The sequence below is a fragment of the Aulonocara sp. 'chitande type north' Nkhata Bay genome, linkage group LG4 (genome assembly GCF_057382095.1).
Source record: "Aulonocara sp. 'chitande type north' Nkhata Bay isolate Kocher_YH1m ecotype deep benthic linkage group LG4, A_spYH_male_GT1.1, whole genome shotgun sequence".
Lineage (NCBI taxonomy): Eukaryota > Metazoa > Chordata > Actinopteri > Cichliformes > Cichlidae > Aulonocara > Aulonocara sp. 'chitande type north' Nkhata Bay.
In genome coordinates, this window is record NC_141347.1 from 26,987,872 (window position 1) to 27,130,258 (window position 142,387).

The following is a 142,387-nucleotide window of genomic DNA, read 5'->3' on the forward strand; positions in this document are numbered from 1 at the left end:
TTTAATTTCTTTATTTTATTAAAGAGCAAATTATATGCAATAATAATGGCAGATTAATTACATTATACTTAAATGGCATCAACTCAAATCTTTCTTTTATTAAAACTATTTTTACAATCAATATAATTATGGTTCTTATTTTTAAAAAAACAGTATTAAATGTCATTTGGTTCATATTTCACTGAAAGTATATAAACTGCATTTTTAGGAGATCAGTAATGCCCACAAAATGTCTAAAGCAAATTATAATACTGTATTGCATGGTTTGTAGATTATTTATTCAAATAAATGTTGAAGGGAAACAGATATTAAGTTCACATAGCTTATACTAAGCACATGCGTGTCCTGTTAATGTAATATCACAGCCAGTAATGGATTTAAATTTGGAGAAGTCTTGAAATGTCACTGGTGTTCTGTTACAGAGCATAGAAATCTCAGACATCGGAAATAAAATTCATGGTAAGACTTTCTGTTTATGCCAGACAGGTGTTGTATATCTCCTAGGAAATACATAGGTTTTAATTTTTGATGTATTGAGTGAGTGCTAAATGATTTACAGAAGAGAAACCCTGTGGTTAACTTTCATTTCCAAGTTTTGCATGGAGTTGGCTTAATATTTGCCATCTTACCAGCAGCTTGCCAGCTTATTTGAAAATAAATCCAGCAAAGGGAAGCGATTTGTGTTTGGCACAAGAGAAAGATGTATTTATAGGACACATTTAGAAATGATATTAACACCATAACCCAACATAAGCTTAATCTTAATTTATGTACTTTCTTTCTCTCTTTTTATTGTTTAATATTCATATTTAATTTGCTAAAAAGTATGGATTTATAGATAAGGGATAAAGTACAAGAGGTTGTGCATTTTAACTATAACTCTTGGAATCAGGCAGCAGAGCAAAAAAAAAGAAAAAAAGAAATTGCAGAGTAGACACATGTGATTAAGGAGGAGCTATAACCAAAACAGGAAAACAACTGACTTCATCTGCTTCCTTTTAGCCCTGGCATTACAGAAGAGCATGACTCCCTTCCGAACCATTGTATAAATGACCACTTTGCTATCACTTGCTACCCATACAGGCACTAATATTTATGTAATATATATTTGATTGAACCCCGACCACCCCAAATAAAAAAAAATTGTAGGCAGACTTTGTCAGATACTGACCATCAAAAATCATCATGGTTAGATTTATAAATGAATTTAAATACAGTAAATACAATACAGAGATAGAGTTAAAATAATTATTGTGAGTTTGAGAAGGGAGAGGAATAGCAAGGAGTGAAGTCAAGGTTTTGCTGAACCATCTTAACTCCTTCCCTACTCTTTCTTCTTTGCTTCCATGATAATTCTTAAATTTGCTGGTCATAATGTAATGCTATATGGTTCTTTTACAACAAAAGACAAAAGATTGTAGGTTTTCTTTTCTTATCAAAGAACAGTAAGTACAGATGATGTAGTTCCTGTATGTTATGCAACCCTTCATAGAATCATAATCAGCAGGATTAAACAACAAACATCCATGAGTGCATCAGGAAGATGGCCACAACTAATAGTGTACTTAGTGAATACGTCAGGCAGTTGAAACCCAAAAAAGAAGAGGAACAAGAACAGGAACCACCATGGAAGGATGGCGCCTGCCTTCTACCTTTGTTAGAAGAATTGGCTGATATCAAGAAATCCTACCAATGGCTGTACATAACTGGACTGAAATATAGCACAGAGGCACTAATCATAGCAGCACAGGAACAAGCTCCTGGCACAAGAGTCATAGAGACCACACTAAAGGGTGGATCAGAACCCCAGTCAAACTGAATCGCTGGTCGCCTGTCATCCCAGATAGCTGCAGTAAATGTTTAGACGAGAAGGGCACTCTTTTTCACTGTGTATGGAGCTGTCCAAAATTACAGCAGTACTGGAAATCAATCACGCAAACTTTATCTAAGATTGTTGGAGTAAATATACCTGTTGAAGCAAAAATGTGTGTGTTGGGTATATACCCAAAGAATTGTGACTTTAGAAAATGATACTTGGTGCTGAGTTTTTTGTTTTGTATTTTTGTTTTGTTTTTTGTTTTTGGGGGGGGGGGGGGTTGTGTGTGTGTAGGGGGGGGGGGTTGTTTTGTTGTTTTTTTTGTTTGTTTGTTTTGTTTTTTGTCTGTTTCTTTGTTTTTGTTGTTTTTATTTTTCGTTCGCATCTTGCTTTGTTTGTACCCAATGGATTCACTTTGCCAAATGGATCATCATGGCCTTGCCGTATTGGTCCATTTGATCGACCTTTGTTGTTATTATTTATTTTATTTTATTTTCAGTTGTTACAGACGGGACAGACATGACTGAGGGATAGGAAAGGGAGAAAGAAAGATGAAGGAAAAGAAAAACAAAAGGGAAGAGGGACAGTGAGAGAAGGCACTTAAAAAGAGAAAGAAGAGAAAAAAAAGAAAAATAAAATCTCCTGGATCACCTGTTGAGAGAAAAAGAAGAGAAAACAAGCAAAAAAACAACAACAACAGAGCAACATACTAAAAACAAAACCATCACATTAATCTAGCTAAGTGTAAACAGCAGTAAATACGAAATGTTGAATGTTGTTGTGTAGCAAGCAGGACCGACAGCGCACATTGTGCATGGAAATAGCAGCCAATAAAGGTGTAGTTTATGTCTATGAACAGTGGACACCCGTGTGCACCTATTACAAGGTTTCCCCATGTAATAGCCCTGTCCCACAAGGCATGAAGCAGGCATGGAGGAGATCCAGGCCCCAGACATCCAGAGGCCCCAGAGTGCGAGAGCCCAAGGAGGACCACCGGAGGGGCAGCTAAACATTTTCTAACCCCATATCGTCTACCACTGATAGTGGTCTACAGTCCAGAGTAATCCATTTTGTGAGAGAATTTGTAAGATGGTCCGATGTTGACTTACTAATTTTGGTCCTGAAGTCAGTCATTTCATCAAGTTTGGTCTGCCAATATGGAACGCCAGGACTGCCATAATGAATTAATTAAATACACCATTAAATAATTAATTAAATGTGGCAATAATTAATTAAAATTGGAATTAATTAATTAAATAAATAGTTATGACACATGTAATTAATTAATTATTGACACATTTAATTAATTATTTATGTATTTCACATTTTAATTAATTATTGACACATTTAATTAATTAATTATTGACACATTTAATTAATTATTTATGTATTTCACATTTTAATTAATTATTGCCACATTTAATTAATTAATTATTGCCACATTTAATTAATTATTTAATGGTGCATTTAATTAATTCATTATGGCAGTCCTGGCGTTCCATATGCCAACACCTTTTGTTGGAACTCGAATTGCTAGTGCTAACAGCTCCAACAGTTTCTATGCTTGCTGCAACATGTTTTGCATTTAGATGGTACCGTAAGGTGCTACAGTGCTCAAAACTATGCACATTCGAATGCAAAGTGTGATTAAATGTGTTAATATTTTTTTACGCATTTTCAAATAAATTAAGTGCAATTAACGCATTATATGTCCACCCCTACACACCAAAAAAATTCTAATTGGTGGTTTGACTCCTCACCAGAGTGGGTAAGAGAACAGGGCACTGTTGAAATGTTACTATGCAAGTAACCCCAGAGGAAGGGGTTGCTAGAGATCGACAAGGTAATACCACACAACTGCTACGGCAAGGGGCAGCCAGGTCATGAGGGAGATATCATCACCCCCTAAGTATGGTGGAAGAAGGAATGTTGAGTGCAAGAGCAGCCTCTGTTGCCGGTTACCAAGACTACGTGAGGTACCCTCTGAAGGTTTAAGATGTGAATGCAGCACTACGTACAATCCCTACTGTGACCATCATTGAAACCAACCCTCTGATCTACACCACAGCAGCAGCAATCAGATGCTTGACTACAAGATGAGTATGAACAGTATTAACAGTACTAACCCTAACCCATCCACAGGGTTGAGAGGAGAATTATACAATGTTACAGCCCCTGGCTTTAAAGAAGAAGTGAGGCAGACCAATTAGCAACTGATTGGTCACACCTGCACCTTTAAAAGGCTGAGGAACAGTGTGCAGTTGCCCCGTATTGCTTTTGTCTTTGAGTTTTCTTTGTGGAAGCCTGACTCAATTGTGAGATTTACTTATATAATGTTAGTTTTACTGAAGCCTGAAAGGTTAATTTTGATTTCTACTGTTTGAAACCTGAAGTGAAAGCCGTTTGGGTTTTGCTCCTCCCCTGTGTTTTGTTTTATTTGTTTTTCTGTTAGTCAGTTTAGTTAGAAAGTCTTTCTAACTATTATTATTATTCTATTATTTTCTTTTAAGTAGTTAGACACACACGCTTTACTAGAAAAGTGGTTTGGTATTGGTTGTTTGTTGGTTTGGTAATATAACAGCCTTTTAATCTTACCATCATGACACTATCTTTTATGTTACCTTCTCTGACCTCTAGGACTCCTAACATAAGTGGGGGCTCGTCCAGGAGACACAAACAGGGTCCCTGTGTCTGGAGCTGAAAATGTTTTTGGCTTAGGGTAGTCTTTTCATTAGTGTTCAAGTGCTATGTTGGCTATATTTTGTTTGGCATGCTTTTTAGCAGCTCCGTCTTTTGAACATCTTAATAATTGCCACGAGTGGGATTTGCTGCACATTGTGGACCACTTTAAGTTGCAGGTCCCAACACCAGTCCTTAAAAGTGATTTAAAAGCTCTAGTAGTAGCCAAGTTGATGGAAGCTGGTTTGATTCAAGCACCTGATCTGCCTGAGGATTCTATTGTGCCAAGCCAAGCTGCCTTGTTTCAAGAGGACCATAAAGATGGTCACAGTGTGGATGGTGAGGTGGATGAGTGGGGGAAGACAGCTTGTACACTCCCTAGCTATGATCCACTGTCTTCTAGGACTTCAAAAGGCCAAGATGGAGCTTGGCTAAAAGTGTTGTTATGTCTCCATTTGGAGGCTGAAGAAAATGGCCAGGCCAGGCGAGCTCAGCTGGAGCTTGAAATTAGGTGGCTGGAGATAGAGGCAGACAAAGCAGTAAAGCTGCGCAAGCTTGAGATGGAGTCCCAGCCTCTGCTGACTCTGTGGGTTCTACCCCCATGTCTGCTACAGCATTTGATGTCAGCAGCCTAGTGCCAGCTTTTAGAGAAGCTGAAGTTGACTCATATTTTGCAGCATTTGAATGCATTGCTGGTGCTTTGCAGTGGCCTAGTGATATTTGGCTCCTTTTGTTCAGTGCAAACTTTCTGGTAAAGCTCAAATGGTGGTGGCCATTCTTCCTTTAAAAGACAGTCTAAATTATCAGTGTTAAAGCAGATGTCTTGCAGGCTTATGAGTTGGTCCCTGAAGCTTATAGACAGAAGTTTCGACAACAGAGGAAACCTTGTGATCAAACTTATTTGGGATTTGCCAGAGAGAAGGGAATCATCTTTGATAAGTGGTGTCTTGCATCAAAAGCCAATGATTATGACTCCCTATGTGAATTAATGCTTCTGGAAGACTTTGAAAACTGCATCCCTGAGCATGTTGTTTTGTATTTGAATAAACAGAAGGTGGCCAAGCTTGAAAAACACAGTCAAATTTCTAACAGAGTCCCGCAATGAGGTCCTTGGTTGTGGTGATAAGATTCCTGACCCTTGTTTTGAACCTTTCATTTTTGATGGATTGGTGTCACTGACATCTGATCCCCCTGATCGGAAACCAGTAAGTATTTTGGGACACTGGAGGATCCCATATTGTCATTCTCTCTAGCGTCATACCTTTTTCAGCAGAGAGTACCTGTGGTTTCAACTCTGTTCTGCATGGGATAGAGCTGGGCTACGTTCCCAGGCCAGTTCACAAAGTCTATATAAAATCAGACATAGTTACAGGATTTTTCCCTGTTGCCATTTTCCCTGCCTTACCAATAGATGGTGTGGCCATGTTAATGGGGAATGACATTGCTGGAAGTTTAGTACTTTCATGTCTGGAGGTTTTAGACAATCTCCTAAATCAGAAGACCACAGACTTCTTCAGACTTCCTTCCAGATTTCCTAATTTTCAGAGGAGGGTAAACTTTAAACTGAGGAATACAATGTTTTGTTGCTTCTAGATAAGGTAGAGCCAGAGGAGCCTCAGGGGCCTTGAAGAACACATCGCTCCCCTTGACCAGAAAACACTTGTTCTCAGCCCTACAAGCTGACGAAACATTACAAAGCTGTTTCAATCGTGTGGTAAGTGCTGATTAACCCAATAAAGACCAACAAGCCTATATTATAAAACAAGATGTTTTAATGCATGAGTGGTCTCCATCAGTTGCAGAAAGTGCAGTTAAACAGATTGTTATGCCAACCATATATAGACATAAAGTCTTGTCCCTGGCTCATGCCAGTGGTCTGGAAGTGTGTCACAAAAACGTACTGGGTTTGATTAAAGCATTTTTTTTTAGCCTGGTATGAAGCATGATGTTTCAAAGTTTTGTCAATTTGGTTTACCATACTGCTGGTAAACCAAATCAGGGGATACACTTAGCTCCATTATGTCCTATTCCTGTAGTGGATCAGCCATTTGAACATGACCATGTCATAGTAGACTGTGTTGGACCACTCCATGCCCTCCTGGGTTTTAATTGCACCTTAGAACACACATGCATCAACACTACAATGAGCGGGTGGAGGGAGGTTTGGAGTCTTCTCCCACCCCCGTTCTCTGCGGCCTGCTGGAGCGGGAGGGCTAGGAGGAGTTGGCCGTCCGACTGCGGTCTGGGGTGTGGGGCCTCCCTGCTGCTACGGAGTCGGGGTGGTCTGCCTCTCCCCACCGCAGGGAAAAGGGTAACACCACCTGGGTCTGGGTGCAGTTCCCCCCTCCAGGGGCAAGGGTACCTAGACCCGGTTTGTAGAGTACGCTTGGGGAGTGTGATCGTGTGTACAGCGTCTCTTTATGTCTGTCTCCACGTTGGTTGAGTGTGGAGTGAGTGCATATGAGAGCATGGGGGGGGGGGGATGGATGTTTGTGTCTGTGTGTGCCTGTATGTCTGTGTCTATATGTCAGGCTGGGTATCAGACGCCACCTCTCTGGGGACACCTTAGGCCCTCCAAGGTTTGGAGGCCTATCTCCACCCACCACCACTTCCCCCGCCGGTGGCGGACTCCCTCAGGTGTCGGTGCGTTGGTGGTTCTTTGTGTCTGGGGGTGAGCGTCCAGGTACACACCGGCTCACTCCTTGGCGGCCGCTTATCGGGGCCTGGAGCCTGGGGCTCGCTTGGGCCCCTTCGGAGGTGGGGTGCCCCCGGCCTCTCGGCCTGGGGCTTGGTCACTCAGGCACAGCTGGGGGCCGGCGGAGCTCATGGGCGCGTCACTGCAACTCCCCCTGGCTTCTGCTCCGCGGCTGCTGAGTGAACCCTCATCTGGGACTCTCCTCAGCTCTTACTGGAACAGTGGCGTGGCTGCCCCTCTGTTGGTCTTCCATGGTCTCTTGTGTTCTGGGGGCCTCTGGATGTCTGGAGTTTTGATCTCCTCCATACCTGCTTCACACCCCGGAGGACGGGGCTGTGGCCCCCCCACACTCCCTAGCAGATCGTTACATGGAGAAACCTTTGGAATACAAGCGCGCTGATCCACACAGGTATGCACACGGGTGTTCACTGCTCGTAGACCCAAATTACACCTTTCTTGGCTGCTACCTCGAAGCACATCTGTCCTGCGTGCTGCACAACAACATTGAATATTTAGTATTTACTGCTGTTTACACTTAGCTAGATTAATGCGATGGTGTTGTGTTTAGTATGATGCTTTGTTTTTTTTTGCTTGTTTTCTATTCTTCTCTCAACAGGTGATCCAGGAGATTTTTATTTTTTTTCTCCCCCCCTTTCTCACTGTCCCTCTCCCCTTCTGTTTTTCCTTTCCTTCCTCTTTCTTTCTCCCTTTCCTATCCCTCACTCATGTCTGTCCCGTCTGTAACATCTGAAAATAAAATATAATAAATAATAAAAACAAAGATCGACCAAATGGACCAATACGGCAATGCCACAATGATCCATTTGGCAAAGTAAATCCATTGGGTATTCTTGTTGGTCTTCAGACAACAATTCTGATGGCTAAAGAACCAAATGGGACAGGCAAAAAAAAAAAAAAAAAAAGACTGTGTTGGACCACTACTGAGAGCAAAGTCTGGAAATCAATATCTGCTTACCATCATGTGTGCTGCTCTACGTTTCCCTGAGGCACTCTGCAGTCTATTTAGACTTACAGGCCAGTGGACACTCTTTCAAATGCAGCAGTTAACTCAGATGACAAATCTGTGAAGGTAAAAAGATATCTAGGAAAGAGGGTATTGGATTTTTTTAGCCAGATTGTTTAAGAGTGTTGATGGAGAAGTATAGAGAATGTCAGAAAGGGCTGGACTGTGTCTGGAGTAAGCATATTATAGAATGCCAAGAGAGTAGGATCCTTGTTTGCAAAGGTGATGGACAGGCTGACAGATTAAGTCAGGCAGAAGTCTCCATAGACCAGGGGTCGGCAACCTGCGGCTCCTTATAGTGCGGCTCCGTGTGGTTTGGGAAAATAAATTAGAAGTATTTAGCTGAAGTGTATTTTATTTATGTTAGTTCTTTTTTAACTTGTAGTTCTAAATTGGAAGATTATTGTGATATTGAAATATAAAAATACAATTATATTCTTTTATTTTTTCATCGCTCAAAATAATTGTCACACTCGCAGAAGCCGGTGTACCCGCCAAAACGCCATGCATTTATCGAGACTTTCAACCCCAGGTAGGCCAATTATGGCCCTTCGGATCCATGTTATGTCAGCAGCTGTTCTCTACCATGAACTATGTTAAAAACAAACACTGCTCACGCCTCACAGATGAAAGCTTACTGTCCTGCGTAAAGATGAAAGTGACTACAGCCCCGATTTGCAGAGGCTGTGCGCAGAGGTTCAGGAGCAGAAGTTCCATTGTAAAGATACCACGGCAGACCTGACGATGTTTGCGTGAAGATGCTTTTCAGCATCTCTTTATTGACCACTTTTCACACACGGTTGCTGTATGCATACAGCCGGCTGTAGCTTTTCAGCTCACAGCCCGACACACACCAACACAACAGCATAGATAGCACAGACGTTAAGGCGGCGAGGCGTGATTGCGGGTGCTGCTCAGGTGTGTCCCCTCCCCTGCAGCGGCATTGCAGACCGCACCCGACCACACACATTAACCTGGTAAAATACATATTTAGGCAGAATTTTGCAAATATCTATTTTTCATCTTTTAGCAGCATAGTGCTTTTTTTCCCAATTATTTTTTAAAAGTCAGGTCAAGGCTCCAAAAGGCCAAAGGCGATATAAGGGTGGCGGCTCACAACAGTTTTTGTTTGCTACATGGATCATTTTAGTTCAGCGTCTTTCCTTTTGTTATATTTCTTTAAGAGTTCAAAATGTGTTACAGTTTTTCTCAGTCGCTTTGGTGCATTTCTCACAACAGAATTAAACATTGCACAACAGTTAGTTCAACCACCACAACATGTAGTCGTTTTGGCACAACCCTGTGGCGGTTTCACATTCACTGCGTCCAAAGGCAAATGCCTTTGGACATGAAGCAGTTGAGTGAGTACAAATATCTAAAGAATGGTCACGTTTGACTTCCTATTCATCACTATCTCCTTTCTTTCATCATGAATGTCACAATTATTCATACTTGTACCGGCTGAATAGTCATTGTCCTTACAACTAATAGTCTTCATTGCATTGCTTGTGTCAGTGCACTCAAAATTGCTGAACAGCTTGTCAAACGATTCATACACCCATTTTGAAAACCCTATTTTGGAGGAGTTCCCATGAAAATCTCCATAAACTACATGTCTCAGGTGAACCTTATCTCACACTAATGAAAATTGGTGTGTGTCACTCCTACTTGCAACCAATGAAAAGCCTCTCCTACCCAGTCACAGGTGAACCGCGGCACAGCATCCCCCACTCCACAAGTACATATATACTGTAATGTAAACCAACAGACAGGATTGGCATGAGGTGCATACTGAATCTACAAAACAGCAGAACATGGAACGTCAGCCTCGTGGAAGAGGAGTGAGGATCGGTGGAGGACGAGGACAAAACCGGGTGAGAAGAGGCCAACCACATAGACACGTTCCTGACGAAATCAGGGCAACACTTGTGGATCATGTGATAAACCATGGCCTCACAATGGCCGAGGCTGGTCGAAGGGTGCAGCCAAATGTTGGGAGAACTACTGTAAGTTCTATCATCCAGACATTTCGTCGGGAAAACAGGTGAGCACACCGTAATCTAGTTACAGTATGCAGCACAAACTAATTTGCTCTGCACTTTCATAGTCATACAGGAGACTTGCATTAGGACATGACCTTACAGATCCTTACACATAGACGTACTGTAACTGAAGCGCAGACTTGGCCCAGGTGTGGCATAGTGTGCTGTGGTACAATACAGTAATGCTGTAAAGAAAGGAGTTTTGAATGATAGTCCTGTGACAATCACTGTAAGCATGTTTGCGCTTACATGTGTGTGTTTTCCCATCTGCATCTCAAAAAGGACTGCCAGACAACCTAGAGGAGGTGGAAGAGGTCCACTTATGACTCCGCAGCAAGAGGAAAGAATTTGTGCAATGGTGGCTGCAAACAACGCTTTGAGACTGAGAGAAATACAAAGAACTGTCGTAAACGATGACACCATCTTCGGAAATATTCAGTCAATATCAATTTCCACCATAGACAGAGTCCTCAGACGGAATGAAATGTCCATGAAGCAATTGTACAGAGTGCCATTTGAACGGAACAGTGATCGAGTGAAGGAGCTCCGTCACCAGTATGTACAGGTAACACATGTTCGCATATGTACCTCTGTTCACTGTAACAGTTTAGGCCATGTACTCAACCTACATTTATGCATGTTACTGTAATCCTATGTACAATTCCAACTGTACAATCTGTTCTGCCAAATGCACCATTACAGACCTGTCTGATTCTCATCCTTTGTAAAGCATATCCTGGAGTTGGAGGCCAGGGAACCCCTGCACATGTTTGTATATCTTGACGAAGCGGGATTCAATCTCGCAAAAGGCAGACGGCGTGGACGAAATCACATTGGAGAAAGAGCCACCATTGATGTCCCAGGCCAACGAGGAGGGAATATTACAATGTGTGCCGCAATCTCAGAGAATGGTGTTCACACCCATATTCCTCGTATTGGTGCATACAATTCACAACACCTGTTGGCTTTTCTGGATGCTCTTCATAGGGACCTGATCCCACAAAATGGAAGGGATGATCCTGGTGACAATCGGACAATGTATGTAGTGGTTTGGGATAATGTAAGCTTCCATCACTCTGCTGTAGTCAGGCAGTGGTTTGCAGCACACGACAGGATGCTTATGGAGTTTCTTCCTCCTTACAGTCCATTCCTGAATCCAATTGAGGAGTTTTTCTCTTCCTGGAGGTGGAAGGTATATGACAGGCATCCACATACCCAAATGACCCTGCTAGCAGCTATGGATGCAGCTTGTGATGACATCACAGCAGAGTCCTGCAGAGGGTGGATTCGACACTCCAGAAGATACTTTCCCCGATGCATCGATAGAGCTGACATACGCTGTGATGTTGATGCAAATATGTGGGCAGACAGACGGGAGCGTCTAGATATCAATGATTGATATGCAGCAGTGTCTGTTTTTCAGTTTGTTTTTTTTGAGTCGTAACTACTGCAGTGAGGTTTACTGTCTAGGTGAGTTTGTTTGCTGTAAAATGTTTGATTTACTGTATTTCCCCAGTTTGCACAATGCTGTGAACAGTTTCAATTAAATATTATCAAGAGTGCATATGGAGTGTCTTGATTGTCCTTTACAATTTATGGTTTTCAACATGCCATGCATGCGGTCCGGACTTGACATGTCATTGGGAAGCACCTACAAAGACATCCGTCACAATGGGAACATGTTCAGACCATGTGATTTTGTGACCAAAGGTGCTGGTCTAATGACTTGTAATTGTGACAGCCCTGACACTTTGTTTGGTATCAGTACTTGCTTTTGATGAATGTATTGTCTGTTTTGCTCAAGGGATTTGTTGTTGATGCATTGACAACTTATTTTGGACACCTGACTTTTCTTTTTGATGGAGTGACTCACTTTTGCAAGTTATCCACCATGTTTTGCAGTTTGCACTAATTGTTTTGAGAAGTGCCTTAGTAGTGGTGGAGAGTTCAATTCTGTTGTGAGAAATGCACCAAAGCGACTGAGAAAAACTGTAATTACATAAATAAAATGTAATTTTCTCTGTAGCACTTCTTTGATTTCATAAGCAACACACCTTAGTTGTTCACACAAAGCATAAAGGTAAAAAACAATATATACAGTGTTATCTTCATTTTAGATGTCAAAATGTATTTGCAGCTCCCAGTGTTTTCTTTTGCGTGGAAACCGGGTCCAAATGGCTCTTTGGATGTGAAAGGTTGCTGACCCCTGCCATAGACTATGATGTTGGTAGATGACTGTTTGATCTGTAGTGAAAAAATAGGAAGTGGATGGAAGAGAACCTGGAAGTACACTAAAAAGAAATATAAAATTCAGTAGAACCAACCAACCAACCAACCAACCAAACAAACAAACAAACTAACAAACAAACTAACTAACTAACTAACTAACTAACTAACTAACTAACTAACTAAACGTGTGAATGAGAAGAAGACAGATGTAACAGTCTTTGGGCCTTTGAATGTTAATTTATCTGTAGTCCAGTCTCTATGTCAAGTATTCCAGTCTAGCTTCAGTATGTGTTGTTTTATCCTATTTCTGTTGTATCCTATGAATATATTGTCTGCGTGTCCCTCTGTTTTTTGTCATGTTTTATCTATCTAGGGTAGTTAGATAGATAGATAGATAGATAGATAGATAGATAGATAGATAGATAGATAGATAGATAGATAGATAGATAGATAGATAGATAGATAGATAGATAGATAGATAGATAGATAGATAGAGATTTCTTCTGAGCATGAGATGTGCCGTGGGGGAGATATCAGATTTTATTAGGGGCCTGTATAATTCATTTGATGACTGCCCATTTTCAGTTTAGGTAAGCTCTACTGCATGATTAAAAATAGAAAGCCACCAGCATGCCACAGCACATGTTTGTGGAGCAGACCCAAATACAGACACCGGGGAGAAGCACAGCAAGTGTGGCCTTATGTGTCAGTAAGCATAAACAGATGTCAGAGACCTCTGGAATATAAATAAAGTTGACCATGTGCCTGTGCAGTTGGCTGATTTAATCAGTAATGTGTGGCTTGTGTTTTAATCACATTCTCATGCTTTGGTTTTATGTGTGAAGGACATAGTGCATTGTGAATTTGCCAATTTAGAATGTATTGCTCATACTGTAAGTGTTTGAAGAAACCCTTGGGAAATATGCAATATGTAGCTTTTTTTTGTGTTGCAATAATAAGAGAAATTTGTGTTTACTTTCTGTAATGCTTATTCTTCGTGAAAGCTCAACAACACTTCTTTTGAAAGGCAATGTAGTATGGCATGACAATCTTACTGACAGTTGTCAAAACAAATTAGTGAATTAGAGAGAATTAACTGTATAAACGGAGGCTATATTAGGTTTATAACAGTATTATATCAGTGGCATAGCTTTGTGTCCACACTTGAACTGCCTCAAAATTAAACTATAAAATGCTAACTACAGATTTCAGTCTGTCTTTTTTATGTACGTTTCTCAAAAGTTACTGTAACTGTGGGGTCTTATTTTGACACTTCTACCTAATGTCCTTATCAAAGTTTGGTAATAACATACATTTGGACCTTTTATTATCAGCCTTTATATACTGCTGTATCTGAAGGAATATTTTTATAACTGTAAATAGATAGAATTAAGAAGTCAAAATCAGGCATCTTCAGTTTAATTTGATGATGCCTGATTGAATTTGTGCTAATATGAACCTCGTTTTTTAAAAATATTAATCTAACCATGCCATGACTAATGCTGAAAGCTAGGGAGAACACTAAGAAGAAGCACTGTCCCCATATGAAAGGACAATGTCCTGTAGCTATAAATCATCAATTCTGAAGAAACTACTGTGTTGAACATTGTATTTTCCAATTGAACCTTTGCAGAATGCAGAGTAAATGATACTGAATAAATATCATTAAATCATAGTCAAAGAGTTTATTAAATCAGTACATCATAAGAAGTCAATTCAACAGGTAGTTCATATTTTATGAATGCCGTCAAAAAGTTTCAGAGGATGTCCATTATTCAGCACTTTCGCCCTGGAAGAAAGAAGAAATAAAAAAGACTTATTCAACATATATTAAAAACGTTTGTAGAATTTGTCTCATCTTCAATTTATATAGCTGGATTGAAATTTACACAGGGCATAAAAATATCTACACTGTCTTCTACTTTCAATCCACATTAAATTATTAATGTATAGAACTTCTATCAAAAAACTCTATTAAACAAAGCGAAGTTATCTGTAAAAAAAAAAAATAACATGAATTACCTTTCCAGCATCACAGCTCTTGGCTCTCAGTTTGTTGACCTGAGATTCAGCAATGTCAGCACGCTCCTGAGCTTCCTCCATCTCATGCTGGACCTTTCTCAGTCTGGACATGTGGGTGTTGGCCTGTTCTTCCTGTACAGTGTGACAATATGTTGTTGTTGTTTTTTAAAATATCTGGTCATATATGCTAAATATATGTCATTTATAAAGTTATGCATTCCATATGTAAAATCACAAAACATTTTACTCACAGCCTCCTCAGCCTGTCTCTTGTAATCCTTGACTTTGAACTGCAGCTTGTCCACCAGATCCTGAAGTCTCACCACATTCTTCTTGTCCTCCTCAGTCTGCATAGATAACAAACTGTTATTGACAGCTGAGGAAGAAAGAATTTAGGAACTTAAATTCTGCCAGGACCTATGTTAATGTAGGTTAATTACTTGGTTGTTATTATACCTGTATGATTATTCTGATGATATTGGTTATGTTTAAACTTTACTTTATCAAAGTTCCTCTGCTTCTTGTCAAGGTTGGCAGCCAGAGCATTAGCTCTCTCCACATCAATCATGAGGTCCTCCACCTCACCCTGCAGCCTCTGCTTGGTCTTCTCCAGTGAGGCACACTTGGAGTTCACAGCCTCAATGGATTCCTCAGCCTCCTGCAGGCGCTGGGCAAGCTTTTTCCTGTTGTTAAAAGAATTCTGTTTTTATTAAGGCTGAATTGGTTGGTTTTAAGTCTGAAAACTAATTTAAACAATGAAAGTATGGTGACTTACTTGGCCTCCTCCAGCTCCTCAGTGTGCTGGATGGCATCAGTCTCATATTTGGATCGCCACTGAGCCACCTCACTGTTGGCCTTGGACATTCCTCACTGCAGCTCAGCCTTGGCCTCCTGCTCCTCCTCAAACTGCTCTCTGAGCAGATCACAGTCATGACGTGCTGACTGAACAGCATGAGCCAGGGCGTTCTTGGCCTGTTGAAAAGACAATCAATGTCAGGTCCATCCATCTTCATCCGCTTTATCCGAGGCCGGGTCGCAGGGGCAGCAGCCTAAGCAAAGAGGCCCAGACCTCCCTCTCCCCAGCCACCTCCTCCAGCTTATCCGGGGGAACACCAAGGCGTTCCCAGGCCAGCTGAGAGATATAATCTCTCCAGCGTGTCCTGGGTCTGCCACGGGGCCTCCTCCCGGTGGGACATGCCTGGAACACCTCACCCAGGAGGCGCCCAGGGGGCATCCTTGTCAGATGCCCGAACCACCTCAGCTGGCTCCTTTCGATGTGGAGCAGCAGCGGCTCTACTCTGAGCCCCTCCCGGATGGCCAAACTTCTCACCCTATCTCTAAGGGAGAGGCCAGCCACCCTTCGGAGGAAGCTCATTTCTGCCGCTTGTATCCGCGATCTCGTTCTTTCGGTCACTACCCACAGCTCGTGGCCATAGGTGAGGGTAGGGACGTAGATCGACCGGTAAATTGAGAGTTTCGCTTTTACACTCAGCTCCCTCTTCACCACGATGGACCGGTGCAGCGTCTGCATTAGTGCAGCTGCAGCCCCAATCTGTCTGTCGATCTCCGGCTCCCTTCTCCCATCACTCGCGAACAAGACCCCGAGATACTTGAACTCCTCCACTTGGGGCAGGAGCTCATCCCCGACCTGGAGTGGGCACTCCACCCTTTTCCGGCTGAGAACCATGGCCTCAGATTTGGAGGTGCTGATCCTCATTCCCGCTGCTTCACACTCGACTGCGAACCGTTCCAGTGCGAGCTGGAGGCCTTCACCCGATGAAGCCAACAGCCAGTGTCAATGTCAGGTGGACAACTTTAATGTTTAAATCAATTTTAAAGTCTAATGCTGAGAGGATGAGAAATTTAAATGGTAACAACTTGTACTCGCTCTTCTCTTTCTCCAGCTTCTGTTTGACACACTGGAGGTTGTCAATCTGCTCTCCGAGCTCTAAATTAATTAAGTTTATTAATGAGAACTAAAATAGTAATTTTTTTAATTAAAATGCACAATATTCTTTATGAACACTGGTCATTAGTGTTACCTGGAGTTCCTTGATCTTTTTCTGAAGTTGAGCACCAAGGGATTGTTCATCCTCAATTTTGCTGAGAAGTTGGCTGATTTCAAAGTCTTTCCTTGATGGAGAAACCAACAGAGATTGTATTGTCACAGTCTGTATGATTGTTAGAATGCAATGAGTCAAAATGACATTCTTAACAAAAACAAAAAAATGCCCTACTTCTTGATTTTCTCATCAGACTGCTGCTTGTCATTCTCCAGATCCATTATGGATTCCTGGGCCAGTTTCAGATCTCCCTCCAGCTTCCTCTTGGCTCTCTCAAGGTCCATGCGGAGCTTCTTCTCTTGCTCCAGTGAACCCTCAAGCTATAAAATCATGTCAGTTGATTTGAGTGGTTGGAAAGACAATGATTCAATACTCTTTCCATTAAAAAAGCAATATGATTATAATTTTCTTACATCATCAACTTGCTATTCCAGCTTTGTCTTGACTTTGTCCTCCTCTGCCTGGAGATCATCCAGTGTTTGTTGATGGGCCTCTTGTAAGGCTTTCTTCTCCTTAGTTAACTTGGCAATTGACTCATCTTGAGATGCCATCTCCTCTGTCAGGTTTTTCACCTAAGAATTGTACAAAGGATGTATTTAAATATAACTTAACAACTATATCTCAGGAAAGAATTAATATATTTTAATTTAGAGGTGTCTATTTAAAAAAAAAAAAAAAGACCTCAGATATAGATAAATTGAACCTTGTTTTCTGTGGCATGTTTCTCCTTCTCCACTTTGGCCAAGGTGAGCTCCAAGTCATCAATGTTCTTCTTCAGCTCAGAGCATTCATCCTCCAGCTTCCTCTTCTTAGCAGTCAGCTCAGCATTGATTTCCTCTTCATCCTCCAGTCTCTCACTTGTCTCTTTGAGTTTGGCCTCGAGCTGATTTTGCTCTTAATGAGCCCCTCACACCTTTCTTCAGCATCAGAGAGATTGTCAACTTGAGGTTGCAGGTCATTCTTCTCCTGCAGCAGGCCGACCATCTTCTCTTCCAGTTCTTTCTTCTTAGCCAGAGCAGCAGCCAGGTCTGTCTGCATCTTCTCATAGTTCTCCTTCATGTTCTGCAACTCCTTCTCAGTCTCAGCACTCTTCAGAAGAGGCTTGATCTTGAAGTACAGTTTCAGCCATGGCCAGTTCTTGACATTCATGAAAGAACGGATGTTGTAGTGGATGGAGAAGATAGATTCTCTAAAAACCAAACATGAGAGTTTTACTTTTAGTATATAAGGATCTTATTATGAGGAAGGAAATACAAAAGAGAATACAATAGAGTTTAGTATAATAATGTTACCTCCTCTCCATCATCTTCACAAACTCTTTCCTCATGACGTATCCTCTGCAGAGAGCCTGAGTCATGGTCACCAGCTCAGCCAGTTTCTCATCTCTCATCTCCTCAAGAGTGCCCAGCAGACCAGCTTTGAAGAACACCTATTTAATCATTGAAAACATATGTATAGGTGCATATTGAGAGTTTTTTTTTAAATGTCTATTAATATAACAAAGTGTACCTTTGTGTGCCCAAACATGTACTGTGTGTGATCCACATCAGTGGAGCCAAGCAGCTTCTCTGAAGCTTTCTTGTTGTCAATGAACTGTCCCTCAGGGATGACACTGGCATTCAACACTTTGTATCTTCAAGAGAGAATCAGGTTGTTACTTAGATTTTTCTTCCATCATATTCAAGTTTGTCCTTTACAACAACAATGAATTCATTTTTCCTTTCCAATATTGTAATGTGCTGTCACCTCTGCTTGAAGTCACCATAGAGGATTCTGCTGGGGAAACCCTTTCTGCACATTCTGATGCCCTCCAGTACACCGTTACACCTCAGCTGGTGGATGACCAGGAAGTTCTCCATAAGACCTGAGAGTCAGAAATGCATAATGTTTCAAATCTTTTCTACTGTCATTTTTACAGTTAATATTACTGTGGGGTACCTGGGGTCTTTGTCTCATTGGGAATCAGGCAACGGACAAAGTGAGGATGAGTGCTTCTTAAGTTGGTCATCAGCTTGGCCAGATTCTCCTGTAGATCAGCATCATTAGATAATAGGTCAAAAATATTTTAAAAAGAGCATTTAATTTTGTTTTTCTAAAATGTAAATCTATACATACAGAGCAGACAAAGTCTGGAAGGAACCACCCTTCTTCTTCCCACCTTTCTTGCCACCCCCAGCAGCCTCTGTTTTCATAAACAGTAATTGTCATTATTGTCACTATTTTTCACTGCATAGTCTTAGCCTGCAGTATGCACATTATAGTTATAAGACAGATACATACTATCTGTACTGGACACGCGAGCTTGTGAGCACTTTTGTTTCTAACCTTCAGCTCCAGCATGGGCTGCGTACAGGAAGCCCAGCAGTTTGTTTGAAGACTTCTGGTAGAGCTGAACAACTGAGTCATTCAGTTGGTCCTTGTTCTTGTCCAGCCAGCCAGTGATATTGTAGTCCACTGTACCAGCATAGTGAACCAGGGAGAAGTGTGCCTCAGCCTTGCCCTTTCCAGGCTTTGGCTTCTCAAATGCTTTGGTCTTGCCAAGATGCTGATCGTGCAGCTTGTTCTTGAACGTTGTGTCAGAGGCCTTGGGGAACATGCACTCCTCTTCAAGGATGGAGAAGATGCCCATTGGCTGAGAAAATGTCACATGTCATATTAAAATTTCAAGGGAGGTAACATATGCAACATATGTAAATTTCTTCCATAGTAGCTGTTTACCTTCTAAATAAGCTCAATGCAGGCAGCCAAGTCCATACCAAAGTCAATGAACTCCCATTGAATGCCTTCTTTCTTGTACTCCTCTTGCTCCAGGACAAACATGTGATGGTTGAAAAACTGTTGCAGTTTCTCATTGGTGAAGTTGATGCAGAGTTGCTCCAAGCTGTTGAACTGTAATAGTACAAACATGTCTAACTTCATGGCAATAGAGTCTTTAAAGTTTGAGATATGTGGTGAAATGTCTCAAGTGCTCACATCGAAGATCTCAAATCCAGCGATATCCAGCACTCCAATGAAGAACTGTCTGGGCTGCTTTGTGTCCAGCATCTCATTGATACGGATAACCATCCACAAGAACATTTTCTCATAGATAGATTTGCACAGAGCCGAGACAGCATTGTTGACCTGGCAAACAAGAATTTATAATGATACAAAACCCAGAATACAGCTATAATGTCCAATTCTTTAATATAACATTATTAAAAATTTATTTAAATTACCTGTGGGACGGTCTGACCTTTGGTCACCATCTCATTGCCGACTTTGACTCTTGGGTAGCACAAAGCTTTCAGCATATCAGCCGAGTTCAGGCCCAGGAGATATGCAATCTTGTCCGCCTCTGAGGAAAAATAGCACAATATCTAATTAATGTACATTTCTTCAAATGTTACTTCCCTCTAATGTCCCAATCCTCCCAATTATAAACAAAAAAACTTCATAAGGACAATTTTACTATTTTGCCAGTTACCCTCAGTGCCATCTGGTTCAGCCTGCTCTTCACGCTGCTTCTGCTTGAATTTCATGTTGCCATGATGCATCACAGCACCAGTCAGCTTGTAGATGTTTATTTTCTCATCAGCAGTAAAGCCCAAGATGTCAATTGCAGTCTGAAATTCACACAAATGAAAGAAACAAATATTCTGAAAAAGAAAAGAGATTTGTGCCCAAATGCAAGAATGCAGATAAACATGAAATGTGATTTTACATCTGTTGCAATGAACTCCTCCACATCATTGATGCTCTTGACAGTGACTTCACCCTGACTGATCATTGGATAGTCATAAATGTTAGTTGTGATCAGAAGAGCCTCTGTAATAAATAAATTAATTAATTAATTAATTAAAAAATTGTCTCATTATATTTTCTTTAATTCTTGGAACCACTGAATGAAAGGCAGAGTCTTCAGCTATCATGCTACTTTCCTGTGGAACCAGTTTCCAGTATAGATTCAGTAGACAGACAACCTCCAATTGAATATTAAGCTGAAAACTTTTAACACTTTTATTTAAAACAAAGTTAGGGTTGGATCAGGTGACCCATGAACATTCTTTTAGTCACACTATGCTCAGAGTGCTGGGAGACTTGCATTAATGTACTGAGTATATATTTTCCACTCAGATTTTCAGGTTCATATAGCATTACATTGACACAGTTTATCACTAAGCACGAAGTGTACCCTATGGTAACCAGTAATGAGATTTAAATTTGGAGAAGTCCTGAAATGTCACTGGTATACAGTTGCAGGACATAAACATCTCAGGCATCTGTCATCAAATTCAGCATCAGCCTTTCTCTTAATGCTAGACAAGTATTGTATATCTCTACTGGGAACAGACTTTAAGGACGATTGGTCAGCTCAGATAACCAAATACCAGAACAATGTCACAAATAATACTGATGCATTTCTGCAAAATATAAAGATACAGCTTTTTTTTATTTGTTTTTTTGTTTTTTTGCCTAGTAAATGATAAATGATTAAAGTAAAGGACCCACGCATGGCTTAATATTTTCCATCTTATCAGCAGATGAAAAGGTATTAAGGTCAAAAGTAAATCCAGGAAAAGTTATCTTATGTTTCCTGAATTTTATAAGTCTTCATAATTTTACAATGAGGAACAGCATTGTATCACAGACTATAGAAAATGTGTTGTTTTGTTTTTTTTCTTGTTATTGGTGAGCCTCTGCCAGACTTTACTTCTGACAAACACCCCCTCTCTGACATGCTGTTTTTAGACTTAATCATGTTACTGACCTGTTGCTAATTAATCTTTTAAGATTTTTAAGATTTTAGCCTGTGGAATGTTCCTCCAACTATGTTTTGGAAACATGTTGCTGTCATCAGATTTAAATGTTTTTAAATTAATAGTAAAATGTCAGACTTAACATATCAAATCTCTTAAATGTTCCCATCCCTGGTGGATAAAACTGTACAGTTATCCCCACTTTAAAATACTTTAAAATATTGTAAGACATATAGATTTTTATCCATTTTCTCTAATCTTTATAACTAAACTGTTAGAAGTTGAAACAGTACACAGAATATAAAATAATAAAATCAGAAATGTTCACTTTCAGTGCACATGATCACTGGTCAGTAGAGATCCAGTTGATCCAGATCCTGTGCTTGTCCAACTTTTCATTAAGCCAGGCAGCACTGCTGTTAAAAAATGAAAACTGCCACTCAATACATTAAAGAGCAATGAAAAGGATTAAGAATCTGTAGTGGGGGGGGGGGGGGGGGGGGGGGGGGGGAAGAGTCCCACATACACAAAGTTATGATCACAAGCTTCTTATTTTAACCTGTTGAATTACAGTTATGTACCCAGGCTGCTGTCTCACATCTCATAGTTAGAAAGCCTTGCAGAAAGGGCTCTCTAGGGAGAAATGTTAAGCACATGACTTGTTTAGCTTGCAACTGATGGTGCAGCTGCTGTAATGAGATGATAGAGAGGAGCCACCACACTCTTATGCAAAAAGATTGTTCCTAACCTCATTCAAAAATTAAAACCTATGGTCCATTATGAAATAAAACACATTACAGAGGAGATTCATTTTCACATACGTATTAAATGTCAGTACATAGTCACAGTTGCTTTGTTTTCCCTGATGGATATTTGCACACCATAATCCTCTTGGAATACGCTTATTGATTGGAACACCCGATTTGGATGTCTAAGTTAATACTTTTGGCAATATAGTCTGCATATATATAAAAAATTCCCCACTCGCCCTGCAAGTGTTTTTATCCTTTCAGCTTGGGTCCTCTACCTGAGGTCTGGAAGCTATCAGTATCTTTGCTGCAATATTGTCTTCTGGTAGTGCAATCCCCTCAGCTCTGACTGCTTTTGCTTTCTTTGCCATCCAACCACACTTCTCTAGTGTGAACATTCCAATATTGTTGCTGTAGATCTTAGTGGTGTGGATCAGCGAGACTATGTCTTGTTCACCCCTGGCATACAGCTTGATGTCATCCATGTAGAGGTGGTGGCTAAAATTTGCTCCATTCTGTACTTGTTCTAGTACAGAAGTCTTTTCAATGATAAGGCTGAGGAGGTTTAGGACTGCAGAACAGTAGTGGGGACTGAGTATCTTCTTGGTAAATCCTGCACTTGATGGTGACTTGCACAATTGGCTTGAAGTTGGCTTCTATTGTTAATATCCACATATTCCTGATGAAGGCTCTTAGGGTTCTGTTGATCTCATATAGTTCTAAGCATTCCAGGATCCAAGTGTGAGGCATTCAGCCATAGGCTTTCTTTTAGTCAATCCTGGCAGTCCACAGGTTGCTCAGTCTGGTCTTACAGTCTCGAATTACTTCTCTATCTACCAGTAGCTAGTGTTTCTGTCCTGGTCTGGGTGAATGCTGTATTTTTCAACAGTGGCGGTGATTCCACCTCTGGGAAGAGTTGTCGCATCATGACAGGCTGCACCTGGGAGTAATTTGGCGGTCAGCTTTTTAAGACCAGCGCTTACAATCACTCTCCGTCAGATGGTCTGCTAACCACCGTTATTGTAGGCCGTCGCAGTTCATGTCTGAGTTTCATAGTGTTGCTCATACTTACTAGTTTTTTCCTTTCTACTCACAGAAGTTCGCCGGACGCCATTTTCTAACCTGCAATAATCAAATCTCTGTTCAGTCGCTGTTCTGCTCGGCAGCTTCACTGCTTATACCCCTGCCTGCCTCCCTGCTGGAACTGGAACTGGAACAGTTCGTATCTCCATTCTGGACTCACTCACAGCTCACCCGGACCACTTACCCTTCTAGGCTTTGCTGCCACCTGCAAAAAGTGAGACTGTTCACAATTTGTCTGTTTCACCCTGGATCAGCGTGTGGAACACCCCTTGACACCTGTTTCTTCTGTAACAGTGACTCTGAGCACCCCAGCCCCTTTCCCCAGTCTAGCCTTCACCTTAATCTCATGCCATGAGGTTCCTGTACTAGCAGTTACTGAGTATCGGGTTCTCCGGCTCTTGTACATGCCAGCCTGTGCGCATGATTTCTGGACTCTTTCATAGTTCCTCTAGTGTGTAAGATAAGATAAGATAAGATAACCTTTATTAGTCCCACACGTGGGAAATTTGTTTTGTCACAGCAGGAAGTGGACAGTGCAAAAGTTATGACGCAAAAATTTGAATACAATAAGAATAAATACAGTACACAGCTGTACAGAATAGAATAAAATAATATACTATATACAGTAGAATAAAATAGAATAAAAATATACAATAAGATAAAAATAGAATACGAATGCTATATACAACTGAGTAAAAATACAACGATGCCAGAAAAGATTATTGCACTTAATATTCATCATTCATGGTTTTGTGTGTGTATTCATGGTAACTATCATAGCCTTATTCTAGTTAATCATAGTATTGTTCTAGTTCATGGTTCATCATAGTGTGGTTCTAGTTCACAGTTTATCATAGTAACTCACAAGCTGTTAGTCACAGTAAACTTTACTGTTATTAGTTTATGCATCCCCAAAAGTTGATTCTGTTCATCTGGACATAGCATTTTCAGTGGAAGAAATGTTTTGTCACTAATCCAAGTGACTTCTTCAGTGGATGACTCTCATCATCCACTGGAGCATAAACTGGGTGTCATCAGGACACTACATCATAGAGCAAACACCATCCCCACTGACCCAGCGACCAGGGAAGCAGAAAACATCACATCACAAAGGCCCTGAGTAAATGTGATTATCCCAGCTGGACATTTGTCAAAGCTGAGAAAGAGCCTAAAGAAAGCTCTAGCCATTCCAGGAGAGAAGGACAGCCCGCTGCCTATGCAAAAACCCTTAGTAATCCTGTATGTGTCAGGAGTATCGAAACAGTGACGCATTTTTTGTAAATACTGGTGGATTTTAAACCCCAAAACAAGTTGTGCCAAAAATTGGTCCACCCCAAAGATCGGGCCCCTGACGCAAACAGAGAAATATAGTGTACGCTGTTAAGTGCCATGAGGATTGCCAGGATTTATACATTGGGGAAACCAAACAACCTCTGGTGAAGCGGATGGCACAACACAGAAGAACCACCTCGCCAGGCCACGACTCTGCAGTCTAGTCACACCTACAGGCCAGTGGACACTCTTTCAATGATGAGGATATACACATCCTGGACAGGGAGGAACGCTGCTTTGAGCGCAGTGTCAAGGAGGCCATTAACGTGAAAAGGGAAAGACCATCTCTGAATCGAGGAGGAGGCCTAAGGGTACGGGTACAGGGTTTGATCAAGGGCTGGGTATCGTCACTGAATATATATTCTGCAGTAGAAATATTCTGCAGTAGATCAAAAACGAAAGAAAACTATTAATCAACATATGAACATTAGCTGATGCTGCTGAAGTGAAGCAGAGCAAAGTTGCAGAGGTTTTATTAGAGACACAGCCAAGCGTTTTGCAATTTTGCATAATTTTAAAAAGTTTACATTTGTTCAGTAGCCTATTGAACGGTAGAAATGAGGCTTTCTTTTCGGAAGTAAGTAAAAGGAAAAAAACAGCGGCTGACAGCGCTGTAAACAACGGTAGACTTGTGCGTAATAAGCAAGCAAATAATGCAGAAAACAGATTTGAAGTATACTGCGAGAGAGAGAGAGAGAGAGAGAGCTCTGCATGAAGTGTGATTTTATCGTGGTAGAAGCAAAACAGCAAAGGTAAGAGGGAATTCATGACGATGTTTATGTGAAGCGTAGTTTGGATCTTCTTTTGCTGCTTGTTCAGTCAATATTGTTTGGAGAGAGATAAAACCTGCAGCTTCAGAATCAACAGAATCTGCATGTACTTGGTGGTTGCAACTTTTCTAGTGACCTCTTCATGATTCCTATTTGCCTGTGGGATCTCCAGGTACTTGGAACTGTGCTCTATGTCTGCAATGTTACCTTCTGGTAGTTCGATCCCCTCAGGTCTGACTACCTTCCCTCTCTTTGTTACCATCTGACTATACTTCTCCAGTCCGAATGACATTCCCTTGTTGATCCGGCTGACGTCCAAGGCATGCCTTCATATTTATCTGTCTCGCTCATGTCTGCGGTCCATCTATGCTGACCAACCTGTGCACTGCCTGGATTGATTACAAGAAGGCCTATGACTCTATGCCACACACCTGGATCCTGGAATACCTAGAACCATACAAGATCAACAGGCCCCTAAGAGCCTTCATCAGGAACTCGATGGGGATGTGGTGTACATGTGGCCAACTTCAAGCCCATGGCACAAGTCAGCATCAAGTGCTGGATCTACCAAGGAGATGCTCTGTCCCCACTGCTGTTCTGCTTAAGCCTGAACCCCCTCAGTGTGATCATTAACAAGACTGGCTACTGACTACAGAATGGAGCAGTTGTCAGCCACCTCCTCCACATGGATGACATCAAGCTGTATGCCAAGAATGAACAAGACATCGATTCACTTATGCACACCACCAGGATATACAGCAATGACATCGGAATGTCATTCAAACTGGAGAAGTGTAGTCGGATGATAAAGAAGGAAGGTAGAACTGAGGGGATTGAACTACCAGAAGGCAACATTGCAGAGATAGAGGACAGTTACAAGTACCTGGGGATCCCACAAGCAAATGGGAACCATGAATAGGAAAGCTGCAACCACCAAGTACCTGCAGAGGGTAAGGCAAATCCTGAGGAGTCAGCTGAACAGTAAGAACAAGATCTGGGCTATCAACACCTACGCCCTGCCTGTGATCAGATACCATGCCAGGATAATAAGCTGGTCAAATGAGGAGATAGAAGCCACTGACATCAAGACCAGGGAGCTCCAGTATCCTGAGGCTGTAGGCTAAGCGGAAGGAAGGAGGCCGGGGACTGGTGAGTGTCAGTACCACAGTACCACATAGCATACAGAAACATCTGTGCCGAGTATGGCATGGAAGTCCTGAGGTCAAAATGGGAGAGGCCCCCAAGGGTGGCAGAGAATGACCGAGCTAAGATCCTGTGGGACTATGTCCGTGGTGGTAGACAAACAGAAGAAGATGGCCGTACTGATAGATGTAGCAATTCCGAATGACAGCAACATAAGGAAGAAGGAACATGTGAAACTTGAGAAATACCAAGGGCATAGAGAAGAGCTTGAGAAGCTGTGGAGGGCAAATGTAACAATGCTCCCAGTGGTAATAGGAGCACTAGGTGCAGTGACTCATAAGCTAGACGAGTGCCTCCAGCAGATCCCAGGAACAGCATCTGAGATCTCTGTCTAGAGTAGCGGAGTCCTAGGAACTACGATACTGCACAGAACCCTCAAACTCCCAGGCCTCTGGTAGAGGACCCAAGCTTGAAGTATATATATATATATATATATATATATATATATATATATATATATATATATATATATATATATATATATATATATATATATATATAATAGGGGTGCAACAATACTCGTATCGATATTGAACCATTCGATACAGTGCTTTCGGTTCGGTACGCATGTGTATCGAACAATACAAAATTTGAGATTTACTTTATCAACTTTTCTTCTGACAATGCTGTCTGTGTTGGGCGCTCAGTGGATCTGCGTTCGACTACTCCGCCTAGGCTGCACTGTCGAGTGCAGATCCACTGAGCGCAGCGCAAGCTAGCAAGACAGATTCTAAGCTCGTTGCAACATGGCAACTGCCTCAACGCTGCCCGAAATTGAACCTCCCCCACCCTCATTCAGAGCTGGTGTTTGGAAGTATCTTGGTTTTCATGTGAAGCATGACCCTTATGGTAAGCGTGTCATGGACAAAAGTAAAACAGTATGTCGGATGTGCCACGCAATGCTCAATTGGTGGGAACTAGTGCGTTAGCTTGTTGACGCCGTCCAGCCCCACGCATGGGGCGATCCGCGGTAACTCGTTAACGGAGATTTGCCTCATTATGGCGTTAATGTTATTTTAATGAGATTAACGCTGACAGCACTAGTGGGAACACAACGAATATGACTGCACATTTACTCCGACATCATCCTAGTGCAAAGACAAGTGGAAGCAGACAAAAACAACAAGCACACATGCTACAAACTTTACCCGAGTCATTTAGACCAGCGGTCCCCAACCCCCGGGCCTCGGACCGGTACCGGTCCGTGAGTTGTTTGGTACCAGGCAGCGAGAGTTGAGGCTCAGGTGTGAAATGTATGGTTTTCAGGGTTTTTATTGGTTTTCAGCATTAGTTTGTTATCGTTTTTATCGTTAACTCGGTTTTCCTGGGTCTTTTCACGTGTGTTATGAATAAATCTTCTTTTTTTCGGTACCGGTACTAGTTTTATTTTGTTGTACTTATCCGCGACACCTTAAAGGCCGGTCCGTGAAAATATTGTCGGGCATAAACCGGTCCGTGGCACAAAAAAGGTTGGGGACCGCTGATTTAGACAGCCGTTAGCACATGTTTCTCCTTATGGGGACCTGATATGTTTATTATGCTGCTGAGAATATAGCCCAGAAAAAACGTATAGTATAGCTTTTATTTTGGAAAGAGCCATTTCTCTGTAATAAACTGTCAAAGTGTGATTCCTGGATCAGATAGATTTATTTTTTTTATTATTTTGTTGTTTCAGCAACATTAAATTTAAAAACTACTTTTGAGTTAAATATATATTTATAATTTTAATAAATGACAAATTAAAAAGGCATGAACATTTTTTTGTATCGAAAAAATATCGAACCATCTGGAACAAAGCATCTGGAACCTTGCTACATACTGCGAAACCAGTTGTGGTGCCAAGGTAGGTAAATTTGTTCTCTCTGCCTTGTGAGCATTCACTGGGCACAGAGTGCAGATCCAGTTTACTCCGCCTTCATTACAGAGAATTAGACATAAAAGTAGTGATGTTTTAGTTTTGTGAAAAACATGGCCAAACACTTTCATGGTTTAAAAAAATATGAAAACACTTTTTTCCCATACTTGTTGAATAGAAACATTATTTTGTGCTGATATTTCAGACCCAAAGAGTTTTTGAAATCTGCATAAAATTGCATTCTAAATTACTTTTTGATTACTTTAAATACTCAGTTTTAAAGTTCTGCTAAAAGTTTAAATAAAAAGATTAGTATTGCTGAACTGCAAAATATTTTGGGTGCAGTATAATAGAATAGCTTTAGTGTTTTTATTTTTCTTTTGTATGAAGTTATACAATATGCAGCAAGAGATTAAAAAAACAGTTTTACTGATTATAAAATAGACTATATAGGATTCATATTGGCAGATATCCAAATTTATGATATCTGTATCGGTATTGGACATAAATAAGTGGTATCGTATCATCTCTAATATATATATATATATATATATATATATATATATATATATACATATATATATATATATATATATATGTGTGTGTGTGTGTGTGTGTGTGTGTGTATATACACATGTATATACTAAATACACACTAAATTATACACTAAATGTATTTTCTTAGGCATCCACATTAAGGGGATTCCAAGAGGATTATGGTGGAGTTAGTTGGGTCGAGTGAAAGAACTCATGCATACATATTGGTTTACTGGCTTTAATTACCGGTTTGCTTTTATAGAAATACAACATCATCAACCTTAAATTACTGCATGTTTAATATGGTCATGAGATGTGCTGTGGGGGAGATATCAGATTTTATTTGGATCCAGTATGACTTATTTGATGACTTGTCAAATTTTTAGTCGAGGTAAGCTGCACAGCATGATTAAAAATAGAAAGGCCTGGGAGGCCTTATGTGTCAGTAAGCATAAACAGATGACGGAGGCTTCTGGAGTACATATAAGGTGGTCCATGGCCCTGTGTGATTGGCTTATTTAATCAGTAATGTGTGGCTTGTGTTATAACCACATTCACATGCCCAGGTTTACTTTGTGACAGACACAGTGATTCGTGTAACAAATTAATTTAGAATGCATTACTCATACTGTAAGTGTTTGAAGAAACCTTTGGGAAATGTTTTGGCATGCATGTTTTAGCTGTGTTTCCTTGCTACAGTAAAAAGACAATTTTATTTATGTACTGCTCATGTTTGTCAGCAGCTCCAAAATGCTTTGCTTCAATGGAGATAGTAGACAGTATGGCATGCTTAACTTTCCACAGTCAGAGCCTTAGTGATTAGTCTTAGCCTTAGTGATTTAGAGAGAATTAAATGTTTAAGAAGTTAAATACTTTCGGTTATAACAGTATTACATCAAAGATACAGCTTTATGTTCACTTGCAGTTCCTTGAAATTGAACTTTTAGTAAGTGTACTGTAGATTTCCGTTTGTATTTTTTTTTATTGCCTTGCCTTTTTTAACTGAGCTGGATACCATCCCAGAGCAATGCAAGTGTGGGAAAAACTATCCAGACGAAAACATATGATGGCTTTTTGGCATTTGTTGTTAAATGTACCCATTAAAGTTTGGTTACAAGACGCATTTGGACATCTTATTATCAACACACACTAGTCTGTATGAAGAAATATTTTTATAACTGAAAATAGTGTGGAAGTAAGAAGCCAAAATAAGGCATCATCAGCTTAATTTGAGTGTGAATACTATAGAGTCTACAATAAGAACTAACTAAAGACTTGAGGGTCAGGCCTAGGAGCCATAATTGGCCCGACAATTACTCTAATACGGCCGATGGGACGGGTCTGGAAAAAACGAAGGACAGCATAAAGTTTGGACTTTTAACTCTATTTTATAAGTTTTACAATATTCCTAAGGAGGACCTCCTTTATTACCATTCATACTACACCATGGTCATTATATGATAATGTCTGTGTATATATTTACTATGAGCATTCATCACATACAAATAAAATATTTAATTCATACTATGTATTAACACCGAAAGCCTTTTTAATGGCTATGGAAGTAAATGTTGACAAATGTTAACCCAGCTATCTCTAATGCAAAAAGCTTTTGGAAACACTCAGCAAAAGGGCTGTCCTAATTAACCAGGACAATGTCCTAATTCATAATTATTCTGAGGAAGCTACTGTGTCAGACATTGCGTATCGAAATGTGACTTTCATAGAATAGACAGTAAATGATGCTGAATAAATATCATTAAATCATAATTTAAGATTTTATTGAATTAATACATTATCAGCTGTCAGTTCAACAGGTAGTTCATATTTTATGAACACTGTCAAAATATTCCAAAAGATGTCTCTTATTCAGCCTTTTCACCCTGGAAAAAATGATGGAAAACATAATTATTCAACACATATTAAAAACTCTGGTCCCATGTGGTGTTGCACTATTGTCTACACCTTAAATTAATGGTCTATATACTAGTAAATTAATACTTTGGGATACTATAAAGAACAAAACCAGTAAACAAAGTTACATTTTGTGTAAAATCAAATTAAATGAATTACCTTTCCAGCATCACGGCTCTTGGCTCTCAGTTTGTTGACCTGAGATTCAGCAATGTCAGCACGCTCCTGAGCTTCCTCCATCTCATGCTGGACCTTTCGCAGTCTGGACATGTGGGTGTTGGCCTGTTCCTCCTGTTCAGTGTTACAGTATGTTGCATTGTTTAAAAAATATCTGATCATACAGCAGGTAAAATAAGCTTTGAACTTGTCACCCATTTTCAAAGTAAATATATTTCTAAAAGTGCTATTGACATGAAATTCTCATGAGATGTTGGTCCCTTTTGCATCTCTCTTTCTTTATGTGTTTGATAATTTCTGCCTGTGTCATTTCTCATGAAGTTGTGCTTCCCATATGTAAAATCAAAAACTATTTTACTCACAGCGTCCTCAGCCTGTCTCTTGTAAGCCTTGACTTTGAGCTGCAGTTTGTCCACCAGATCCTGAAGTCTCACCACATTCTTCTTGTCCTCCTCAGTCTGTATAGATAAAAAACTGTTACTGCTGGCAAGAGAAGAAAGAGTTTAGGGACTTGAATAAGGTGAATATTTATATAAATGTGTAATCACCTGGTAAGTGAGCTCCTTCACTCTCCTCTCATATTTGCGGACTCCTTTAACAGCATCAGCTCCACGTCTTTGCTCAGCTTCAACTACACCTTCCAATTCACGGACCTTAAATGCCATGTTAAAAATAAATGTTAGAGTAGAGAGAAAAATGAGTTCTTATGAGAGAATCAAAGTGTTACACTTAATAATAGCTGGACTTTATATAGAGTACATACCCTGGACTCCAGTTTCTGGAGCTGCTTCTTGCCACCCTTCAGGGCGAGGTTCTCTGCCTCATCCAGACGGTGCTGCAGGTCCTTGACTGTGACCTCCAGGTTCTTCTTCATCCTCTCCAGGTGAGCACTAGTGTCCTGCTCCTTCTTCAGCTCCTCAGCCATCATGGCAGCCTGAAAGTATGGGTGGTGTTGGCATTATTGATCAAGCATGAACAAGAATTTTGAAAAGAAAAGAAGGCTTGTAAAGTACTAACTTACATCAGTGATAGCCTTTTTGGCCTTCTCCTCAGCATTTCTTGCTTCCTGAACTGCATCATCCACCTCACCCTGAACCTGGACAAAGTCAGCCTCCAGCTTCTTCTTGGTGTTCAAAAGACTGGTGTTCTGAATGAAAGAGAACAGTTTTAATGCTGTGATTCTCACTCTCTGATGTCTCAAAGTTCTTGTAAAGTAATGAATACCAACCTGAGAGTGAAGCAGTCCAACACGCTCACTAGCATCAACCAACTCCTGCTCAGCTACTTTGCGTCCTCTCTCTGTCTGCTCCAGAGCGACTCTCAACTCTTCGATTTCAGCTACCATGAGACCATTTCTGCGCTCCACCATGGCGACCTGCTCCTTCATGTCTTCCTGTCCTCTGAGAGCATCATCCAGGTGCAGTTGGGCATCCTGATTAAATAAATAAATAAATAACCATTTTATTTTTTAACAAATCATCTACCAACTCACCTTGAGCTGTCCTTGGACATTCCTCAGTTGTTTCTGGGCCTCAGCAGCCTGTCTGTTGGCATGGCTCAGCTGAATCTCCATCTCATTCAGGTCTCCCTCCATCTTCTTCTTGACTCTCAGGGCATCATTCCTGCTCCTGACCTCAGCATCAAGAGTGCTCTGCATGGAGTCAATCACCCTCTGGCTGTTCCTCTTGATCTGCTCCATCTCCTCGTCCTTCTCTGACAGCTTCCTGTCAATCTCACCTTTCACCTGGTTTAGCTCAAGCTGAATACGAAGGATCTTGGCCTCCTCGTGCTCCAGAGTTCCCTTTAAATGATTTAAACAGCTATGTTAAAAAATCATTTCAACATAAAGTTGATAAAACATGTTTTCCTTTGCTTTCTTTCAAAGTCAATTTCTATAAAATACCTCAGCTTCCTCCAGAGCTGTCTGAATTTCAGACTTCTCAGTCTCAACAGTCTTCTTGGCCTTTTCCAGCTCATGGATGGTCTTTCCTGTTTCACCAATCTGCTCAGTCAGATCTGAGATCTCCTCTACAGCATAAGAATAAAAAATGAATAAGAATAAAACAGCACTTTGAAAGTAATATTTGTTCTTAAATTTCAGACCACACAGCAATTAGAGTTAGATTCAAAATCTCACAGAATCTTCCGAAATACAGTTTTCAAACAGATAACATTTACATGGGTTCTATAAAGTACATTTATAAAGGTCAGAGGATAACCCTCATAAGATATAATTTTATTTATTGACATACGCTGCAGGTTCTTGTTCTCTCTCTTCATGGTCTCAAGATGATCCAGAGCCTCTTCATATGAGTTCTTCATCTTGAACAACTCAGTGCTGAGAGAACGAGCCTCCTTTTGGGCTCCTTCCAGCTCTGCCTGGTTCTCCTCATACTTCTGCTTCCATTCTGCCAGGACCTATGTTAATATAGGTTAATTAGTTGGTTGTTATTATACCTGTATGTTTATTTTGATGATATGTTATGTTTAAACTTTACTTTATCAAAGTTCCTCTGCTTCTTGTCAAGGTTGGCAGCCAGAGCATTAGCTCTCTCCACATCAATCATGAGGTCCTCCACCTCACCCTGCAGCCTCTGCTTGGTCTTCTCCAGTGAGGCACACTTGGAGTTCACAGCCTCAATGGATTCCTCAGCCTCCTGCAGGCGCTGGGCAAGCTTTTTCCTATCGTTTAAATAATTTTGTAGTTGTTTAATGAAAAAACTGTGAAACCCAATTAGGACAATGAAAGTATCATGACTTACTTGGCCTCCTCCAGCTCCTCGGTGCGCTGGATAGCATCAGTCTCATATTTGGATCGCCACTGAGCCACCTCACTGTTGGCCTTGGACATTCCTCGCTGCAGCTCAGCCTTGGCCTCCTGCTCCTCCTCAAACTGCTCTCTGAGCAGATCACAGTCATGACGTGCTGACTGAACAGCATGAGCAAGAGCATTCTTGGCCTGTTGAATACACAATCAATGTCAGATGGACAACTTTAATGTTTAAGTCAATCTTAAAGTCTAATGCTGAGAGGATGAGATATTTAAATGGTAACAACTAGGAACCAAATTAGAGGACAGCCCAGCTGATTTAAAACTTATGTGTTTAAATTAGTAAGTGCTATGACAAAAAAGAAGACAGGAAATAGTTCAGACCTTCACTTCCTCCTCAACGTGTCTCTTCAGTTCCTCAGTCTGCTGAGTGAAGGCCTGCTTGCCCCTTGTGAGCTGAGAAACAAGAGCTTCTTTCTCCTCAAGCTGCCTAGAATACTCACCTGTAATTAACACACATGTACTAAGCTCAGGTTATTTAATTTCCCCCACTGATTGTTTGTTGCTTTTGGTCACCTATGTGTGAATGTGCAAAACTGATAACGCCACCAAAAGACTGTTTCTTTGTTATACATCACTTACCATTCTCTGTTTGAAGTCTCGCCTTCTGGGCATTAATGTCATTCAGCTGACGAACATTCTCATCATTTTTGGCTTTGAGTTCACTTAGTTGATCCTCAAGAGTCCTGCACATTTTCTCCAAGTTGCCCTGTGAAGATTAGCATATGTTATTTATAAAAGAGATGTACTGCAATTAATTACATATATAAACACATAAATATATAACTGTTGACAATAATTTGAAAATTACTTTAAATTTAGAATAAGTAACTGTAACTAAAATAATTTTGGTTTATTCATGTTAACAGTTCATGAATACCTGCTTTTAAATGCTCAAACAAAATTTGTACTCTACAAAAACCCCACACCTTTGCTTTCGCAACAGCCTCCATGTTGCTGGAGAGGTCATCAATCTCCATCTTGTACTCGCTCTTCTCTTTCTCCAGCTTCTGTTTGACACGCTGGAGGTTGTCGATCTGCTCTCCGAGCTCTGCAACAGTGTCAGCCTGCTTCTTACGGAGAGCTGCTGCAGTAGCTTCATGCTGCAGAGTTGATTCCTCAAGATCACGACGCAGTTTCTGGAACTCAGCCTCTCGCTTCTTGTTCATCTCAATCTGAGCAGCTGTTGCTCCACCAGCTTCCTCGAGCCTCTCACTGATCTCTTCAAGCTCCCTGGAGAGGTCGGCTCTCTGCTTCTCTACCTTAGCCCGAGCTGCCCTCTCAGCCTCAATCTCCTCTTCCAGCTCCTCAATACGAGCCTAGTGCAATGACAATATGAAAAGGACATTACCCATTGAACATGCTTTAAATTCAGTGAATATATTATTGAGTTATAACAGTGTTACCTGCAGTTCTTTGATCTTCTTCTGGAGTTGAGCACCAAGGGTTTGTTCATCCTCAATTTTGCTGAGAAGCTGGCTGATTTCAAAGTCCTTCCTGTAACAGGACAAGAAGAACAAATTCAGTATTATAGATTTGAACATGTAAAGAAAGCTTTGAAGTAAAGAAAGCTTACCATTTCGCTGCTACTCACAGAAACATAGTTAAGAAATGAAGTCATTGAGTGATGACATTATTGTTCGGCATTAGAGATTTGTGGACAAAGTAGGGCATAAACATGTCAGATCTTACAGCACTACATTTAGCTGCAGGTGACTTTTTGTAGTCTACATTTATGGAGTGGACGATCTAACAAACAAACTTTGCTAGTAATAACGGAAAAATGCCCTACTTTTTGATTTTCTCATCAGACTGCTGCTTGTCATTCTCCAGATCCATTATGGATTCCTGGGCCAGTTTCAGATCTCCCTCCAGCTTCCTCTTGGCTCTCTCAAGGTCCATGCGGAGCTTCTTCTCTTGCTCCAGTGAACCCTCAAGCTATAAAGTCATGTCAGTTGATTCAAGTGGTTGGAAAGACAATGATTCAATACTCTTTCCATTAAAAAGCTATATGATTATAATTTTCTTACATCATCAACTTGCTGTTCCAGCTTTGTCTTGGCCTTGGTCAGAGTGTTGACTTTGTCCTCCTCTGCCTGGAGATCATCCAGTGTTTGCTGATGGGCCTCTTGTAAGGCTTTCTTCTCCTTTGTTAACTTGGCAATGGCCTCATCCTGAGATGCCATCTCCTCTGTCAGGTTTTTCACCTAAGAATTGTACAAAGGATGTATTTAAATATAACTTAACAACTATATCTCAGGAAAGAATTAATATATTTTCATTTAGAGTCATTTTTCCTCTCAGATATAGATAAATTGAACCTTGTTTTCTGTGGCATGTTTCTCCTTCTCCACTTTGGCCAAGGTGAGCTCCAAGTCATCAATGTCCTTCTTCAGCTCAGAGCATTCATCCTCCAGCTTCCTCTTCTTGGCAGTCAGCTCAGCATTGATTTCCTCTTCATCCTCCAGTCTCTCACTTGTCTCTTTGAGTTTGGCCTCAAGCTGGATCTTGCTCTTAATGAGCCCCTCACACCTTTCTTCAGCATCAGAGAGATTGTCAACTTCCTATAATACATGGAACAGAAAACAATGTATAATTTAGTGTTGTCATGTCGTGTGTCTTGGCAGTTGCTCATTATTCATTTAAAAAAATCTACACTCTGTTGTGCCACATACACGGTCAGAATCAGCTAACATGCATACAAGAGATTATAGGCATTATATATTTGTTCTTTTGTTTATTACTTACTGCAGACACTTGAAGTTGCAGATCATTCTTCTCCTGCAGCAGGCCGACCATCTTCTCTTCCAGTTCCTTCTTCTTAGCCAGAGCAGTAGCCAGGTCTGTCTTCATCTTATCATAGTTCTCCTTCATGTTCTGCAACTCCTTCTCAGTCTCAGCACTCTTCAGAAGAGGCTTGATCTTGAAGTACAGTTTCAGCCATGGCCAGTTCTTGACATTCATGAAAGAACGGATGTTGTACTGGATGGAGAAGATAGATTCTCTAAAAACCAAACATGAGAGTGTTACTGTTAGTATAGTAACTTTTAGTGTCGTAGGATCTTAATATGAGGAAAGCAATACAAAAGAGAATACAATAGAATTTACTATGATAATGTTACCTCCTCTCCATCATCTTCACAAACTCTTTCCTCATGACGTATCCTCTGCAGAGAGCCTGAGTCATGGTCACCAGCTCAGCCAGTTTCTCATCTCTCATCTCCTCAAGAGTGCCCAGCAGACCAGCTTTGAAGAACACCTATTTTGTTATGGAAAAATAATAAAATAATAACAATAAGTGCTGTGCAAATGGACACTCTATTTACGCTCATTAAAATAATGAGGTGTACCTTTGTGTGCCCAAACTTGTACTGTGTGTGATCCACATTAATGGAGCCAAGCAGCTTCTCTGAAGCTTTCTTGTTGTCAATGAACTGTCCCTCAGGGATGACGCTGGCATTCAACACTTTGTATCTTCAAGAGAGAATCATCATTTTACTCATAGGCATTTCATCTTTTGGTATGATGTTCTTCACAAAAGTGTTTTCAATAAGATAAAATTAATTTGCCACTCTTAAACTCAAATTGACACCTCTGCTTGAAGTCACCATAGAGGATTCTGCTGGGGAAACCCTTTCTGCAGATTCTGATGCCCTCCAGTACACCGTTACACCTCAGCTGGTGGATGACCAGGGCGTTCTCCATAAGACCTGAGAGTCAGAAATGCATAATGTTTCAAAACTTTATTTATGTCACTGTGTAATGTGTTGAGCAGTCAGTAGGACTGTGGGGGTTTTACCTGGGGTCTTTGACTCATTGGGAATCAGGCAACGGACAAAGTGAGGATGAGTGCTTCTTAAGTTGGTCATCAGCTTGGCCAGATTCTCCTGTAGATCAACATCATTAGATAATAGGTTAATAATATTTAAATATGAGTAAAAAATTATTTTTCCTGCAATACAAATCTATACATACTCTGAAAAGAGCAGACACAGTCTGAAAGGAACCACCCTTCTTCTTACCACCTTTTTTGCCACCACCAGCAGCCTCTGTTTTCATAAATAGTAAATTTCATTATTGGAATTTAATGAATATTTTTCACAGTATACATATTAGTCTACAGTATGCACATTATAGTTATTAGACAGATACATACTATCTGTACTGGACACAGGAGTTTGTGAGCACTTTTGTTTCTTACCATCAGCTCCAGCATGGGCTGCATATAGGAGGGCCAACAGTTTGTTTGAAGACTTCTGGTAGAGCTGCACAACTGAGTCATTCAGCGGGTCCTTGTTCTTGTCCAGCCAGCCAGTGATATTGTAGTCCACTGTACCAGCATAGTGAACCAGAGCGAAGTGTGCCTCAGCCTTGCCCTTTGCAGGCTTTGGCTTCTCAAAACATTTGGTCTTGCCAAGATGCTGATCGTGCAGCTTGTTCTTGAACGTTGTGTCAGAGGCCTTGGGAAACATGCACTCCTCTTCAAGGATGGAGAAGATGCCCATTGGCTGAGAAAATGGCACATGTCATATTAAAATTTCAACAGAGATAACATATGCAACATATGTTACATAATATATTAATATTTTATGGAGGTAGCATGTACATTTCTTCCTGAGCAGCTGTTTACCTTCTCAATAAGCTCAATGCAGGCAGCCAAGTCCATACCAAAGTCAATGAACTCCCATTCAATGCCTTCTTTCTTGTACTCCTCTTGCTCCAGGACAAACATGTGATGGTTGAAAAACTGTTGCAGTTTCTCATTGGTGAAGTTGATGCAGAGTTGCTCCAAGCTGTTGAACTGTAATAGTACAAAGGTATTTAATTTCATAGCAAAAGAGTGTTTTTCTTCAAAAATACTCAAATATTCCTTAGGCGCTTACATCAAAGATCTCAAACCCAGCGATATCCAGCACTCCAATGAAGAACTGTCTGGGCTGCTTTGTGTCCAGCATCTCATTGATACGGATAACCATCCACAAGAACATTTTCTCATATACGGATTTGCACAGAGCCGAGACAGCATTGTTGACCTGGAATAAGAGAATTTTAATTTGTTTTTCTCAAAAATAAATAAATGAATAGATAGATAATAGTATATGTTCATATGTCAAAATGCAAATATTTTAAAACTTTTACTCACTTACCTGTTGGACGGTCTGACCTTTAGTCACCATCTCATTGCCAACTTTAACTCTTGGGTAGCACAGCGCCTTCAGCATGTCAGCTGAGTTCAGACCCATGAGGTAAGCGATTTTATCAGCCACTGATTGATAAATAGAAATTTAATGCTTTTGGTCAACTGGAAAATATTTAGTTAGCCCAAGTTAGACTCTAATCTTCTGTGAATCAACAGATTTAGTAGATTTTTCTCATTTACCCTCAGTGCCATCAGGTTCAGCCTGCTCCTCACGCTGCTTCTGCTTGAATTTCATGTTGCCATGATGCATCACAGCACCAGTCAGCTTGTAGATTCCCACCTTTTCCTCAGCAGTGAAGCCCAAGATGTCAATTGCAGTCTGAATTGCACATAAAAGGTATTAATTAACATTGTGATATTTTTGTCCTCTCTCTCTCTCTCTCTCTCTCTCTCTCTCTACATATATATATATATATATATTTGCAGTGAACTGAGTCTTTACATCTGTTGCAATGAACTCCTCCACATCATTAATGCTTTTGACAGTCACTTCACCCTGACTGATCATTGGATAGTCAAAGGGATTTGTGGTGATCAGAAGAGCCTCTGAAAGACCAGAAGAAATGCATAAATAAATGTTATGAAACTAAATTCAGCTTCATGGTACAAATAGCTGTCAGTACCTACCCAGGAGCTCAGGCTTGTGGCCTGTCATCAGCTGATAGAAGATATGGTAGCTCCTCTCAGCAGACAACTGGAAGGTGACACGGGACTTCTCCAGCAGATCTAAGACCAAAAATTCAGTGTCAGACAAAAGCATGCAGATTTCATAACATCAGACAGCAACAGTGAATAAAATGTAAAAAATAAATAAATAAATAAATAAATAAAAAAAATAAAAATAACTTACATGTTTCAATATCAGCTGAAGCCAGCTTGCCAGTGGTTGCAAAATGAATTCTGATAAATTTACCCTAAACATATCAGATTTAAATTAACAGTTATTTTGACAGTTTGCTTTAAAACCTGTTATTTTTTTCTGTTCCAACACTTACAAAGCGAGAGGAGTTGTCATTCCTCACAGTCTTGGCATTACCATATGCCTCCAGCAGTGGGTTAGCTGCAATGATTTGATCTTCCAGGGAACCCTAGAAAAATTATGTTACACCTTTGTTGGTATATTGTAAAAACTTTACTTACTTTTTCCAAATAAAAGCAGTTATACCTGCATCTTGCCAGGTGTAGGCTCTGCCTTCTTGGATCCAGTCATTGCAATTATTGCGAAGTACTGGATGACACGCTTAGTGTTGACAGTCTTTCCTGCACCAGATTCTCCGCTGGTTAAAGAAAGAGTTGAATTGAGTTTTATTGTGTTTTTTCATATGTGACATTCATTTATTGGTATATTACTTACGTGATGAGGATAGACTGGTTCTCACGATCTGAAAACAACAAATACTTAAATTAATTGTTAATTTAAAACCACAAATGATCAAATACATATATATATATATATATATATATATATGTATATATATATATATATATATATATATATATATATATATATATATATATATATATATATATATACATATATATATATATATATATATATATATATATATGTATATATACACATATATACACTTAGTATATCCCCTAAAATAAGACATACCAGTGAGCATGAACTGATAGGCATTATCAGAGATGGAAAAGATGTGGGGTGGAGCCTCAATCCTCTTTTTGCCCCTGTATGCCACGACAACCTGAGCATCATACACAGGAAGCCACTTGTAGGGATTCACGACGACACAGAAGAGGCCGGAATAAGTCTGGAAAGCAGAGTAAGTTCACAAATGTCATTGTGTCCACACTGAACATCTTTATCATTGTAATGAGTTCTCTCCAGTACTGAAAAGTAGAGATCAGAAAACACCATTATTAAATGTTTGTTAAACACTTACATAGATCATCCATGATGCAAAACGCTCTTTGAGGTTAAACAGCACGGCAGGCTCATTGAGGTGGGTCATCATGGCCATGTCCTCAATTTTATCAAACTTTGGGGGATTCATGGGGTGGATGTCATCCTCTTTTACAGTGACTGTCTACATAAAAAAAAAAAACAATAAAAAAATTGATAAGTACATTATTTAATATATAACGTTAATCTTATCTGTTTTCCTGAGAAAGTTGAAGGGTTATAATTGTTGAAGTTAGAATCTTTTATGAATATTCACTTACCTTTCCTTTAAGTGTCTCAACAGTGGCTTTACCACCCTCCTTCTTGACAAGTTTGCCCTTGACATACATCTCCTCAGGATCAGTCACAAAGTAAGCCGACTTGGCATCAAATGGAGCAGTCTGGGCCTCAATCCTCTCCCTTTCTGGCTTGCGGAGATAAATGGCCGCATGGCCATACTGCTCCATCTCTGCGTCTGTGCTCATGGTGGCACTTTAGTGGTAACTGACAAAAGGAGAAGGAATATGAATGAGTTGGGACATGTTTAATTGTGATATAGTTTTACATAATTTGGAAATATTTTTTAATGAACATTATTATAACCATTTGGGAGTTGTGTTATTTAACACACATCTCACCTCACTTTATCCCGACTGAGTGGCTCTGATCTGTTGTTATCTGAAGATGCATTTAAAGGAAAATATAGATGGAAGAAAACACAAAGTCAACATATTTGTGCTGCTATCACCTACAGCAGTCACATCACACAGAATTTTAGTTAAGCAGTCTTGCTTGGTTGCATAATTTTTTACGGTTTTCAAACATTCAGTAATCCATACACAACATTTCAACTGTTTCATTTCAACTCTTGATCAAAGATTTAATCTATTTGATCAGTAAATCAGTAGCATTTGATATTTCCTTTCCTTTACCAGTGCTAAACTGAAAAAATGGAAGAAAGGGTACGATAAATTTGAGTAAAAGTTAATTCAGTTTAATAAACAAACAAGCACTGACCTGTTGAGGATGCCTTTCAGTTCTCCGACGAGACTGAAGTAGTTGCTTTTATACAGGCTTAAACAGCTTGGTCAGCGGCAGTCTGCCTCTCGATTTGGTCAAGCATCCTTGTCATTTAAGACCCCTCTTGTGACATATTATGTTTACTCAGCTTTTTGTGTACCAGATTTTATCTTGCTTAAATGAGAAAATAGTTCCAATACAGGAAAAGGAAAACTAAATATAAATTAATCAGTCAAGCCGGAAAATAATTTTATAGAAGTATAGTAAGATTGAAAATACAAATAAATAAATAAATAAATAGGCAAATAAAGCAGCTTCAAGTTCCTTTATTGCATGGGACATTGTATGTTCTATGTCATCCTTGTTGAATGATACAAAACGATCAAATTAAAGCCATTTTGAAAACGTAAATAATCTATTACAGGAGTTGTTGCTTTGACTTCCCTTTTTAAACCCATTACCTCTTTCCATTTGGAAAGATGTACTGAAATGTCATTGGTATTGAGTGTCATAGCTTGTCCACATTTCAGATATTTATAATACTGTAAAATGTAGTATCATTTACATGACTCAAAAACAAGAAAAGTAAACCCCTCATAGAAAATATGTCAATTTTAAAGATAATGCAATTTTATGTTGGTAATATTGTGCAATATGTTCTAAATAAGCACTGTCAATAGCTTTATTTTAGCTCATAAAAAGTGTAATGTCTAAAGTATGCACTAAAATAGATGCTACTCAATGAACATATTTTTAAGCATGGATTTTAACCAATAAATCATTAACTCAGGTAAAGTTTGAATCTTGGGAAATATTTATTTTATTTTATAGTGAGAGTTTGTCACTACTTAGCCACACCATTAAACATGTTCTTAGTACGAATGCAAATTAATTTTGGAGAAGCCTCCATGTGTTGCTGGTATACAGTTGCAGTGCATTGGCATATCTATCTGAGTGGGACTTATTATAGGTCTTATCTCAGCCTGGTTGGCAAATGTTCTTCTAGTGCTTATAAGGCAATGTGTAATACCACTTGAACTTTACGGAAAAGGCCTTACATTCAGTTTTATTAGAGGAATATGAGATGTGCCAATGTTCTGCAACTGTACACCAGGACCTCTTAGGTGCTCCTCCAAAATGAATTCCCATTCCCTGGCTATGAACATGTTTAATAGTGTGGGTAAGTAGAGACAACCTTGGTCAAAGATCTTTATCCTCAAGCTACATTTGATGTTGTTTTTCTTTTTGAAATATGGTGCCCTTGATCAACTGTGTGACTTTCATTTTAAAACATTAGTAGCATAGTCCCAAAAGTAGAATAATTTATATAATCTCCCAAATGGTTGACAGCCGCCTGAATGCCACTCAGAGGAATTAACAAACAAAATGGAGAATCACAGGTTTTTTTGTCTTTAACTTGACATAGAACTATATAAATCTAACTGGGTTCATAATAACTTAAGGACTGGGATGATGTTATGATGGTGTAGATAATTATATCAGTCAAAAAGGGGAAACTGGTGTTGTTTATTAAAAGCTATAAAACATTATGGCATGTTTGCTTTTGTAAAAAACAAACAAACAAAAAAGTCCCGCAAAAATAAATAGATTTTGCTCTCTGTTTTCATTAACTGGATTTCTATTAACTTGTGTATTCACAGATCCCAAAGGTATACCTTTCTGTAACTTTTAAGTCGATAATCATAGGTGCAGGCAGGTTTCGTCACACTGTGCAATTTTATAGCTCCTTGTAAACATATTAGATGCTTCATGTGCAACCAGAAAAAAACTATATTTGAACCAAATGTATTTATTCAGTACATTTATCCCTTGATTTTAACAAAAGGTCAGATTGAGATCATGAGAACATTTTGCAAGATGGTGTTTTCTTACAGTAGTTTATTCCTGGGGTCCTTAGAGACCCAAGTCCGTAATCATTTTACTACAGTGATTTACATGTTGATATAAGATAGCCTACACAGTATGGCCTAATGACCTGCTTAAGCACTGTACATATTTTAGGACTATTATTTGCCTTGTCCTGACAGAAAACATTTTACCAGCAGAGCTTCACTTACCATGATTTAAAGAAAACAGTAACAGAAAATGTTTCAAGACTGAAATTCAAGCATATGGCTAACCACTTTCTCAGAGAGTTAAAACAATGCTTATCTGCTAGATTTTAAATGTACCTGTCATTGCATTTTTATATTGGATTTAATTTCCTTCAGTTAATAAAGTTATATTTTCCTGTGCCAAAAAGAGACACTGTTGCTGTAAATGTCAGATAAATTACTCGAAAGAAGACGTTTGATATTAAATGTAGATTTTTTTTTAGACACAATAAACAGTAAACATATTTTTCTGGGCTAATGTACGCGAGAGCTCTTCTGAACTACAAACATCGCGCCGTTTGTAGTTTTTTGTGACTCGGGCTCGTGCACTCTGGCACCGGAAGTTCCTGTGAGGGTTACACGCTTACAAGCTAGTATTAGCTTGCTAAAGTTAGCATAGCTTTTATCCGGAACAGCCGCCTTTTCTGTGAAGAAATGAAAACATTAAACGGAAAAACCGATGTCATATTTGTAAGTTACACTGCACCGTATATTTCACAGAACATTTGTTAGTGTTTGTTGATTAGAGGTTTTGGGTAGCAAGCATGAACTTTAACTTTATTCTAGCTAATGTGGAAGTTTGATCAAACTTGAAATCAGAGATACGTTTTACCAAATCGACTGTGTTTACACATTTGAAACAAAGAAATTATCTTTTTATGATTTATTAACTATGAAAAATCGCTACAATAGTAACACCGCTGTTTGATTTTTGGATACTAGGAGGACGACGATCTACCTTATGAAGAGGAGATCATCAGGAATCCATATTCAGTCAAGTGCTGGATGCGTTACATCGAATTCAAACAGAATGGACCAAAATCTACCCTCAATATGATATATGAGCGGGCTCTAAAAGAACTCCCTGGCAGGTAACTAACAAGACCGTTACGACAAAATTGTGGACATTGTGCTGAGAAGCCAATAGCAACGGATAACTCAAAACCCATAGACTATACATTATTTTACAAGATTCTGTGCAGCAAGTATTTCCCGAGTGTCTAACCACCCTTCCCACTCATTTTTGCAGCTATAAGTTGTGGTACAATTATCTGAGAGAGAGGCGAAAACAAGTCAAAGGGAAATGTATCACAGAACCAGGCTATGAAGAAGTCAATAACTGTCATGAAAGGGCACTAGTGTTCATGCACAAGGTAATACCTCCTATAGAACTTGATGCTTAGCCACTTTACTCATAAAAGTAATATTTGGTCTGCAAGAGCTTTACATAAAACTAACTATTTGTCTTTGCTTAAACTAGATGCCTAGAATATGGATGGATTACTGTCAGTTCCTTGTGTCTCAATGCAAGATCACAAGAAGTCGTAGAACATTTGACCGAGCACTTAGAGCTCTTCCTGTAACTCAGCACCCACGCATCTGGCCTCTGTATCTCCGCTTTGTCCGTGACTTGCCGTTGCCTGAGACAGCCATCCGAGTGTACCGCAGGTACCTTAAGGTGAGAACATACTGCACAACCTTAAGTCCATACAGCAGCTGTCATTTAAAATGTTAAGGTGATTTCTGATTTTATTTTTGTTTTACAGGTGTCATCTTTCAAAGTGTATTCTGTGGCATAAATGTTGTCTGTAGCATCTGAAGATTCTTAGCTGTTATCCAAAAGACCTTACAAGCATTCAATAACAAGCTTTATGGCTGATTAAGAAAGTTTTAAAAGATAGACAAGTTCCCTAATCTGTTCAGACAGAATACCTGCGAAAATATTTCTTTCTGAATGTTTAATGTCTTACTGTCTTCTCTTGATACCTTGTAGCTTTCTCCAGAAAATGCAGAGGAATACATAGACTACTTGCGGTCTGTTGGCCGCCTCGATGAAGCAGCTGTGCGGCTAGCAGCTGTTGTCAATGATGAAAACTTTGTGTCCAAAGAGGGAAAGTCTAACTATCAAGTAAGACGGGATTCTTCCAGACACTTTTCAACATTCCCGCCTTTTAAGCTAAATGAAAAGAAATCTAAAAAAAATGTTTTTCTTCTTTTTTTTTTGGACAGCTGTGGCATGAACTATGTGACCTGATCTCCCAGAATCCTGACAAGGTGACCTCTCTGAATGTAGGAGCCATCATTCGAGGAGGCCTCACTCGCTTCACAGATCAACTTGGAAAACTTTGGTGCTCCTTAGCTGACTATTACATCAGGAGTGGCCACTTTGAGAAAGTGTGTTTCCTCTGAATAGCATTAATTTTCACCCCTAATATAATTAACTAACTAAAACACATCTCTACTTTACGTTTTTTTAGGTTGAGTCATTTGCATTAAAATAATTTTTTATCTGTGAATTTGTCCAACTGTAGCCAAACATTTTTTTTTCCTCAGGCACGTGATGTCTATGAAGAGGCCATCCTTACAGTAGTCACTGTAAGGGATTTCACACAAGTATTTGACAGTTATGCTCAATTTGAGGAGAGCATGATCGCTGCTAAGATGGAAACTACAGCTGAGATGGGGCAGGATGAGGATGGTGAGTATGTGTGCATCAGTTAAACTTGATAACTGTCTTTGTTTTTATTTTTCTTTTGTTTTTTTTTTTTGTTCATGTGTACGTTACTCTTTGTTTTTTCTCCACTCAGATGACATAGACCTGGAGCTAAGACTTGCCCGCTTTGAGCAGCTCATTGCCCGGCGACCCCTCTTGTTGAACAGTGTACTCCTGAGACAGAACCCCCATAATGTTCATGAGTGGCACAAGCGGGTAAAACTGTATGACGGAAATCCACGACAGGTGGGTTTTAAATATTTTGAGAATGGCTGGGACAGTGCACAAGTCACAATATATACATTTCACACAAAAAACTACCTTCATGTAAAGAATTACTAATAAATAGCCCTATTTTCTTCAGATCATCAACACATACACTGAGGCAGTCCAGACTATTGATCCAATGAAGGCCACAGGGAAACCTCACTCGCTCTGGGTTTTCTTTGCTAAATTCTATGAGGAAAATGAGCAGCTGGATGATGTAAGTCATTATTTAAACTTCAATTTACCTGTTTCAGATTATTTCTTATCATTATTATTATTATTATTAGTTCCCTGTGTTTACTAACTTTATTTACTAACTCAACTCAGGCGAGGACGATCTTTGAGAAGGCTACCAAGGTGAACTACAAACAGGTGGATGACCTCGCTGCAGTGTGGTGTGAATATGGAGAGATGGAACTTCGTCATGAGAATTACGAACAGGCACTACGAATTCTGAGGGTAACTGATCTGCATCATATACATCATGCACATGATCCTTTTTGGAGCCATATTTAGGAACATCTTGTGGGCATCATATATTGTTTGGGAATGACCAGTTTGTGAAATAAAGAAGACATTTGTTAGACTTGTTATTTAAATGTCTTTTGAAAGTATATTTTAAAATTAATACCTGGTAACTGAAGTTATAGGCTGTAGTTTCACTGGCACTGAGTAAAAATATTTGCAGTTGTTTACGAAGGCAGTTTTAAGCAAAGGGTGTAATATCAGTAGTTGCATCACCTTAAAAACTTATGAAACCATTTACATATTTGTATTTATTTTATTTAGAAAGCAACAGCTATCCCATCCAAGAAAGCAGAGTACTTTGATGCTTCTGAGCCTGTCCAAAACAGAGTCTACAAGTCTTTGAAGGTCTGGTCAATGCTGGCAGACTTGGAGGAAAGTCTTGGCACTTTCCAGGTATGTTCAGTAATTTTCTGTGATATGGTTTGGGACCTATATACCAGTAGTATTTGATATTGGTCTAAGAATCATTTATGTGTTAAGTCTAAGCTTTTCTCTTTTTCTCGACAGTCTACGAAAGCAGTTTATGACCGGATTATTGATCTCCGGATTGCCACTCCACAGATCATCATCAATTACGCCATGTTCCTTGAAGAGCACAACTACTTTGAGGAAAGCTTTAAAGTAATAATGTGTAGCTAATCCACTAGACCACTACTTATTTTCAAAATACAATTTGTCCTTGTCGACTGTAGCACTCTTTTTAATGGTGTTATTAATATTTCTTTCAGGCATATGAACGTGGTATCGCTCTTTTCAAGTGGCCAAATGTTTACGACATCTGGAACACTTACCTCACCAAGTTTATTGATCGATATGGGGGCAAGAAGTTGGAAAGAGCCAGAGATTTATTTGAACAGGCATTGGATGGCTGCCCAGCCAAATTTGCTAAGAGTGAATATCTTTGGTTGAATTACACTGACAAATTTAGTACATTGAAGTGCCCCCCTCCGTTATAAAATGTACTTAACCACAATGGCTTTCTTTTCAGCTATTTATCTACTGTATGCCAAGTTGGAGGAGGAGTATGGTTTGGCGCGACACGCTATGGCTGTATATGAAAGAGCAACACAGGCAGTAGAAACTGAGGAGAGACATCTCATGTTTAACATCTACATCAAGAGAGCAGCTGAAATTTATGGAGTTACATATACCAGAGCAATCTACCAGAAGGCTATTGAGGTACAGTAACATTGTCCTATCTCTTGCATACAGCTGCATTATCCTTTTTAATCTTTTTTTTTTTTTAAATTCGAAACTCATAATTACAAGATCCGCCCTGATGTGATGCTATAAAGCTTTTTATTGTTCATTTTCCAGAATGTCATTATTCATCACAGGACTTTTCTGGCCAGAAATGAGATTTTTCCCAAATTAATTCACTTTTATGCCACTGTTGGAATATTGTAAATATATAATATATGGATTGGATTTATATAGCGCTTTTCAAGGCACCCAAAGCGCTTTACAATGCCACTATTCATTCACTCTCGCATTCACACACTGGTGGAGGCAAGCTACGGTTGTAGCCACAGCTGCCCAGGGGCAGACTGACAGAGGCAAGGCTGCCATATCGCGCCATCGGCCCCTCTGGCCAACACCAGTAGGTGGTAAGGTAAAGTGTCTTGCCCAAGGACACAACGACTAGGACAGAGAGCCCGGGGATCGAACCGGTGACCTTCCGGTTACAGATACGCTTCCCAACCCCCTGAGCCACAGTCGCCCCAAAGGTCATATTACATTTATAGATCGCTAGATATGGAATTTCATTAAATTGATGAAAACTATAATCAGTGATCATGTTTATTTTAGCCACAATTGGTAAGATAATCCGTATTAGTTAAAGAGCAAAATTGATTTTATGACTGACCACATTATCATTTTGCAGATATAATAAATCTAGACAATAGTCAGCCTCTTAAAAAAACCTATTACATTGTTTTGTGTAAAGTTGTTCATACTCATGGCATTTTTATTATATGCAAAGATCAGAAGTCATATACTTAATGTAAAAAGAATAACTTGACATTCTGATGGACAAAATACTCGTTACCTTAAATTACTGAACAAAGTTGCATTACAAAATTAAACTTCCCATCACCCCTCTGCTCATGATCTGTTACTCACAAAATACACCATGTTGCATCCCTTGTTTTGGTAAATGGTTCTGTGCAGTGTTCATATAGTTTGTGTTTATCCAGGTCCTTCCTGATGAGCATGCAAGAGACATGTGTCTACGGTTTGCTGACATGGAGAGTAAACTTGGTGAGATTGATCGTGGTAGAGCAATCTACTCCTACTGCTCCCAGATCTGTGACCCAAGGGTATGTGAATTCACCCCTTCTAGTCATTTGTCTACATTTGCTTCAAAATCTTTGGTTATATTTCTTCAAATTTTTACTTGACGTTTCAGGTGACGGCTAATTTCTGGCAAACCTGGAAAGATTTTGAGATCCGCCATGGAAATGAGGACACGATTAGAGAGATGTTGAGGATCAAACGAAGTGTCCAGGCTACATACAACACACAGGTCAACTTTATGTCCTCTCAGATGCTGAAGGCCACAACAAGCTCCACAGGCACTGGTAGGAGAAGTTGGATTAACCTAAAAGTGTGCTCCATTTAGATGTAGTTACATGAATATCACTGTGTGTTATATCAGATATAGGCTATTTGATATGTTTCAGTTTATAATGATATGGTTGAATGCTCCGTATTTACTCCAAATCTTGAAGGAACCTCCTAGACCTACTCAAGAATTAACGTAGGGTCATTTAGGTGTCATTTTCTATGTATTTATTTATTTGTGTGTTTTTGTTTTTTTCCAAGTGGTTCTGCATTTGTCTAACCATCTGTTTCTGGTGTTCAGTGTCAGATCTTGCTCCAGGCCAGATGGGAATTGATGATATGAAGATGTTGGAACAGAAAGCACAACAGCTTGCTGCAGAGGCTGAACAGGACAAGCCTAAACCCAAAGAGAAGATTCTCTTTGTCAGGTTTGTTCTTCATTATTTTTTAAGTTAAAAGTATCTGTAGATTTCTTTTTTTTTCTTTTTAATATAACAGAACTTCATCTTCCAAAGGAAGCTGAGGCACATGAATCCTTTTCACTTTAATTATGCAGGAGTGACACTTCTCGCAGTGAGCTGGCAGAACTTGCCAAACAAGCCAATCCTGATGAAATAGACATCGATGATGATGAGGATGAAGAAGATGAAGACCAAGGACCGGATGGTGCGTGAAAGACACAGTACAATTTTCAGAATATTTTTTGTAAACATTTTCCGATGGAGGTATTTTAATGAATTCCTCTTTTTCCTCTTGGCTTTACAGAGGTGCAGCTTGAACAGAAGAGCGTCCCTACAGCTGTTTTTGGAGGGCTTAAAGATGACTAGACAATAATTCTCTCAGACTTGTACATTTGAGTTCTACGTCCTCTTGTGGTCATTCAACTGAACTATTCATAAATGTGTAGTTTTATGGCAGCACTGGTGTTTCTGTTTGTTTTCCTTGTGGATTTGTGTAGTTTATAATATAAGATATATTCGTTTTGACCACTTGGTTTCAGTATTTCTCAAACTTGGTGCTCAAGATAACTTTTTAGTTGTATGTGTTATGAATTATTATTTGCAGTAACACAATGACTGTAATTGAAACCTGATATAGTTTGTCTGTTCTTTTTGTTTTTTTATAAAATGTAAGAAAGAAACAGTGAAAACATTTTTTAAATCCAATAAATGCAGGATCTTTCCCAAACAGGAAGTTCTACCCTAGAAAAACATGGGGGAGGAGCATGTCTCTTCAGTCATTTGAAACTTGAGCTGCGCATTCAAGCCTCACATTGTTGGCTTGAGGCTCACCAGTAGATGGGTGTCTTGTAATGCCAAGAGTTTCTGGAAAGCTTTTCTAACTTGTAGACAAATGTCACTATCCAAATCTTCATGCTGAAGTAGTACATGTACACTTAAACAGTTTCTACACTTAAATGATTTTTCCCCCCCAGTGATAAGTGCAGGATTGCTGGGCTAATTGATATTTTTGAAAGTTTTTTGCTAGTAATGTTACAAAAATGGTGGTATTTTGGGTGTATTTGAGAAGCATTTTGAATCATATTTCCACATTCTTGGCAGTGCTTTTCAGTTATGTGCAAGCAGCTCTGGCTGTGACAAATTGAATGTCTAAAACTGCCTTTGTAATCGAAGTGATAAATACCTTTAAACCTGCATCAACATTCTTCTGATTAAAAAGCTGTTTTCTTTTCAAAGTAATCTAATTAAAAGAGAAACTGAACTGCTTGATGCATTTGCTGTATAGTCCTCTAGAACTCTTGTTCTTTTATTCAGAAATGACTAGAAGCAGAACTGTAAGTAGCCAATGATGTTTGAAGAATGACTTTTGTGATTAAATATATAGAATTATTTATGCGTTTGATAGAAAAGACCTTATGCTTTGCCACCATCCCATCCAAAGGGTTAAACATATTGAGTTGGGCAAAAGGTTGTGACTGGGAATTATTGTTTCTTTTATAATTAGATTAAAATAGCTGAGAGGTAATCCTCTTACAAAGTTACTGCAGTCGAGAACTTGAAGGGCTTTTGGAACGAACATCATATGATGAGGCACTCTTAAGATTTGTTTTCCAGTGTGGATGGCAGCAGAAAACACGGGTTTAAAAGCAGATGGAAGAAATCCCTCGAGTCTCATTATAAACATCCAACAAAAAAATTTTTTTTTCCAGAATGAATTATGCCTGTTTTTATTTTAGAAACTTCTTACATAGTCTGCCAGTATGTTTGCTCTGTTCCAGTCTTTGTGCTTTGTGTGACAGTTGTTTTAAAGAGGTAATAAGATTAACATCACCATACTGTAGCTACTGCTGTAGCTCTTTGTAAGGCAACGGTTATTTAATGAGATCATAATATAGCTTTTCATTGAGTTTAATATTGTTTTCGTTACTTTCACATGTTAATGGACAATTGAGGGGAACAAGTAAAAGAGTAATACAAATACCTTTACTAATTTCATCTACCTTAGATTCATTGTTTACTATATTTGTTTTCTATCTGTCTGCATAATATGTAGATCTGTATGTTCAGAGCAGATTTAGCAAAACGTATTTTGATTAATTAACAGCTAAAAGTCCATAATGTTCTCTGCTTTCTGTCTGCAATAGGCCAAGAGTTGGCCCACTGCAGTGGTGGATATATTGACCAAGATCATACACGTGCTGTAGTTTATGACTAATACAGTCAAATACATACAAGTTAAAACCCCAAATATTTACAGAAATTGTCACAATCAAGACATTGATGACAATACAGAAACTGAAGGTAGAGTATAGCTCAGAGAGGTACATTTTATATGTGTGTGTTTGTGTAGGCTACGTTTTTTTTCTGATACCAGTCGAGTTATGGTACTAATTCAAAATTTAAGACAGTACTTTTAGATTCTAATGTTCACATTTGTAAATATTTTAAATTAATGAGTTATAGTTAATCTACATGTTTTTTCGAAGGTTACTGGCTGTTTGACTTTCGCACTCAAAGGTGTCCTTTCATCGACCCACTTGTGTGCGAGAAGATTCACCTGTAGCAAAAGCGCCTCACCTCTACCTGCTGTATCATAAACACTGAAGTCCCGCCCATATTGTTAAAGCTTATTTTCTATTGGACGGTGGAGTGGACGAGCGATTCCACTGTGGAGCACCTGGTAGTCAGTCATCAGCGGGACGAAAGCGTACGTACGTACAGTGAGCTGACAACACGGCAATGCGGACGAAGAAGGGCAAAAACGAGGGGAATAGTCCGGTTTATAGTAGCCCAGCCGGTCGGGGCTTTAGCTGGTGTTAAGGAAAAATTAAGCCAGGACTTCGTCTTCGAAACCTCCGACAAAAGGACCTTAGTTTGATTTGGAAGTAGCTTCGGAGCGGATATTTCCCTGCAAAACCCTGAACCACATCCGTATTCCCAGCCCCGGTCGTATGGAATCGTCTGCTCCAAGAATGATCGCTTGAATATTTTTATACTGTATCCTTTTTCCCCCCCATCACCGCTTCCCATTTTTACAGACTCGCTATGGTGGACTCCCCTACCATGAGGAAGACTTTTGTGGTCCCAGACATAAAATCATTGGATTTGTATGACTGCACTAAATCAAAAATATGCGCAAGTGTCGGATGGCTGCTGGCAAAGTCCTACGGCAGCACAGGTAGGTTTTAGTTCACACGGCAGGCCTGAATGTTATGCGTAAAGGTTGTGTTAAGACCATTTGTTGTCCAACAATGTGTTTATATTGTGTCTAACAGTGTAGCGAAAACCGGTATGCATGTAGGGGAACTGCAGTGTGTGTAGTTCAGCGATTTTCAGCACAAAGAGGCGCATATGAGCAGAGGAGCAATGCATCGTATGCGTTTTTGACACTGACACATGTCATTTGTTCTCACTCAATGGGTGGGCACATTTGGAGGTATGTGTGTCACAGAAACGGCCTCCTCCTGTAGGCCTTATCACGCTAGCCCATTCTGTCGCGTTTCCAGCCACCAGGCTTCAGTCAGAAATTGCAGGCTAGCTGCTGGGGATGTTTTTAATCCGGTTACACAGACAGGGCACACGGGGCGTATGTTTTTCCAGTATCTTTCTTTCTCCTAGTGATGGTGACAGCCCACAGTACCCACAGTAAACGCTGGTTACTGCTTCATGTTATTTGAATCAAAAGCAGACCGTAGCTTATTGTGCGCTCAGAGAATAGACTACCAGTGCTCTTGTGCCTTATTATCAGGGGGTTTCTTTCCATGTCCTTAGTCAGCAAATTTCAAGAAGCAACTGGGAGAAGCTTTGTAGCGCAAAACGCACACCCACAACATAACCAAAACATGTTTTCTGTACTTAACATGTAGCCTATCATAAGAATTTGTTTTGTCTCATTTTCTTGAGGCATCTCGTCAGCTTTGACCCTGAGGTGATAGCATGGCTCTTTGTTTGAGCACTCACTGGTGAAGATTAGACCTTATGAAGCAGACATCCGATGAGCCTTGTAAAGAAAAAGCCTTGATTGCTTTATTTTTTCAAAAGTAGACTACACATAATGACGTAATGTGGTTATAAAAAAACAAAAGACAAACATATTACTATACTAATACATTCTTGGACCTTTTGATGTTACAGTGTATTTTTTTTTTTTTTTTAAATACAGGCATTACTTATTTTATCCTGAAATAGGTGTGAGGAGAACTTCATTTAACTTTAGCAACATGAGTTGTTTGTTTCATAATTTCAGGCAGGTCCCAGGTTTAGGACTCTGGGCTGCAGCTCATGTGTACTCTGTTAAGCACCTCAACCACACCCTATGGTCAAAGTCACTCCATACCAAGCTGCAGGAATGTAAGGACAAACACTGTTATGATGTGGAGGTTTTCTCTTGATCGAGTTCAATAGCCCTGCTGATGGTAATTTTTTTGTAAAGCTGGGTGACATCATCTTGTCCCTTATTAGAAACCTAGCACATTAGGACAACACAGAGCCCAGCAGGAGCCAGACAGTCATCTGGTCATGAGCCTTTTTAGGTCAGTTAGTCTATAGATAACAATGGGTGGCATTTTTAATTCCAGTCTCTCCAAAAATGGAATTTGACATGGATAACAAAGTAGTGTTTACAGTGCATTTCATATTTAGTTAGATTATTTGCTAAAAAGCTAATGTTTAACTAATTAAGGAAACCAATAACCACTTATTGAGATAAAATTTAAAAAAAAAATCTAGAATAAAATCAGCATCAGGGGCAATGATATGGATGGACTGAAATATTTGTGTTTGCATAACAAATGTTTCAAGCATGGCAGCACAATTTAAACAATAAAGTTTCCTACAAGATAGTTTCACTTTTGCCACAAGCAAACCCCTACGGTTAAGTTCACTGTCTTCAGTCAAGATTTCAAGACTTCAGTCTTGTAATGTGCAACACATTGTCTCAGTGGTCAGCGCTGTTTTTCACTTCCCAGTTAAAATGCTTTTTTACATGTTGAAATATTGGGCTGCCATGATGATTTCGCTGTCTCCTTTAACCAAGGAAACATGGACCTTGTGTTTTAACAAGGAAGGAGCCTGTAGGCTGTAACTCGTCATTCTAGTAATGGACAACTCACAGTAGCTACACAGTATCTTTTCAATACGCTCTGCTCTACCTAGGGACATTTGGCTATCAGCATTTATTTTTTAATATCCATCATTACTGGTGATTTGATTAGGTTGCCACGTCTTTACATAGAACTTTCTCCTATTTCATACCAAAATGGAAATTTTGTAATAGAAGACTTGTAGGGAAAAATGCCTGTGAGTGTTGATTTGAAAGGTAAATATCTAAAATATAATGTGTATTTTCTGAAACATGTTTAGAATGTGGCTAAAAAGCAATCCAACCCGTTCTCTAAGTAGTTTTCTTGTGGGTGTTAAGAGGTTAATGGACGAGATAAAATGTTGTTTTCCTTCCTGTATAGTACACTTTAACTATATCTATATTGTATATATGTATACATGCTTGCATACTAAATATACATGCGAGGGTGTTTAATGTATGAAAGTCTTGGGATCTTTTTTTTTTTTTAAATGCATTGACTTATTATTTATGTCTAATATTTTCCATGCAGGGTTTAAAAAAAAAAAAAAAAAGTTAGGCATGAATGTAATTAATTATTTACCCTTGAAGTTCTTGAAGCTGTCATGAGAAATGAGTTTCCAGATCTGAGTATGACTCAAGCTGGAATGGGACAAGAAACTTGATTTACCTGCTGAGGCTTAAGAAATACTTAATCTTATAGTGACAAGTCCAAGGACATGACATTTATGCATTCTGTTATTCAGGTTTCCTTCTAATCATTGCCAACGTGAATTATCTGTGTTTGTTTTCCATATCTGAATAACAGGGAAACAGACTATGTCGCTGCTTAAATATTGTTTTTTATGTCCAACAATCTCTTGTTGGAGTCATCCTATGTTTTCTTTTCATAGCTATAAAACCAAACCACCTCACACTTTGACCCACTCTTACCATTACAGTAGCATATTACCTTCACATAGCTACAAAGTTGCTGGCCCATACTGAAATCCTGTTTGACTGATTACTCATCCTTTTCCAATCATTGTGACCATGGTGAGTCAGCAAGGGAGAAGGACCTGAGGAGGATGTTGGCTTGCTTTTAATGTTTACTTAAACGGTTGGGATTCCTGTTCACTATATGTTAGCCTTTCATGGCATTATACTGTTAAATGCCAAAACACCTCAAAATATTATTAAGACTTTCTCTCTTTAAAATGTACTTCGCTGTACGCTTGCCATTTAATGCAGTTTAAGCTTGTGCTATAGCAAGGTGTTGCCCATGTGATAGGATATACAGGCCTGGTAGAGGGAGCTACTGGTGATGATGTGGTGCTTGATGTATAGTGCAGAAAGTACCCTTTTTACAATAGTGATCAAATAGTACAGTATTATTTAAGAAAGGGTTAATGATAAGATCTTTGTTGTAGATGGCAATAATAAATAATAAAGCTCAGATAAGGTAGTGGCATTAGCATTTTACACAGAACGAGGGGTCACGTGTGGGGTAGAATGCTACCACGGCCCCTCTCACCACTGCTTGGTTTTGGGGCAGCAAAACAGTACCTGCTTTGTTCTAAAAATGAGAGCATATAATCGCCTGTTTGATTCTTCACCACATGATGAAGATGTTATTGTATAATTTTCAATGAAAGATTTAAAAGTTAAAACCGCTTTCATTATTATAACACATATAATGCTGAGTTAAGATACAGGAATTGTAATTATGATTGGCTTTCATTTACTGCCTAAAGATTACATGGAGAAATTTTTAAAATAAATGTCTCTTAGAGTTCCAGAAAGGCTCCCATGAGAAACCTGGACGTTTAGATAGTCATATCCAGCAGGTTGACATTCATTGTGCTAAAGCTTACACCCCAGTGTAAAGTGACAATTGGTGGATTGTGGATTTCTTCGCTTGGTTTAAATCAGTTTCGATTTCCACCTAGCAAGTGAGGTGGAGAGTTTGTATTGTTCGGTGTGTGATTACTGTAGGACAAGTGAGCATGGCTGTGAAATGACCAGCATGCTAGCTCAAATAGTCAGTGAGGTAGAGGGACATGTGGTTCCTGTTATCAGCAGGCTATCAAACGATACAGGTCAGTACAGAAGATATCTAACACAGCTGAACTGACTTTCAACCACATTAGCAAGTTCTATACATCTTACTGCATGTTTTAATAGCTTGGTCTGATTTACTTAAGAAAAAATAAATACTCGTCACTAAAATAGTGCTCTGATCTTTAAGTTTGTAACACTGTTTTCATTGTATTCTTTAGTCCCAGGTTGGTATCTAAGACATTTGGGTTAACAAAAGCACAGACCCGCTGAAGAATCGCAGTCAAAATCACAAATTGCTTGACTGGCTCTTCCTAACAAGCGTTCCTCTAGCTTACCATCTATGATGATGTGTTTAGAAGCTTTTCGCACATTTGACTTTTACCTTTTTACTCAAACCAGTAGATAAGCTTTGACCCCATGAACTATAAAAGTGACAGAGGTAGTTGCTCCTGCTTATGCAAACAAAACAAGCACATGCTTTTAATCTAAATATTCCCCTGGCAGGGCATTGATGAATATAATTGCGGCATCACAATGCAAGGCTTGGTTACAAGTATTCCAGTTCGTCATGCTTTTTGTTACCTTGTATTACTTTTAGTTTTTAAATCGGGAGTGTGCTTTACTAAATAATTGTTGCTATTTTTGCTGTGCATGTGCATAGTTTTGGGGACCTGTATAACAATTTGAAGCCTCAGTTTTCTAGCCACTTTGTTTCTGATATGTGTCACACAAAGTGATCATTCATGGACAGACTGTGTCATAGGGAAATCATTCTTTTATCGATCTTTCCAATCTCACTCAGTTGTGGCATTTGCATCCTACTTTGCCTTCTGGGCTAATTTTTTTCTGGTTTACCTTTTTGTCTTTTACACATTACAGTGGAATTTTTTTTCTTTTACATATACAATGCACCTATGTGACCCAAGATGATTTGTTTTTACAGCACTAAAGTAGGCACTCCAGTTTTGGCACCTGAGAGTATTTACAACAGCATGAACCATGTGGCATGACTGATCATATTGTGTGGCAACCTATAGTCATCATAGGGTGAGACAAAGGGAACAGGGCATTGATTAAAGGAGGCGGCTTTTGTTTCGACAGCTGATGTCAATGGATCCATTACATGATTATATAATGATACAGCAGTTTAGTGACACCTCCCTTGTAATAATCCCTTTGTTCTTCTGTTATATATAGTCTAAGGCTCTCAAACACACACACAAACACACGTTTTTCCTTTCTTTTTGCAGACATACTGCTTGCGTTTAAGCAAGTCAACTTTTTTGTCCAAGGGCCTTTGAAACGGCAAGTCACATGTTTGTTTATGGTTGCACACAGAAACTGGCTGTTAGGTTTGCTGCAGAGAAACCAGTTTCAAAGGGTGTGTGTCAAGTTTGTGTTTTTAGGGTAAACTTATAAAAGACAGATCATGATAACAAAGTCATTTGTGCACTAGTGTTGAAGGCTCAGATTTTTGTGTTTTTTGCTGTTGTCATCATATTTAGTCTTTATTTTCACATTGGGTGAGAGGGTATAGCCGGTGGGTTTTATGGGCAGCACAGTGGTCGTGTGGTTAGCACTGTCGCAAAAAAAGATCCCTGGTTTGAACCCTGGTTGGGGCCTTTCTGTGGGGAGTTTACATGTTTGTTCTCCTTGTGCCTGCGTGGGTCTCCTCTGGGTACTCTGGCTTCCTACCAAAATCCAAACATGTACATGTTGGGTTAATTGGTTATTCTAAATTGGACTGGGATAAGAGGGAGATAAAGTGCTTAAAGTGTATAGAATAATACACTTTATGAGTGCATGCTTAAATGTAGCTTGTGGTTAAAGTGTTTTGAGTGGTCAGTAAGGGTAGAAAAGCAGTATATAAATGTGACTACATTCTTATCTAGTGATGGCTATCTTGTGTGCTGAGCAAGGTACATCCAGGGTCCATTGTGGTATTAAATTTGATGCTAATTTTGGTAAGTGAAAAACAAACAGAACAAAATGTTGAAGCGACTGAATGTCTGTGAAGGTTCTCAGTCATCCAGGTCATCGTAGTCAAAGGAGCTTGCAAAGAAAAGTGTCTGGACTTCTTTAAGTTGCTTGTTGCTGATAAGGTGGGGCCAGGCTTCACAATGAGCTCACCCAAAACTCTGGCTGATTGGGACCCACACCCAGTTTCACACCTTGGCTCAGGCGATTAGAGGATCATCAGGGGGTCCTTTTGTCCCTCTTTGGGGGGAATACTCCCACTGAGTTTAAATCTGGGACTCTCCACCATTTGACCTTAGAACTGAAGAAGCTTCTCGGATGAGAGCTGAAACGTCTTCAAGCAACTTAAAGAAGTCCAGACGCTTTTCTTTGCAAGCTCCTTTGAAGTGACTGAATGTTGAACAAGACAAAACAATATCCCCGTACACTTGTTGTGAACATAAACATTGTCTATACACATACTTTAAACATGTTTATTCCTGGTTTATAGTTGTACAAGGCAAATCACATGGACATCTCGCTTTGGACTTTATAGACTGAAAAATAGATGTAGTTTCTAGTTTTAAAAACCGTAAAACCAGTGCAGAAATGCCTCAAACCTGCATTATTTAATATAGTACCATTACCAGGAAACACTTGACCCCTGTTTCAATCTAGGGGGTCAATGTTGACATTGTGGATGACTATAAATACCTTGGAGTACACATTGACAATAAACTGGACTGGGCTAAAAACACCACAGCACTTTACAGGAAGGGCCAAAATCGTCTCTATTTTTTGAGGTGACTGAGGTCCTTCAACATCTGCTGGACAATGCTAAGGATTTTCTACGAGTCTGTTGGGGCCAGTGCGATCCTCTACACCGTTGCAAGCTGAGGGTCACAGATTCCAACAGACTCAATAAACTGATACGTATGGCCAGTAACGTTGTGGGGATGGAGCTGGACTCCCTTAAGGTGGTATATCAATAAAGGGGATTAATAAAGTATTCTGATTCCTCATGGGGTAACAAATTGAAGTCAGTTTGTAAAGAAGTCTCTCATAGTCTTCTTTACCTCCCTTGCTTGTAAACCTCAGTAAACTCATTCCTGATAAGATCATAGGCTTAAATGTTAGTGTATGGTTTACTGTGTGACTGACATGTCACTAGCACACTTTGCCCCTTGGTTTCACTGTTAGATCTGTTATGTCTGGTCTGGTATAGTTGTGTATGCTCTGGCAATACTGTTGCATACATGTCTGTAATAGAACCACAACTAGAAACTTTTTTTTTATTTTTATTATTAACCATTTGTGTCTTTTTTTCCTCTCTCTGTAGAAAATGTCCCTGCAGAGCTGCGTGACCCTTTCTACTGTGACCAGTATGAACAGGAGCACCTTAAACCTCCAGTAACACACCTCCTGCAGTCATCAGAGCTCTACTGTCGCACCTACAACATATTACTGGGTAGTACTGCAACTGAGGCTCAGCCAAAAGATAACGCCACCCTGCTGCAGCTTCTAACTCAGAGAGGCGTCGTTGCCAAAGACCAGGACACAACAGTGACTGATGCTGACCTCCGACATAAACCCATCAAAATGGTAAAATGATGAAACTGTCTGGGTGATGGGGAGGGTGAAATGCTTTTGTCTATTATCCTTGGGATTCTTCTCGTTAGACCAGATTCTCTGCTATGCAGAACTCTGTAGGAAAGCAAATAGGTTCAAGTTCGCTTGGTTTCTGATATAGGGCCATGTTTATGCTTTGATTCTAGGGATTAAAGGGCATCAAAAAGACCCCCTACTCATTCAGCCCTTCCCCCACTCCCCAAGCTCATCCCAGAGGATGAGTGGATCCAGCTGCTAGGACAAGAGCAGTCATAGTCACATGAGGAATAACCACTTTACTTTAAGGGTGTGTGTGTGAGAGAGATGATCTAGATACAATAGATGGTTCAGATCAGAATAATAGCTTAACAATTTTGATGAAACATTAGCTGTTGTGTGTTAAGAGAATTCTCTGGGTTGGCTGTGTGAGTCAAATCAAGAGAAACAGGTTTATCCTCTTAGCTCTTGACAATAGATTTCCTTCTCGCTTTCTTTCTTCCTGCTTGCTTAGTTCTTGTTCAAACATAATATAGTCATGTGTTCTTCAATGTGGATAAAAAAAACTGCAGCTGGCTAATATGTTTTTGCTAAACTACAGGCTGAAATAAAGGGAAATCTTTTTATTTAAGGTAATATGCATTTCTTTTCTGCCCCCAGCTGGCACAACAACTTTCAAATTTAAAGTAGTCTTCCCTTTTTACAGATTACTATCCTTCTCATGGAATGGTATACAATGAAAATTCCCCAGCCATCTTGGTTTACGTACACACAGGCTGTTTTTGAAAGCTAAGCAGGGACTCTCCAAGGATTAGTAAGGAAAATGGTGTTATGTTAGGTGAATGCTGGTTGCTTCACTGTTCCTGTTTGCTGGCCAAAGGAGCAGGTACTTCCCTGCTGATGGCACAGTTGTAATGAGAACCTCAGGTTTTTGCTTGAAATGGGCTTATGCATTGTTTTGTTTTGTTTTTCTCAGCAATACTGCTGAGAATTTGAGTCCTCATTAAGAGTAGAACCTGATAAAAATCCAAATTTAGATGTCATATTGTTGAACAGATGCACCTATAAATCTGACCCAATTAATGTGAATGCTGCCTTTTTCTTGACTTGGAGCGAGAGAGTGTTTTTTAAAGATAAAAGATACAAAGCAAGATGAATAATGGTAAAAACAGAACCATCCTCTAAAGGGGCTTTGCTAGTTTATTTTTACATAGTATTTTTCCTACTTGTGCTCTGGTGAAAGCTTTAACGAAATAAAAGGAAGAATAAATAGTGTCACATGCACCTTCACTTGTACCGACTCTGAGATCACATAGTTGTTATATCAGATTAGTGAAGGACTTTCTTTTATAAACATGCTTGCTCTTTGCAGGTTTTCTGACATCACCTGCAACAATATCAGTACCCTGATCTGACATCACACATTCTGATGATTATGATGATAATTTAATGTCAAAAATCTTAAAATTCAATTTTTTTCCACTTGTAATCACTGTAATAATGGCTACGGTTATGATTTCTACTGGGATTATTAAATCCAGTAATAACTGCCTAATGAGACATGCCTCTTTCATGTATCATGTTGCTGTAGTTTCTGAGCATACAAATGTCTCAGCTTGCCTGCCATGTAACTTAGCTCTGAATGAGGTTTCCAGGTCAGGAAATGGTACCTCTTAACTGTAAATCCTAAATTTGTTATTTGGCTGTTACTGTTAATGCTGCATTTGCTGTTTTGCTCCTTTAGTGTATGAGCTTTCCAGTAGCTGTTTGGCTTCTCTTTGGGCTTGTCGCCACTGACTGGCACTGCAGCTACAGTGTGGCAAGCAATGAAAGTGGGTCATGCTGCAGCAATAGAAGGATGGGGCATCATTGTGGGTCTTGGCCAGTAAACGGCTTTGCAGCAGCAATCTGCTGCAGGACTGCTGTATATTAAAGCTTCACATATTTGAGTCAGACAAGGTAGATAACATGCTACATGCATTTAAAAGCATGTAGAGTCATGCTTGTAGTTGACTGCACACTGGTGCCTGTTATTCTGCAAAGCCATCAACTGTTAATGACTTTTTACACTGTTATTGGTAAATCGCACAACTTCATATTATTGCTGCTGTTAGCTAATCATTGTGTTTGCTAATCGTGTAAATCCAGCGTTGCAGGTTCATCATAAGTCGTAAGGACACATTGGGTGCTGGCTGGAGTTCATGCATCAGGACTGGAGTAGAATGCCACTGACCTAATCAAAGTAGGGCAAAAAAGCTAACAGATGGTTAAAGATAAAAGCTAACCTAATGCATACAGAACTGTAAGTTATCAATTATTCTCTCATCCCATTTTAAATCCATAGACATTAATATGGAGTTGGAACCATTTGCAGCTATAATAAGTTTCACTATTCTAGAAAGGTTTCTACAAGATTTTGAGTTGTTTGTGAGAATATTCAGAGGAGCATTTGTGAGCTCAGACACTGCTGTTGGGTGAGGGAGTCTGGCCAATGTTCTAATTCATCCCAAAGGTGTTTGAGGTTGAGGTCTGTACGGCCCAGTCAAGTTATTCAACAACAAACTCATCTGGCCATGCCTTTATGGACTTTGCTTTGTATACTGGCAACAGTCATGCTGGAATATAAAGGGGCCTTTCCCAAACTGTTCTCAAGAAGTTGGAAAAATTGTCCAACATGTTTTGGTAACTGAAGCATTAGATTTCCCTTCACTGCTCCAGAGTCCAGTGGTGAGATAGTATTAATGTGTCTATGTTAGATGGAGGAATCGTAACACAAAAAAACCTACTTAGAATTCCTTGGAATTGGGTTCAAATCCTGCAGCCGCCTCCACCCCATTACTTGTGTCCTATGTGTAATGAATTATATGTCCTACTACTAACTGTTCTTCTGGTCCACTACTTCTGATGGTTGCCCAGCCCCCATCACTCCTCAGATTGGGGATAAAGATCTTTGAAGATTAGAGATAATCTGCCATGCAGACTGAGTGCAATCATCCACTATCGCATGACATGCCAGAGATGACCACTGACTCACCAGGCACCTAACCTACCTCACAATATGAAACATATTGGTTAAATTTGCTTCTGTAACAATAGATTCTAATTCTAATCTATATGTAATATTACTATAGATACTGTGTCGATTCCCACAGCGCTAAAGTAAGTCATGTAGCTATAATGCTGCTAAACCTCTTCATGGTCTCCTGTTGGTTTTGGATGGCAGTGACACTTTGTCTTAAATCATAGTGCTGTGCTGGCAGGTTTTCTGGTCAAGTGAGCATCATTCAGGAGCTTAACTGAAATTAGATGTGGCAGACTATCTGAAACACTAACCATCATCTTGCACATTTATTCTGCTTTGGGCTTCTGTTGAATGATAACTAATGTGTTGTAATGAAACTTGTTTACAGTATACAAAATGACTTTTTTATGCAGCTTTTCTACACTTGTCTTTACTTGCTTAGGTATACAGTTCATATACATATGGATGTTCATACTATAACCCCTTTCTAAAATCCCTTTCTGGGCCCCAGCCCTCCCTGATCCCCTATTTTTCTCCCCATCAGGTGGCACCAAGCAGGGTAGGGAATGGGGTTAAGTCATATTTCAGACGTAATCAGATTTTTCCCTCATCATAATCTCACATAATGCTTAACAAGATGCCTTTTGCATTCTTTGTTTATCTGAGTTACATTTATAGACATGCAAACAGAGTTTCCAAATAATCCCATAAAATTCCATGTTGATTGGGTTAATTTGTGGCCTATTAATTTTTTGTCTGTGTGTCACATTGGTTTAAGGGGCATGGATGTTTTTTGTTTTTTGTTTTTTAAGAGCTAGGAGCTAGGACTAAGCCAGGAGCAGAGAGCAGTGCTGCAGTCAGGCTTGTACTGAGATGCATTATGGGTCAGCTGGTTGGTTGTTATGGTGATCTGGCAGGCTCTGTGCTGTGTGTTTGAGTTGCTCCTCTCATTAGGGAGACTTGTGATTTAGCTTAGTGAGCTCTCCTGGGTGTGCAATGGGAAATCCACTAGCAGCACCCCCTCCTTTATCTCCTTTCATTCTCCCATTTTTTCCATGATTTACCCTCTGAATAATTACTGTAGGCATAACATCGGAGTCAGCCACTCTCAATAGTTCTGTCATGCATTTGTTCTTTTTCTCTCAGTCATCTTCTTTTCACACTGTGGCAATAGCTCCAACCTATGATTACACACTTTGCGGCTAAAAGCAAAAATGTTATATCTTTTTGCTTTCATGGCAGAGCATAGTTACTGGCAAAATTTACTGGTTGTTAGGAAAATACAAGTGAACCATTGCTTATCAATATTCCAATATTTTATGATTAAAAAATGTATAATATGTAATCTTACATGATGATGATGATGATGATGATGATGATGATGATAATATAATTGATGTTTAACGCAGTGGACATTTTTATGTTTGGCTCACATTGACTCATTCATACAAAAATAAATAAATTACATTTTCTAAGGATCTGTATTTTGAACTACAGAATCCTGTAAAACCATGTTAATATAATCAATTTATTTCCAATTCTTACAATGTTGGAATGATCAGTACTAAGTAATTATATTCTGAATCCCTATTGGTTTTGGTTTTTGTAGGAACATTTATTGCTTTGATGTTTCAGCCCTGCAGTCCCTGTATTAGGCAGGACACACAGAAGCAGTAACACTAGTGCTGGCAACAGTGGTTGGCAAGCAGGTCACTCAGGGCCACACTGCTCACAGAAACAGACTACAGCACATCCAGAGAGCTTTGACCAATATTATCTGGCAAGCTTTTGCTGGCATACCCCACCCAGCCTGCCTGCCCAGGCACTGTATGTGTTCAGGTCAGCACTTTACATCAGGGATCAGTACACAGATATGCACACAGCTGGACTGCCCCTGCCCCCCATCTGGGGCTACACAAGAGTTTAAGAGGAAAAGAATCTCTGAAGTTGTAAGTAGTGAAAGGCGGCAGGCGCTGATTTGCACATATTAAGCTCCAAATTGTTGACAAGATTTTGAAGGAATGGCCCCACAGTATGTTTTAATCGGCCTTTTGCCTCTCTGCTAGCCTGACTTAATTATTGTAACAAGCCTGTTATTGCAGTTACCTATTAATGTATTAATGGAGAGATTGGCACCCAACTGTACTGTTGAAAGGCAATTTAAAAGGATTTAGATAAACAAGATAAAAAAAGGTTCATACATGTTTTCAATTTGTTTACAAGTGTTTAGCTTATTGTATATGAGAAGCTAGCAGAAAGAGAGTGCTGCTGGCATTACTCACTCAGATGACGAGAAAGGGCAAGAGAAAGGTGGCCACAGTGGCACATTCTAAAACTGAACAAATTTATTAGCAATTTGTATAAACAAAGTAGAACTAATATTCTGAACAATTATGAATATAGTGGGAATTGCAAAAATTGTTCAACTATTATAATTTGCAGCAGTAACAAGGTTGACTATAAGATAGTGTTGTACTCTTTGCTTTGCTGTGTTTGTACCCTACAGTACAAACAGAGCACAACGTCTAATAAGTTAACAGGTTTATAGAGTTAAAGGTTTCACTCTAGCTGAGCTGATAATGTTACTGGAACATTTTAACAGGCTTTGCCTGTAAGTTCTGTCTTACAGGCAAAGTTGTTAATGTGTTTTATCTATTAACCAGAGCTCTGTAATGGTCTTGTCTAAGTAGGTAACTTCAAATTGTGATTGTTAAATACATTTAAGTACGTTTTCTTTCTTCTTCTTCTTTTTTGCTTGATTGTATTTGAGTGGGGAAAATCAAGGTTTTATAACCATTTTTTGTGTCAAAAATACATTCGGTCACAAGCACCTGTTTCTTAAAGAGAATGGTGTTCTTTGTTACGCTTCCTGGTGATCTAGTTACAACACATCATTTTGTCCTGCAGTCTCTCACACATGAGTCATACAGAACTATTTCACTGTGCAAAAGAGAAAGGGAAATGGCTCAAAGAAGGCAAATAAAGGGAAAGCAGGTAAGGAATGGCAATCTTGCAGACCATGTGTTCACCTGCTACAGGTCCAGTGCCTCTTTAATGATTTAATGAGGGTATAAACATGAGTCCAAAGGTCTTCCACATCTACTGATGTGTGTGTGCTTACTTGTTGAGAGCTGTTGTTAGTTTCTGCTGACTCATAACTGGCTTCTAGTGACCTCTGGAGGGTGTTTCATGTAAATACTGGTAGTGGTGCATTGTATTTTGCTGTAAGGACCATGCTAGAAAAGGATCCAACATTACTGTCTTAACTGTAATTGATTGATGCTGCCCAGGGTCATTGCTCTTCACTTCCTTTTTTTTTTTCTCCTTCCCATGTGATTTGGTGAAGAGTGCTCATCTGGCAGTGATGGATGCTTTGATGGCTGTGGGAGCCATGGAGACAGTGACTGCGGTGAAGACATGTAGTTCTGCTGAGCTCCTGGGAAAAGCAGCCAGCTGGGAAGATGCTCTGCTTCACTGGGTTAATGAGGTAAGGAACAGGCCAAAGAAAACAATGTCTTTTTCAGAAAAACACCTAATTTTCTTTCAGAAGATGTTCTTGGTTCAACATTTGTATGAGCACTAAGTTAGTAAATTAACTGGTGACTAATGAACTGTAATTCTCTAAACTTTGTTTTTATATGCTTGTTTCTGACTTTGTGAACACACGGCACAAAAGAATGTGGAAATGATTTTCTCTTGTTATTATGCTATTAGTTGAACCAGAATCTGAGAGAACGTACTGAAGGAGCCCAGAATGACTTGTCTGAGACCATTACAGACCCCCAACCTGTTCAACCATCAGTGAGTACTGCATTAAATATTCAGTGTATTGTCACTGTTATTGTATTGTTATTTCTATCCAGAAATGCGTGATATTCTTGATGGGATTATGCAGTCAGGGCAGGTCTGTTTCGTTTAGGTTTTTTGGGGGAACAGGGTGTATATAAATGAGTATATACATGGGTGTAGTCAGCAATTTTTGCAATTTTAATGACGTCAGTTGCTGTTGCAAATCAGGTGGAGTCAGGTGTAGCTTGGCACAATATTCTAGACAGGGTTTTGTGGCACTAATCCAGAATTATCAGTTGGCGTGGCTCAGCTTCTATAATGAACAATTACGTGTGTTCTGCTCAAACCTTTAAGTTGCAGTGGGTGAAAGTGAAACGGGTATCTAAGAAATGGAAGGAAACTTTTTTGTTTTACACAAAAAATGCACAACACAGGAAAATGTCTATTTGTGACAGACAAATGCTGTAAAATCATAGAAATAATATATTGCCAGTGTGCAAACAGTGTAGGTTCCATAATAAAAAATACATTTGAATTTTGATAGATTAAATTCAGTGGTTTGCCTCATCTTCTGCATATTTGATAAGAGCTTTTTGTTCAATAAAAAAAAGTTTACATGAAAAATATCATGCTTTGTCCAGTCAGAACAAAACCTTCCAGCTGCTACATTAGTATTCAGAAACTTTCACCCTGTTTTGGAGACAAACGAAATTATTATAAAAGAAGCTAATTTCTGTTTTTGCTTCCTATTTCTACTTCCTTACTCTATCAATCCTAACAAGTCTTGGTTGATATATTAAAACAAGGACAAGGTGGGAATTGCTTTTTCAAGATGGCCGTCTTGCCATTTCGTGTAAATAAAGTAGTCACAACCCTTTGTTTTTCTAGTTCTTCCACTCTTCGCTTAATATGTCTCCCTGTACTCCTGTTCTCCATTTCCTTCTATTTCCTGTCTCTCCCCCGCCCCAATCTGACAGTGTCCTACTCGCTGGTACTGGAAACTTGTTCCTGTAAGTTCCCTCCTTTCCTCTGCTTCCTCCCCTTGTCCCTCCATCCTTCCAGTGTCTTCATCAAATTTATCAGGAAATATCTGATGGTCAGGTTTGTTTGTTTCTTCCCCAAATGTGATGTGGGAATGCATTGTGCATCACATCCTAGTAAGCATTAAATTGCACTTAACAGCATAAGTGTGATAGATTTGGGCTGTGACAATAGCTCTAAAGACATTGTTTGTGGAGACGTGTGGTGCATGAATAGCAGTCTTTTTTTTTTTTCTTTTTTCTTTTTTTAACTGATCATCTGAAACTGCCATGTTCAAGTTTTTCTCAAGTGTGGGGCAAAGATGTCTGTATGTGTTTATGAGAGTAACAGAAAGGCTTCTAATCCACTGGTTCACTGCCACAGTGGGCTGTTTTGTCTGTATACTATAGCTGTACCTGAAACATTTTCTCTCTTTCTGAGATCTAATCTCTTTCTTTCATTCTGTCTCCTGAGACCTTCACTTGACCCACTTTTTCTGAAGAAAAAAACCCTTTCTTTCTGCTCCAGTTCAGTCACTCTCTCTGCATCTTCAGTTTGTTCACATTTGCGCTCTCCTTTTCACATCGGTTTAGCATGACCTTTCTTTATTTCATTTGTTGCTTTTAATTTTGTAATCACTTTTTATTATTGTGTATCACTGTGTGTCTGCTTAGGAGCATTTACCTATGTTTGATAAACTTGATGGTTGATGGCATGAACTAATATGTGAAATTTATAAAATTACATTCAACATTGTGTGTGATTTGTCTTTTTTCTTTCTCTCTCTTTTTTTTTTTTTTTTAGCTCCGCTATAGGAAGGATAAAATTCAGTCCAAACTAAAGCCAGTTTTTCCAGTAGTGAATGAAGTTAAAGACCTGTCCAGTGGATGTGCTGTTGCTGCCGTCATACATTACTATTGCCCCGGCCTTCTGAGACTTGAAGGTACCAACAAACATTCTAACAGAATGCTGCAAAAAATGACCTTTAGAACCTGAGACATTTGTGAAAATTAAATTTTTTTTCTCATCTCTCTGTTAGATGTTTGTATGAAGGATTCCATGTCTGTAGCAGATAGCTTGTACAACCTGCAATTCATCCGTGAATTTTGTGACAGCTGCCTAAAGAGCTGCTGTCACTTGGCACTGGAGGACATGTTATATACACCACAGGAACTTCAGGTACTTTCAGTCTGGATCACTGATGAACAAAAAAATATATTCACACAAATACTGTGTTATCTTTTGAGTGCTTGATTTATTTTCTGGGATTTAGATGAACTTGCTGAGCTTCCTGGCAGAACTGCTTAGCTGGTTTGAAGTACAAAGACCAGAATTTGTGCAGCCAATAGATATGTTAAGTAAGTCTCACTGATTTGCGGTCCTTTCTAAATATTGTTTAACACGAACATATATTTCATATATATCATATATAATTGATATATTTTAAAAAGTCTGTTTGTGGCTTTTCTTTTGTCAGGCGAATCTACACCAGTAACACCAAGCAGCTTGAGTGATAACAGGTACAGAAGCTTTCTGGGTGTGATTTTGCTGTTGTAGTAGACTAAGGGCAACGTATTATTTAGACAATACCGTCATTTAAGTGAAGTATTTGTGCTTTGCAGTACCTCCCCCTCTATATTCAAGAAGCCTTTCCTCCCAATTTCCTCTTCTGCATCAGGTAAGATGAAGACTATGGTCAGCCATCATTACATTTAGCTACATAAGCATTTTACAGTGTGGTTCACTTATTTCCTTCAATCCATGTTTGTCTTTTAGTTGTGTCTTGTGCTGTTTGATAGTCTTGTTTTCTTATTTGGATAGACATTCGAAACTTTTTGTAAATGTTTTCCCTTTAATTTCTGTGTTCCATTTTTTTTTGCATCCCGGTGTTGTTTGCATGCCTTTACATGTCTGTGTATGTCCCATTGTACTCAGGATCTTTGACTCAGTCTACCTCAATGTCTCATATAGAAGGAGCTGGAAAGACATGGAGCAAGAAACCTCTGAGGTAGGACTAGCATATTCTGGACTGATTTAAGCATTTTATTTATTTATTTATTTTTTTAATGTGCTCATGCTTGTGTTTTCTTTTTTGTTTTGTTTGTTGTTGGGTTTTTTTTTTTGGTTTTTTTTTAAGCCGGCCATTGTCAGCAGTATCCTTCAGCATTCCTTTTGGGCTAGACAGCGACGTAGACATTGTGATGGGCAACCCTGTAATAACCCGCTCTATGAGCTCAGATCAGCTGAACCCAGCTGGTCAAAATATGGCAAGGGTGCCCTACACCCCTCCCGAAGACCTCAGTCATTTGCTTAGCAAACCTTCAGGACCTAATGGTCCACAGAGAGCATCCTGGGCCACCCAGACTCCCACTGTTCCTAAGTTGGCAGAGGAGAATGACCTCGGGACAAGTGAAACAGGAGAGCTGCCTACAATTGAAGAGGCTCTTCAGATTATTCACAATGAAAGCAAAATGGAGCCTCGTTTACACCCTGATGGTGCTCCTGACGGCTTCTACCTCCACTCTCCTGATGATCCTGCTAGTTCTCGCTATAATGGCAATTTACCACCAATCAGCTCCTCTGCACCAACCCGCTCAGGAATGATGTATCGGCCAACAGGAGAGTCCAGTGAATCCACTCGCACTAGAAACACTTCTGAATGTTCACGAGATGATGACTCAGTTTTGAGAGACGGTAGTGTGGATTCAGATGCATCAGAAGACATGCCTAAAGCTCAGTCCACTCCATCAACACCCGGTGCTGCAGGTGGTGCTGCTATTAGAGCTGGTAAGGAGGTTCCTGACAGTGGTGTGAAGATGACCAGTTTTGTAGAACGGAAAAAGAAACAGATTACTGATTCTCCAAAATCTAGTGATTCTCCTCAGATGACATCATGGGCACAGAAGTCTGAAGAAAGCCCCAGCAAGAGCCCACAGCTGAATAATGAGATGTCGGAGTTGGGGGTTCGGCTTGAAGAAAAGCGCAAAGCCATCGAAGCTCAGAAGAAACGCATTGAGGCCATTTTTGCAAAGCATAGGCAGAGACTAGGAAAGAGTGCCTTTCTGCAATTAAAGAAAGAGCACCGTGAGGGGAAAGGAGAAGATGGCCAGGTCAGTACCTCATTCACAGAAGAAGACCTCTCTCGCTTGACACTTGAAGAGCGGCTAGCACGAATCGAATTGGAAGATCAACAGGAACAAGATGAAGAGCACCCCACAGTGGAAGATGAGGGTAATGTTAAAAGAGGACTTGCGCTCAACAAGCAGGTCAAAGAGAAGGCAGGTACACCAGGAGAGAAGCACCATGCGACACCTACTGACAAAGTGGTTGCTCCTTTAGGGGACTATAACAACGCAGTGTCCAAGCTAACTGCAGCTCTTAGCTCCCTGCAAAGTGACATGCAACGACTGACTGAGCAGCAAAATCAGCTAATGAAGAAAAAACCGTCACCTTCCAATAACAAGTCTTGGGTTATTCCAACCAGCCCTAAAACCTCCACCTCAGCCCCTCCTCCTGCACGCCTGTCACGAGAAACCACTCGAGATTTAAATTCGGCCTCCTCTTCTCCGTCTCCATCACGCAAAATCACAAACCACACCACTTCTCCTAAATCTCCTCATGTACATCGAAGAGCCCAGTCTGTACCTCCTAAAAGCCCAAAACACAGTCGTCCATCAGACACTAAAGTCCCCTCCCTGTCGAGGGTTCTTACCCCACCTACAAATGTAGACCGCATCCCCCATCTTCGTCGTGTAAATCCCTGGCAATCTCAAGTACAGACTTCATCCTCATTCTCCATTGGTGACTCCGGTAGCCTAGATGAGCTGCGCTCATTAGGACCAACTCCTGTGCCAACAACTACACTGACCCCAATACCAGCTTCTACCCCAACTCCAGGTCCTGGTGCAGATGACGGCCTGTCAGAAGTAGGCTCCAATGATGGACAAAGTATATTTAGTATGGACCTTGAGGTCGGGTCCAATCATGGTCCATTGACTAGAAAGGAAGGCGTTGCAGGAGGGGGCTACAGCTCTGGTGCCCCATCTGAATGTTCTTTTGAGAGTGATGCACCTGCAGGGATGTTGAATGGCAAACGCAGTAGCCTGATAGAGATCTCACTGTCTGCCTTGGGAGGAGATGATGAGGAGGATGACCAAGTGCCTGATGCTCTCTCTGACTCAATGAGTGACCTCACAGAGGCAGAGAATAAAGCAGCAGTTGGTTTCTTTTTCAAGGTTGGTGGCTGACACATATTTTCACAGTATATATCTGCATAGAAAGTGTGCTATAATTGGTGTGCATTCATCCCTTTTTATTATTAGGATGACAAAGATCGACCGGAGGATGAAATGGCTCAGCGAAAAGCAGCTTTTCTTGAAAAACAGCAGAAGAGAACAGAAGAGATGAAAAGACGAAAACTTGAGCAGGAAAAAGAAAAAGAATCAAAGTGAGACCAGTTTCTGAATAGCTTTAATTTAATCATTTTTTATTTTATTTTAAGCAGCCAAAGGGTGCACATAATTTGGATTTAATAATTTATTGTTCTGTGTTTTATGACTCGAATTGTTGCTATCATTAATCCCATAATTCAGTCTTGTTGCATTTCATAATGTGGCGTTACACATTAAAGGTCTTACACTTCATTTTTAGCAAGCCCCAGTGGATGATCATTGAAGGCTGGGGCAGTAAAAATGAGGACAGACCACAGACCCCAGGCACTCCTCCCAAAACCCCACCAGCAGAAGGCACTCCTCAACGTAGAGGAGACTTCACTAAGCAGGAATATGAGAGGAGACAGCAATTGAAGATCATGGAAGACTTGGACAAGGTTCTGAAGCAGAAACCCACTACAGTGCGTGGTGTCAAGAAGCAGAGACCTAAGACTATGTTCAGAGATGACTCTGTGCTCTCTCAGAGTCCTGTCAAAGGTTTCATGGGTAAGTACTTCTGACTTTAACCAGTAAAATTCCCGGCTTTTGTATTCTCTCTTCCTATGCTCACATGTACAATATTTCCTACTTGTAGGCACTAAGCTCAACAAGGTATACTCCCATTCATCCATGAACCTGTCCTCCATGGCTAATGACCCTGGCGGTATGACCGTCAGGAAGTCACCCAGGTAACCTGCAAATTGATAATGACTTGATGTATTTTCTTTTTTTAAATGGTTAAAAAGTGGGAAGCACAGAATTTAGCCTGAAACATTGAAATTTAGCCTGTGTTTAAAGTCTCCACTCCAAACTATATACCAGTTTTTAAATTGTGTTGATAGGCCAAGTAAAAAAAAAAAAAGCGTTTTTTGTTTTGTTTGTTTTCTTCTGAATACTACCGTCACATTTAGTGCGAGAAGAAAACCGCAATCGAAAAATCATATTGCAGCACGTGACATTAGGTTGTTAAGGAAGAGGAGAAAGTTTTAGGAGCGATGGTAGCGAGTGAGCAAGAGAGAGAGTGATATTGATAGCGAGTTTTGATAGTTGAGAAATTTGTGATGTTTAGCGTGTTTGGAGTGTAGTTGGTGTGTAGTCATTGTTTTGTGTGTCAAAATAATGAGTGCACTGTTGAATGTCACATTTGCTAGCCAAAAACCATTAAAGGTAGATTGAAATGTAAGTGTTGTCTCCAGGTGGAAAACAGGAGGAATGTTGACAGGTCTGCAGCTATTATCCCTGTGATATGCGCCTCTTTTTTGTAGTTTTTTTTTTTTTAAATTTCACAAATAATTTGTATGGCACCTTATTGTTCTGTAATTTTATTTTTAGAAATAGTTTTAAATGGTTGTACAAAAGACACCTGAGGTATTGCATGCATTTTTAGGTAAATAGTTGCATATAGCTTTGCTGTTTGCAAAATTTGTACATATTTTTTTTAAATGTACAATTTCTGTTTGCATTTCAAGTTATGAAAATGATTTGTTAAACATGTTTTTTGCTTTCACAGTAAAAAAATTTTCCTACTCTGATTTTATTATTTTTCTGTGATTTTTAGATCATTTGTGTTAATACAGTAAGTCAAAATTGAAAAAAAATGACTGTAGATTTAGACATGTGAGGTTGTGCTGAAAAGAATGATATCAAATAAGGTAAGGTCAATAGTTTTTAAAGTTGAAATATTAAGGTAAAATCAAAAGTACTGAAAAACAGCCAATTTAACCTTGGACCCCAGAGGGTTAAAGTTTAAAATATTTAATAAGTGGGTGTTCTTGTATCATTGATACAAACTATAGATGCAGTTTAGTCTGTGTTATCAGGTGCAAATGAAAAATAAAGCCTCAAAATGTAAGAAATGCTTACTCTGTTATCTCTCTAGTCGTTCACACTCTCCTGCTCGATCACGGGGAAGGTCCCCAGGACGAATTGGTGTTCAGAATGGAGAGAAGGACTGGGAGACTGGCTCCGCTATTTCCTCCCCTGCTTCTATCCCAGAATATACAGGTCAGTCATAATTTCCACACAAAAAATTGTAAAAATGAATGCTGCAAGCATTGTTTTGTTTGCTTTATAGCATTTGGAAATGTTGTGTTTTGCAGGACCAAAGCTGTACAAGGAGCCTAGCTTTAAGTCCAACAAATTCATCATCCATAATGCTATCACTCGTTGCTGCCTGGCTGGGAAGGTCAATGAACCACAGAAAAACAAGATTGTAGAGGTAAATCATCCCGCTGTGTCAGAGTCCAACAAAAAGCTACACCCTAATTAGGTTATGTAACGCACTTAAAGCCAGGTTTATACATGTTTGCGTTTGGGTTGTCCCAGACAAAAGCTGCTCAACATGAAAGAACTATAGTGATTTTTTTTTAACTTGTGGCTTCCAAATGGTGATACTGTGTTAAAAGATGGCTGTTGTAATAGACTTCCAACCAAAAGGCTGTCTGGGAAAAATTCTGATAGTATCAGAAATTTTAAATGACCATCTCACAATGTGACTGCTGCCACGACCTATTTGTCAACAATTCAACATACAGTGATGCACAGATCATTTTGTGAAAAGACAAAACAAATTGAAGATGGAGGTAAAACATGCAAAACAATATGTTTGAGGTGGTGGCAAAAGTGTGGCGGCAAAACCTTTGTGTAATATGACTACCAGCTGTTGTTATGAATGCCCTAAGGAGGATGTAGCATGTAAAAATAAGTTGGTATTATCATCACACAACCTGCATGCATCAAACCTAATGTCCTCCCCAAGTTGATTAGGTCCATATACTTATTCTTTTCTCTATATCTCTCTTTTCAGGAAATGGAGAAAAGCACAGCCAATCACTTTCTTATCCTCTTCAGAGATTCCAGCTGCCAATTCAGAGCGGTTTATACCATGAACCCTGAAACCGATGAGATGGCACGGCTAACTGGCATTGGCCCGCGAGTCATCACGCTTGATATGGTTGAGTCCATTTACAAGTACAGCTCAGACCGCAAGCAGTTCACCGTCATCCCGTCCAAAACCATGTCCATGAGTGTTGACGCTTTCACCATCCCTGGCCATTTTTGGCAAAAGCGCCCAGGAACTCCCAAAAAGTTTGGCACTCTCAAATAAAGACTTATCCAATAAAGGTAGAGGTGCTTTTCAGGGAATCCATTCCCAACTTGACTTTTCATTTCCCTTGATTTTGGCCAGTGTGGCAGTTGAGATTGTTATTCAGTTAGAATAACAGAAAACAGATTGAGTGACTTTGGACAGCTATCCACGTGGAGCTAACACTACATGCTAAGAGAATGGGCCAAGCACCTACTCACTCAGCCAGTGTGCTTAGAATAGTTTATCTCTGGTCTACCTAGATTGTAAAATAATGCAACTGATTCAGGACAACAACTCCCCCCCACCCACCCCCCTCATGCCTTGCCTTACCCTGCCATGCCCGAGTCATTTTTGCGACTCTAAGGTAAGAAAAAGAGAGGACAACCACACTGCCTTTGCCTGCAAAACAGTACTTAGGGCACGAGTAGTTCCCACCCATCTCAGTTCTGCTTGCATTTGCCTTTTCTACTTCTAGGGCTCACTCTTTCCACTCTGCTGAAACAAGTCTAAGGTCTCAGTTTTGATTGGAGACTTCAGCTGAAAATTAATAGCAGATAACACTGCTCCCAATGAATGTAGGGCACACACTAACCATTCATTCCATTCAGGGGTGTTTTCACTGTTTGAATCTATTATAGTGAATGGTCCTTCTGCACTGGTAGTGACTGCTGTCATTGTCAGTGGACTTCCAGACCTAGGAAATGCTTGTGCCACATAGTTTGTGAACTCCATTCAATCTCTCAGCTGTAGACATCTGGATGTTTTTTTTTATACCATTTGCCATGTTTTTGCTGGACAAAATTATTCACTCTTTGAGAACTAAAAGAAAAATGAAATTCATGTGACTTTTTCCCTAGTAGCTCGCTTTTTTCATTTTCAACACGTGATGAATTGAAATGTTATTTGAGCTTATCTTGAAAAATAAACCTGGAAACATGAAGGAGGGCTTTATCGTGTTTATCTTGGATACAGCTCTTTGTGAGAATGATAATCAATGATAATTTAATATATACTGAATGCTAATTAATTTGATTTTTTTTTGACAATGATTTGTAAAACGTTGACCTTTGTAAGCTATGAATAAGCTAGCCTGCTGCAAAGTATAAGTGAGATGTATGTTTGAGTTGCGAATGAGTGAATGAGAATGAATAGAATTTGAAACAGTTTGTCTTGGGATGAATAAATCCTTTAGGTCACTATGAGTCTGTTTCCTATTATTTTATTTCCCTGTTTATGTGTCTTGGCATATAAACAGTAGGTTTTCTTGATGAAGGATCATTCCGGACTGTAACAGCCCTCATCTACCCCACAGTCTCTAGAGACTCCATGTGCAACTGGAGGAATGTAAAATGCCGAACTGCTTTTTTTCTTTTTTTGCTTGTGTCCACACTTCTAAGACCTTGGAATTGCTTGTTATGAGGTCAATATCACTACAAAAACCTGTGGCGAATTAGCCCTCTATCTTTTTTTTTTAGTTGTCCCGTCAACAGCTATTGCGGTTCAGCTGTCTCTCTCTCTCTCTCTTTTCAAACCACTGCCTGCAAGAAATGTGTTTTTGAATGAGATTCCATTACTGATATAAAATAATGTTAAACAGTGATTAGGAAATAAATGATAAATTTGTGTGTGAGGAGTAGTGCAAATGGAATTGGTGGACTTTTGTATTTATGTGTTTGTTAAAACTAGTATTTGGTAGTTAACAGCCTTTTATTTTTTTTTCTTTTCTTGATTCAGTGCAATTTCACCCCTAGAAATCCCCTTATCATTGAGAAGTGTATTTATTTGCTTTAATTTAGACGGTGCATTTGATGTTTAGTTTCAGGTTATCCTTTTTTTTCCTTTAGTTTTTCTTTCTTTTTTTTGGTTTAGGTTATAAGTCATGTAGTCATTTCATAGAAGTTGTCATAACATTGGTTTTCTTTCCCTTGTTTTTGGATCTGTGCCAGCACACTATAAATGTTCATTCCATAAACGGACTTAACTGACTTCTTTGGCAACTTAACCAGATGAATAAAATCCATTTTAAATCATCTACATCTTGTTTTTCATCTTCATGTTTCTTTCCCACATTCATTTGTTTTTATTGTAGTACTTGGAGCAGTAATAATTGAAAAAATTGTTAAAGGTAAAATCAGCTGGAAAGAAGTTTCTTTGCGGAATAGTGAGAAAATAGCACCAATATGTCATAATTTTCCTCTTAAGTACACACAGAGACTTGTGTAAAAATGTAAAACTTTATTGATGCATTTTTCTTTCCTCTTTAGACAGTTAAGCTCTTCCTGATTACTAAAAACAACACGTTAGTGCTTGGTTCTCACATTTCTCAAGAATACTGTTAAAGAAACTGATGAGCTATTTGGCTGTGGTAACACTGCAGGCAATAGACTTGGCCAAAGCATTGCATGGGTACGCAAATACTTCTTTGCACTGATGATCTGTGATAGATAGCTTTTCCCTTACTTTCAACAATCATAAAAAGTAATGGAAAGGTGAATGTGGAAGGCAGAAAAGAACGTACCAACTTTACAGCAGCATACTGTGGCCACTCTGGTACCACAAGTGATATCATCTTCTCAGCTGTGCTTGGTGTGCAGCATCTCTGTAAGTAGAGAGTTACAGGGCAAATCTCCTTGAAGATGGCGCTGGTACAAATAGTCCTCAATTTGCAAGCTAATGCTGCGAACTTCAGGCAGCCGAAGAAGCAACTGGCCAAACTTGTCACAATGTCCTGGATGATTTTGCTGAGTGTACTCCATCAGCGCCCTGTTGACTCGCTCTTGAGTTTGCTCTACCTGCCTGCGGTTATGCACTGACTTCACATCTAGAGCAGAAAAAAACCCACACAACACAAACATAATTAACGTTGAACAAAAGCTACATTGGATATGTGTCTTCGAGGAAAATTGCTCACCGGGGTTAAATAGCACCAGGTATTTGAGACAGACAAACTCGTGTCTGTCCAAGTGGAGTGCCTTAAGTTTGGATACTAGGTCTTGGGTCCTTGATACCAGGCTACTCAGTGTCACTCCTGCCTGGGAAATGATGGTTGACACCTCAATCTGCATCAGAATAAGACAAAGAATGTGCTCATTATTACTTTCATTTCTTTGAAACATTTCTAAATGTAAGAATGCAGCATTTTAAAGTAGAAACCTGTTGTCCTGTGACCAGATATATGCAGCCTTCTTTGCCATACGTCACTTGTCTACATAAGTGATCTAGTACCAGCAGCTCACTCCAACAGCTCTGCAACAGCACCATTTGGTCTTCCACCTATTGGAAAGATTTTGTGTGTATTTGCAAATTAAAGATTATACTGGATGGCCTCAATTAAGGACGCATGCATGTTAAGGAACAAATGGGATAGATCTACTCTAACAGCTAATTAATCATTGTATCGCTAGAAAAGTGTTATTAATTTCATGTGTATCCCATGAGTTAATGGTTCCTCACCATCAGCTCCTTAAAGAGGGAACTGTTTCTGGCCCACTCCACTAGGCAAAACAGAGTCTGGTCAGCCATTTTGCACATAATGCTGAATGTATTCAGACGGTCGTGCTTGCCTCGGTTGGCCTGTTCTCTCTGAAGACTGGCCAGAACTTTGGCATTCAGCTGGCTCTCATCCTGTTCCCCTTCCAGCAGTTGGCTTAAGAAGTTAGGTGTAAGCGCTGATGATAGAGGGTTGGTTGGTGTTTGTGTGGGAGCCTGGGATACAGGAGTGGTTAAGCTTTTTGTTGAAGAGGGCGATGATTCTAGTGTACTTCTTGGTGTGAATGAGCTGTTTGGGGTTGAATCCACTGTATAGTTTACAGGAACTGGGCTGTAGCCAAAAGGCACTTCCAACTTCTCCTCAGGGTGTCCAGGGAAAGTGCAGTGGTACAGTCCAGGGTAAGGCAGGGATGGAGGAGTAAGACCTCTGTTTGTGTTCACAGTGCAGTTCAGAGACATGGGTTCACTTGACTGCCCCATGCAAGAAGTATACATGTGGGGTTGATTAACAGCTTCAGAAGTTAATGGATGACTGATGCAGCTGGTTACCACCTGGAGGTCATTTAGAGCGTGGGGACCATGTATTTGTCCAGTTTCTACCTTAATCCTGTAGGGATCAGTGTTTGACTGGTGATACACCTTTTGCTGTTTCATTTGTCTGTCCCGGCGGTAGAGGGGCCCAAATTTGTTCCTGCCTCCTCTCATACGATCTGCTCTGACCGCTGATGAGAGAACATCAAACAAATATTTAATTATAAACAAAAATATGTAAAAGATCATCTTTAAAAAATTACAATCTCACTCCATTTAGAGTTTGCAATCATTTACATAATTTACAATCTGGGTCAGCACTGCTTTATGAGTTCTTAGATAAGTCTCAAGGGAGGCAAAAAAACAACCTTGCGTATCAGTGAAAGAGAAAGCCTGTTGCAACTGAATGGTCTACAAATTAGCTGTGAATGAAGTGGTGGCAATTTGGTGTACCTTCTTTCTTCATACCCACAGCTAAACACTTCTGGAAGCGGCAGAATGGGCAACGTTTTCTCTGAGAAAGGTTCATGGGGCACCTCTGTTGCTCTGCACAGGTGTAATGTTTGTTGTTTTGCACTGAACGTTTAAAGAAGCCCTGCAAAGAAAATGAGAGAGAGGGAACCTTTATGCACACCACAAAACCATAGATATCTACATGTGCATCATTATTGTCGTAGAACTACGGGACATGTATCTCTTAATATATCTGTAGTACCAGATTATAGTTACCTGGTGTTTAATTCAAAACCATTAATGTGTTATTTATTGTGGACTCATAAGTCACTTTGGTTTTGCAGTTAACAAAGCTAAGATGACTTTTGGTGGCATAACAGAATGCATATTTTGCACTGCCCAAACCTTATCCTTTACCTTGCAGCTCTCACAGGTAAGAAGTCCATAGTGGTATCCTGACACTTTGTCTCCACAGACAGGACAGTTGTCCTCTGAGTCCAGTCTACTCTCTGCCTCTGTCTTTTGCTCCTGAGCTGAGGACCAGTAATATTTAATGACAAGATTTACATTATGACACAAACTTCACCGTTTGAGGGTGTTCTTCTTCTTCTTCTTTTTTAAACAATGTTTTGTTTCAATGATATGCAAAGCTACTGCTTAAACTGAATACACTTTTCATATCAAATATGTGATGTATATAATATGTTGGAAATTAGTATATTTGGTAAGGTTGCAAGGAATCATGTGTGCCGTGCCAAGTATAATATTTCAAGTCATCTAAAACAGGAGGATAATTAGCAATCAGACATGAGTTAGAATTTTGTAAATCCTGAGTGGCTAAAGAGACTAGAATGCTGTGCTGCTGAAGTGTAAAAGTGTCATCTAACAGGGTTTATTGCCCAGCTGCTGAAAGAACAGTGGGCAGGACCATCGCTTTGCTGTAGACAGTACCTTATCACTGGGCTTGATTTGCTTGACTATGATCACAGATATGACCCTTACATAATATCCAGAACTATTCTCTCTATCTCCTCTATGACAGAAGGGAATCTTCTGGGAACCACTTTAAAACCTTTTTGTTTGTTTTGTTATTCTAAATGTGTTTTTTCAAATGAAAGTGACTACTGTTTTTCATAATATACATTCACAGACAATGTTAAAACCTGCTTCAACTTTCAAAGTATGAACTTTTTAACACAGGTAGTTTCACACAACATTTTTAAAATATATCTATTGACACCTACATACCAGTTCACTATTGACCCATAGCCACTTTCATCTAGTACTCACATGTTGATGATCCCTCCAAATTGATCAAATCCTCTTGATAGTTACCAGGGTGGTGAACAAGAGGCTGGTGCTGCTGTAGGTGATAACCTGGTAGGTCCATTTTAATAAGTGGGACATTGACTCAGCCCAGTTTGAACTTCATTGTAGCAGAGATCAGGAGACCGCAGACACTGCAGGTGGCAGGTGAGCAGGCCCAACCAGCGGCTGTGGACTGATCTTGTTTAAGGCCTACATGTGGACTTCGATCTATAGTGAGTGTCATAAAACCTCTCCTGATTGGCACTCCTACCAGCTAGTCTGTCAGCAAGCAAGCCAATCAACCACACATAGGTTGATAAGTCAAATAGCCACCTGCTGGAATCTTCCTGTAGTGAAATCATGTCAGTATCATTAAGGTACTCTGAGCTCACCTGATAAGAATCATTTAGTACACATAATCACTTTATTCAAACTACAGACATTCTGATTTTATTTGTCATTCCCTCCATTATACTTGTAATTCTGAGCTGATAATGTAGGGTTTGGGTGAATGAAGATCTGATGCTAGGGTCAGTGTTATATAAAAGACTCAAAATGAATTTGCAGTGACATGGAAATATAATTACACAGGTTTTACCAGCAGAATGCATTGATAATTCTATGCAAAGATGTATTCTAAATTAAAAGAATAAGGAGGAATTTATGCCTTTATTGCCTTTATGAGCAATATTTATTTAAAAGAGTATCAACAGAATTATTTAACTTTTGGATAGTTTGATGAATTGGTTACCAACCTAATGATCAATCTCTTTCAAAGAGCCATAGTGTTGAAAATGAGAAATTTAGTATAGTAGGATTTCTTTGTATTCTTTTAAAATGTAATTATTGGTCCATTTAACCTCTTTATGTAGTGTTATTTATTTAAAACCCATCTCAGAGTTGTTTCATTTAATTAGTGTGTAATGTCAAAGTAATTAGCTGACAGACATCTAGAATGACATCCCAGAAATGTAGTGGGGTATTTGTATTTGTATAAAGTAGTGTTTCCTTTAAAGTATGCATCAGTGGATAATTAAGTAGCAAACAATGTATCTCCAACAACAGCAACATTATATATTCTAGTATAACATGAGAAAATCCTTTCAGAGAAGGAGAAACTACAGACAGCAATTGTAATATCCAAAATTTTAAACTATGCTACAGGTAATAAGAGGCTACAAAGCAGTAAAACGCATTAGAATGTTTTCGTGACCTTTATTCCAAAGCCAAGGGCAGGTGGTCATGGCACCCATTAACTAGTAAACAAATTATGACATTCCAAAGAAAAAAAAAGGGGTCTCTTTACTTTTCTAAGTGGCATGTTAAGCTCCAAGGGTGTAGATTTGGCATGGGACATGTCCCCACCAATATCCAGCGATTATTGAATTGTCCCCACCAATAATTTGATCTCTTCGAGTAAAGAAAAACAAATTAAAAAAAAAAAAAAGCGATCTGTCAACGTCTCATTCACCCAGCGGTGCAGAAAAAGTTAAATTACGTTCTCTACTGGAGTCCTACGTCATGTGACAAATATGGCCAATGTGATTGGCTGTGCCTTTCAGGGAGCTCTGTTTAGTTTTAGCAGCGGCAATCCTGCGCTGCGAGGACCTGCAAGGAGGAGAGGAGGATGGCAGCAAAAAGAACCTGGATATAAGAAAGTATTTTTCAAAGAAACCTGTAAGTCACTTAAAGTCGAGTTCACTCATAAAACCTGTCCATCATAATAAAGTTACAGGCTATGCAAGGCAATACATGCCAATTCTCCCGTTTTTTCTCGGACAATCCCGAATTTCAGTGCCCCTCTTATTACTCTTTCTGGGTTGCAAAATAAACTTTTACAATTTTTTCAGGCGAGAATGTAGCTGTGCAAACTTCAAATATCTGAACCGGGGAGAAGAGCAAACTCCCGGCACATCGTTTTAGGCTTTGGCCCACGTCAGTCTAAAATTGTATGTAACCATGAATAACGTGTTACCATGTCCACTAGGAGAGACTGGACAGTATAGATGTAAAACAAATATGCCAGCAGTTTATCTCAGTTAATGAGAGGAGAAGGCCTGTGTTTGGCTCCTTCACATAGTGGACACTGAGTTGTTGTGTGGGACACCAGTAGTCCATGTCTGTTGCTGTAACAGTAGTTCATGTTTAGAGTAAAACATCCCAGCTCACTGACTTGATAGGGGCAATAGTGTGCCTAAAATGTTGCATAATTTTGCTAAGAGATCTGTTACTTTGTGGTAATCTTAGATGAGTAGTTTTATGGGCAAAAACCACCAGGTCATTCAGTGTTCCCTTAGTGCTAATGTATCAGAGATGTTGGTGTAGTATAACTGAAGAAATGTTGTTAAGTCCTTAAAGTCATATTCTTTTATTGTCATGACTGTATTTTAAGCTATTTTTATTTTTGTATGATATCTGATTTATATGGAATATGGTTGAAGTAAACTAAAGTATAAAATACTTAGTCAGTCATTTGTTTAATAGTAATTTAACATTATATAATTCACATATAAAACTATGAATTGTAATTTTAAATGGTTTAAAAGCATGTAGAATAGCATATGTACCGGTAAGCAAGTATATCTCCCCCCCTTTTTTTTTAATTTTTTTTTTATCAAGAAGCAAAGACGAAAAGGAAAAAAAGGGCTCGGTGGTTGAATCATCCGTCCCCACCAATACCAAAACCAAATCTACCTTGTTAAGCTCACAGCCTTTGTTCAGTGTCCTCCTTCCTTCATTTAAATGCAAAGTACTGCAAAAGTAGCTAAAATATGCAAAGACTGAAGCCCTGGGAAGCGTTTGGAATTCTGGATGCAGTTGTGCAGCCTAATAGTGTCATCTAGTGGCATTGAGTAGTACTGCTAAACACGACTGCGATTGGATACTTGTGGGTTATTTTTTTCATTCAGTATTGTCACTGCAGCTGTTGTAAGATCAACAGAGGTGGATTGATTAGAAAGAATCAAGAGTCAATGCTTAAAGTTTTATTAAAAGAAGGAAATCACAGACAAGCTGCTGTTAATCCACAGGTATACGGTGCATTCAGCTTATATTTTTGCATGGGTCTTACAATTCACAGTGAGTCAATTAATCTGTTTCCTCACTGCTTTTTTCTTCACACACCGGCTCATCCTCAGCAACAAACCAGACCTCGTTGTGGCGGTTAAACATCGTCATTGGACTGCAAGAAACATGAAAGACCACACAGAAACACGGAACACAGGGACGCACACAGACACAGATTCACATTAGAATAATCAAGAAAATAGTTTAAACTGAAGCTGTTTTTGATGATTTCGTTCACATGTTTTTCTTCTAATGATGGAGATTACTTTACCTGTTGTATCCAACAGCACAGTGGGATCCTTTTTTGTATTTTGCTTTAACTGAATCAAGAGTTTTACTCAGGTCATTAGCATTACTGCTGTCAGAAAAGGTCGTCATCCATCCTCCGTAGCTATATGCATACACTTTCATATCTGGAGTGTCAGTGATGTACACCTGCAAATCATGATGAAACTATCTGTCATCAAATAATTTCCTATTAAATATTTGCCACTATTTTTTTAGTTTAAAAAACATACGTCTGAATTAGTAGGTTTGGGAGGATTTTCCTGATGTTCCGTCGGCAGCAGGAAACTCATTGTGTAGGTGCCCATTTGCCAAAATCTCTTGTCTGGTATTTTCACAACAACAGGACTGGTCATTTGAATTTTCTTTCCTGAATGCAAACACAAATATGTTTTTTGGGAACTGAAACAAACATCACAACGAAGAAGCACACAAAATGAAGAAAAGAATATAAAAACACGCAGGTTTTCTTACTAAAATATCCAATAAAACCACGAGACTACCACTGCTCCCTGAATATAACCAAATACAGTAATTATGTTTGGTCAAAGGCCATTTTAAATTTAGACGTGTCACGTGTTCAAAACTGGCTTAAAACCCTCACTATATATAGATTGTATTTTATGAAAAGAAACCCCATTTACAAATAGCTGTTATCTGTGTTCATATACACGGGGTTAATAGAGTATTGAATGTGAAACACAATTAGATAAACACATACGCACCCATCTGGTTCTCACCACTGATGTATTTGAACAGTCGATTAAATGCTACTGGCATTGCCATTTCCATGAAGAAGGATTTCTCATTAGTCGAGACCCATTTCACAGAGTCATAGTGACGCACCTGAAATACATGAACAAACATATTTTAACTGGTGTTTTTATAACTTTGCTACACCTAAAATATGAAAAAAATATTTTACCTCATAATCCTTGGTCTTACAAATCAAATCGAACAGCAGGCACTCTGGTGTCTCAGTGCAGAAGCTTAACTCAGAGGAGTTGCTGTGAAGTTACAGAGGAAAATGCTTTTTAAAGAAGTTTTACAAGTCCATAGCAACAACTACCTGCGATAGGTATTGACTAAAACTGTGCTCACTGTCTTCAGTTCAAATTCAGGTCTCTTACCCAACTCTAGCTTCAGCTGTTAGAACCAGAAGAAAACAAACAAGTCCTGAAACAAAAATCCTGAAAGGCACATTTAAAGTTACTTTGCTTGTCTATTTGATTTACTTCTTACATTATATAGGGTTATTTGCTTTAAAGACCTTGTGGAAATTAAAATTGTACTTACATCTTGGCTGACTGTTGTCTGCTTTCAAAAATGGAATGTCTGCAGTCTTGTCCAGTGCTCTGCTTATAAAGAGCTGGTTATGAAAACTGACCACTCCCTAAAGCTAGAACACAAAACATCCAAAGGAGTAACAGAGGGAATACAAAACAGTAACAAGAGAATCTGGCAGGAATTATGTGCTGCTTAAATGTTATGAAACCTCTTTCATAACATCCAATAACATCTATCAAATTCAGATGATTAGGAGATGAAATATTATCTCTACTATTCTGTACCAGAGAGTTACACAGTACAGCATTTAACATAAGCCCTCAGAGTGGAGCTAATATTTTTCACTAATTTTATGCAACATCAGGTGAGGGTAAATTAGACTAGTGTTAACAGTTTTGTAACACAGAACATCAGGAACATAAAATATAACAAAATAAGGATAATTAAATAAGTTTCAGATCCAGTGGCTAAACTTTGATATAAGTAAAATTACCTTTGCAATAATGATTAGTATTAAGTGGAATTAATATTAGGTTCAAACTTGAACAAATCGGATCCCAAGAGTGCCACAACAGTCTGTACAAATTGTGACTGAACATCATGTGAAGCATTAGCTCAAATATTCAAAATGAATAGTTCTCATGCAGTATTATTTTCTTTCACATTGTGAAAAAATGTCTTAGGTTACCCCCTGGCACTGGTATACACATTTAAACAGAGACAAGGAAGTACCTGAGACATAATGATGAACCATATTAGTGTTCACGTCTCAAGAGAATTCACATTGTACCTTTTGTTGGTACAGATCGTGTGATATGTGTTTTGTACCCTCAGAACCTGAATACAACAGAAACTTGGATTTAAATGTTTGTCCTTTTGTTAAGAAAAAGAATACAAAAAAGAGAAAATCCTTAAACTTGAGTATTGAGTTAGTTGTTGGTCTTATTGTTGTAAGTCTGCAGTTCTTGCTGGTTGACTGTTATGTAGCTACTGGGATACTTAATCCAACCCTTGTTCTTTCTAACTGTAAAGCAAATAAACATCTGTCATGCAAGAAGTAGTAATCCTAAACTGAACCCTTTTTCATCTTAATAGTGCCGTGAGCCCACAGTGCGCAGTGTGGTATTTCCTTCCTTTTACTAGTCTGAAAGGACCCATCTGGTTCTGCAGATGTGTAGAGTATATTTAAAGCATTTGAGCATGAAGGTTTTTTTTGTTTTTTTTTACGTGTGCGTTCAAGCTGACTGGTTTGCCCAAGAGGAAATAGTCATTGCTATCATTCAAAGCAGTGTGAACCCTATAAATATTATAAAAAAAAATAATATGATTTTATTCTTTTCAGGACCAATTCATGTAACTTGAAACAAATGTCTCCACTTCTAAACATGCACTTCCACGTTATTGTCTGTCATAGTTACCTCTTATAAATGCTAATGTAAACTTTAGGGTGAACCTCGCGCCAAATAACCTTTTCTTTTCACAGAAAAATACAAACAGTCACTAAACTAAACTCTAGGAATCCTTATTTATGATTTTCTTGTTTGTCATTCATGACAAGTAAGTTTATAATTTATAGACATAATGCCTTATAAATGTATGCTAAACTGACAGGAGTTGGAAAACCTCTCTTTGTAAAAATGTCCTTTAAATACTTATTAAGAGCACATTTCCTATTGTTATGCAACAGCTGAACGGTACAATGTTTTCCCCTGCCAGGGCAGAATATCAGAATATAGCACAAATGATTAACCTTACAGCGACATTACTTCACGTGACTGTATGTATATATGTATATACTCAGAAAGATATACAATTTTCTCTTTGCCTTGCCTGTGACACTGTGTTTTTGTCTGTGGGTAAAAACTTTTTTAAACACAGCCCTTCTACGCAAATACTCATATCCATCCATTGGATATTCTCAGCGTTTGCACCTCAAATATAAACAGACATTAGACGAGATTCAGAAAAACTGCTTCATTGAAAAGAGTGATTTGAAACTAAGGAAAAAACACCAAGTATGTTGTGCAACTTCATAGATCCTGTAACACTAACACATTATTACTTCACCTTTTTGAGTCAGTTGCTGAACTATTTTCAGTAATGCGTACTGTAACCATTTCATTATAGCGGTAACCTCTGAAGCCTGTCGATGTAACCTCCAGCTCTGAGTTCAGGAAAACAAGTGTGACCTATAGTGGTTACAATGACGAACTGCAACAGCATTTTAAATAAGGGTATGAATGTGGTATTTTCCATGGACTACAACAGGAGACCTAGATCTCGTTTTACAGTAAACTTTGTTAACCATCGTTTTTTTTAGAACATTTCGATTTACATTTATATAATTAATTAACATTTTTAAGGGCATAAGGCTGCTACAGGAGCAGCAACAACCACGGCGTGGCTGCTGTTTTCAACGGAGCTGCTGTTGGCGAAAAAAAACTACAACACCCATGTACTGCGTCGGCCTGACTGACCTTAGATAATCACTGGGCTTATGTAGCCGTGTCCCAGTCTTGCCTCTGCTCTCCGAATGCTGCGCTACGAAGTTGAGTGAGCTACTAGTTTATTACTGTCTCTTTATTTCCCATATCCACTGTTGTGAAGAAAGCGCTGTTCGCTCCACAGGTTGGTATATTACAATATCAACTACAAAGAAAACTACATGCCTCTAGGGTTCGACTTGAATGTGGTTAACTCGTCCTGTAGGGATTTACAGCGTCTGCTGCAGGCTATTCATTCTGCAGTGATAGTTTATGTTGACTCACTACAAATTGTATACCAAGTACTTTGCTTTAGCACAGTGTACTTTATTAATTAGCATTGAACTGTTATAGTGTAATTATACTTAAATGTGTTACGGAAAAAATATTGTAATTTTTTATTTTAATAAATTTCTCTTGGGATGCCGTGAGACTTAATATATAACTACAAAGCAATACTATCTTTAAAAAAACAAACAAACCCTAATGTTAAGAATTATTACACTTGGTCTCTAAACGTGTTATTCTATTCTCTTCATAATACCGCTTCTTTAAAATAACTCTTTATAATATGTCCTTATGTGAATATCTGTTGGTTCCATTCTGAATAAAAAGGTGTTGGGCTTTGGTAAGGCAGACAAACATTCCAGCACACATTAAGCAGATTAGCGCCAATGTAATCTTTTAACAAATAACAAAGGCACTCTAGTCTTAATATCACTTCACATGGACACACAAGAAGTGACCTTTTGTTAAAATTTTTTTTAAGTTAATTAGTAAATTGTCAACCAGTGCATTATGTGAGTGATCAGTTTTTGCTGTTTTATATATATATATATATATACATACATACATATTAAAAAGAAGTATTTAACAGTAACATTTCTTCTTTTTATCCAATTCATGGTAAAAAACAAAACAAAACTCCAACTAAGCTAGATGTATATGCCAATAGAGTGATTACTACAAAGACTTTACATTGGCTGAAGAATATTCCTTTAATAATATCTTTAATAATATTTCTCTTTTCTCAACGTTGTTTGACTGACCAGTCAAGACCACCTGAACCTTTAGGTCAAAGATCAACGAGCATGGCAACCCGGAGGGTGCTGGTGACTGGGTGTTCTTCTGGCATTGGCTTGGCTGTGGCTGCACGGCTGGCCAAAGATGAACTGAGGCGGTTTAAAGGTCAGCTGATCAGTCCTTGCTTATAGTACAGGTAGGTGGTAGAAGTAACCATCATTGCTGACAGTCAGTGTGTTCCCTCTTTATCTGAGGCAGTGGTTGCCACCATGAGAGATCTTGGGAAACGGGGACCCTTGGAGAAAGCAGCAGGTGATTCCTTAAACAAAACCCTCGAAATCAAAGAGTTGGATGCCTGCTGTGAAACTTCCATCAAAGAATGTATTAACAGCTTGCCGAACAGACGGGTGGATGTTCTTGGTCTGTTTTTCCTCCATCTTGTAGATAAGCTTTAATTGAATTCAACATTTCTTTTTACAAGTATACAGTTTGAAAGCATAGTGTATTCTGTTGTTACAGTAAACAATGCTGGTGTTGGCATGATTGGGCCGCTGGAGTGCCAGAGTATCGATGCAATGAAGGAGCTGTTTGACACAAATTTCTTTGGCCTGGTGCGTCTGGTGAAAGAGGTGTTGCCTGACATGAAGCAGCGACAGAGTGGCCACATTGTGGTGATGAGCAGTGTCATGGGACTACAGGGTGTGTTTGTTTGTGCTGATAAAAAACTTCAGAACATGCATACAATGTAGAAAAAACTAAAAGCTAACATCTTTCATAATATTTCCAACCAGGACTTCTGTTCAACGATGTCTACTCTGCATCCAAATTTGCTGTGGAAGGATTTTGTGAAAGTCTGGCAGTGCAAGCAATGAAGTTTAACATCAAGTGATTACATGTCCTGAAACATACTACAGCATTAAAAATGCAGCCAGCCCACAACTAAAACTTGAGTTATCAGTAAGCCCACATTGGCAAAATATTAAAAACTTAATGAGTGTAAAGGGACAGTGGTCTTAATGTTATGTTTTTTTTATATCCTTGTTCAAAGGACAACTCTAGTAGAACCTGGCCCTGTGGTGACGGAGTTTGAAAGGAAAATGTACGAAAGTGCTGAGAAGATGGATCTATCAGGGACGGATGAAGAGACTGCCAGGATATTCAGGGAACTTTACCTTCCATACTCTAAAGAAATCTTTACTTCTTTAAGTCAGACACCAGAGGAAGTGGCTGAGGCAAGTGGTTAAAATTGTGTTTTTAAAGGTACGGTAAAATAACATGTTTTTTAGTGAAAATTTATGAATGGGCCTGAAGCTCGGTCCTCTCTGGCACAGAGAGGCTGCCGGGAGAGCCCGCGGGCACGCCACTACAACCCCCTCTGGCCTCTGCTCCGTAGCTGCTGGGTGACCTCTCGTTTGGGGCTCTACTCAGCTCTTCCCAGGAGGGTGGCACGGTTCCCCCCTTTTGGTGGTCCTCCTCGGGTCCTCGTACTCTGGGGCCTCTGGATATCTGGGGCCTGGATCTCCTCCATACCTGCTTCATGCCCTGGGGGACGGGGCTGTGCCTCCCCACACTCCCCAGCAGATCGTTACATGGAGAAACCTTTGGAATACAAGCATGCTGATCCACACAGGTGTGCACACAGGTGTACACACGGGTGTTCACAGACGCGGACTACACCTTTCTTGGCTGCTGCCTCAAAGCACATTGTGCGCTGTCTATCTTGCGTGCTGCACAATATCGTTTAATGTTTAGTATCTACTGTTATCTACTGCTAGCTAGTTTATGGTGATGGTGCTGTATTTATTATGTTGCTCTTTTTTTTGTTTGCTTTCTCTTCTGTTTTTTTTTCTCCATACAGGTGATCCAGGTGTTTTGTTTGTTTTTCTTTCTTTCTACCCCCCTTTCTCACCGTCTCTTCTCCCCTCTGGTTTTCTTTCTCTCCCTCTCTTTCTTTCATTCTTTCTCCCTGTCCTATCCCCCAGTTATGTCTGTCCCGTTTGTAAAATAAATACATAATTATAATAAAGGTCAATCAAATGGACCAATATGGCAAGGCCATGATGATCCACTTGGTAAAATAAATCCGCTTGGCATCTTTCTTGGCCTTAAGACAACAATTCTGATGGCTAAAGATCCAAACGGGAAACAAAAAAAAAAGAAAACTTATGAATGTTTTAATTTTTTTGCTTTTATTTTTCAGCAAACAGTTAACGTGATCACAGCCAAGGACCCTCCTCTGCGTCACCAGACCAACAAAGTGTACATGCCCATGACTGCCCTCAAGCATGCAGATCCAACTGGCCAACTGCCTCTGCACACATTCTACAAGATGATCTTTAAACATGACCGCGTGTTTAGTGCTACGCTGGGGGTTCTGCGCCTTCTGCAGAGGAGGGCAGGAAAGAAATGATTCTGTGAATATGAGGATTCTATTGTTGCACAGATTAGAAGTATTATTCACGTGAAGATAATTCTCGAGAGCGATAGCTATGACTTTATTATATTATATTTTATTATATTATACTATATTATTTTATTTGTAACACCCAACTGTAAGGTGATATATAGTTTCTTTCTGAGCAAAAGTGTTTATCATTTTATCAGTACAGTAGTAACTGAAAAAGTTGTGTTTATTACTAATTTGTGTAATATTTATGTACTTAACTGTCTACTAAGATTTCTGTCATACTCTTAATTTTAGATAAAACAAGAACTACTACACTGTAATGATGCTAACAAAATCTAAACGCAAAACTATTAAAACGATGTACTTGATTATATAAATTACATGCCTTTGATTTAACCTTTTTGCAGATATAATACAAGAGTTGAGTCGATCTTAAAATAAATGTTGTGAATGCAAATAATAAAAGAGCAATGATTTAACATTTGAAATTAATGTTTGGGTCTCACCTCCACTGCAATAAGTTCCTGTGAATAGTCCTAATTGTATTTTGAGCAATCCTAGAGGTAAACATAATGTGGAAAATATGTTTGGATAATTCAGTAACAGTGCCATCACATAGTTTGTCTAGCATAGCAACTCGAACAGGAGGTATCCAAAACTTTGATGTAAAAAGAGTGGACATTTGTACATTAACATTAAATTTATGTTAACTGTTAACTAACGTGTAAAAAAAATCAGTCACAGCCTCAGCTTGAAATAATGCTAAATGAAGTACATTTTATTTTTGTCCTTTTAGTACACAACAATCATTTTAGAAACAATATTTCTCAAGCAATGATCTACCCAGAACAAACATATTTACAAACAGAACTTGAGAGATTGAAATGTACAAAACACTTAGTGCGGCCTGGTAGAGAAATTGTAAAACAAGTTATATATAAAAATAAACAAATAAACAGCCAAAAAACTGTTTTCATTTTAAGTAAGATGTGAACTGGACTGTGAACATGTTTCTCAGGTCTGGCAGAACAGTATCTGATTCTATAATGAACAGAATAAACAATAAATGAAAGATATAATAAGTCTATGACACACTAAAGTGGTGGCCAACTTATTTCTGTTCATGTTGTCACAAAATAAACATGCGAAACGTACTTTTGTAAAATTCTACTATTATTATCTGACTTTATGTTGAAATGCCCACAAAATGTTAAGGATGTCACAATGAAATAAAAGACTTGGTCAACTCTCGGTTAGCTAAATGACAGTGTCATCTCAGAATTTAGCAAAAAAGTTATAGGGAACAACACTACATGGTAGTGTTTTTTTCCTTGGGTCTATTTTAACATTCATCTTAAGATGCAACCACATAGCCCCTGGACTGATACTACTGTAGATGCAGGGGCACTATCCCACTGCATGCCATAAAACACCTCCCTGAGGAGTGACAGGGCATAAGCAGTTACAACCCAGTAGCCACGCCTTCATGCTGACCACTACATCACCGTAGACAAGGTGAGAGTGCCACCGAGATCTTAACTGCTGCAAATAGTCCATTTAGTCTGCTCAGGGACATCACAAGCTTAACAAATTCTGCTAGTCTGTGTTCTGTTCTGTGCTGGATCCCACTGAGTGGTGCAGAATCCAGACTCAATAAGACCAGCAACATGGAGGAATGTTTTGCAGGGAAGACTAAAGAAAATAGCAGCTGATACAAGCAAAGCTTAGCATATCTGAAATGGTGTTTAAAAAAAATATACAGAATATAAAGCAAAGTAAAACATAACGGCAGTGAGCGGCTGATTTTATAGGCAAAACAGTTCTGTTTGAAACATATTTCTTTTAACGTGAATATAAACATGCCTTAAAACTGAAGCTATCAAGGTTGGCAGTACATATACTTCAGTGTCAGTAAGAAGCTACAAATGGAAGCATTAACTAAAACTTTACTCTGTTGACCTCATTTTGAAAGGTGATAAAGAAAATTACCATGGATTAAATGCCACCCATATATTATAAATATCCATTTTAATCATTTTGTACCGGACCCACACTTGCTCTATTGGGCTGGTCGTTTGAAGTGCTTTAGAGACACTTATCTACATTCTTGTTCATAATACTAATATGGAAAACCACAAATCAGCTGAAGATATCACAATTGCAGGGCAATTTTTGAAATGTTTTTGTTTTTCATTTCAATCTGTTTTTAATCTTGGGGTGACACTTTATATGAGAAGCTAGGACAGAGAAAAAGAACTAAAAAGTAGTTTAGATAGATAAAGACAATAAATAAAAATAAATGAATTCCCTTCAGCATTTCACTTTTCCTCTTATCTACTTTTAAATGTTTGTTAGTTTTTAGGAATGTCCCAAGTCTTTGAAATGAAAGACTTGGTTTTCTTCATATACTTTTTTTTATAATAAAAAACAAGTCCATCTGTGACAGAATTACTTCATTAAATTGTCTGCTGTTTTTTCAGACAACACACATATCCCTTTACTTTTTTTCTCTGCAAAATCGACCAGCAGACAATCCTCGTGATAAGCAGTCAATCCAAATCCAATGAAAATCTTGGAAACAGGCTGACACATAAAAACACAGACAGACCCCAAGAGCCAGTCCTCAAATTCTTTCACCCTTGGTCCATTTTCAAGCAGAGGCTATATGATCTTCATGCAAAAACTTGCATCTTGCCATTGGCCTCTGGAATTTGAGTAATTTGGGTCTGGGCAGGGACAGCAACTGCTGGGCTGGGTGTGGAATCCGACCAATCGGAGACGCAGTGAGGAGAAGGACTGGACCAGTGCTCAGGAGACTCTGGAGACGGTGTCAGGTAAGGGTGCTCACTGGGCAAATGAGGGTAATGCTTGGGTGTGGCATCCATTGTGGATGAATAGCTGTGCTGGGAGGGAGGGGTAGGGTAATCCTCCTTTCCTGCCATGCTACCACTAGGCTGGGAGGGGAGCGCCTGAGCTGGCTGAGCTGCTGATGTGGCTGCCTGGGGGACCTGAGCAGGAGGCTGTGGCTGGGAGGACTGCTGAGGCATCTGCTGCTGCTGGAAGAAGGCTGGTGGGGCCTGTGATGTCTGGGGTGTTGGTGGGGCGGAAGCCATGCTTTGCTGGTTGGTAATGTTGTGATTCATGAGCTGTTGCTGTGGTTGCTGCTGTTGCTGCTGCTGTTGCTCAGCAATCAAAGGCAGCTTTACGGGGCTTATAGTGGGTGTGGAGGTAACAGGTGTTGGCTGCAGCATGGGATTACGGTAGATCTGCTGTTGGTGCATCAGCATGCCCTGTTGCTGCATGGCTGGACTCTGGGGGTGCATGCCTGCCTGGCTGCTCTGCACAATATTCACTACCTGTTGACCACATTGGGATGAAGGGGGCATGCGATTGTGCCAATCAAAGGGCACGCTGACAGGACTGACCATGCCCATATTTAGCCCCATCTGGCTTGAATTCAGCACATAGCCATGGTTGATATCTGATGTCATAGAGACGCGTCCCTGCAAGGACATTCCTCCACTTCCTAGATCATTGAGTTGGGCTAGAGACACTGCAAAGGGGCCACCTCCCTCTAACATGCTGCCATGTACCATCGGGGTGTTTGGGACAGACACTGATGGGTGGAAAAGCCCTGGTGACTGCATGGCGACTGGAGACGTGGGGTTGGTGATGTAGCCAGCATTGCTAGCTCCCCCATGAGGTGAGTCCAGTGAGTCAACTGGGGACAGAGTAACTGAGCTCTCCAGTAAGGCACTCTGCATGTCCAGGGTTAGCTTCTTATTGCGGGCCTTCACTGACTCCTTCAGGCTAGCGGCATGCTGGCCTCCCAGGCTAGAACCTTTGGCCCCAGGCCGACGGTTTTTCTTACCCTGTGGGGTGTTCTTCAGATTAGGTAGAAAAGCGCTGGGAGGACACATAAGAGGAGACAAGGTGTGTCCCCCAGTGAGGTGGTGACCTGCTCCGCCATGGCCCTGGGGGCTCCTCACTGTGTTATATTCATCAAGAAGCTGTACAATGTCATGATGCATACGCTCTTGAGCAATGTCTCTTGGCAGCCTGTCCATATGGTCTGTGATTTCTCTGTTTGCAAAGTGAGCCAGCAACACCTTCACAGCATGACAGCTGCCCTCACGGGCTGCAAGAAACAGTGGGGTTTCCTCCTGAAAAAAGAAATAAAATTAACAGAGATTGTTAGATACAAACACGTATAAAGGTGCAGTTGTGAAAAAGTGTCTTAAAAACAATATAGAAGAATGACATACCTTAAGATCTTGCATATCTTTGTTTGCACCATTCTTGAGCAAGGCAATAGTGGCATCCACATTGTTGACGGCAGCAGCCCAGTGCAAGGCAGATTTACCTAAGACACAACAAACAATTCAAATTAAGAGAAATGATTTCAGTATAATGAATGCATTGGGAATGCATGCATTAGGACATGTGTGATAAATGGCACATACTTACCCAACTCATCAACTGCATTAACATCTGCATGGCACGTGATGAGCTCCTCTACCATGCCCTCTACTGCCAGCCGTGCAGCCAAGATTAGTGCTGTTGATCCGTCGTACATACGTGAGTCAAGATCCGTGGCTCGGTTTCTGATCAGAATCTAGAAGTGTGTGACAGATAAAATTTTAAATTTTAATTTATAAACAATTGAAATGTGCAAGAAATGTGCTACAGTATTCCAATCACATTCCGATGTAGCATATCAAATAACCAGTATGTGTTGATTACCTGGAAGACACCCTGTGCATCTGCAGCTACAGCAGCATGTAATGGGGTGCGTCCCGTGTTGTCCTGAGCATTGGCATCTGCTCCAGCATCCAGCAGCCTCTTGGCAGCATCAGCACGTGCGTAGCGAGCAGCCAGGTGAAGGGCTGTCTCACCAGTGCGGTCTGTTTGGGCTGCAAGGGATGCACCCTGGTAGATTAGGTCAGAGATGATGTTGGCAGAACACTCTTCATTCTCCTCCTCGTCTGCTACCTCAGACTCTAAGCCACCTCCACAGAATGATGCCAGCATCAGAGGTGTAAAACCATCTGTTAGGAGATGAAAACAGGCGTGCGTGATTTAATGTCTATTTGGTTGCTGAATTATACTGTAAGAGGAAAGTATAAAGTTATTTGCAAATGACAGTTTCAATTTGAAAACTTTACTTGATATCACTACCAACCTGGGCCTCGGACATTAACATCCATGCAGTCACTTTCAAATTCTCCTTGGGGTGGAGTGAGGGGCATGGTGGGAGGCACACGGATATCTGCAGCTGCAAGGTGATGCTGTGTCCACTGTCTGCAGTCCACTGTATCTTCAGCGTCTGAAAGCATACTTGGCTCCTCAACCTGAAATTACAGGAAAAGATTAAAAAAAGAGACAGAAAACATTTTAAATGCAAGTGGCTTAAAAACATACACACACAGACACACATACACACTCTTGTGCTTCTGTTTATGTAAACTGCAAAACACTTGCAAAACCGACCTTGAGCCTTTTTGGTTCTGGGCAGTCTGTATCTATCCACTGGTCACTATGATCTCCGAGGAGAGATTCTTCCACAGTTTTTGGCATGTGCCTGTTGGCAGATGAATAACAATGTAAATCCAAGAGGGGTAATATTTAATTAAAAAATGAAAGCACTTCAATTCAATTCAATTCAATTTTTATTATATACTCCCAAAATACAACAATACTTGCCTCAAGGCACTTATCATAACTTACTTCATTCCCAGAGCATCCTGGCCCACAGGTTCTCTGCGGTTTTTGTTGCTGCTGGGCTCCTTCTTGAGGAAGAAGCCTTCAGGGAACCACAGGGTGCTGTGCTCTCTTTTTCTGCGAGCAATTAGCATGCCTATGATAAGGATGACTAAAAGAAAAACAGAAGCTATCCCCACCACCATCAGATAGAAGGGTAATTCAACAATGGTGCCATTGATTTTTTCACCTGTGGGGAGAAGGAAAGACATAATTACACATTTGTAACTTATTAGTTGTAGTTCATTTGTGCATAATAAGTATCCCTACTCACCACGGACTTCTTTGAGGGGGTAGGGGAACTGGAGCCCTTCTACTGCTGACAGAGCTCCAAGGTACTCTGCAGCACTGTCAGCTGTTAAGAAGCAGTCCTCCGTGCATAAGCGGTTGTCTATTTCTACATAGACTATCGAGCTACAGAAACAGCAGAGAAGCAAGAGTTTAGTGTAATGTACAATCTACAGGAAAGGCTTAGGCTTTTATTTTACTGTATGCCTGACTGACCCAATGACTTCCAGTTCCCGCTTCATGCGTGCGCTTTCGCGGGTGTAGGGTTGGATCATAGCTTTTCCATTGCTGTCTAGCCTGAAACGGACTGAAGTGCGTAGGATAGCACTTAATTTCTGCAGAAAAACTGTCCCGGTGCGAAGAAGCTCCTCTGGAGGCATTAGAACAACCAAAACCAAGACGTTCTCAGCAAGTTTTTCTGCAACTTTCGTTGCACAGTCCAGGCCATCCCAACCACACTCTTCTGTGTTGCAGCCCTGGTCACATTTTCCATCAGCATAGTGGTCGATGCAATAGGCTTCATATATTGGACTGGAGATGATATAAACAGAAGGTTAAGCACGTGAAATTTTCTCAGTTCTGTAAATACTGGCGAGTATCCTTTAAACTGAAAATTTAAACTCACTTGCAAACTTTCTCCTTAGTTTTGCAGTCAAAGTTGTCATACAGACAGTCAGCATTGTTACAGGACTTGTCACATTGGCTATTGTTGAAGACACGCCAGCAGTGTGGGTCTCCACATTTATCCCAGGGCTTCATCGCTAGAGAGCAGTCACCGCCGTCCCAGTGACAAGGCAATGAATTACATTGTTTGTCACAAAAACCATCTGCAGCTTTGGCATCACAGTCTGCCAGAGGGCATGAGGGGACTGGAGGGACAGTGGTTCTGCTGTGCTCACATCGTCTGCCCTTCCATCCACTGAGACACTGACAGTTGAAAAATGGGAAGCTGGTCTCTTCAGTGCATAGTCCTCCATTGCGGCAGGGCATGGCTGAGCACCCATCATTGCTGCGATGCTGACACTGGGGTCCACCATAACCTGGTAGACATGTGCAACGAGCCCCTCTTAGGGTAAGTGAACAGCTACCTCCGTTGTAGCAGGATAGCTCCCGACAGGACATGCTTCTTTCACAGTTAGGCCCTGCATAACCCTAAGAGAGACATAATTTTTGGAGGTTGATATATGAACCTTTAAATCAAGAATGCTGTAATTTAAAAACTAGGAGGCCAAATTACAAGCTTTTCATATTTACACTTACAAGTTGGCATGTGCAGGTGTATCCCTGAGAAGAGCTGCTAGTTATTGAACAGACTCCTCCATTCTGACAAGGCTGAGACTCACACACACTGAACCTACTCTGACACCTCCGACCTAAAAAACAAGGTATAGTTAGTAAAGTTATACATTTGGTCAACAACAACAACAAAAAAGCACGATGAAGGTTCATGGAGAATGGGAATTGTTCATAGGTGTCTAACCTGTGAAGCCGGGCTTGCAGACACATTGGTAGTCATTGGGCAACTGTATGCAATCAAGACTGTTGGAAGGAATGCAGGGCTGAGAGAGACACTCATTTATGTCTCCTTCACATCTTTCTCCTGTGAAACCAGGGGGACAGTTGCAGCGATATCCACCTACTCTGTCCACACAGGTGCCATTGTTTAGGCACTTAGGAGGCGCATTGCGTAGCCTTGGGTGTGGAGCACAGTCATCTTCGTTGATCTCACAGAGAACACCTTTAAAAGGACAGGGTAATTATAAACTCTTCGTATACATGAGATATTTATTTTGTTGTTTTTAAAATAAACTGCAAACACCGGCGAGCATTATTTGAAGTGGGTTTAATAACATATTGCAATATGGAGAAACACGTTCCAGTCAAACACCTAAGCAGATGGGCGTGGTTAGCTCATGTCTTATATGACTTGACCAAACTCACAGACAAAGAAAATTCCTCCACACATCATGTGAGTCTATACCTTCAGCTCAGCTCATCCTTGAAAACCTTCCCCCTAACATGGAAACTACGACTTTACATGCAGCGCCTGGATGCCTTCTACTCTACAATAGGCCCTCTGTGAAGGTGCAATAAACATGAGGCCCACTTGTGATAACATTCTACATGCATACAACTAAGTGAGAAAGTGATATTGCTATTACCAAAGTGATCCATACATAAGAAAAGAAATCTGCCACCAAAGTATTCACTAGTAAGCATAGGGTTTTGTTTTACATGTGCTTACATACCCAGGGTGCCAGGGGGACAGGAGCAGATATAGTGTCCCACCAAATCAATGCAAGTGCCTCCATTCTGGCAGGGATGAGACTGGCACTCGTTGATTTCTATCTCGCAGTCCTTTCCGGTATAACCTGGCATACACTGTAATGACACAACAATTAATGTTTGAAAGCAAAAAAGAAACCCAGACTGTTTTGAAATCTGACAATTAAAAGGAAAAGAACATGTTAAAACAAAGAAACTTACATCACACTGGTATCCTCCCACATATCCCCTGCAGGTGGCGCCATTGCGGCAAGGTTTGTCTTCACAATGATCCACTTGATTTTCGCAATAGCTTCCAGTGTAGTCATTAGGACATTTGCAATAGTGAGTATTCCCGGTATTAACACAGTGACCACCATGGTGGCATAGTTCATCCGTCTGGAGCCCTAATAACATAGATTTGTGAGCAAAGTTTACATCAGTAACTTAGTCACAAACGCAGACAGAGGTTACATCAAATTGTACCCAACATTAAAATACCTCTTTGGCGGGCAGCAGCTTCACAGGAGACTCTAGGGATGTCACAGTAACGGCCAGACCAGCCATCAGTACATTCACAGATGAATGAGGCATCCTTTTGACGGCAGCGTCCTCCATTATGACATGGAGATGCGCGCCTGCACCAATCAACTGGCGTCTATGTAAGGAAGAGAGCGACTGAATTTAGAATTTATTTGTTTTATTTGTGTATGACAATTAAAGTCCTAAACGTGAAATTTCAGGGGTGCATTTAAATATTTGTACCTGACAACGGTTGCCAGCATAGCCCTTGGGGCAAGAGCAACGGAATGACTCCAGGGCATCCTGACAAATGCCTCCATTGAGGCAGGGCTGGGAGTCACACTCATTGACTTCATACTGGCAGTGGGACCCGGTGAAGCCAGAGCGACAAGTACAGGAATATCCATTGATTTTATCTGTGCATGTCCCCCCATTGAAGCAAGAGCTGTGGACATGTGTGAAAATGTAAGCTTGTACTTCATTTTACCTAAAAATTAATTTTATATTCACTTTATGTTGTATTGTATAGCTAGATTATTTTTTTGAGTACATGATATAGCTCCAGATACACACCTTTCAGTACAATCAGGGATGTTTGTTTCGCAGTGGATGCCAGTAAACCCAGGCATACAGGTACAGGTGTAGGAGTTAACATAATCTGTGCAAGTGCCTCCATTTTTGCAAGGGGAACTTTGGCATTCATTGATCTCTACAGAACAATGAGACCCTGTAAAGCCTGGCAGACAGCTACAGTGGAAGAAGTTCACACCATCTGTACAGGAACCTCCACTTAGGCAGGGATCTAAAAGCAAAAGAGAAGAAAACAGCTTTGGGCAAATACAGTACCTGCACATGAATTTGGCATTTTATTTATTAGTAACAGTCATTTAATAATTATATGATAACTGTAAGTGTAAACAGCAACTCACTAGGTGAACAGTCATTGATGTCTGTTTCGCAGGTTAGCCCAGTATATCCTGCTCTGCAAGAGCACACAAACCCTCCGAGCGTGTTAGCGCAAGTCCCACGGTTTTTGCAGGGGTTTGAGATACATTCATTCACATCTCTGTTACACAGCTGACCTGTAAAGGAAGCGTTTCACAAGATATAGCTGTAAGCTTCCAATTAGACTATCTATGCTAAGCACTGAGATGACTGAATACAAAATTTGCGAACCTTGCCACCCTGGTGGGCATTTGCATTGATAACCCATGTAATCTGGTGTGTGGATGCAGGCAGCATGATTGGCACAGGGATTAGGAGAGCAAGGAGTAAGGACTTCAGCACAAGTGGGTCCACTGTAAGGAAGCTCACACAGGCAAGTGAAACTTGCCACGCCATCTACACAAGTGCCCTTGTTCAGACAGGGACTGGACTCACATTCATTGACGTTCACCTGGCAGAGGTTACCTGTCAAAGGACAAAGGAGACGAATATATGTATGGATTAGCATATTTTTATGTACCACTAGGGGGAGGTAGACAATTGCCATAGCCTAAGATGAAAATTCATGGAGGACATCAGATATGTTTAGCTATTTCTTCTCTGCTGCATGTGCTATACGTGTGTATTCTGCTCTTTCTACTGAACATTTTAAGGTTGATGGTGTGTTTGGCTACTTTGATGCCCTCTCACCTCTGAAGCCTTGGCGACACTTGCAGGTGAAACCATTGAGTTGATCAATGCATGTGCCAGCATTCTGGCAGGGACTTGGCAGACAGTCGTTCCTGTCCAGGTCACAGTTCTTTCCCACCCATCCCGGCTCACAGTCACAGCGGTAACTGGAAATACCAGAGAACAGTTAATAAGCCAAAAATGTTCAGTTTGTAAGAATGAAATAACATTGACCTGATGTATAAGTTATAGGATTAACCACAGTCTTGGATGGAGCCCATTTCAAGATTATGTTTCCTATGTGCCCATCTGAATCACTTTAAAGTTTAAAAAAGCTGTTAAATGTATATACCCATTAATGTCGTCCCTGCATGAGCCATGGACGCATGGGCCACTGCCACACTCATCCACCTGAGAGTAGCAGTAAGGAGGCTTAAAGCCATCAGGACACAGGCAGTGAAATCCATTCTCTTCATCTATACATTTTCCTCCATTCCTGCAGGGGCTAGATGCACACTCATCTATTTCCACATTACATTTGGGACCTGCAAGAGAAATGTTATACATAATTAGAGTTCTTTGTCAACATTTTCAGTGAGGATTTATTCACACTGTTATTTTCATAAGACCTTACCAGTGAAGCCAGGTTTGCAAACACAGTCATAGCGATTAATGCCATCTTTGCAGATGCCATAGTCACATGGGTTGCTGGCACAGTCATCAAAGTTTATCTCGCAGTTTGTACCTGGGTGCAAAAAGAACTTTTATATTAAGACTGTAGACATTTTAACAATTTTAACAATGCAGAAAATCTTTCATTACATTTCAGAACAAAATTCTATATACATTCTTTATAATAAAGTATACTAAAGAGTCTAATTCTATAGCATTTTATATATTGTCACAGCATTATTGTTATGTTGAAGAGCAACGGCATTAATAAAGGGAATAAATCAATGGCTTGAGTTAACAAAGTACAAGTACATGATACGTTGTGGGATTTTTCTCTTACCCGAGGTTCCATGTTGGCACTGGCAGATGTACTTGTTGACCTGGTCCATACACTTGCCCCCATTCTGACAAGGGTTGCTGTGGCACTCATTTAATTGATTCTCACAGCGATACCCTGTGTAACCAGGTTCACAGTTACAGGTGTAGCTGGCAATGCCATCAATGCAGGTACCATGGTGACATGGGTCGGGCTGACAGTTGTTGATGTTACTTTCACAAAGTATGCCCTCATAACCTATAGAGGGGAAAAAATTCATTAAGAATAAATTAATATTCTGAATTAAAAAGTACATTAAGAATTAAGAATAAGAAGTGCTTTTATATATATATACATATATATGTGTGTGTGTGTCTGTGTGCGAATGTTAAATGTTCCTCTTTCTCTTTAGCATAACAGTTTTTTGTTTAACTTTCTCTCTCTTTTTTCCATGTTTTGTATGCTTGCTTTTTCATAAAAGCTTCTACAGTTGGGCTTTTGACCACTGTGGTTTCCATATCAACGGTGTCTGTGTAACAGACAAGAAACTTGGTGTGTGTGGTATGTGTTTAGAGCAATGCTGAGATGGGCAAAGGACTAAAGAAGGGCCCTACACAGGCCTCCCAGTCTTGCTATTGTTCTCAGAGTTGGAGGGAACAATAGACTGCACCACGTCAAACAGGGCCACTTCACTCAACAGAAGGGGCCCAAAAACACAAGGAACACCAAGCAGCTGGCCACTGAAACAATGACCGTGCTCCTCAGTAAGCACAGGTCCAAACAAACATATTAAATATCAACATATAGCTACAGTCAAGCTTTACATACAGACTTTGAGAGAAGCTTTACACGTTGAATGCTTTTGTAACACAAACATAACTAAATGTTAAAGAATTAAAGTTAAAAATGCAGCATAAGGTGTTGTAAGGGGGTTTAAAGATGAACAGATGTCAGGGTAATGACCAAGCCTCTTTTCTTGGCAACTGCTGGTCCTCAGTGACCCCATGGTCCTGAGAGCCGACGAGGGAAAGAGGGGGATTAGGGGCCTCAAGTCAGTCTGTTTCATCAGCAGACACCCAGAGAAACTCCCCATAACACAGAATGCTTAACAAAGGCCTGAACAACTGGTTAAGGCTCATCTGCTATTTTGTCTTTGGCTCTTCTGCTTAACAATTGTTAAGTAATGAAGCGCTTACCTTCAGCACAGCGGCACTCAAACCCATTGGGCCGATCGTAGCATTTTGCTCCATTCTGACAAGGCGTGCTGGCGCACTCGTCTATGTCTATTTGACACATGGTACCCGTAAACCCTGGGACATGCAAACACAGAGGTTAAAGGTCAGAGAGAAGGTCCAGTGAAAGGGTCCATGCTAAGGTCAGAGGGCAGATCTTCTCTCCGAAGAAGGGCGGAGGTCTTTGACTGGCTAAGGTAGGGTCTGAGACCTCGACTTGTTAAAGACAAACTATCTATGCACTTGGACCAGGTTAGAGCTGACAGAATGCAATAGAAAGCCTGTGACCTTGAAGATTTTTCAGAGGAGAGACTCATAATCAAATGATACATCAATATATTATTATCAAATGGTATGGAATATCAGGACATGGACAAGCAACGTATCCATCTTCAGCTCAACTAAATTTTGACACATTTTGTGCATGAAAATGCTTATATATACACTGAAAGATTATGAACTGCAGCGCATATAATTAATATTAACAGTTGACAGAGGTTCAAAAACAACAAGAACAACAACAATAATAATAATAATAATAATAACAACAACTAGCTTGAATAGTCTGAGAAACTGGGCAAGCTTGAAATCACTGGGCACAGTGCCCAGACAGGGGTGAATTGGTGCATTGGTAACACACTGCTCAGTTGATTAACAGTGTCAGGACGGTCTGTGTGTTGATGCTTAGCCTGGTAAAGGGGGTGCTGGAGGAGGCGGTGGGATTGTTTTTTCTTTTAGGGGAGCTCCGCCAGCTCAATAGCTAGATGGGGGGCGGAGGGGGGACGTCTGTCCCAGATGTAAATTGCGAACCTGGAAAAGAATCTCATTAGTGGGACTGCTGTCCCCCGCCCCCCCACCACCACCATGAGGGCAAGATGAGGGAGGCTGCTGTCCCTTCTACATTCCATAGAGGAGGGAAGGGTCACAATGGTGCCTTTGTTCAGGCAAGGGGATAGGCAGACTTTTGGGCCTGGCTTTTTATATGAGTGCTGGCTCTAAATACCAGCAGGCAAAAGTAGTGAGGCCGACCCTCCCTCCACTAGTCCTGGGGACATTTAAACTTTGGCTTTCTGCTTTTACTAATGCTGTCAGTGTATTGCAGGTGTTAACCAACATATTCTCACTCCCAAGCCTTTATCACTGTTCTCTGCAAAGCACGGTAGTGCTCCAGAAAAATCAGCTTGCCAAATAAGAAGTAAATTAAAGTAAAAAATATAGATATCAAAAATACAATTTTAGCATTAGAAAGCTGGAAATGAGTCAGTGGTGTAATTCATAGGACTTTGACCCAAAATACAATAGTTTGCAATCAGACTTTTAATTTTTTAGTATCCAAATGCTTTTTGGCTTAACTACTTGAGTTGTTTTTGCATATGATAATAGGTCAAAAAAATTAATCACATGGTAAAAGATTATTACTTGTTAAAGGTATTTAATATTTTCAAATCTGTCCTCCAGTTTGTTAGTTGCCATTGTGTCTGAAAAAAAGCAATTCAAAACAATTTTACCTGGCTGGCATGTGCACGTGAAACCATTGACCATATCCCGACATATCCCATCATTCACGCATGGGTTACTCTCGCAGTCATCCACATCAGTCTCGCAGTATGTGCCCACGTAGCCTGGAAGACAGAAGTGTTCTTCTTTTTAGAACTTTTTTATTGCTTTTAAACCTGTTTCTCACTTTGGAGTACGGGTCAGTTCAAGCCAACATGGTGTGTACATAATTCTGTGTATTGTGTAGGAACTTTTTTACTTGTGATCGTTTTACACTTGCTTTTGCTAAACCACGGCATCCAATTCCACTGAACTGAAATCGCCACGCACTACTGTCCATAGAGCTTTGCTCCTCCTTGGCTCAGTGTCCCATTCAGCAGATGCATGTTATGCTTTTTACTTTAGGTCCTTCATTGAGGTGAAACAGAATGTGAGTCAGAGTCTTGCTCCTGTGGTGAGGCTAGCGTGGAATCAGAAATAATCAGTAGCACCACATGAGCTTTGCCAGGCTGACTGATGATGAGGAGGGTGAGGAGGAAGGCCCTGTCTCTGGAGGGGGGAGGGGGACAGGCTCTGGGAAAGAGCCTCTTTCCCTCTCTGTGTATATGAGGGGTGCAAAGTGGAGCACAGAGGGGCCCTATTGTTCCACTCCATTCCCACCACTCTACCACTCATTAGTATTCACAGCACACTCCTCCCCCTAACTGCTCGCCCTCTCTCACATCCAGTCCTATAGACCCAACTCCCGGCTCTAATTTGTATAGCTCCCAAAACCCCAGCATGCATGTAGAACTGTGCATGAGAGTTTCACTGTGTTTTTTGTCCCAGAGTGTCAAAACTATCACTCAGTCCAAACCAATACTCCATCTGGTGGTACAGTGCACTGAGGATGGAGAGGTGCCTCCATATAGCCAGTGCTTAGGGAAATACATTACATAACCTTCTACACTGGCAGTATGGTGGCATTATATATTGTGTTTCTTTCGAAGTACAAGTTTTCAAAAGTATCTTTTGGTCAAAAGTGATTCTCTTGGATGATAAATCTGTGTTGTGCCAGAGTTTGAGTTTTAAAAAGCTGTTTTTAAAGTATATTTAAAAAAAAATTAAGCTCACCTAAAACCTGAGTGCAGGATGTAAAATTGCAACAATAATTTATGTAAGCATAGTTAGTTTATTAAAAATAAAAAAAGAAGTGATTTTTCTCTTTATCATAATGGAGTGGCCATACAAAATGTCTTTGTACCTGGCATGCAGATGCAGGTGAACTCTCCAATCCGGTCAAGACAAGTGGCATCATTCTGGCAGGGCATGGACAAGCATTCATTGATGTCAATCTCACAACGTGGGCCGGCATATCCCCGGCCACATTGACACTGGAAAGACCCCTCTGTGTTCACACATTTTCCAAAATGCTCACATGGGTTTGCACCTGTTGGTAGAAGGCAAAGGATTAGAATATGGAACACATTCAGAAGAAAAATAGATACAACAACACAGCATACACAGCATATAACAACAGGACCTGGATTTGGCAAGAAAAAAAACAAGCCAAAAAAAAGCAGACTTGCCAATTGAGCATTCATCCATGTCCTGGTTGCAGGCACCCCCTACAAAGCCAGCAGGACAGGTACAAATGGCACGGCCATTAAGAGGGTTGGTGTCACACACTGCTCCCTCATTGCAAGGGTTGCTTACACATGCATCATCAAGGTGGCATAGCAAACCTGTGGATAAAACACATATATCAACAATTTATCATACAGGATTAAAAGGGCCAAATAGGCAGATAGAAAAGCCCACTTACCTGTCTTTCCAACTGGGCACTCGCAGAAAAAGGATGCTACACGGTCATGACAGGTGGCGCCATTGAAGCAAACAGCTATTGCACAGTCATCAATGTTCTCACTGCAGTCATCTCCAGTCCAGCCATTGACGCAGACACAAGTATGGCCACCAATGGTGTTGAAGCAAGTACCCCCATTATGGCATGCATTGGGTTGCATTTGACACTCATTTACATCCTCAGCGCAGTATTGTCCTAGTGGGTAGGTGAAATATGGGTTTGAACATATTTTCTATGTACATGACATGTATACCTGTATTTAAAGTTAATTTGAAGAGCTATACCTGTCCATTCTGGTGGACACTGGCAGTTGTATGTATTAACTCCATCTACACATATTCCTCCATTCATGCACTTGTGACCTGGGCAGTCATCCACATTGTTCTCACAGTTGTGTCCTTCAAAACCTGAGACAAATTTAAAGACAAAAGCCTTATAGCACGCAGATACAGTGGCAAACACATCCATTTTGCAGACACTAACATTTCTGCTCATAATCTTAAATCATGTTTTGTATAACAACCCAAGGTGAGAAGCAAGATGAACAGTAAAAGGGTTCAATGGGTGTTTAATTGTTTACATGTTCCCACATAATGTCAGCAACAGCACTGACTCTTGCCTGCTTCAGAGGTCAACACCCCCCTCTGTGTTTGCTTGTTTTATAATCTCTCACAGTTTCAATGACTTCCTCTCTGGCAAAAGACATTTCCTGTCAGCTCCCAGTGGGAAACCAGAAGCCCCATAAAATAAATTCCTTCTGTTGTGACAAGAGCAGAGAAGGTTGCAGGCCGCCTGCCTCCAACTCTCCCACCAATCCATCCACCCTTAGAAGCTATTAAGAGCAGACAGGAAGCTGACATAAGACAGAGGATATAAAACACCAGCAGCAGCATTAACAGCTACGTCATCAGGCTGGGAAAATCTGATGCCCGTAGCAGTGGAGCGACCGTGTGTTTGTGTGTGTTCTACTGCTCTGCTAAAGAGAAATTGTACCTGGTAGGCAAGCACACTCATAGGAATGATCGCTGGTCTGTCGACATGTGCCCCCATTAAGGCACTGAGATGGTGCACAGGGCAAGGTGGACACCTCACATGTGCGCCCGCTGTAGCCTGGCTGGCACTGACAGCGGAAGGACCCATGGATGTTTATGCAGGTTCCACCATTGAGGCAAACACCAGGCTTGCGGCACTCGTCAATGTCATTGCGGCAGTTCTTTCCTTGGAAGCCAGGCGGACAGGAACAGTTATAATGGTTATTCCAATTGACACATCGGGCTCCGTTGGCACAGGGACTTGTCGCACAAGCATCAATGAGGGAGCAGTCTTGGCCTGGGAATCAAATAGTGAACAGAAATCAATTTGATACTTTGAATTTACTTGATAAGATCTGACGTTTCCAGTACATATGCATTCTTTTAGACATACCTCTGAACCCTCTCTGGCACACACAAGTGTACTGTGTGACACCATTGAGCACCTCGCTCTTGCATGCTGCTCCATTCTGACATTGTGATCGAAGACATGGATCCAGGTGTTGACAGAGAGGACCAATGAATCCGGGACGACATCTAAAAACACACATATAAGGATTGTTTTAGGATATTTTTTCTCATAATATATAGCACACATATTAGTAGAGCCACAAAAAAGAAAAGAAATACAATGAAAAGACAGAGTTAGGCCATGTGTGTTATTGACTTTAATAGTCGCACACTACTATTTTCAGTTGGAAAACCTAATTTTCTCAGTGTCAGCTAACATTCTCCAGTTTTTCCACACCCCAGTTCTTATTTCTGTTCCCATATATGAAAAAGAACACACCCAGAAACAGTTTGGAAATTTAACAATTGCCAACAAATACTAACATGAGGAAAAACAAGGGTTGCACACAGTGCTCTTTAACAGGATAGGAGAAACAGCTGTGGTGTTTAAATTATACAACTAACTGTCCTCTTGATGGCTGTATTCTAAAACATGTGGTGATATCAGTTTATTCAAAACATTCATTTATTTTTTGGGTTCCATTACTTTTCATTCTGCAACTACCCTGAAGACTGGAGTCTGAGGGGTGACCTATAATTGCCTTGTCTCTATTCAAGCTGTGTAGACATTGTTTGAGCTTGACCCAAACATGCAGTACAAAGAAGCTGAGATAAATATAAAAACAGGGTTTCCAGTTGCTCTCTATGAAGCTCCTATGGGAGTTCAGGCAAGGTTTGGAGTGCTGGTAACACTACACCCACAGTGAAGCCCTTGACTGAGGACAGGAACCCTCTTCAAAGAGGCTGATGCTTATGGCTGTGAGGTGACAGCTGGGTTCTGGCCCACCCTTGGGCACTGTCATCTCTTTCAATGGAGAGAAACCCTGGGCAGGATCAAAAATGGGTTTTCATCTGTTCTCACTTACAGGATAATGCATTTTTTCATTCTTACTTTTGTATGTGCAGTCCCACTCTAAGAAAAAAGACAAAAAAGCATAAAATGCTCTCACTCCTGGCTAGGAGGCTGAGGCTGCTTTAAATTAGGCGGCAGGGAAACCGATCCAGATCTTGATTTTCTATGAAAAAGGATGCTTTGTTTCTGGCTGGTCTAGATTGGTGGAACAATAGAAAACTTAAGGTTTCTCGGTTTTGTTTAATTTTTTTTTCTCCAGCTTTCAAAAGCAATTTAAATTGTGAACTATGCATGAAAGCACACAAGAGTGTAAAAATATATTTTTAAAGTGATAGTTTGGTGCTATGTTGAATTTAATTGTTAGAAAGAGAATATAGGGAACTGACATCTTCCAACAGAACATGAGACTTCATTGGAAAGTTAAACTGAAGCCATTTGAATGCCTATGTTGAGAGACAGATTTTGCGCATTTACTACAGCTACTTTTCCTTCTCCTAAACCCCTCCTCCTCTCATGAGGCTGAGAGGTCAGATGTTAGAGGGTTCCCTGTTTGATTGTGATGATAATGTCACTCAGGCTACAGAGTGTGAGGAGGGGATGCTCCACAGGAGAGACTGTCTTTTGAAGGTGCAATTGGTAGAGAGGGAGATCAAAAGGAAACAAGAGTAGTCTGGTCCATCAAGAATGTCATGTCATATTTCCTGTAATCCCTGGTCCTTTGCTCTGAAAACACAGTACTCACTCGTAATGCACTATTCTTGTTGCCATAGTAACCTCACAGATGAACAAGCAAGCTTGACACCCAACCAATCACCCCTACCCCCCAACCATGGTTCCCATGGCTATTTGTCATGGCTTGGCTGGGTTTATTTAGAGGCAAATTAACTATGTCTGGAATCTAGGGTGTCACTAAAAATGAAACACAAATGTGGAACAAAGCGGTCTTTGAAAGGACTGATGAACAAAATTGCTTTAAGAGCTGAAAGATACAACGCAGACTGACAGTCAAATTCTTCTGGAGCCATATTTGACTGCTGATGAAAACCAAAAAGCTAGAAACTTAGCAGGCGTTGTTCTCCAAAGACCATCATGACTCTATGTGGAAAGAAATCAACAACTCACTCCAGGAAGTAATGTGTCCCCAAGTGTATGTTGATATACAGATTAAAATATTTATTTGGAATTAATGTGTTTTCATCTATTAACATACAGGTATACAAGTGTATCTGTGGGTGGGCTTATAAAAGTGACGATAGTAATAACGCCTGATAAATTATTTGTCCTCCCTTTCAAATGTGCAATGAAGTAAGCAGCCAAAACACACATTCTTTTGTCTAGACCTGACTCCTTGCCAACATGCTACTCCCATAACACACAAATCAGAATGCTATCAGCGTAGAGACTGTGAGAGACATGCAACTTTTGTCCTGGTTCACACTTCATACCACTGTGAAAAGTCTGCTTATCAGGCTCTTTATAACCTTATGGATTTCACTGCCCATGGGAACAGAAGGGCAGGATCTGTGCCTTTGCGTGAGCCCAACTTTAATTGTGGCGGATGTGAAAGGCAGGTGCAGTTTGCTGTTGTGCAATGGGCCCCTGAGTCATACTTAGTGAGTGTCAACATCTGACCTTGGAGGAAGAGCGTACAGCAGATGAGGAAGAGGTCTCTGGGTGCAACAGAGAGACGGGCAGAATGAGTAATCTCTCCTTGTCAGCACATATGAAGGTTTTTGCCAGCTGCAGTACTGACACCATGCATCTGTCCACATCTGTCAGAGTACCTCTAGTTGTCTAGCATTTAGCTCCGGTGCCAGACTTTAAGCCAAAACCATTGAGCTTCTTTGCCCATGGGAAAAACTTTGTAACCATCACACACACAGTCACAAACACAAGGCATTTTAAATATCTCAGAAGGTATGCTCAACCTTAACAAATACATGCATTAACAGTTCTGCCTAACAAACACTGTTATGTGGAGGCACCACTGCAACAAAGCAAACACATGCAACAATCACTACACACCCAAACACAAAGAAAAAACAACTTACAAACAGCCTCAGGCTCTGAGGAGCGGTTGTATCATGAATGCATAAAAGAGAAGATCCACTGAGGAAATTATATAAGAAGGAAAAGAGAAATAGCAACCTTGTCAAAGGTTTAATTGAGAGCTTCAAATACAAATGATTATTAAACATCCAAAAACAAAATGGGATTCAGTCAGTGTGCTTTGATTGCAGAGTTGTTCTGTATCAAGTAACGTGATATCAAGACTAAAACCATCGGATTTATGTAAGTTCTGTCACTTGTTACTTGTGTAACACAATGCCAGTTTTCCTGGTTTCTGGGTCACTGAAGCAGGGTAACCTGAGCTCATCCTCTTCTACACAATAGCGGCAACTCAGCCAGAGGTCAAAGGGCGGCTCACCTGTGAACAAAGAGGCTGTAATCTCTGACACGGTTCGTACACACAGTCATGCTCCACAAAACAACAACTATAAAGGATTCTTCTTATCTTAGGGGGCATTTTCTAAGACAAATGGAAAGGAAGAGAAACAACTGAACTATCATGTTTTGACTTGGGACAACTTTTCAAATTCTCTGTTGCCTGAAAAAAGCTAGTCTTACGTTTTTTAACGCTTGAAGTTGGTATGACATCATATAATGAATCTATTGGAAAAGTCTTAAAACATTTCCTAATACAACTACCTCATACCCTTCCCCCTCTTTCCACAAGCAAGCAGGACCAGCTCTTCTCTTTTATGAAGAGTCCACACTGACACCACACTGCCAACAGGAGCCCATCTCCACACCCCCTCCTTCCAGCAACCTCCTCTGCTCTGCTCTCTCCAGCTTGGCTCTCCTTTTCAGCAGAGAGCCAGATTGGGGGTTGGGGAATGTTTTGTGGTCCAAATAAAAGAGCTAAAGTAGTCAGAACTTCTTTGAATGAAAGTGTTGGGGGGTGGGGGAAGATGGTAGGGGTAGGAGGGAGTGGGGGGCAGTGACCCAAACAGCTAGTCTTTCAGGCCTGGGCTGTAGCCTGGCAACAGTAACCCATAGTGAGACAGAGCTAGAGTGGGAAAAAAGGGGGGTGATGGGAGACAGGGTTTCATAAGGACAGTTGGGGCACTTCAGAAGACTGATCCTCCTACATATGCAGGTAGCTCTGAGCGCTGTGCTAAACCAATTCAGACTCATAATTAAGTACAATCATGTCCAAAAGGATGACTGTTTCACAGTCTAAAGGCCAAGGTTTGTTTCAACAATTGTTCCTAGAGACACAATGAAAGCATTGAACAGTCTAGAAGCTTTCCACAGCCCCCCCCCCCCCCCCCCCCCCCAAACATGCATATTAAACATGTGACTAGAAAGACATTTAACTTACTCGAGGAAAAGTGTTAATTAATCTAACTAAAAAGCTGGGAGGACTAAGTGAATCCTTCTTAACTCTGATAGTCCTATCACAGTTCATACTTTATCAGTGAGAGGCTATCGTGTATTATAATAATATTAATATAAATCCAGAATTCCAAGGAAATACCAGACATTTCCTTGGCAGCGAGGAAAGCACATATCCACTGTACTGAGAGAATAAATAGGTCCTGTTGCTAAGTGCTCACTAATACACTTTCCAAAAAAGTGTGTGTGTGTGTGTGTGTGGGGGGGAGATCTCACGCACAATTCTTGCTACCTCACACACTATCGAAACAGCTTCTAGTGTCAGTCTGAAAGAATACACCCTCACATTTTTCAAATAGCAATGCATTTGCCCAAAACCACAATGCATGAATCCTAGGGTTGAGGTCTTTCAAAGCATTCTCTATTGAACTCCACCACAAAACCCCACCCAACCACCTAAACTGAACCAGATTTTTTGGAAAACTTTGAAATTGAAAGGGCCCCATCCCAATGTTAAAGTCAAAGATAAACTACAATGACTTATCCAGTGTTTTGTTTTAATTTTGGATTAAATAGAACTACGCCAGCATCACTTAAAATTGTTCACACAAAATATCACATGGATTGACTGAGGTCAGCACAACCTCTCGCGTGCTTATTGATGTGAGGAACTGTCAAAAGTTCTTACAAGGAAAATTTTTATGTTGCCCCAAAAAGCACTAAAGATGTTAAAGAAGTGTAGAGTAATAAAATATTCAATAAAACCAACACATGGCAAAAATGCAGCAATCAAGTGCTCTTATGAAGTGGCAAAGTGTTTAAGCCCACAACACCTCAGTATTTTTAATTAAGAAAAGGTTATGGCTTAGTAAAATGCTGCCTTGCTGGAAGCAAAGTGTTTGTGGAAATTATGCTTAGTGGAAAAGTGAATGCCTTTTCCTGAATCCTTTAATGATGGACCCATCCCTTCCTCTGCTGACAGGGAGGGAGACACTGGGGAATTTTTCACTGGCAAACCTAAGTTATTCTAATCAGACCTGCCTGAGTGTCTCTTCAGAAGTCATTGTCTCCTGGATAAGAGCAAACAACCAGGCAATGAAACTTCACATCCAGGCTTATCCTTAAATAAGCTTGCAGTTCAGACATACATAGACATCAAAGAGAATAATTTGCAAATTCCAACAGGTTGTTTCAGGGGTAAAACCGACATAAATATTACTTATATGCAATGCATAAGAAAGTGCATATGAATTTAATTTCCACATTCTCAGATAAAAGTTCCAGGTTGCAAAGTATAAGGCAATGTAGCGCAATGTATCCAAGTAATGAGAAGTGGTGGAATTAAACACAATAAAGAAAAAGATCAGAAAATGGAGAATTATGAAGTAATCAAGCTGCTTAAGCTTCTCTGATAAGACAGGATGTGTGTAGCTGGGAGGTCAGAAGGCACCACTTCCTTTGAGGGAGCCTGGGAACCACAGCTCCCAGTCTCCAGTCATGAACCACAGAAGAGAAGGGACAGCAAACCAATATGTTCCCCCTAATGGTGTAACCTCTTTGTCAGATAGCACTCATATCCTCATAGATATGAACACTATCCTCTTGAGTCATTATACTTTTCTGTGCTTTCAATTCGTCTGTAAAATGGCAAGACAATGGCTCCATCTGCCTGGCATGACAGCATGAGAGTTAAGACAGTATTTGCCTTCAAAATGGCACCATAAGAATTTAATAATCAGCCAAATCACTATGAATTCTTCAATGAGACTGCTGGAATACTCTCTGCACAGTCTCAGACAGTACTGTTTAAGGCATTCCGAAAGGGGGTAGAAGGATGAATGGATGGGGGGTAGAGACAATAACCTGAAAGCACCAGGGGGAGAGGAGGAATCTTGCTAAGCATTCCTTTCTAATCCACTATAAAGATACCAAAGAAAACACTAGCCCCAAGGTGCCGTGTACTAAGACAATAATATAATCTGTTTCTTTGCTATGGTCTGTCACTTAATATGTGCTTTGGCATGAGAGAATGCAACCACTTATTATTGAATTGGGTTCCTTTGAAAGTGTATTTCTTATCTGCTTGTATGTACTATGTATGTTTAACCCATCCAGAGAAAATCAAAAACTTCCTTATTTTTGCCTTCTATTTTGCCAAAAGTGAAACAATGTAGGCAGACAAACTCCACAGTATCTTGACATGACAAAGAGGGCAAGTCAAAGGTGCCCTCTTTATCATGCTTTAAGAGTCTGGGAGTTGCTACAGGGTCATAACAAAACACTCCCAATTTATATGATAACTCTGCTACTGAAGCCAAGGGCAATCCATTTATAACACGGGTCTCAGATAGCAGAGAACTTCCATATTTATTTTCATTCAGCTTGGCAGATCAGAGGGGAAAGAGCTGGTTGTAATCTGTGATCTGCCTCTGCCCTGATAGACAGAGGATGAGTAGCTAGAGCTAGGACAGCATGCAGTGAGAGAAAGAGCAGACACAGTTGCTGTTACTGTGTTACTGTGAGAGAGGCAACATGTGCTAGAGGGACTGTGGGCTACCGGATTCATTCCTCCACAAGCTTGTCTCTCACAGTATGGGGGCGACTGACTGCTCAATGGCAGCACCTGGCCCTATGCTTTCCCTTTGTCAAGATCTGACTTCACTGGATTACCATCACAACATCCACCAGCTGTCCTATATGCAGACCCCCCGCCCACACCCTCACTCCCTCCTAGCCAGCTTCTCTCAACCCATTCCCTACCCCCAGTCCAATTCCCCCAGCTGGATCTCCTCTGAATGACACCCCCTCAATCTGCCTAATTATCTTTCCTCTGTCCATACTGCTGTAGCACTCTTCAAGCAGGGTGGAGCTGAGGGGCCAAAGGCTGTTCAACTACACTTCCTGACTGCTCACCTAGAAATTACACTTTCAGTGACACTATGAACTCTTCATTGTCAAGTTCAAAACTCTGTGGCATTGTAAGATTGTGAAGAATATTTATTGTGTATCAAAGAGAAAAGCCTTCCAAAAATTTGTACTAAACCATTTGTAGATATGCTTTTAAATATAACTTTTAATAACATTAAATTTTACTGTATTATATCAAATAGTTAGAAATAATGGAAAATGGCAGTCGGTGCCAAGATCTCGAGCTCCACACAGACAATCAACCTATTAAAACTAATAACAGTGACTGATTTTTACTGAGTGACAGAAACAATTAAAACTGGCATTACAAAGTTGGTTACCTGAGAAGGAAACCACTATAATCAGAGACATATAAAGAAACAAACAAGATTTCATGCACTTTGAAGTTATGCTGTGAAAAACAAGACAGAGGATACATTGGTTTTGGAACAGTGTCTGGAACAGTAACAATGGCAACTGTCACAGACACTGTAATAGAGTCACTTGAGAATCTGTTTTCCTGTAAGAACAACAAATAGCACAGTAGCTGGACAACAAGGAAGGGCAAGTGAACTTCTCTACATGAAGTGATGTGTCCTGTTCTATGGAACAGCTTTGCTTTCTATGAAAGTGCTTTCTGCTGTTTTTCTAAATTCCTTTCAAATGCCAAAGCACATATCTGCCTCTGCATTTTGTTTCTTTCCATTCTACACTGGCCTCACATTGCTGTGGCCTTTCTTCTCTGCCTTCCTAAACCCTGTTCTAGTTCTGGTGCCAGGTTACAGCCAGGTATCTGGTGGAAGAAAGGATCTTTTCTCCTATTTTGAATCTCCTGTTTCTGTAGGCTCCCAGGGGAAGGGGTGGGGTGGCTCCACTACTCATAGGACTGGTCTGACCACTCTCATGTGGCCATGCTCCACTCCACTGCTCTCCCATATTATGGGCCTTTTTCTACATTTGATGTCCCCTTCCATTGGAAAAAACAAAACAAAAAACAAATATCTCAACCTTGTCATTCTTAATGATTTTTGGTACTCTACCAACTTAGTAATTACACATTCACCGCTCCCACATCACTAACATATGAACACACTCATATACACAACACAAAGGATCAGAGGAACAAAAAAGGCAAACACAATCCCTGTGATGTAATTACACTTAATCTGGAGATTAATACACTTAGACCAAACACTGGGAGTGTTGTGTTGATTTTCACTCATAGTAGTTCAAAGTAAATTATGTGATCGTGAAATGAAGTTTAAAAAAATCGGTCCAAATAAAATTATACATTTACCCAATAAAAACAATCCTGGCTATAGTTAATGATTGAAAAAATGTGGGTAGTGGTTACTAGTTTCACTTGCAGTTAAGTTACACATTGACTAATGTGTAATTACTTCTACTGGGAGTACAGGAACTTTATACAAGTGCAACGTAATGCACAAACATACACACAGTATATACATGTGTGGGGATGTGCTTTTGCCTTGAACAAGTCTATTCAGGGTATTGGATTAACTTAGGTCCATGCAGTACGGTAAAGTGCTACCATCTCCCATAAAAGAGTAAATTTACTGTTTTGGAAGGATACAGCTGGCAAACAAGGAGTTTCGTTTTAAAAGTATCTCCTCCATCTGACCCCCCTCAGGCATTTTTCCTGAAGTATAGGGTTTTTTTCTTTCCTTTAAAATGACCCCAGGGCAGGACACTGTAGACTATTTAACTTGACTATTGTAATAGCCTCCTCATTTGAAAAACAAAAGCTTTGACAAAAGATGCAAAACCTCTAAACTGCAGGAATAGGCAGGACATTAAGACAATTAGTTAAAAAAAAACAATTTAAAATTTTCTAAAGCTATTTAAGGAATTTAAATAAATAGAAATTGCTTTAAAGCTGAGGCTACATTGAATAAAAAAAATTGAGCCAAACACACAAAGAAACGCTCCTTTGGCAATGTGCAGCAAGATGTTGTGATTTATGACTGAATGAGCTCCTTAACAGGTGCAAGAGATGAGTGTGTCGTCCATGCATTTCCAGACTTGTTGATGCTCATCTGTGCAGGTCTAATCAATTTGTTCCATCTTTCACCACTGTTATGTGGGCGTTATTATCTAGACAATAGGTAATAACAGGGGCATTTCTCGCTCCTTGTTTAAGACAGAGAAAAAACACCGGAAATCTGCCAGGTTATACACAAAACTGTTGGTTTCGAGCATTGGCAAATGGTAGCTATCGCCCTTTGCGCTGGTAGGTTTTTTTAAAAAAAATGTTGCACTTACATGCATCGAGAAGGTGAATCTAGGCATGTCCCTCCATTTTCACATGGCCTGTGTTGATCCACGCAACGGATTCCTGTGGAAATCAAAGAAAGATGTTAAAAAACAACTTTAGTAGTTGTCTACAAATCATCATAACCTAATTTACATAACTAATCAAAACTCGCTGATAGTGATTTCTAGACAACAGTCCTTTGCCACTTGTTACATCTTGTAGACACACCCGCACATCTCCACTAAAAGAAGATACATTTCTGCGTTTCCTTGATGGATATGCATGCTAAAGTACCGAGTTGCTTGTGCTTAAAAAATTATTTGTTTAGGAGAGAACATGTTTTGGTATTCAGTTAAAGTTTAAACCACACATACAAAAAAAGTTAATCAAATATTCTAAATTCCTTCTGCGCACTCTGGGTTTTGTCACCTTGCCATCAGACCTTTCCCACACAGTTAAACTAACTTTCCTGCAGGTTCCGAATTTCTATGTTTATCTATACAGCAATGAGTGGTTTAATCACACGAACACCAGCTATTTTACACATGATGCGCTAACCCGAATCTGCTACAACGACCTGTTGCCGCTGTCGTGCCAAAATGTGATTGTCGGTATTTAAACCGCTGACTTGACTTATTGACCTATAATCTATCAAACACGTCTTTCCTGAATAATATTGAATCATTTTGAGGTAGTGTGTATTTCTGTTTGATTATAATGCAGAACACAAAGTGAGTACAACTATTTATAAACAACGATAATAGACATAAATACCACGTAAAAACAACGACATTTTTTTGTGAAAGACGAGAAAACAACTAAAATTCTAAATAACTACCAAATAAATAGACGAACAAAAAGGATAAAAAGAGAAACTTATTAGTACATATTAGTACTCACTGGTAGCCTAGATAATCAAGGATAACCTCATTATTTGGAACTGGACGGTGGCTCGGCTGTCCAGACAAGTCCAGTCTAGCCTACCGGTGGGTATAAATCTAAACTGTGAACTCAGGTATTAAAAGTGCAAGATGACTTACCTTCACAGACATGCATAAACAATAAAAATGACAAAAGAATCCATGGAATATTCCCTTCCATTTCGGTGGAAAAGTTTCCAGCGTTTGAAGTATTTTTTTAGTAGAAATACATCCTTTGTTAAGTTCACATGAAAAGCTCCAAAATCGATGGGTTCTTTTTCATAAAGTCAGCCGGAAAACGTAGCGTTAGATCCTAATCCCGTAATATCCTCCGCAGCTCGGCCACGGCTGCTGTGATTCTCCTCTCACCTCCTAAAACTTTTGAAAAAAGTTTTGCTTCCCGATCTGTCCCAGCGTTTGGGATTACTCCGCCTCTCCGCTCTCGCTCTCGCTCTCTCTCTCTCTCTCCCCTTCTGTCTATCTTTCGATCCCAGCCCCCCCCCACCCCGCGCGCGCGCACACACACACACACACACCAACTGTAGTATTGTCTTTTTTTTTTCTTTTTTTTTTTTTTTACATACTAAGCTATTGGAGGCAGTACAACGATGATCAGGACTTCTTGCAGCAGTTCAATGAGGTCTGGACTAAAACTATAAACAGTAGAGAACTTTCCTGGCATGTTTGACATTTTGTACTGACAGACCTTACACAACTGCAACTGTGCGAATAACCCCTTCAATTTTGAAATCAACACTATCTTCTGAAAAGTGTTAATCTATGATTTTGTTTCTCCTAAAGGTCCTAGACAAACACGGGACTGTATTTTTACAGACATAAGGAGGCTGGTGGACTTTACACAGTCTATATGTTTTCTTTTTCTTTTCTTTCTTTTTTTCCTTTTTTGCATCCTGATAGTATTCCATAAAACAGGCTGATGCACTTTGGGATTAAGTATAGTGCTCTGGTACTATATATAAATGCATAAATGCATGCACTCCAAATCAAATATTTGTTCCACATCCAAATCGTAAACAACAAAATGTAAAACTCCCACATTACGTGCATTAAGATGGAGTCTCTGTAATATGGCAGCAGACCATAATGTGTCTAATCATGTGCAAACTTACTTGTTTGTTTTTGTGTTTAGAGTTGATGAACTGTAGATAAGACAGTGAATAGTGTTTACATGGTAGCACACCGATAGACAGTAGGCATTCCTGTTATGCCTTTGGCCAGCGTAATGAACTGAGCTCTCACTCTCATTGCAGCTCTCTCAATTTAGCCAGCATCTCTTCAGTCTATGGCAGTGCACTCATTTTCTGCAGCCAGTGTATAGTACCTCAGTTGTTCTTTTGCACAGAGTGGAGCTGGTTGCTTGCAGAGACAATAGCCTTGATTTGAATCATAAAAGCAGTCCAGCATTATGACACAGTTTCTCTCTGCAGGGGAGGGTACCACACTAATATTCAAGCACACTGCCCTACACCACCATCTCCCCCTCGTCATCACCCTACTCCTGCTTCTGATCTTGAATAAATTACAGGAATTGGTAGAGCCATGAGTGTAGCATAGTGGTTTGGAGTGAAATTTGTGAGCTGCAGTGTGACGTAATCTATAGGGGGTCAGTCAAAAGACCTTGTTAAGCCTCACAGACACCTGCTTCATTAGGCAACGACCGTGGGATGAAAGTTTGGCAGTTCAAAGTTTTCAATAGCTGGATTCAGCGTTTTGTACACAATGGCTTAGTCTTATATTCTTAATTAGCACATAGACATTGTTTTAACCGGCTGAAATTCCCCTTTTGAAACTCCCCCAATTATCCAGTATTACAACTGGTAATTTATATTTCTGGCTGAGCCTCCAGCAACAAGAGCAAACTAGATAGAAAAACAGAGGAAAGTGTAACGGAGTTCATATATTTTTCAAGTGGGTGTAATAACCTGTGTTTTTATGTTTTCATCTGGCTGTGAAATGTTTCTTTCAACTCTACAGTTGTAGTAGACAGACTCCCAACTTACTATGCCAGGTGTTGACAGTATTTTGACTGGCTTCCAGTTGGAAGAAATCCCAGGGAGAGATTTTTCATTGTGCTCAGGGTCAGGCAGTTGTATTTACAGTTTGCTGCTATCTGTGAACTCAGAGTCTACAAATGCCTCATGTACTTCACTATGCTGAAAAACTGAGGGACTTCTTTCCCATGAAATTAGCTGTTGGCTTCTTAATACCTAATAATACTTTCACTACAAAACATAATGTGGTGAGTTGGTTACCTATCAAAATAATACTTGAATAAAATAAAACAATGAATAATTACTAAATATTTTAACGTGATCTAAGTTGAAGATCATAATCTTTTTTGTTTCCTTGAAGAACACACAACTAGTTATAATAACTCTTAACAACACAAACACTTAATTTAATAGAAAAATGTGCAACAATTGCTTTTATTATTCTAATGATTTTCAAGTATTTCGTCTTTCATTGAAAATTAATTGATATGGAGTTTAGACCTGCCTTAGCCAACTTTGAAGGAGAGTTGTGTTAAAATGGTTTGTTTGAGAAGATTACAATAAACACCACTTGAGTTCCGAAAACAAAGACACTCTCTCACTGATCCCATTAATGGAGAAATGGATGTCCCAGTTCTTCCTTCTGGAAATATGAACGACCCTTTATTGTTTTAAAGATGAAAGAGAAAATGGAACTTTTATTTGAACAACAATTTTAATGAATTCTAGCTCATCCTAGACCCTTTTCTTGTCGTGTCGGTGTCACACTCCGCCTCTCTACTCAAGCACACACATGCACAAAGGCACTCATAAACAGAACAAACAACTCAGTGTTTTTGTTTGTATTCGGTAGAAATTGTGAGAGTGGAAACCCTGGTGACAAAGTTCTCGCACAGGACTCAGGGGGAATCTCCAATCACACAAACAAAGATGTGACAGGTCAAGATTTATAACTTTGTTCTCTGTTGGCGAAAGAGCGAGATTTCTCTTTGAACTGTGTTAGCACTGCTTATAGTTAATAAAGCTAAATCTGAAGAATCAGCAGTAATACACTTAATTAGGAGAAATTAATATACACATTTATTTTAAAACCAATCTTTAGTGGCATATTTCTGCTTTTGTATACTCAGCTGTACAAAGTATTGAGTAATTCCTCCCTTTGAGCATTTAAGAACCTTGGATACCTGGAACTATTGTGACACACACTGCCAACAGAGAAGCCTTTATTCACAATTACATATGAATAATACTGTTCGTTTGCAGTGTCAGCTGACCAAATGTAGCTAAGTGAAGACCACCCGTACGCAAAAAGCAAAAAGATATGCTCACGTTATCTATTAGTTTGACGTGCAAAATGAATATTTATTGAAATGATTTTTTTTTTTTTAAAAAAAGCAAACACACAAAACAGTATCTTTCATTGTATTTCTTTGTTCTCCAGTAAGAAACTAATTTGGACATGTAAGCTGATACATAATGTCTATGGACAGCTACAGTAATGACATCAATAGAAGTTAACAGCAGTCAGTGAAGAAAAGAGGTCTTGGAAGACTTACGCTCAAGAACCACCGCGCTGCACAAAGTTGGAAAGCAACCTGAGCTACAAATGATACGATCAGATGATTTTGCATATTTGCCACACTCCTTTAACATCTCTGTGGATGGTTGCACAGACAACAAAAATATTCCTGTGCTGGCGTTGACCAAAAAACCTTCCGCAACATTGTTAGGATGAACAGTTTTAAAAGATCAGTTAGCACTACATAAGGCATTAAAAGACAAATGCATACTAACAGGAAGACATGCTAAAAGCTGACAAGTGACTCAAAGATGAAAAATACATGACACAGAAGCAAAGTTAAAAAGACATACTATACTTTCAGCCAAAAAAAAAAACAACCCCAAATTTGAGTGATCAGTCAGTTTAGGCAATCGAATCCAGTAGTAAAGATTGAGCCTAAAAATTAGATAGACAAAGGTAGGTGAAGTCACACACACGAAGATGGTAACACAAGAAGTGCAATGCAGGAACATTTGAGACATGGCATAAAAACAATTACAATAGACATAGGTGACACACTGGGGCGGGGCAGGTAATGATAGATAAAGCACGAGGGCAGGAAGTGGAGAATTTTATGTGAGATACTCATTATATATACAAAATTAAATTAAATTGGTAATGAAGTTCTTCTTTTGCTCTTCCCCCTCCACCAACTAAACAAACAAAAAAGTTTTCATCAGTCATCAAAAGCAAGGGTCACTTTTGGTCAGTGGGTGTATTCAGTGAAGGTTTAAATGATCAAATGTTTGTCTATATTTCTGCTTTGCCTTTCGACAGTTTTTAACGTGGTCAGCTACCATCATCCTTTCATACTCGGTGGCCATTCATGACAAGCACACTCCATGTGATAGGAGTGCTAACAGGCAGTGTGTGTGGACACAGGGGACGTGATGACTTTACCACCCAGACCAGACTGATTTATGTGGGAAAAGCCCAAAGAGCACCCACAAAGAGTGTGGGGAGGATTAGAAACCCCTCTACAAAACTGGTCACGGCCAATCAGCAGCTGAGACCCCCTACAGACAGACGTCGGGGCCAATTGTAGTACAGGATTCAGGCTTTTGATCTGAATCTTGATTTTATTATTGCTTGATAATTGCATGATATCTTTATCTGTAAGGGTTACTTCATCTTAAACTTGAGCTGGCTTCTGAAGATTAAAGAGACACTTGAGACAGGCAGTGTTTATGAAGACAGTAATAAAACTCTGGATTTCCTTTAGTTTTCCAGGATTCTGCGCTGCTTTATAGCTCTGCCATTTTTAATTTGTTGTATCAGATTTTTAGCACAGGAAGAAATCAGCCAAGTACTCCCATTCTGTGCTAATATCCCGGGAGTTATTCTGACTTCTATATTACTTGTAATCTAGTTACATAATAACAGTCATTTATATTTTTTCTTCTTTTTTATATTGATTGCCATTGTGTTCTCATGTCAAAATGTTTAGCTCCCTCCCTTAATCTAATGTATTTCAAACATTTTTACAACCACTTGGTTTTGTTTTTTGGCTCTCTCCATATACAAGACATCTTGCTTGCTTACATTACACGCCTCTAGTCCACGATTTAATAATTTTCCAACAACCACTCATAAAAAAAGAGGTTATTCCCTGTGTCCTCTTTCACCCTGATTCTATTCTTCTTATTCCTTCCACCCACTCTCTGACATATGCACACAGAGTGGCTTAAAGGTTGGAGCTTTTTGCCTAAAGTAAACATACGTCAATGATGGATCTTTCACTGGATTGTGGGAAAAAGTGTTTGACTTTCACACAAGCTCTCTAAACGGCTATTAAATCCCGTATGTGTACACATGTTTTGTTTCTGCAGAGAACAGGACAGACAGACAGAAAGAACGAAGGAGAATTTTTACTTATGGTAGTCTTTTGTTCTCTGAAACACATGTTTCTTTGTAAAATTGTTCTCCAGTAGGACAAAACACAGAGAACTTATAGGATTTGTCTGAATAATATCTTCCAAGATCAGGATTCTTTGTCACTAATCATAATAAGAGAGTTTTTGTCCCTTTCCTGTCTCTGTAGGCATTTACATCCACACAGCAGTCTGCAATAGATACTGATGTGGAGGAATGTGTTTCAGACGTAGCTGGAGACTGACCAGCTGGAGGAATTCGGAGCACTATGACTGCGCTTCCGTGTGAAATAGCTACTTAAGACCACTGTGAGCAGCTGCTGGACAGTGTCCCCCTTCCCCTTCCTTCTTCCCCCCTCTCTTAACCCCCTCTTCCAGATCCTTTCTCCCTCCATGAGGCTGTAAATCTTAAAGAAGAACGGAGGTGTTGGGGACTTGCTGAAAGGGTTCCAGGGATGATCGTGGGGTTTAGTGCAAAAGGTCAGGTCTGTATTAGTGAGCCCTGGTGCCGAGACTTTGGGCTGATATCCACTGATGACCTGACACACACGACCAGAGCACTGTCCACCATGAATCTTCACTCTGTTGTCAGGATTTATTGATCTGGTGCAAGGAAGAGGGCACTGAAGGCCTGCTGCAACAAGTGGGATTATCTTAACGAAAGGCTGAGGGTCATTTCAGCCATTTTACAAAACCATGTTCAAATCCATGTAATCTGACAAGTAAAGCAGAAAATAACCTGAGTTTTTATGCAGAATCGATGTGGTGACAGCCTTGAAAAGTGTTTCGTGTGGCATATGCTGCGACAAATATGTCAAATAAAAGACATATTGAGAAAAATGACTGAATTATAACTGCAACTGATCCCACATTAGCCTCTGAAAACCAGAAGAGAAAGACGTGGAGGGGTCCCCTGGTCTCTGTTCATCCTCTATCCCTCCTGAGTCAATTGTTGGGGAAGCATGGTGTCAACCCTGCGCCATCAATCACCTCCTTTCAGAGGAGGGCAGACAAGGCGGGGACCCGCCCCCCAGGACAGGGGGGTGGAAGTTCTCATGCCCTCCCCGCCTCCTGAAGCCCTGCGCCCCTACAGACAGAACTCCGACAGCTGGTTTGGCCATTAGGAGTAGGCCGAGACCTGAGGGCCCCCGCACAGCAGCAACAGCTGCCAGCCCACTGCCCCCAATCACCCTACCAACACAGCTCTATAAAATCTGTATTAGAAGACCAATATATATTCATGCCTTTGCATCCTTTCACAAAATGGTGACGCCATATGTCATAATCAATATAACTTGATCAATTTCAGAAAAAAAAAGAAAAAACAAAATGTTGGTAATTTTCCTGGGTACATGATTTTGCTAATTCTATTCGTTTAAGGAAACATATTCATTAGTAGTGCAAACATTTCTGCCCTTTGGAAATTTAAAGAGAATGGGGAATGCAACAGTTAATATCAGAACATTTTGTGGTCAATTGCCTATTTATTATACATTTATCATGCATATGTTTGATTCCATCCATTTTTGATGCATTTTTGTCATTTGCAGGGATATGGGACACTGGTGTTTGGAGCTGGAGCCTGCCCAAGCTGGCAGTAGGCAGCGATATTACTGACGTGTGCTGTATTATCAACTGCTTCTTGATAGAATGCACTTAAATTCTGTGTGGTATAATTTTCTCCTTTGAAGATACTAAAACCAAGCCAAGCACCAAATTTATTAAACATATTTGTCCAGCCAGTTCATCATGCAGGCTTCATCATCAAAGCTCAATCCTTTTTTCCAACAATGGAATCACTACAAGGTAATATTTACCAGGTTGAGACTTTGTTTATACTACAAATATGTCTGTGTATATGTGATTTCGGAAAGAGCTTTCATTTGAAGATTGCTGTTTGCAAATGTGTGCTGATTGCGCTAAATGGGTGAGTGCACTCAGTCTTCTGAATTAACGTGTGTGTTCCAGGAGTGAGAGAAAGAGAAGAGACTAGAGCGTTAGAAGAGATTACGCCACACTCCCTCAGGATGCTTGTTACTCATGCACTACTGGCAGCCGAGTGGTTCCCACACTTACACACTGAGGTGAAAGAGGCTGCACCCACAGCCCTACCTGTGCCTTTTCATGTTCCAGCAGAGCCTTCCTGAGCCAGGATCTTCCTTAAGAAAAGAACAGGGAGAAAACACTAAACCTGCCTAGTGCGCAATGAAAACAGCAGCCAGTGAGTAACATTTCTAGTTTGCCACTAACGTATAATTACAACCAGATAGAACTAGAATGAGATAATTAGCCTGTAGCTTCTTACCCTCCTGCCCCCTGTTCCCCCCAACCCCATATATCATCTATCACATGCTGCAGACACAAATGCACAATATAGCCTTAAACAAGTAGTTTTTGCTAAAACCCCCCAAATCAGAATCCAACAGTCTTAATCAGAAAACCTACTGGCATTACTTCCATTCCTATGTTGTTGTCCAAGGTCTTGAAACTGAACTTTACAGTTTTGGTTTTATGAGTTTTATGAGACCTAGTTTATCATGGTTGCTTCTACAGCATGATGCTGATGCACCAGCAACTGACTTGCTGCCAATATCAACAGGGCTATTTGCTTTGTTGGCCAAGCAGTCTCTGATCGCCAGACCATGATGGAAGCCCCTGGCCCTTTTGTCCAAGTCTACTGAAGTGGTGTGAGATTACATATGAGATCATAACTCCCATCATCTTCATCTTTGTCACATTGTGTTGACTGGGGAGCAAAACTAGACCAAATGAAAGATTTCACACTTGCACGCTGCAACAGCTGCTGAACTTTATTAAAAGTGGCTGCCTAAGCTCTTGGGTATTCATAGGGAGTAGAAAGCAAGCATCGAGTCAAGATAGGGGATGAAGTCTGGAAATGGATTTAAAGGTGCATGGACATTCCTTTCGCACTCTGTGTCTGGTTTAGGGACACACTTGAATGATAAGAAAGGTAGTACAAAAATAAGACAGGGCAGTGAAGTGTCTGGGGTCAATACAGCTTAAGTGCTGTGAGGGTGAAGGATAGCTATCCCGCTATAGGAAGATAACTTGCAGAGAACTGTTGTGTACTCTCTGGTTTCTTTCAAACACACCATAAATAATTGCTGAGATAGAATCATCATAATAATCTGTTAAAACCATTGTTGTCACAGCCTCTTTAAGTGTGGGTTATTGAGATAGACTCCTGAAATATACCTGTGAATTAAAACCATGTTATCTTTTTAATAATATTGGGATTTCAATTCAAGTTATTGGTATCATGTTACCTTTATTCTTTTGCTTTCAAGTTTGAAAGAACAAGTAGGCCATTTCAGAAAAGCTTGGTTGTGGTTCAGTGAAAGGAGTGGTGATGGCAGTAGACATTCCACACCACAACATGTAGGGCCAGAGGAAAGAGGAAAGAGGGCTTGCAGTAATTCCACTTTTATTAAAACATATTGAAGAAAAACAGCATGCCAGTCTGTGGCAGGGGGAGGAGAAAATAAGCATGACAGCTGGATCAAACATCCGTCTCGCTATCTAGAAGCTTGTGCTCGTAAGCTTTTATGAATGTTTCATCTTTTTGCTCTCAGTGCTGTGATCCCTCTTTTCTTCCTTCCCACTCATCTTCTTCAACTCCATCCACTGTTCTTCAAATAGCTGTCCAGACACTACTGATCAACCCACTCTCTCCCTTCATTTTGTTTTAACCCACTCATCCTCCACCCACTCAGTCAAGTTCGTTCCGCCAACTCTATTTCCTCTCTTGTGGCCTTTCTATCAATTCCATGACAAATGTTTTGCTGTCTGGAGCCATCTTCTAAAACATTTTTTTTCTTTACTAGTGTTACTAGTTGGATACCAGGCTGTGTAGAGCAAATTTATCCTAACTCACAACTACATCATTACTGAGGCTGGCAATTTTACAACTATGCTTCTGGCCACACTAACCCCAATGACCTGGTCACTGTCTCCCCAGCAACAAATGAAGGCAGTGTGATAATGCATGACAGAGGAGGTTTCACCTCAGGCTGACCTGATTACTGGGCCTGGGGCAGACACCATCAGCCTGTCACAAATAACGGACATGTTCAATTCCTCTGTTCATGCCATTTAGTTATCTTCCAGTATTCATTGCCTGCTTATGGTATGCGGCCCCCCAATTTTTCTAAGCCATCTGGCATTTCTAAAGGCATGCTATGAGGTCAAGAAGATATTATGCATAACTTTCTTGTGCTGGATTATCCAGCATCCTGGCACAAACTTTTAGTCATCTTCCCAGGACTCTTTGGAGGAGAAAGGCAATCTAGACAATCCAGACATTCCAGAGTCTTGTTGTGTTCTCTTCTACTCTCTAATTTAGAAGCAGCTGTTAGGCTCTGCAAGCCCTCCACCACCAAAGCTGGGTTGGGAGGTGGGAGTTGGCGTGAATATGGAGAACTAATGGCGACTGTCACACTTTCCTGGGCTGTGGTTCTGACTGTCATCAAAGCAATTGTAGAAGGGAGGGTGGACAGCAGATTACAGGACAGAGAGTGATAACTACAGGCCTCACCAGTGAAAACAGAAGTCACCTATTCGACTCTTCATATTTGTTCCAGAAACAACAATAATTTATTTATTTATTTTACATTTATATTTGGAATGTTTGGCTTTTTTTTTTAGGATCTAAGCTACGTTTTAAGATCCTTGAACTTCTGTCTGTGCTGCTCACATGTAAATGGTGTAATTATGCGGAGTAATTACACCATCAGCAAAGTAAAGGGTCTTTCTGGCAGTTTGGTGCGACGTGGGCACATGCTGCTATAGTGAAGAAAAGAAGATTTGCAACCACCCGTTGTTTGATAGAAAAAAGTCCTGTGATGACTGCATCGTGTGTCATGAGATCTCATCTCTTGGAGGCTTCTCACCATGCCATGGCATCCTGCCTACATGTCACTGGTGTGCCAGTGAAACTTTATAAATATGTGAGAAATTTGGAAAAAGATCTAACAAGTGGAAAATTAAATTAAAGTCTAAAATTAACTGTAAAATGTGTCATGTAAAATCATGATGTGGTCCTGTATTTGGAGCAGCTTTGTGTCTTTAGGTGTGCTTAGTGGCTGAGGTTCTCACACTCTGGAGAACATGTTGAGACACGAAGTCCCTGAGGGAGCCCAGATGTGGTCCACACTCTGCTCTGTACTAACCCCTAATTGCACTATTGGCTCCCTTATGGGACGTAATTACTAGGAAAATGTCTGCGTTTCAAACTGGTGGATGCCAGTTAATTTATTTTCCTTATCCTCGTGCCCAACGCACATGCACTTTGACATTGCACTTTGACAAAAACATGCCTTCAGATGTGCTACGACAGTAAAACAAGTACTATGTAATAAGCGGTATAGAATATGTTACTCACACATTTCCCAGTGTTTTGTCAGAGATGATTTTGCTTCACTTGGCCCACACCACTAAATTCTCTTATACATGCTGCATGTGTTTTTGTCATATACTGTGATTGGGCAATTGGTCCATATTGGAATTAAATCTATTTTTAGAATCTTGTGAATATATGGGACACAGACTTCTTCCTGCTGAGCAGTAAACTTTTCAGCTGGATTTCCCACATATACTGTATGAGAAGGGCCATCCTGGGGGTCCTGACTTGTGCTCCCATGAAAGTGCTGTTTCAACAGCTTGTTTTAATTCCCCTGTTTCCTGGAGTACAAACAGGGCGGAGGAAGCTCTAAAGCCCCTCACAGTACAATAAGAGCAGCCTCAGGGGCACACGAAGGAAGAGGGTCAACAGAATCACAGTGGGGCTTGAGGCATGGGAGTAAGGGGGTTGCAAATAAGGGCATGGAAGCCTACCCCCTCATGTAGGGAATTTCTGCCCTTTACATGGGATCTTACATAGGATATGTATATATGAATCAGATCTCATATAAAGGACAGAAATTCCCTATACATATAAAATCTCCCATTCTTCAGGAGTGATCTTAACAAATAAGCAAGAGTTAAAGAAGTACAGAACTGTGGATCTGTTACAACTTCCTAACAGAACTAACCACTTTTTATTCACCACAATTAGGCACCATCACCCTTGTGGTTGCATAAATCAAGGCTGAATGTACGAATGGAAAGCACTATTTAGAAAATGATTACATTTGACATTTACTGCAAAACATCAGCAAAACATTTGAAACCAGAAAGTATTTCCTGTGATTGTACTGAAGAGGCCTAGGTAATTAATGTATGGATTTCCTTGGATTTTCCCTCAGCACAACTCTTGCAAGATTAATTTTCCAGCATGTCATTTCTTGGAGTAGGGCTGAGTGGATGACTGATGGTAAAAGCACAAGACTTTGTAGGGGGGAAAAAGCAACTGACCTTGCATTTGCAATTCTACAAGGTTATGAACAATTTTCTCTTGCAGAGCGATTGAAATAGTAGAATAAGTTTAACCCTGACTGAGTTGACTGAACTCTTTGGACAGGTGGGGCTTCCATTGTTACACAGTCTGGATTTGGCATTATTTGGATGCTTTGTCTTTTCTACACACATGTGTGATTTATATAAGATCCACCCCTACTTTTACAAGGCTGCAACCTGTTTCATCTGTGTTCTACAGCGAACTGCAGCCCAAACATAGACTTGTTCAAAGCAACAAGAACTCCTAAAGTGACAGGCACTCAGGACACGCAATCCTCCTGATGACAGAAACACATGCTTTGTTTGTACCAAGGGCCGGCTTTATGGCTTAGTCACTCAGCCTGGCACCTTGCAATATCTAATATTTTCCACTTTTCAGTCACGTCCAGCTCTTTACATTCATCCTTGTCTATGCCTCTCCTTCCTTTTCCAGATATATCAAAGCTAGGTCACTGCACTGAGGTGAGAGCAAATGACCTCTCAGTGTGCCTTAACTTAAATCTCCTGTTCCACATGCAGATGGCAGCTTGTATGTGTTTGTTTAGGCTGCTGAGTGAAGAGTGTGTGGGAAAAAAACTGCTCTCCACTTTTGGATCGATGAGGGGGAGATAAGAGTGCTCAGTGGCCTTCAGTGAATATGCATGAAAATCCTTTTACTTTGTGAGAACTTCGCTCCAGTTTAGAAACTTTTCCATATTATGATAAAAAAAAATCAAACTTGCCCCACCCTTCACCCCAATCCCAACTTATCCTGGAGAACAGGTACCCATCTTGAAAAAAATTTACGTGTTAAAGAAAAACTCAGATGAGACAGAACATGCATACATACATGTTATGAAGTCAGTTATAGGAACATTGAAGTTGTGTGTCAGTATACAGATTTAGATGCTACACCAGAAAACTTAGGCCAGCAGATACAAAACAATACAATAAAAATACCAGAAACAACTTGAAGAGTTTGCTCCGCGTGGTTCCAAAAGTTCAGTTACAGTTCAATATCCATGTGTTTGGATTTTCACTCTTCCAACAGCATAGTTGTTTCAGAGCACCGTTGTGGAATATCTGTACAGCAATTTACATAAACCACCACCATTTTACATAATTTGATATGCACAGACAGATTAATAAAAGTGACTATTATTACTCACACAAATTCTAGTCCTGCACTAAAATTTCATCGAACGTAACAAAGATCAGCACAAGAAATAATTATATAGGTGCCAATTTTGTTTTTTCTCTCTCTAAATATATGACATTAAACACTAACACTGAAAATGAGGATTTTCTCTTCAAAAAGCTATCTTTCCTCCCCTTTTTAAATTTTGACAGATTGATGCAGGCCGCAAGAATCCTGGAATTTTAGTGTCCCTGGTTTTTGGTTTTTTCCCATCAGTGCTTGTGCTTACCGTGGGAATCAAGGGCAGAGATAGGAGGATGTGGGAGAATACATACGCTCTGCTATTCAAACACATAACATTTAGAGGAAAAACGGTAGGGAAGGTGCCCAAAACTCCTCTTCTTCTTCTTCTTCTTCTTCTTCTTCTTCTTCTTCTTCTTCTTCTTCTTCTCCTTCTTCTTCTTCTTCTTCTTCTTCTTCTTCTTCTTCTTTCTGTCCTTCTTTTTTCTCTTCTTCTTCTCCAAAGCTCTATCTTTAATAACAAGATAGAGCTGTACTGTACTTGTGTCAGCCTTCAGTGCCAGTGCATCTCTGGGAACTCAACGGTTGATTGTAGGATAAGATAGCAACCTGTCTATACATGATTTTCTATCAGCTTATCTTTATTACTCATCATGCTCAGTTTCTTAAAAACACTAATTCATTTTCTTGCATACCACTTACTGCCTGATGCTGTTGTTATACGATTCACCACTGTTGGTTCTCTGTCTGAATGTCACATATCATCCCTACACCCAGAGTAGAGTAATTCTCCCAGGGACTGGTTTTCAGCCTTGGCTTTGCTCTTCTCTCTGTATCGCAGAAATGAAGGTCTTCGCTCTCAGCATAATAGCAAATATATATCACCTTTAAAAGGCACACATTCCAGTCCTAGCACCATGGGAAAACACATCACATGAGCAGAACATTTTTGTGAGTGAGCACACTGTAGTTAAATCAAAGAAAAAAGGCTGTGAGTTGGTGAAGGGATTGGAGTAAAGAAACAGGACAAAAAAGACTTTGAAGCCTAAAATTGTGAACATGTCAACAGTGAGAAAAATAAATCCTGTCTTGTCTTTTAAATTAATATAGAAATAAACTGAGTGAATAAAAAAGTCACACTGATAGCATATGCATAGTGAGTGTGTCAGTCTCTGTTCTGGTTCTCCTTTGTGGTGCCTGAAGAGGCCCTGTGTGTGGTCTGAGTGGTTCCTGTCTTCGAGGAGTGAACCAGTCTCAGACACTTCAGACTGCAGTCTCACACACACGCGCACGCACACACAGACACACAAGCGAGCACGGATGCACGCACACACACACACACATACACACAGTGATGAGTGCAAAGAGGGAGAGGTCCAATAAACAAGGCCTTTTTGATCCAGCCGCAGCCCAACAGCCTGCCAAGTTGCCTTTGTCTTAGAGAGGACACCACAGCCGTCACACAGACTGCTGTCTACCCACTGCTCTTAGCTGTGGTAAGGGGCATCATTCACATGCTGCTGTGCCAGAACCAGGACTGGAGAGAAAGAGAGACACACACACAGAGCTGAAGAAAGACAAAGCCCAAAGACAAATAGAGAAATAAAGTACGGAAAACAGTGTCTATGTCTACTGATTTATTGCACAACCAGATGTAAATGTCTGCATTTCAGCTGTTTTCATCACCCAGTGTTCTCAAACAGCTGCAGGCTGTTGTGCAACATTAAGGTGATTAGGTGGCAATGATTTTTCAGAGCTGTTGCACATGGTCTTCATCACTCATATGCCAATACAGTCCACTGATGTGGGGGAGCCATTGGGGGATTCAGATTGCAAGCCCTTGCAGAATATAAAAATGGAAAAGCCAAATCCAAGTAAATTTGATATTGGGGATAAGTGGAACCAGAATACTTGAGCTATTGTTTCTTTGTACAGAATAATTTTTTTTAAAAATGGAACCCATTCTTGTAATAAGACCCAAATGTTAAAGAAAAAAAACACTTCTTCGAATGTATAGAGTAGACTGTTTCCTATTACTTGTGAATGTGTTTCTCATTTTTATGTATTCTTAAGGTCCATCTTGAAGAAGGAATTGCAAATTACCTTAGGCTAGAGTAGTAAATTACTAACTGTGGTATGTAGCATTGTCCCTAAAAACAGTTCTCATTAATGAAATATTTTGTGACACAATAGGACTAACTTTTTGATGTTTCTCTCTGTTTTCTTTACAACAAAAAGTGAGTGAAATATCCCTTTTTGAAGCTGTTTTTGTGAATTTTGCGAACTGTGAATTCAACCTGGGTAGTGAACACACCTTACCTACCTGATCCTGCAGCATTCATACAGTGAATCTGGCCTGCCTCTTCAGTTTCACGGAGCAATATAGTCAAAGTGTGATACTGGATACTGGAAAAAATGTTCAGGTAAAAATGTGTTTTATGCTCCCTTGAAGAAGCAGTGAGTTGGTAGAGGTTTACTTATCGTAATTAATCATTTTGTAGTGTTGGCCTTCTAATTTGGGTTTTGTGTGTGTTAGATCATCCTGTTCCTCTTTAGACAAGAGGAAACTCTAAACTGAGCCTTGGATCAGGTGTACCCACCATGCCCATTTCCCACAGTTGAGGCCCAGGCTGCAACAGCCAGATATCTGACACTAATCACCCATTAAAAGTATAATGCAGTTCTACGCCAGACTGGACAGAGCGACACTGGCAGCTGCAGCTACTATATCCAACTAATTCTAGAGCATAGCAAAGGCTTGTCGAGTAGACTGGACAATTTCTTTGGGTTTTTTTCTTATTCGAAACCTGTAATGGAAATTTGCTAAATAAGAATTTGAGTGAGTCAGACTGTAAGCACTAAAGACTATATGAAGAGAGACAACAGAGGTGCTTGTGAGATTATCAGTGGAATAGAATAATTGGAATTCAAAGTACAAGTTAATAGACCAGAATAAGGATGATTATTTGCTCTTTGCCATAGCATCGATTTTCTTCTTGAATGTTTACTTCATCTTCTTGCCTTTAGTGACTGTCTAAAGGCCTGACCTGATGCTGGTTTTTGCTTTGGTCACAGATTGGGATTGGGTTTAATAGCAAGCTAAAGACAGTGCCTTTCCATCGGCGTCTGCAAGAGGGGATCAACATTTAGATAGGGGTTTCAAGACAGTTATAACACAGCACCTGTTAGGGCTCAGCTCAGGCCAGGATTCTGTACGACCCTGCTGTGCAGCTGTGGGTCCAATCTGAACCTCAGCCAGGAACGCAGACCAGGACCGGCTCTGTCTCCTCCCACTGGCTTCTGATCTGACACCACACATAACAATGAAGCTCCTCTGTGAGTGCTTTGACTTCAGCAGGTCTGTAATCGAATGATATGGAATATGTTTGTGGTGATCTAGTAGACCCTGGAATGTAACTTGCACAATAAGGCCTGGTTTTAAAACTTTGTCATGGAGTTGCAGTATGAGGCAGCACAATTGTGTAACAGGCACAGTTTGTTTCAAAATATTCTGATGTTACAAGTTTTCCTTCTCACTGGAAATAAAGAGGAAGACTATGGGGAAAAAAGAGGAATCAAGAAAAAAAAAAAAAGCAAATTAGAACTCTGACCAGGCCTCTGGGGACTACGTGTTTTGGACAGTTTAAATTACTATTGTAAATATCTCAAGTTAAACATACACTGAAGACATAGTGGTGAATTTTTTCCCACTCTCTTGAATGGAAAAATCTGTGCCCCCCAGCACCTCTCTCTTGGAATTCTGGTCTCTTGAGATAGGCAATATTAAAGAGGCTAATGTGACTAAAGGGCTCTGGGCTGTCCTTCTAGGGCTGCCTGCTTTCAATGTCCATTTATAACTAGATTGGTCCAAATAAGCAGAGGAAGCAAGAGCTGCACTTTCCCACAGTACTGCGAGGGGACAACATGACTACTCCTTTATAGTTCATGACTGCATGGAAACTGCACTCCCACTAAGAGCTCGGAATGGGTGGACTGGTGGACCGTAGCAGCCCAGATAACACAGCTTGACCAACACAGAATCTGATTTGCTAACTTGAAACCAACCATGCACACTGATAGCAACAGTGCTGGACAGAATCATGCGAGGAGCCATCGCTTCAAGCATAAGATTCGTTTTCCATTCCACAAAAATCCTTTTTTAGTTCTATGCAAAAAATAAAATATACAATTTTACAACATTGCTATGTATTGTGGGGTTTCAGGTATGCAGACGACTGTTTCAAATGTGTTTTGTAATTATTGTGAGTACATATAGACTGAAGAAATTGTTTACATTGAGTTCAGTCACTTTCTTAAAATTCAGTTAAATGCTGATGATTGTACCCAGGTGCATGATAGCTTTCTTGTGCAGGTAACAAAATCTGCTCACCACCTGCCACGACCCAATTGTGCCAAGAAATGCTCTCTAAGACAAAGCCTGGCTGACCTCCACATCAGTACATCTTATGTTCCCTTACTCAACATGACTCCACTGAGATGCCTCATCTGCATGCCTGTGTCTTTGAACCCCCTTTTGTGCTTTTTCTGCAGCAGGTCCATTTTGTGGGTATCTGATTTCTTATGCTACAGCTTGAGACCTGTGGCTGGACTGTGACACTTTCGTTCTGGTTTTTAAAACTTCTGTAGCCATACACTCTGGAGGTTGTGACCTCTGTATGTGTGTGAGTGACAGGAAGGAACAGAGTCTTTTAAGAGGATTTACTGTGAATTAGCACGCTGATTTGATGCTCTTTTTCATTGTGCTCTGTTGTGACGAGGACAGACTAGCCTGGCCCCTTTACAGATGGGTAGATTACATTTCACCGACTTTTTAAAAGCCGTGCACTCAACTGATATTTTTTTGGCAATGTCACTGGTCAGCTGTCACATCTGTCAAATTCATTTTTTTGAAGGAACATTTTAGGAATATGGAAATTCAAAAACTTGCATCATTTTTTCCAAATTTATCTTCTGTGTTTACCGACACATGGTACACTAACTTCACAGACATCAGTCATTCACAAGGATGGATTATCTGCTCACATTTGATATCCCAAACATAGAAAAGACAGTGAAAAGCTGAACCAAAGCAACCTTTCTTGTGCTTTCAAATTTTCACCAAGCTCAGACTGAACAAAGGAGCACAATGGTTGCTCAATGGTGAAGTGAGCCAGCTCTCTCTAATCAGTTTGGAGGGCAGCTGTCTAGCAAAGACTTGACAGTTACCATCCAGCTGGCTCAGACTCTGGGAACCAGTGAGAAAGGCTAAGATGCACTTTGCACCATTATAAGCATACTTTGTCTCTGTCTTAGTTGTTTTATTATTATTTTATTTTTTTTTACTTTCTTATTCTTCACACTATCTCTTTCTTTTTTTCCTCGAACACACAAAAAAGTAGCAAGATCACACTAGCGTTTTTGACTTTTACCCCCTGGTTAAACTATAATCTGTGGTTTTGTTCCAGGACTTCTTCCAGTATTTACAGCGTCATGTGGTTCAAGTTTCCCACATTATAGGGAACTGCATGTGGTGTGGGCTGCATGTGCAGTTTCCTGCAGATTAACTTTGTATGCCTCCCTCGTTACTGTGACAGACTGAATCAGGCTAATGTAAATAAGCATTCCTAACTTTCAACAAACCTATGGCCCCCTGAAAACCAAAAGCCCCTCTTGGTTGAAAGTGAGAGAATTCCATCAGGAGATCTAAACTTCCCTCTCTCCCAGATCTCAGGCTTGCCTTCCCACAGACGCCCGAGGCTCAATGACTTTGACTTCCCACATTTAAGAGTGTCTAAAAAAAGCATCTTTAAATTGCAACCATGAGCTGTGTCTCTTTCCCTCCTCCCACACACATGTTCTTACAATCTTGATGAGGGTCTTAAACGCAAGGGAAATTCTAATCTCCAGTGAAAAGTGTATTTCCTATTCCACCTATCATTTCTTCATACACAACACAGCAATAACTACTGTTGATCTGGGGGATGCATGCAAGAAAACAAGGAAGTGAAGAAGAAAGAAAAGGTGTGCTTAGACAGGAAACCTTCTGTCTCGCTTCACCAAGATGGCAGTGGTCTGTTTCTAAAGAATCTAAGAGTTTTACTCCTCCACACAATGAACTCACTTCCTGTCATTATTTACTGGGTGCCAAAAACTTGACCAACCGCGTCACACAGCATAAGAGAAGAAAAAGAAACTGAACTTTGTATATGTAGCTTGTTAAAGAGATTGAATATATATTTTTCAAAGTTTAGCTGTCAGTGTGTAAGTAATTAATCTTACTGTGAAAAATTTAAAACTCTTTGTAAATGTATCTACTCTGCAAGCTTTATCTTGCTCTGTGAGTTTTTCTTAGGCATGATAGTGTAGTTTGGAACTTGATCTCTGTGAGATAGTCTGTTAACACTCATCCCTTCAGAGATAGAGGGGGAATAGAGTGTTGAAGGTGTGTTATTGTTGCACTTTCAGCAAAACTATGCAGGCTCATTCAGGGGGCCTGTATGATAAAGCTGGCATAAAATAGATTATACCACAACCAAAGTCTTATCATGCATACCACGGAGTAGGTCCACATCAGGGTTCATGAAAGCATCTACAAGCTTTCATAGTTATCACCAGCAGAAAGTAAAGAGCTGAGGTTGGAGATTTCATGGTCAACAGCAAGGCCAATGTGCACCTGGAGAGGGTTGCAGTAACAGATTCAGCGTGAAATGCATAAGCACATTTAGTCATGTGCTGCACTAAAGGACATATTCAAGAAGTTTACTTGAATAGTTTTTCTTTTTACGTCTACTTAACAACTGCTTAAGACCTCTATTCTTCTACAATTTAGAGAGAAACATTGAGCTTTTTATTTAGCTACATTTACCTGCCAGCTTTCAATTCTACAATAGAAAAAATGATGATGTATTGAAATTAGCTACACCATGACAAGCTGCAACAATGTGTTAGACTGCGACAGGCTGGTGACCTGTTCAGCGTGTACCCGCCTCTTGCCCTATGACAGCTGGGATAGCACCCCCACACCCACCCACCTCCCACCCCAGCCCTCACATCCCTCTCAACATCACCCTGAAGAAGAATATGGAGCGATAGATTGGTGGTAATAAGATATAAATATAGATAAATTACATTTTTCCAAAATTGATGTTATGTTGTTATGGTTGTTATGTTATGTACTGAATGTGAATTTGTACAACTATTAGATGTAAAATTCATCTAAGGGCATATTTTCTCAATTGCTATCAGATGTTGAATCCCAGCATTGCTTGATATGTTATCTGGCTCTGCTGTTTATAGATTTCTTTTCCCCTTGAAATAAGATAAAAAGAAGTTATCAGTGACTTTGTTGTGGGTGAAAAAGTAAGCACTTTGATGGATATTTAAATTTACTTTTCCTATTGAAAGTCTGTGAAAGCTTAGTTTGTGGTCAGAGCAAAACTGTCACCAGTCAAGCATTATGTCACACATCACTGCTGCTAAAAGCCCCTGTTTCATCTCACAGACTGCTTTCAAAAACATACAACTCTATGAGGGTCTTAGCCAAACAGAAATATTTAATAAAGTCTGTCATGGTCCATGATTCACAATCCAAATGGCCCTTAGTGACCCTTTTATCTTTCCCCCTCAAGTCATTCATTGACACACACTGTAAAATAATGACAAATCCATGAGAGAGAACTAATTAGGTGTAAATGTTCCCAGTCTTTTCTACGTCTTGATTGCTTAATGAACATGATTATCGCCAATCAGTCTGGGGAAAGCAAATAAGCGTGTTGACAAATTCTACATGAACTCACTGAAAGAATATTAGTGTACTCTATACTGCTGTCATTATAAAACTTGCAGGTTAACAAAGCTATCATCGCTGATTTGTAGGGCCACATACAATTACAGACAAGTCAAAAATTATAGATAGATTGAGTCTGTACTCTTCCTAGCCCTCGTATTGCCAAACTTGCATTTGTATACTAATTTCTGGGTCACCCCTGCAGACAAAGAAAAAGAAAATATGAACAGAAATGGATAATAACCTCAGAGTCTTGGCCCGTTTTAGAAGATATGTGAGAGAAACACTTCCCCAGGGTCTCTCCCATGCCATTATCCCATTTCCCTTCTCCCCTTGCTGAATAGGACAATAACTGTAAATGGCAGCTACATAAAGCTTGCACCAGTACAGAAGTTCAATCTGTTACAGTGAAAGGGTTAGTCAGACCCACTTTTTGCAATAGGTCACAGATATGGATGTTTAGTCATGGCCACAATGATGGTTTGGTGTAAGGTTTTCAAATCCTGATGCAATGAATATTCAGAGTACAGTCACACACTCAGGCATGCAGACAAGCTCACACCCCTCCTTCTCAGTTCCCTGACATAAAGGCCAAAAACAACTATACACGTCCTCTCTAGGGTTTCATTAGATGGAAAAACATAAAAGATAAATAAATGAACTAACCCCAAAATTGTTGTGCTTGCGTGGGAGACTTCAAAATGCTCCAAAATAGTGTTCCGTAAGGCCAGAAGAATGAGGGTCTGCAACATTTCACCATACATGGGCTTGTTCTCAGTTCTCAATTCTCTGTCAAAACCGTCCACCACAGTCACTGCGGTGACCAGGCTCCTGCCACAGACTGCTGGGGATTGTGCATGTTTTTTGTGGGGTTTTTTTCTTTTCTTTTTTTTTGGGGGGGGGGGGGTGCTTTTGTTCTGAAGTTCTCTTTTGTGTTTAAAAACACTTTGTACACATACAGCCACATTTGAGCACATGTGTAAGCTTTTTTTGACTCTCTTGAATAGCATGATTGTCACTGTGTCT

General features: G+C 40.0%; 7 protein-coding genes and 1 pseudogene across 12 annotated transcripts; 3 read left to right on the forward strand and 5 right to left on the reverse strand.

The window, feature by feature from the left end:
• Window positions 1–14,873: 14,873 nt before the first annotated feature.
• On the reverse strand, window positions 14,874–22,543 carry LOC147332796 (myosin heavy chain, fast skeletal muscle-like; annotated as a pseudogene). The gene is made up of 19 exons (XR_015128955.1): window positions 22,435–22,543; window positions 20,274–20,377; window positions 20,037–20,175; window positions 19,789–19,907; window positions 19,544–19,693; window positions 19,289–19,459; window positions 18,896–19,202; window positions 18,682–18,752; window positions 18,509–18,596; window positions 18,317–18,434; window positions 18,080–18,203; window positions 17,863–17,999; window positions 17,274–17,759; window positions 16,984–17,142; window positions 16,745–16,890; window positions 16,550–16,640; window positions 15,283–15,479; window positions 15,007–15,190; window positions 14,874–14,924 (listed from the first exon to the last, which is right to left on the reverse strand). The product of XR_015128955.1 is annotated as a myosin heavy chain, fast skeletal muscle-like (transcript).
• An 8,048-nt stretch (window positions 22,544–30,591) lies between these two features.
• LOC147332797 (myosin heavy chain, fast skeletal muscle-like) lies at window positions 30,592–41,947 on the reverse strand. Of its 2 annotated transcripts, XM_086289532.1 has the most exons (36): window positions 41,882–41,947; window positions 41,503–41,542; window positions 41,146–41,368; window positions 40,866–41,009; window positions 40,577–40,733; window positions 40,313–40,340; window positions 40,124–40,235; window positions 39,954–40,046; window positions 39,809–39,872; window positions 39,586–39,684; window positions 39,401–39,504; window positions 39,139–39,277; window positions 38,906–39,024; window positions 38,642–38,791; window positions 38,389–38,559; window positions 37,960–38,266; window positions 37,734–37,807; window positions 37,558–37,645; window positions 37,351–37,468; window positions 37,109–37,232; window positions 36,881–37,017; window positions 36,507–36,762; window positions 36,080–36,322; window positions 35,789–35,965; window positions 35,551–35,696; window positions 35,165–35,255; window positions 34,688–35,077; window positions 34,341–34,467; window positions 34,083–34,201; window positions 33,691–33,887; window positions 33,427–33,610; window positions 33,181–33,346; window positions 32,832–32,956; window positions 32,421–32,729; window positions 32,157–32,360; window positions 31,941–32,075 (listed from the first exon to the last, which is right to left on the reverse strand). In XM_086289532.1, exons 3-36 carry the CDS (start codon window positions 41,347–41,349, stop codon window positions 31,941–31,943), a joined length of 5,301 nt encoding a protein of 1,766 aa, XP_086145658.1. In that variant the 5' UTR covers window positions 41,350–41,368; window positions 41,503–41,542; window positions 41,882–41,947. The 2 variants fall into 2 exon arrangements, with proteins under 2 accessions (XP_086145659.1, XP_086145658.1); XM_086289533.1 differs by lacking the exons at window positions 32,421–32,729; window positions 32,832–32,956; window positions 33,181–33,346; ... (29 more) ...; window positions 41,503–41,542; window positions 41,882–41,947 and adding exons at window positions 30,592–30,720; window positions 30,911–31,042; window positions 31,291–31,386; window positions 31,477–31,581; window positions 31,692–31,862 and having other exon boundaries at window positions 31,950–32,075.
• Window positions 41,948–44,334: 2,387 nt separating this feature from the next.
• xab2 (XPA binding protein 2) lies at window positions 44,335–51,574 on the forward strand. The gene is made up of 19 exons (XM_086289535.1): window positions 44,335–44,469; window positions 44,722–44,870; window positions 45,029–45,152; window positions 45,260–45,457; window positions 45,773–45,907; window positions 46,009–46,173; window positions 46,333–46,477; window positions 46,587–46,738; window positions 46,857–46,976; window positions 47,087–47,218; window positions 47,549–47,680; window positions 47,795–47,908; window positions 48,016–48,178; window positions 48,276–48,466; window positions 49,486–49,608; window positions 49,698–49,869; window positions 50,154–50,280; window positions 50,409–50,518; window positions 50,618–51,574. The coding sequence occupies exons 1-19, from the start codon at window positions 44,434–44,436 to the stop codon at window positions 50,677–50,679; spliced, it is 2,550 nt and encodes an 849-aa protein (XP_086145661.1). The 5' UTR covers window positions 44,335–44,433; the 3' UTR covers window positions 50,680–51,574.
• A 1,420-nt stretch (window positions 51,575–52,994) lies between these two features.
• camsap3 (calmodulin regulated spectrin-associated protein family, member 3) lies at window positions 52,995–78,387 on the forward strand. Of its 3 annotated transcripts, none has more exons than XM_086289536.1 (18): window positions 52,995–53,491; window positions 60,729–60,991; window positions 67,363–67,503; window positions 67,731–67,817; window positions 68,783–68,815; window positions 69,630–69,768; window positions 69,865–70,004; window positions 70,099–70,183; window positions 70,303–70,345; window positions 70,448–70,503; window positions 70,761–70,833; window positions 70,963–73,060; window positions 73,148–73,272; window positions 73,476–73,762; window positions 73,851–73,944; window positions 75,135–75,259; window positions 75,355–75,473; window positions 76,062–78,387. In XM_086289536.1, the coding sequence occupies exons 1-18, from the start codon at window positions 53,359–53,361 to the stop codon at window positions 76,359–76,361; spliced, it is 4,341 nt and encodes a 1,446-aa protein (XP_086145662.1). In that variant the 5' UTR covers window positions 52,995–53,358; the 3' UTR covers window positions 76,362–78,387. The 3 variants fall into 3 exon arrangements, with proteins under 3 accessions (XP_086145662.1, XP_086145664.1, XP_086145663.1); XM_086289538.1 differs by having other exon boundaries at window positions 70,797–70,833; XM_086289537.1 differs by lacking the exon at window positions 68,783–68,815.
• A 189-nt stretch (window positions 78,388–78,576) lies between these two features.
• On the reverse strand, window positions 78,577–82,321 carry nr5a5 (nuclear receptor subfamily 5, group A, member 5). Of its 2 annotated transcripts, XM_086289541.1 has the most exons (7): window positions 82,107–82,321; window positions 81,234–81,349; window positions 80,817–80,958; window positions 79,797–80,554; window positions 79,497–79,616; window positions 79,255–79,402; window positions 78,577–79,164 (listed from the first exon to the last, which is right to left on the reverse strand). In XM_086289541.1, exons 1-7 carry the CDS (start codon window positions 82,204–82,206, stop codon window positions 78,917–78,919), a joined length of 1,632 nt encoding a protein of 543 aa, XP_086145667.1. In that variant the 5' UTR covers window positions 82,207–82,321; the 3' UTR covers window positions 78,577–78,916. The 2 variants fall into 2 exon arrangements, with proteins under 2 accessions (XP_086145667.1, XP_086145666.1); XM_086289540.1 differs by having other exon boundaries at window positions 78,577–79,402.
• Window positions 82,322–85,093: 2,772 nt separating this feature from the next.
• soul5 (heme-binding protein soul5) lies at window positions 85,094–86,834 on the reverse strand. Its single transcript, XM_086290716.1, has 7 exons — window positions 86,772–86,834; window positions 86,606–86,665; window positions 86,401–86,482; window positions 86,201–86,321; window positions 85,709–85,845; window positions 85,462–85,625; window positions 85,094–85,305 (listed from the first exon to the last, which is right to left on the reverse strand). Coding segments are annotated over exons 1-7 (660 nt in total). The 5' UTR covers window positions 86,774–86,834; the 3' UTR covers window positions 85,094–85,211.
• Window positions 86,835–89,230: 2,396 nt separating this feature from the next.
• On the forward strand, window positions 89,231–93,797 carry LOC147332802 (retinol dehydrogenase 8). Its single transcript, XM_086289543.1, has 7 exons — window positions 89,231–89,390; window positions 90,298–90,433; window positions 90,527–90,688; window positions 90,788–90,967; window positions 91,060–91,153; window positions 91,317–91,500; window positions 92,469–93,797. The coding sequence occupies exons 2-7, from the start codon at window positions 90,337–90,339 to the stop codon at window positions 92,676–92,678; spliced, it is 927 nt and encodes a 308-aa protein (XP_086145669.1). The 5' UTR covers window positions 89,231–89,390; window positions 90,298–90,336; the 3' UTR covers window positions 92,679–93,797.
• Window positions 93,427–121,010, reverse strand: notch3 (notch receptor 3). The gene is made up of 33 exons (XM_086289542.1): window positions 120,700–121,010; window positions 119,668–119,740; window positions 110,110–110,252; window positions 109,678–110,013; window positions 108,969–109,091; window positions 108,646–108,879; window positions 108,410–108,565; window positions 108,085–108,270; window positions 106,853–106,966; window positions 105,309–105,422; window positions 104,137–104,370; window positions 103,759–103,869; window positions 103,477–103,669; window positions 103,146–103,291; window positions 102,687–102,920; window positions 102,440–102,592; window positions 102,084–102,312; window positions 101,754–101,955; window positions 101,490–101,646; window positions 101,211–101,395; window positions 100,973–101,105; window positions 100,204–100,461; window positions 99,984–100,096; window positions 99,349–99,875; window positions 98,940–99,254; window positions 98,710–98,849; window positions 98,403–98,625; window positions 98,166–98,256; window positions 97,858–98,026; window positions 97,419–97,723; window positions 97,143–97,290; window positions 96,941–97,038; window positions 93,427–96,838 (listed from the first exon to the last, which is right to left on the reverse strand). Exons 1-33 carry the CDS (start codon window positions 120,758–120,760, stop codon window positions 95,348–95,350), a joined length of 7,395 nt encoding a protein of 2,464 aa, XP_086145668.1. The 5' UTR covers window positions 120,761–121,010; the 3' UTR covers window positions 93,427–95,347.
• Window positions 121,011–142,387: the final 21,377 nt, after the last annotated feature.

Excerpts from the sequence above, each read along its gene's own strand:
- LOC147332797 (XM_086289532.1), bottom strand. The coding sequence starts at position 41,349 with ATGAGCACAGACGCAGAGATGGAGCAGTATGGCCATGCGGCCATTTAT. Across the intron at positions 40,236-40,312 it reads AACCAGTCTATCCTCATCAC|CGGAGAATCTGGTGCAGGAA; the intron begins GTAAGTAATATA and ends TTCTTTAACCAG. Across the intron at positions 39,025-39,138 it reads TGAACCTGATGGCACTGAGG|TGGCTGATAAAATCGCTTAC; the intron begins GTAAATGAGAAA and ends TTTATCAATCAG.
- xab2 (XM_086289535.1), top strand. The coding sequence starts at position 44,434 with ATGAAAACATTAAACGGAAAAACCGATGTCATATTT. Across the intron at positions 48,179-48,275 it reads CCCAGCCAAATTTGCTAAGA|CTATTTATCTACTGTATGCC; the intron begins GTGAATATCTTT and ends CTTTCTTTTCAG. Across the intron at positions 49,609-49,697 it reads CCCAGATCTGTGACCCAAGG|GTGACGGCTAATTTCTGGCA; the intron begins GTATGTGAATTC and ends TTGACGTTTCAG.
- camsap3 (XM_086289536.1), top strand. The coding sequence starts at position 53,359 with ATGGTGGACTCCCCTACCATGAGGAAGACTTTTGTGGTCCCAGACATA. Across the intron at positions 68,816-69,629 it reads GGTACTGGAAACTTGTTCCT|CTCCGCTATAGGAAGGATAA; the intron begins GTAAGTTCCCTC and ends TTTTTTTTTTAG. Across the intron at positions 75,474-76,061 it reads AGAAAAACAAGATTGTAGAG|GAAATGGAGAAAAGCACAGC; the intron begins GTAAATCATCCC and ends CTCTCTTTTCAG.
- nr5a5 (XM_086289540.1), bottom strand. The coding sequence starts at position 82,206 with ATGGACCTACCAGGTTATCACCTACAGCAGCACCAGCCTCTTGTTCAC. Across the intron at positions 81,350-82,106 it reads TTTGGAGGGATCATCAACAT|CTCAGGAGCAAAAGACAGAG; the intron begins GTGAGTACTAGA and ends ACTGGTCCTCAG. Across the intron at positions 79,617-79,796 it reads CCCTCTTTAAGGAGCTGATG|GTGGAAGACCAAATGGTGCT; the intron begins GTGAGGAACCAT and ends TCTTTCCAATAG.
- soul5 (XM_086290716.1), bottom strand. Across the intron at positions 86,483-86,605 it reads ACAGCTGAAGCTAGAGTTGG|CAACTCCTCTGAGTTAAGCT; the intron begins GTAAGAGACCTG and ends GTAACTTCACAG. Across the intron at positions 86,322-86,400 it reads GTAAGACCAAGGATTATGAG|GTGCGTCACTATGACTCTGT; the intron begins GTAAAATATTTT and ends CATGTATTTCAG.
- LOC147332802 (XM_086289543.1), top strand. The coding sequence starts at position 90,337 with ATGGCAACCCGGAGGGTGCTGGTGACTGGGTGTTCTTCTGGCATTGGC. Across the intron at positions 91,154-91,316 it reads GCAATGAAGTTTAACATCAA|GACAACTCTAGTAGAACCTG; the intron begins GTGATTACATGT and ends CCTTGTTCAAAG. Across the intron at positions 91,501-92,468 it reads CACCAGAGGAAGTGGCTGAG|CAAACAGTTAACGTGATCAC; the intron begins GCAAGTGGTTAA and ends TTTATTTTTCAG.
- notch3 (XM_086289542.1), bottom strand. The coding sequence starts at position 120,760 with ATGGAAGGGAATATTCCATGGATTCTTTTGTCATTTTTATTGTTTATG. Across the intron at positions 108,880-108,968 it reads GTGTCCACCAGAATGGACAG|GACAATACTGCGCTGAGGAT; the intron begins GTATAGCTCTTC and ends CCTACCCACTAG. Across the intron at positions 101,956-102,083 it reads ATCCCTGATTGTACTGAAAG|CTCTTGCTTCAATGGGGGGA; the intron begins GTGTGTATCTGG and ends ACATGTCCACAG.